The following is a 144,179-nucleotide window of genomic DNA, read 5'->3' as shown; positions in this document are numbered from 1 at the left end:
GATAAATATAAGTACATTCGGAAATGAACTGATTATTCGTTTGATTTTAACAATTTTTGTATTGTGTAAATGTAACTTATTTTTTTGTAATATATGATGCTATCTATATATTGGTGGGGGATGGGAAAAACTGATGAGTAATTAATTAGAAAATTATGTGTATTCAATTATGCTTATAAGTATTTACCAAATATTTTCTTAACTCTTAATATTGTAGTTGTGTTATCTACATGCTTATTTTCATTTTTGACAAGTTTAAAAATGCTGAGTATTAGTTATAAATAAATATACTTTAAAAATTGAAAAATAATTAAATAAAGTATAACCAAACGCGAGAAACTAATGTTAACAAAAGCGCTTATAGTAATAAGGATTAGTCCTAAGATCTGTATCTAAGTGGAAGCCCCTTAGAATTTCTGTTTTCTAGTTACCTATATGTACGATATATATAGAAATATCTATGTGTAAATATGTATGCCTGCCAAAAATTTGTACGTAATTTTAATGTTCTTAACAAATTTTTAACAAAAATACAATTGTAATATTTTAGATGCACTGCATATTAGGTGCCTTCTGTAATCACCTTTTTGGTATTCTATTTTTTTCAATTTATTCTTTTCAAAAATTATATTATTTTGTCCCTTAAAAAGTTTTATTTAAGATCATTTTTACCGTGTGAATATTAAAGTGTGTCCAGTTCGTCTATGATGGTGGAGTAAGGTACACGTTAAAATGTCAAAACTATTTTGCCCGAAGAATATTTAATATTATATTTGTTTAATTTTTAGTCTCTCTAAAAAACTTCTTTTTTTAAAAATTCTTTTAACTGCTTACCTTTTTTTAGCTTAATTCTTTTATCATATGTTCACTTCAGACTATTAAGTTAGTGAACTCTTTTTGAGTACAATAAGTTTTGACAATTAGTTATTCCGAAAGCGTCAACATATAATAAAAGAATGAAGCTAAGAAAGGTAAACAGTACTGAATATAGAAATCATAGTGTTCTTAGCAGAAAATATAATAATAATTATTATTATTTTAATAACAACAATTTTTTTGTTTTAATGCTTTTATTTACGGTCGCATCAACAATTACAGTCATTAGCGACTAAAGTAACAGTATATGATCATAAATAACAAAAGTAAACAACAAATAATAAACAAAGAAACAACAAGCACAAACTAAAATAAATATATAAAACAAAAAAACCATTAAATTATATTCTTCGTTCCACTGTAGGAGAGGAACCGCAACAGACGTTCTATACCTTTTTCCCGGTTTAGTAGAAATTTCATACCTGAACCCAAGACTAAGTTTTGTCGAATGGATCCAAAGATTGGGTAATCAAAGAACAGGTGATGCACGTACCAATAGACCTTGCACGCCTTACAGATCTGTTGAAGAAAGCCAAATAGATGAGCTTGGGTAAACCTGGTGTGTCCAATCCTTAGCCGAGTTAAGATGACTTGGTCTCTTCTGTTGCTCGAGGAAACATGTTTCTTGAGCACATTCTCCCGGATGTTATGTGATGGCGTGGGAGGACTCAGCAGTCAGAACTTATTCCACTGAGCTCGCAATTTTACACGGACAGATCTCATGAAGTCTCTGTCATATGTCAATTGTATTCGGAGGCAATTTATTGGCAACCTCATCAGCCCGTTCGTTCCCGAGGATGCCACAATTGTGGACTCATACTAATACCAAACTCTTACTTATCCTCGAAAGGATATCATGAATAATCTTTCTTTCTTTTTCCTGTTTACCCTCCGGTAATTACCTTTCAGATAATACTTCAGATGTATGAGTGTAAATGAAGTGTAGTCTTGTACCGTCTCAGTTCGACCATTCCTGAGATGTGCGGTTAATTGAAACCCAACCACCAAAGAACACCGGTATCCACGATCTAGTATTCAAATCCGTGTAAAAATAACTGACTTTACTAGGACTCGAACGCTGGAACTTTCGACTTCCAGATCAGCTGATTTGGGAAGACGCGTTCACCACTAGATCAACCGGGCGGGTTATCATGAATAATCTGGACGATGGATTCAGAACGTCTGCAGCTCAAGCCCTCAAGTACACGCCTAGAATCGGTAATTATTAGGAAGCTGTCATCATTACCGGTCTCGATAACTTTCAAGGCGGAGTAGATTGCATAGGTCTCGCAAAAGAACGCAGAGGAACAGGCATTAAGCTTATATAATATCTCGGTGTCAGTGAGTACAATAGAATAGCCACATCCATAGCCGAGACAGAGTCGTCTGTAGAGATTAGAGTGCACCTAGTGAACTCTTAGCCATTTTGTTAAATTGGCCTCTGCTAGAAACAAATTTAACAGTTTAGAGACTGGAAATGTGTGTCCCGTTTACGACTCCCAGATGGTAAGTATACGATCTCTGGAGGTGCGCGTAACTAAGGAATGCAAAAACAATTTTACTTCTGATCTTGCCAATAAATTAAATCCATCATTGCTAATAAATAACATATTATTATTTCCTTCAAGCGCTTCTGACCTCTGTTCATTTTAAAGAAATATTTTCTTCGAAGATATACCATATTTTATTAAAATGCTTCCTTCTATAAAAGGTTTATTTTATAAATTTTTTATTAAAGCTCAAAAAACCATTTTTCCTTCAAGGAAGATGGGATTCCCTCTTTTGATCTTCCAAAATAAGCTTATGGATATATTTGTTTATAAGCTTATGGATGAGCTTGTGGACATCCACAAGCTCATTTCGGAGAATTCCTTACGGCAAATTTTAAATATTCTTTAAAATAATTGGTCTAATAGAACACAATAAAGTTTTCAAATATTAGCGTACCTATATCTCTATATTATATAAAGAACATTTCACGGAGCTATTGTTATTCAACTCTGGTCTGCTGTTTCCTTTAGAGAATTTAATGAAATTTCAGGTTGGATTTGTGTTAAAAAAAAATCAAAAAGCTAATAAAATATTTTTCAGTTTACAGCATTGTTAGCAGTATAAATATTCTAGCGCTTTAGTACCATTATTATGAATTGAATTTTATTTTATATTAAAATAGGAAATATAAGTATTGATTACGTTACACGTAGCTCATGCTTTATAACATTTTTGTAAGTAATCATTCTTCGGCACTCCCAGATTAACATACCAGTCACGTACATAAGTGCTCTTAAAATGCATGAATTAAAAAAAATAATTCTTGAATTTGATAGTAAATTAACTTTCATTACTTGTAGTTCTTTATGTATAATAAACAGTTAACAATTTAGATATTAAAATTTGTATCCGTTAAAAAATGAATTGTTTTTGTTAAAGGTTCTATGACTCAAGCAATAGCTTAGTCATTTCTGAACTGAAGGTTCTGTTTTTGATTCCCGAAAAAGGGAAGAAATTTCACGAGAGATGAATACTCTTGCTCCAGGCTTCGTTATCAACGGAAATAAAAAAAAAAAATGATTTATTCACAACGATAATGAAATTAATAATTTCATAAAAGTAAGAAAATGGTAACTGAAGCTGAGTGGTAGCGTCTTAGCCTTTCAACCGGAAGGTTTCCGGGTTCTGGTCCCGGCTAGGTATGAATTTTTTAAGCTCAAAAAAATTCTCATTTCACAACCGCAAACTTTGAGCTTGTGTAGTAAATTAATTAAGAAAAATTATAAACATATATTCATAAAAATATAAATATTATTATATAGTAGTGGGTGATATTTCAGTGTTCTTCTGAAGCTGTATTTTAAAATAATTTTAATTAAAGTTGAAATAAAATATCTACTCGCTTAAGATTTGAATGAGAACAAATAATGCTAACGTTAGCTAGTATTAGGACCCTGTGCTAGAGGGGCAGACCAACAAAATTACAGTGTCACAAAAAAAAAGTATGTCTGTAAATTTATGTTTCTCGAACTACCTGATGGAAAAGATTGAGTGAGTTTTATGTCTATTCTATTTATTAAAAATACATTTTTGCTTCGTTTCCGTGATTACAACCTTAGAAGAAAACATGTAGGAACTATAGAATGTAAAAATTACCACTTTATTTTGCCTGTTTTCCAAGTAATGCAATTTTCGTTTAATAACTTCATAAAATAAAATTTAATTGTCAACTGATAACAAAAAAAAAAAAAAATGCTGTGGACACCACATAACTTCCTTGTACGTCTATTAAATTACATATACACATTTTTTTTAAATGAAGAGTACATAAAATTTTATCTCATTAATAACTTCTGATATTTTATTTATTGTTATTATTGAATTATTATTTATCTTTAAACTTTTTTATAATCAGAGGTTAATAATTATTAATAATCAATATATTTAAGTTAAAGAAAAACGTTAAAGAAATGAGATGAAGTCGGATTCGAACCGATGTGCCTTCCCCTTGTAAGATCCAAATATTTAATTAATTAAAATTTTATTTGGCTATAACACTGGAACCATTGAAAATAAGTACCACTTATGATGTATCGTTGAAAAGTTCTCAACGAAGGCTTATTACTACAGTTAAGAAAAATTCCAAAATATATACTTTTTTTTGGATTTTGGGCATTTTTGGACACTTTTGGTTCAATTGCAATCAAAAGGGGAGGTGCACAACTAGATGTTACAACAGTCCTAAATCCAAAATTACAACATTCTACGGCTAATCGTTTTTTAGTTATGCGAGACACATACGTACGTACAGACGTCACGCCGAAACTAGTTAAAATGGAATCAGGGATGGTCAAAATGGATACTTCCGTTGAAATCTGAAAACCGAAATTATTCGCGATCACTATATTTCCTTTACTTCGTACAAGGAAGTAAAAAATAGCGGCGTAAAAATAGACTGCTGTATAATAATTATACATTTTCAATTGATAGGAATTCGTGAAATAATTGTTTTTTGAAAAACTATAATTAATACGCAAAACTATAGTGCTGTACTTAAACGCATAATTTGTAATCTAATCTTGATTAGAATAATATAATAATCTAAAGCAACAACAGTTTCTCACAACTACATTTGGTTAAATTATCCAATTTCACAGACTGAAATATCGTTACTGAAACTGATACTCATATATATATATATATATATATATATATACCTACATGATGTTTTTGTTGTCGGTTTAGTATAGTAGATAAGAGGAAACTGCATTCCTGTTACCGTACCAGACGAGTTAGCTCGTGTTGCCTGTAACGGCAAACGGAAGCTACGCCTGCATTTATTAGGGTTGCTAATTACATTATCACTGCATCTTGCAGCAACAGTAGTCAAGTCGAGCCGTGCACCCGCGTCAACTTACACAACCCCCCATAATTCATCCCGTTGAAGTAGCTCAGCCGAAACTGTATCAGCTTCTAATTCTCTTGATACATGTAGACCTCTACACCTCTTAGCTCCCTTCACATATTCTAAACGGTTTCCTCAATTATTTATTTTATTTGTTGATTTAACCACTGTGTGAAATTATTGAAGTTGTGTAATAGCATACTGCTCTTGTGTTCGGTAAGTCACACGGGTCTCAACTAAGAGACTCAACTAATAATTTAATTGTTCTGGATAAGATTTTTGGTTTGTTTTCCTTATAAGGAAACATCTGTATAATTTTGTATCTATATAATGTTTACACGACTGCCCAAAAAAGGAGTGTAATGTATTTAGGGTGTAAGTATGTATGTTTTTTCCATCGTAGCAGAGCTCAACGGCTGAACCGATTTAGTTGTATGACCCCGCGTTGGAATTCTTAAGTTTTGACCTTCCGGTAATGTATATATATTTATATATTTTTTAATAAATTTAATAAACATGAAAAAATTTATCAGATGAAGAGTCGTTTTTTAGTAACTCGCATATCAACGCTTCATTCTTAACGATCGTAAACCTCGAATCTTATACGTATGAAGTTGTTATTTAACTAATGTTTTTACACAGCCACTTGGTTGGTCAAGTGGTGAACTCGTTCTTCGTAAATCAGTTGACGTCGAAGTCGAAAGTTCTAAGTTTCAAATCCTAGTAAAGGCAGTTACTTTTATACGGATTTGAATACTAGGTCATGGTTCCCGGTATTCTTTGGTGATCGGGTTTCAATTAACCACATATTTCAGGAACGGTCGACCTGAGACTGTACAAGACCACACTTCATTTACATTCATACATATTATCTTCACATCCTCATTCATCCTCTGAAGTAATATCTTACGGTGGTTCCGGAGGGTAAACAGTAAAAGAAGAGGAGTGTTTTTATACAACTGGCCAAAACGGGGCGAATGTATCTAGGTAGGGTGTATGTATGTATCTTTGTTTAACCGTAGTAGCTCAACGACTGAACCGATTTAGATGTATGACCCATCGTTGGAATCCTTACGTTACCGGGAGTGTTTTAGGCTAGATATGTTTAAATAGATTTAAAAAGTTTGAAAATAGATATACTATTACAAAATTGACACGTTTTCACTGTTTAATTATCCTTTATTAAAGAGCAATGTTTTTTTTTTGGCAGCCGTGTTTTTTAATTTTTCATATTCATTTCTTGTTTTCTTTTAAATTATCTATATTTCTTGTTTCAATGAAACTAATAATATTATGAGTCACTGAGAAAAGGTTAAATTATAGTCTAGTTAACCGAAACAAGATAATTTTTTTTTCGATTTGTGTTGTAAACACTTCACTAAATTGTTAGCTGTTATTATAATATAATTTTTATTTTTATAAATAATAAATTATTTTATAAGAACTGTAATTATAATACCACAAATTCAAAGGAATTTCAATAAGCAGTTTGTCAAAATTATAAAAAAAAAATATCAGGTTACAAATAAAAATCACTTTTGGCATTCGATAAAATGTTTCATAATTTGATTGTTATTTATTTAATTAATCTTTGCAAATTTTCTACGAATGTAAAGTTTTTTCCAGGAATCAAGTAATATAAAAAAAAACATTTAGATGAACTAAAAACAATTTTTATTTTTTTATTAGGAAAAAAATGACACCTATGGTCTGCCATTTTATGATATTGGCCTACATATCTTGAAACTCAGGTGTTTTGCACGGTCACAGCCACAAGAAAGAGTGAACATTTAGTGTAAACAAACAGATCGATATATTCTTTTCTGTTGTAAAACAGTGCCTTATATATATTGTGAAGAGAAGAAAAATAATCTATATTTAAATTAAGTCAACGCAACTTACCGTAGTTTACTTGCCAACATTTACCCCTTTAATCCCGGTTGTTTTTGACTTCGCTAACAATCTGACTCTGCTTCTCTAAAACAATTAACGTTCTAAAGCAATTAACATTCCTCTTTTTCAGTTTAGCGACAAATCCTCTCACTTGATTGCAGAATCTATTTCTAGGTCATTCCAAATATCTCCTTTCATTAGACCTTCATTTCTAAATTATTAATATTTCTGATTTCTCTGTTTAATAATAAGTGTCTAGTCCACGTGAGACAACCACTTCTAATTAAGTCAGATTTGGTTTTTTATACATATTAGTTCCCAATTTTTCTTTACTGTATGTAAGTCCCCTTTATACAATAATTGAAAAATGTTTCTTAGAATAATGTTTTCATTAGCATATGGATGTTTTTACTGGCTTGGGGGTATATAAAGAAATACTTATCAAATCCAGTTTGACCAATATGATTGGCTATTTGTTTAAGGAATTCAGGAACGAATAATCTGGCTTTATTTAAACATTTATTTACAAAAATAATAACTTGTCTTACGATCACTTTAATTTCTCAAGAAGTAGAGCGCATCTAGGAAAATTTTAATTTAATCAAAAAGTCCATCCTCTTTTAAAAATAGTTGTTTTGATTTTGTAAGTTCAGACTCACGTAAGATTAGTACATTTTAGATGCATGTTTAAATTAATAAGTTTTGCACCAAAAAAAAAAATTAGATTTATTTATACTATTGTATAGGTGTGTTCAAAAAGTAACGAGAATTTTGAAATTTCTTGGGTTTTTTCGTTGTTGTATTAGCAAACATGTCTGAAAAGTATCTGTACATTTTTATCCATATTGTATATTTAGTCTTTTATCAGCTGTCAAAAGGATAACACGTGTTTTGGTACGATCGGCGATCTTTTATTTGTATAAATAATGGATCAGAGAATTTGTATTAAATTTTGTTATAAGAACTGAATAAAGTGTAGCAATGTTTTAAAAATATTAAATATTGCTTTTGGTGAGTCTGCTATGAGTAAAGCAAGGGTTTACGAGTTGTATAAGCGTTTCCAAGAAAGTAGTGAAGACGTTGAGGATGACGAGCGTCCCGGACGCCCCAGCACATCAACAACCGATGAAAACGTGAAATAAATGATTACGAATGATCGCCGAATTACAATCAGAGAAGTCGCTGATGATGTTGGGATATCAATTGGTTCATACCATGAAATTTTTTGGATGTTTTAGGTATGAAACATGTGACAGCAAAATTTCTTCCAAAATTGTTGAATTTTGAACAAAAACAGCGGCGAATGGAAATTGCTCAGGAGTCTCTAAATGAAGTAACAACGATGCAGAATTACTTAAACGTGTCACAACAGGTGACGAAACGTGGGTTTACGGATATGATGTCAAAAATAAGGCTCAGTCGTCCCAGTGGAGTCATTCTGGATCACCAAGACCGAAAAAAGCTCGATAAGTACGGGAGAATGTGAAGATTTTTCTCACCGTGTTCTACGATTTTAACGGCATACTGCATTATGAGTTCTCGCCACAAAGTCAAACGATCAATAAGGAGTATTACCTATAAGTTCAACGCCGTTTGGGTGAAGAAATCTGAAAAAAAAAACGCCCGGGTTTGTGGCAAAACAATTTATGGATTTTGCACAACGATAATGCGCCTGTTCACACTTCATTGCTTGTTCGTCAATTTTTAGCAAAAAACAACACTGTAATGATACCCCAGCCGCCATATTCGTCAGACATGGCCCCGTGTGACTTTTTCTCTTCCCAAAAATAAAAAGAACCTTAAGAGCCGTGATTTTACAAGCATAGATGAGATTAAAAGCAAATAGCTGAAAGAGCTAAAACACTATTCCAAAGATTGAGTTCCAGAAGTTTTCGGGGATTGGAGAAAGCGCTGGAATAAGTGTATAATATCTAATGGGGACTACTTTGAAGCGGATAACATTAATATAGATGAATAAAAAAAATTCTTTCCAAAAAACAAAAATTCTCGTTACTTTTTGAACACACCTCGTATACTAATGCATACTTTTGTATTGCTTGGTCATCTGGGTCCTCAAAATGTTATATTTCTCTATTTTAAATCCATGTAAATGTTAAAATTACATTCTGTAATAATTTAGTCTATATTTTTGTATATTAAGTGTGTTATGATTTGTACTCACTTCTTACTCGTGTCACAAGCATTCTTGAGTATATAAATATATACGAGTATATATACTACTCCTAAAAACCTAGTAATAGCATACCTACTCTTTGTCTAAGAGAACAAAGAACTTTGCAGAGTGGGTCATAATCAGGTCTACATTTTAATTAACAATTAATTATCTTAAAATCGTCTTAAAAAGCGCTAACGTTGCAGAGACAAGTATTACTTTTGTATTCTGTCTAAAAAAATTACAATGAAAATCAAACCATTAAAATATTTTCTTTATACATTTTTTGTTTGGTTTAAACCTTGAATAGTAGTACTAAACTAACCATCGAAAAAAAATCTTATATGTACATCTCTAATATACAAAAAAATATAAATACAGGTTTTTGTAAGCGTGTCTAAAGTAACAGAGGCGTTTCTTTTCCAGTATTTAGATAAGTATTCTAATTAACGAGGTTAATGTTTTGAACAAAGTTCAAAACATCACTTAGTAAGTGATATTTTAAAATTAAATTTTAAATATGGATAAAAATGTTGATTACAATTTTTTTTTTTTCATATTCAAGGTAAATAAATTAAAAACATAATAGTTATTCTCAGGCGCAAGTAGAATTGGTAATCGCATGAATATTATTTTTATTAAAAGACTGTAATTAGTATAGTGCATGCAAATACAGTAAAAGATTTGGACTTCTAGTTAAAATATAGATTTTTGTGAGTTGATCAAATTGATTTCGTTTGCAATGTTAAACCTTCCTATTTTTATTTTGAAGTATTGCGATCAATCTATGTACTCATCATCATTATCAAAATTTATGACATTTACATACATAAACAATTAAAATAAAATTCATATAACGCCCCTTCAGACTACTTCAAAAGGTTTGAAGAAATTTACACGGTACAAAAATGGGCTTTATTTATTATTTTTTTTGAAATGTACATAAAGTTATATAAGGATGTCACGTCGGTCTGCATAAAACCGATAATTAGTGAATAAAATATAAATACATTTGCATTAGTCTATATCTATGTATATCCAAAGGCAGCTATGCTATTTTTCATTAAAAAAAATAACAATATTCTTTTATACCAGACTAGGTAACGGAACTATTTTAGTATTACACAGTACTTCGGCCTCTTTCGTTTTCCTGTTTAGCCTCCGGTAACTACCGTTTAGATAATTCTTCAGAGGATGATATGTATGAGTGTATGAAAATGAAGTGTAGTCTTGTACAATCTTAATTGGACCATTCCTGAGATGTGTGGTTAATTGAAACCCAGCCACCAAAGAACACTGGTATCCACGATCTAGTATTCAAATCCGTGTAAAAATAACTGGCTTTACTAGGACTTGAGCGCTGTAACTCTCGACTTCCAAATCAGCTGATTTGGGAAGACGCGTTAACCACTAGACCAACCCGGTGGGTTAGTACTTCGGCCTCAAGTAAATATTTTATTACGCTGTTGTTTCGATTTTAAAAAAAATTAAGTTACTTTAGGGATTTTATAGATTTTAACAAGTTTAATTAAAATTAAATTGAAAAAATCTTTTAACAATCACAGTATTATTCTATTGATGAGTTTTTAAATAGTATAATTAGATAAAAATGAATCTTCTTTGAATGTATACCTTAATATATTTGTCTCCGTATATGAATGTTTCCGAAATATTTTTCTCTCCCTAATGTGTACGTTGCATTCTGTTCAACTAGTGGACAATAAGTAACGCCCCCCATGGCTCAATGAGATTAGGATTCCATTTTTGAGGTAAATGAGGTGTGGTTTTGTACAGATTCAGGCCGATTATTCCTGAGATATGTGGTTAATTGAATCCCATTTCACCGGTAAAAATTACACCGGTATCCATTGTCAAGTATACAAATCTGTATAAAGGCAACTAGCTTTTACTAGAATTCCTACCTAGTGTATATATATATTTTTGTAAATAGAGTGTGAATGAGAGGTGTAAATATTTGTATGAATGTGAGGTATGCCCGTGACGCGCGTGGTGCTGAAGTTATGGCATCGGCGGCAATTCCACCATCACGTTGCGTGATGGAGTGGTTTTTTAGTGGGTCCCAATGCAGTAGGCGGTGAACTCCACACATCCAGTATCTACGGGCTACTGGACGTTTGGTTGAGGCAAATTTTCCCACTTCCAACGTAAAAAAAAGGATTCGTACCTCAGAACCTTCGACTTCAAAAATTAGCTATTAAAATACTGATTTTCGACTACGAGTTAACCACTAGAGGGCTATATTTATTTCTGAACAAATTTTATTTATATATTATCTTTAAAAAATTGCATACTAACTTCATTTAATTATTATCTTTATGTATTAAAATAATTATTTCTCTTTTTACACGACTGCCCAAAAAGGAGTGTAATGTATTTAGGATGTACTCGTATTTGTATGTTTATTCCACCGTAGCAGCTGAATGGCTGAGCAGATTTAGATTATGACCTCGGATTGGAATCCTTACGTTATCGGGAGTATCATAGACTGTACATACGTATATGTATGTATAAATAAATTTAAAATAAAAGAAAAAATCTATCAGACGAATGAGTCGATTTTGAATAACACGCATCTCAACGCTTCATTCTGAACGATTCGGAAACCTCGTATCTAATATATGTGAAGTTGATGTCTACTAGTGTTTTTACACGAAAGTCCAAAAAGTAGTGTAATATATTTAGGATGTATGTACGGTTTGTTCTATCGTAGCAAGTCAACGGTTGAGTAGATATAGATGTATGATCTTGTGTTGGAATCCTTTCGTTATGGGGAGTGTTATAGGCTGTATATATATATATATAATGTTTAAATAAATTTAAAAAATTATACTATATACAAAATCGTCACCGGCACGCTCTTAAATTTATATTATATTATATTAAAGAGCAATGTTTTGATGGCAATCGTGGATTTTAATTTTTAATATATGTATATATACATATATAAATATATATATCTTGTTTATTCATTAATTTTACTTCATAAATTAAATTTTTTCCTTAATATTCCTTGATCCTTTTAGATAAATGTAGGCAAACAGCTTTATCTTCTTTTCCTTGGGATTGCTTAACTAAAATTCCTAACGTGATCTATGTATGATGTACGATTATGATCTGATAAAAAAATCTGTTTGTTTATTTATATGAGTAGAAATTCGAAATGCTAGAATGTCAAAATTTTCAATAATCGCTAAGTCCATAAAATGATGGAGATTTAGTTGAAGACTATTTAGAACAGTAGAGTGGTTTGGAAGAGCGGCAATGAAATGGAAAATTTTGTTTTGAAATTTTAGAGAAGTCGGTGATAAAATTTAGAATTTTTTTATTACGACTTCGTAACGCTTTTGTAATTTTAAAATAGAGTAATTTTTTTTTGTTAAAATGAAATTGTTGAAATCAGAAGGAATGAGCTGAAAATTTTATTATTTCAGTATTAAAAAAATGTAATTATTATTTACATAAAACATTACTTAAATTAAATATTTATTTTACAGCCAAATAATATTAATTAATATTTTTATTTTTAAGATTAATATTACAACGGCTTTTAGGATAGTTACAATTTTATTTTGTTTTGTTATTCATTTTATATCTTTTCTGTATTATTAAAGTCATTTGTATCATGAATGGGATTGATTGCTTAATCATTTTTAATGCAATCTAGGTAGTTTTAATTTAATACGAAGGGAATAATAAACCATTCATTTTTTTTTCTACGGGTGTGATACTTGATGCGTAAAAATTTAATATACTAGTAGTTGAAGTTGACCGGTTAGAAGTTTAGGGGAGTTTTAGCATTTGTACTCGCAGTAGAACTAGTACAGGTGCCCCTTCGCGTTGTCGGAGGGTGCTCAACTCTGTTGGGAGCCAATTACCAACCTCGATAATGATAGCAAATTATTATCCACAACCACCGCCCTAATCAAACTACCCTATAACCACCGTCATTTTTCCTTCTCTTGTATTACTGTTAGAGGTACGCACATCCAGATATTCAATTAACTATCTTACTTAATAACCCTATTATTATTGTAGTTATTAAAACCAATGCTAAAGGTAACGTTGAAGTTGAGTATTCCGGTGTCAGATACGATGAGAAATCACTTTAATAAAAAGTTTTTCTATTTTTTAATTGAGAAATAATATTCGAATAATATTTTAGTGTTGCTCGAACTGAAATAGTAAATACCGTGTATTAATTAAAAAAATTCTGTAGAGTTTTAATTGTTACGTAACAGAAATGAGAATTTCCCTGCGATTTTAAATATTTAACTAAATTTTAATTTATTGTAAAACTTTTCATCCGATTCCAATTGATAATACTATGTATTTATACCTCGTTAAAATCTGTCACATTTTGATATGCTCATCTTGATTTGAAGATTATAATATCAAAAGATAAGTTTCAATAAATCAATTAATCGATATTAATTTTTACGTTTTTTTTTGTTTTTTTTTATTCGCTCATTTTTTACAGATTATCTTATAGAGCTCGAATCTGACTATCTGCAAATCCATCAATTCCTCATTTAAAAAGACCGCTTGAAGTATGTTACAATGGGATGTTAAAATTATTTTGCAATAAAAAGGTATTGGAAGTACTTGGGTAATGATCAAGAGTTCGTCTACTACAGCTTTTTAAGCTAACGATATACGTATGACTAAGAATTTAAAAAATGTGGCAAAATGTGTTTCATTTTGATATGAAAAAAATTAGTATATTTTACTATATTTATTTTGTTGTATTTTAATTAGCTCTTAACTCATTCTTGTAAAACATTTTATAAAAGAAATTAATATGGAATAATTGATTTATTGAAACTTATCTATTGGTATTATGATCTTCAAACAATACAAATACACATAACAATACAAATAGTCGTTAGTAGAATCCCTTGTTCATTTGTTGTTTATTTTTAATAAACTTCGAAATTTTTAGGTTTCTAGCTATGGAATATATTCATACCATTTTGGCAGTTCATTTTACTTTTTAAAATCCTGTTTTCATCTCTAAACATCAAACACAAAACGGTTGGTTGATCTTTATAATTATGGAAAATTTGTATTTGATGTAAATTTGTATATGATTACAGATTATCTTACAGATCTCGACTCTGACTATCTGCAAATCCATCAAATACTCATTTAAAAAGATCGCTTGACCAAAGTATGTTACAACGGGTTGTTAAAATTATTTTGCAATAAAAAGATATTAGAAGTACTTGGGTAATGATCTAAGAGTTTGTCTACTAGAGTTTTTAGAGCTGACAATATACGTATGACTCGAATTTAAATTCATTGGTGCGTAACTTTTTTAATTTATTAAAATCGTTTAAAAATAATTTAATATGTAAGAATAAATGTAAGGCATTTCGTTTTTATATAATCCTACTTTCGTAAACATAACTATCTTTGGACGTGAAAAATTTAACCTAAAGTTTTTTGCGACAAAAGATTTAAGAGTATATAATTTAGATCGTATAGGAAAACATGTTGTATACATCATCTTACTAGCATTGTCTATGTATTTTAGCCTGACTTTATGCCAGTTATGAGCAAACCTCATAATCACAAGATTAGACATTTTTTTGTCATGTGTATTATTTTAGACAAGTGCATTCTATTAATAATAACCTTCACCTAATAATTATAATTACGCTGGCTAAGAATCTAATGATAAATTCTTATCATAAATCAAATAACGCTTTTCTGGTTGATTTTAATCTTAAAAAAAAAAAATTATATTTGGGTAGAACTGTTAAATAAAAAAATTGAAAGTTTGTTTCATTACTACTAATTTAAAAATATTATTATAATTTAAAAATCAACATAATCATAAATAAGATTAATCATTATTTTTATTATTTCATGATTTGATTATTATTATTATTATCCTCCCTATATAATAAAATTGTCATAACTCGAGACCTAATTGATCTGCTGGGACGGGTATTGGCTTAAACACTCAGGAAAATATTAAAATGTAAAAAAGGATTAGAAGAAATAAAGAAAGGAGAAAAAAGGAAGATAAGTAACAAGTAACAAACCAACGCTGTTGAAAATGTAGTGTGGCCAGCTATTTTTGAGTGATAAACTGTAATAGTATAGTAATAAGCTACCCGTACGTGAAATAAGTATAAGTAGTAATTTTAAATAATACTATTTTCCTTTCAGAAACATTAATTTTATAGTTTTCACTTTTTCCCCGCATTTAGCGGGATTGGACCTCGAAGCAGCTAGAGGGCGCTAGTCATTACTATTAAGAATACCTTTATTTTCGAGAAAAAAATTAGTATATTTTTCTATATTTATTTTGTCTTATTTTAATTAGCTGTTAACTCATTCTTGTAAAGTATTTTATAAAAGAAATTAATATCGATTAATTGATTTATTGAAACATATCTTTTGGTATTATAATCTTCAAACAATACAAATACACATAACAATACAAATAGTCGTTAGTAGAATCCCTTGTTCTCGAACTGATACGGTAATTTAATTTTCAGGAGCTATGTTAAAAAGTCTTTTTGATTCATTTACATTGTATTCAGTTATATACGGTAATCCAATGCTCTCACTTTAAAGAAAAACGTCCCGTTTCTTTGAATCACCGACGAACGCTACCAGCATCAACTAGATTGCGCCGATTAAACACAAGCTACACTATTTCTATCCTACCGAATTACACCAAAACAACCTGTAGCATGCAATAATGTTTTGTGTTGTCCTATGTCATTTTTTCCCATACAAGGTGTTAGAAAATTTGATGTCAATATCAACGATATTGACATCAAATTTTCTATGATTTTCGTTCTCATTAATGAATACTCAGTCAATTTATAAGCGCAGAAGTAAGATCATTTGAAGCCGAATGACTCATTTTGAATTACCCTTATATCATTTCTATCAATTAATATTTACTTATATTTAAGGATATAGTTATTCATTAGATAATAAATAACTAATAGTTGATAACATTAACGTTTTTACATAAAACATAACGTTTGAAATAATTATTACTATATATACGTTTTTGAATACATTCAAAGTACAATAATGTGCACACAAAAACACATACACTACAGAAATTTATGAAAATCACCATGGCAACTAATTTTAGTTCGTTAGTACATTCAATTTTTTTTCATTACAAGGACAGATAAATCAGTTAATAATTTAAAAATTACTTTGGCTTTAATATATAAAGAATAAAAATGACACAAACTTATCACGGGTTGAATGTTTATGAATATAAATGACAAAAAAAATTAACTAGGAGTTATGAATGTTTGCCGATCTTAATTTCATAAACATCTTAATTTCATAAATTAAGTTCTAAGAATTATTCCATAGATACTGGGTTTAACTTAATTGAAATTCAATTTAATTTTTAAATACCAGCCATTTGACGTAAAAAATAAAGTTTTATTCTCTAGAATTAAAATAAAAAAAATACGCAAGCCAAGAAAAGTTCTATACAGAATTAAGGCATTAGTCTGAATAGTTTTTTCTTTACATAAAAATAAATTATAGCCGGTAACAGTTCAAAAAGGTATTAACTACTTTGATTGAACAAAAAACTAGTCATAATCTCCTGCTGTGAAAATTACTTGTTGCATAAATAATTATACAGCTTAATAAATGATCCCCTTTTATATAAAGAAATCCACCCTCTTTTCGTGGCACGTGCCAAAAAATACTAAAACCTATTTAGCGTTTCAGTTTTGATGCCGAGAGCTCAGCAGGAGATCTTAAATAAATAATATTCCTTAATTAATAACAACAGTTATTAACAATAATTATTTTTAGGTGTTTTATTTTTAAAAACGAACTAAACGAATTTCTTTCTTAAAGAAAATTCATTCGTTTATCCAGCTGTTAGTATTTTCTGTTTTACGTACTGAAATAATATTACTATTAATCACTAAATAAATAATAAATTTAGTCACTAAATTTTGTTGTTAGTAACTAAAAAAATTACATAAAGATTATCTTTACGTGAAATTAATTGGTATTTTTTTAATGAACAAAAAATATCTTAAAAGTTGAATTTTTTCAAAATCTATTTATGTATATTCCCACTGGATGAACGAAAGTGAATTTATATGAATATATAGAAAGAAAATAAATAAAGAAATAAAGGTAAAGTCTCTTTTATTGAACGCATATTGATAGGGGATCTGAAATGCAGACAAATGGTATAATTTCCTTGTAGATATACAACTGGTAAGCCGGCTGCAGGCCAAAATTATTATTATAAATTTTAATTAACTGGATAAAAAAATTATTGATTTTATTGCACTTATCAGCTTTTATTATTTTTATTTAATCACATATGCTTAAAATAGGTTTCCTATCATTATTGTTGATATCAATGGATCAATACATAAATATCTTAATGACTCATATACTGAATAGATGCATTTTTAATATAATTCATGATTGATGTCATTTCATTATTAATAAACAATAATGAATGTTTTGCAGTTCTCTTTTAGAAAATGTAACTGATACTGATATATTGCCCAACACACATATAGACGTACCCATTTCGGACGTATTATTAGAATATATTAATTAATTATGGGTAGACTCGTTTAAATAATCCTAAAAAAATACAGAATTTGAAATACTGTCATAATTAATTCCTTAATATATATGGGTAAAACTTAAAAAATCCCTTTCGGCACGCGGAAAGGCGGAAGTAGATTTTACCGGTGCCAAGTACGGGATAAAAAAGATTTCCACCTTAAAGTTAAGAAAAACTTCAAATTTACTCAATACGACAATGGTTGCATGTGGAAAACGTTTCACACGTTTAGCATGCAAGTCCCATCTTACAATTCCAGCAACAGTTTTGGTCATCTCTAGGCGTAAGGGTTGGTCATATCGAAAATTGTTTTAGAAAAAGGTTTTAGGTAATTTTTAGAGGACTAACGACCACCAAACCGATTAGATACTGTACCTATTAAGGGAGGTATGATACTTTTTTGCCTTCTAAACCCTATTTTTTCAACTCTGGGCCAATGGTTGGTGATATCAAAACATTTTACTTAGATAACTTTTAGGTCCTTCAATATTTTACTTAATAAGAAGGTTATAGCGATATTTTGTTTTTTTCGAAAAAGTCCCCCTATTTCCAACCTCATGGTCCGATTTTGGCCGTTAACGAATTCGACAGAGATTTTGGGACGAGTTACTTTTAAGGAACAATTTGAAAGTGATTGGCGCAAAATTACGGCAGTTATCCTATCCACAAGAAAGTGAAATATATATATAAATGTATATATAAACTTTTGAGCGGACAGTGATTATGGGGTCTGGGGGATGTGAAATGCGAAAATTTGTCGAAATTTTCCGGAAGTCAAATCATGGTACCCATTACAATAGGTAGCTTTCTTATGAAATTTACCTAAAACTAAGCGATAGTGTAAAGGTTAGAATTTTTTCAATATTAAAGTTCTAGATTTAATACTTATTGCATTAGTTTTACTCTAGTAAAAGAAATAATAAATAAAATGCATTTTTTCTCATAATAAGTAGTAAGTAAATAAGTATAATATATATAAGTATTTAGTATTTTAAGTAAATAAATTATTTATTTATTTTCCATTTTTTGTCCCAGTTTTTCTAATAATGGTGATCAATGAAAGCAGCTTAGGTCATGTAAAAGGTACCAATCAGAGTTACCTACTCTGAAATAATTTACTTTTTCTCACTAATCATCAATCCTGTGTAGGAGTAGTTTTTCTTTTACAGCCACATTTGCCTTTCCTTTGAGATGACGACGAAGTACCAGTCCCTTTAAATTGTTTTAAAATAGCATTCACTGTTTCTAGTTCAATACCACACAAAGAAGCTATTTTTCGTTGTGTATGCTTAGAAAGAGAAACAATTTTGTGCTTTCTTGGAGTTTTGTCCATTACTATACATTTGAGACACACAGAACAAAAAATACGAAAATACGATTTTGTAATAAAAAATGAAATAAACTTTCACAAAACACTATTTATAATATGAGAATTGCTAAATAACCAAAGAACAATAACCTCACATTACACATACAACTTAAAGAATGGGTGTGGTAAGCAGTGTAGCCACAACATAAAGAATGGGTGTGGTAAGCAGTGTAGCCACAACATAGAAACAAAAAAAAGATTCCCGTGTTCGAATTAATTTGCACGTTAATGTAAACAGAGCAAAGAGGTCATTTTTAAAGCCGAATATCACTTGCGTTTCATTTGGCATATTGACATAGTGAGCATTCGACTCAGCGAACAAAATTTATCAATGCTCAAAACAGAAAATAGTAGCCTTTTTTCGTGGAGACATTTTGTGTTTCAGTTTGAGAATTTTTCAAAATACTTTGAAGTTTTGAAAAAAAACATTTTTTTTTCTGGAAAATTTAAGTGTTAATTTAATCTGTTCCTAAATTATGTTCCCACCTCCGATAGATTTTTATATAAAAAAAATTAAAGGTTAGATTAAAGTTTAAATTAAAGTTCTATTTCTATGAAGATTACCATGGTTAAAAGTAAATGACAGGTCCTTTTTATTAAGGTTACAAGCTTTTCCCGATAAATAATTTAGAAATGGTAGAGTATTTTGTGTAAATGGAAAAAAGGTTGATCTCATAAAAAGTTAGTATGAACTTAAACGAAATGTTAAAATAATGAGTTCATTATTATAAATAAAACACATTAACTTATAAAAAATGAACGTTTTATCTATGATTATCATAAATTTTGGATTTTATTAATCCTTTTAATGCCTTATTTCAAATCCAACCGATAAAATAAACAAATAGTTTAAAAAATTGAAGGCTTTATTTTAATAGAATAAACTTACTAGATATTCATAAAATTTAAGAAACACTTTTTTATCCTTAATAATAATGTTGACAATTGAGGTTTACAATTTCAGTTAGCTTATGTTGTTCTTTTATGTGCCACAAGAGATTTAATTAATTCAGACAAAAGATGATGACACTACCTAAAGGGATGAATAGAGAGGGTCCAGCGCTTAATTCGATTTATTACTGGCATCAACCACCCTCAATAAATAAGGGTCAATCCTTCTTAGCCTTTACACTGTTCTTTACACACCCTCATTTATTAGTTTCTGAAACATATACATTATTTACTCACATCCCCATCCCCAGTCATTCACATGAACACTTACATGATTCGCATACAGGCCAAATATTTTGTTTCTATCCAACATAATTTAGACGACAGATAGTATTTAGATAAATTTATTAGTTATTATTATCTAATTTTATTTATAATACAGACTTTAAAAAAAAGTATTTTTCCGGTAATTTTATTTCCTTTTCTTAGGAGTTATAAGATGACTTAAAAATTTGTTACATTACTTAAAAGTCGGTGAAAATTTAAAAATAAAGACTGAGGACAGTATTATGAAACATGAAAAAGGCTGAGAATAAAGTTGTAATTTTTTTGGCATTGGTTATTTATTCTTATGTAGTGGAAAAATAATTACACTTGAAAAAATACATGGATTTATTTATTTTTTTTGGGTAGGGGTTATTTTATGATGAAGTTTTATTGTAAAATTATCATTATATCAGGTTCTCTAAAACGTATTGAGCCTTTGGAGTCCAAAATTGAGAATTAATTTATTGTTATTGAAAATAACATTAAGGAACTACATATGCATAATTTCTTTCGATGACATTCCTCCATTTTTCCGGCAACACCATAATCCCGTCGCTATAGAACTTCTGTGGTTTCTGATAAAAGAATTGTGACACGTGGTTTTCATAGACTTCTTTTGAAACAAACTTAACACCATTCAGGGAGTTCTACAGAGACCGAAACAAATAATATTCTGACAGTGCTAGGTCTGGGCTATATATTAGATGCATTAAAATCTCCCAGTCAAGTTCTCTCAATCTCTGACGGGTCGTTAAAAATGTATGCGGTCTGGCGTTATCAGCGTGGTATACGACACACTTTCTGTTGACCAGTTCAAGCCGTTTCTTTTGAATTGATAGGTGTAATCGTGCTAATTAATTATAGTACAGGTCTGAGTCTATGTCTGGCGGCAGCAGCTTGTGATGTACGATGTCCTTTCAATCTCACCAAACGCACAGCATGACCTTCCTGGGGGTCAGTAGTCTTTGCCACAGAGTGGTGTGGAGCTTCTCTTTCCTTTGGCCACGATCTAGTTCGCACATTATTGTCTTGGGTTATCCACTTTTCATTACTTGTGACCACCCGCTTCAGAAATGGCTCAATTTCATTATGTTTCTGTTTACTAGATGAAACTCGCTAAGGAAAAAAGGAAAAAGGTTACCTAATTTCAAACGGTTCAAAATATTTTAATTAGATTAAGTTAAGGTTTTCTCCTGTTCAAAAAATGTATTACGAAAATTCCATTATACGTCTGGGTTGATGTGTTTTCACTCTGTATAACTCCAGCTACATGACTATTTCAATACCGAAGCTTGTATTTCTGCAGTTTGTAAACGAATCGCTACATTTGAAAGAAAATCATAGATTGTTTTTGTAATATGTCATTCAAAGCATTTAAAGAGAAATTTGCCAAGAAAAATCTTTTGCAACACGAATTTTCTTTTCATCTCAAATATTAATCTGAATACTGGGAAAGAAACATCTCTTAAGAGAGTTAAGTTAAGGTTAGTTTAGATACACATACAAAAACGAATTTATTAATTCTATTATTGTTTTTTTATTTATATATAAAGAATAAACAAATGGGATTACACTTTTTTGTCTCTGTTTTAATAATGTTCACGGCGATAACTGCAAAAAATGGGATTTTATAACAAAAACTAATTTTTTAGATTCTATAAATTTCCAAAAATACTTTTTAATACTTTGATCTATATTATAATTATGATGGAAAAAGAAGGTGCTCTACTAGTTTTTATGATGTTAGAATGATAATTTAAAAAGTAAGGCATTTAAAATTGTAATATAGGCCTGATTTTACGTCCATTCTTCGCAAAGTTTCTTCTTTTCTTAGACAAAGCGTAGGCTTGCGATTATAATAAGATTTCTTAAGAGTTATGTATTATCTGAAATCACGAATACGATAGCGAGTACAAATCAAGACCTTTGTTAGTTATTTATAATACTTCTGTTATGGTTAATGTAGATAAACTTATTTAAGAGTGGATAATTCGTTTACTTTTTTTTGTTTTTAATGGGTATAACCTGAAGAAATAATATATTTTGACAACTCAAATGACCAATTCATAATAGTAGTGTACATATACATAAGAGTATGTACAAAAAACCGTTTTTTGAATTGTCAAAGGTGAGGTTAAAAAATAGTAATCTTAATATTTCATATTTTACAAAACCGAAACGATGGCTTTTAAGGAGGGTGAATTTTGAGGTCTAAGATGACTTTAGAAAATTAAGTGATTAATCAAGAAAATTCTCTAAAATTTTTAGGTAGTAAAATATCTTATCTGGGAGAAATAGGTACACTTAATAAAATTTAAAGAAATCCGACGGGCGCATCCGCATTGGCTGGGTGGTCTGCCGAGTGATTTGACGTGCCTCAGATGACCTTTGCTTTCGGTGTCGGGATGTGGAGCATAGGGCTAAGTTTTGTCTTGATCAAAGTGGTCATTGTTTTGCTTGCGGTATGGCCGGTCACGTGAGGAGAGAGGGACTGCACACAGGAACCTCGCTGTCTGTCATGTAGATCTCACGGACATGCACCCGGAGGTCGGGATATGAAAGGTGGCCCCCACCTGCGCCAGCACCATGGATATATACACAGCTGCGATGCGGTATCTGCAAGGAACAACCTCATCCGGGAGGGTGGAAGGCTCCCACCCCTCCCGTCACATCTTTGTCACGGGTCATCTTCGATGATCGGGTGGGAACTCTCTTGCAGTGCCGTTGGAGGGAAAGTAAGACTGTAGTCCTGGCGGGGATCCCTTTGGGGTTCCTCGATAGAGGCTAGGTGTTAAGACCAGAGTCCCGGTGAAGGGAACCCTTTGGGATCCCCTCATTTGAGGCATGGCAATCAAGGAAGACCGAGTCCCGGCTACCTGGGCGGGGCCTTGTGCCCTTCCGAGGTAGTTTGAGGCGATGATACCCTTTGGAGCTGAGCTTATGCTTAGTCGCGAATCCGGCTTCAAGGGGCGGCGAAATCGATAGAGGAAAAAAATATTTTAAGAAGAAATATTTGTTTCTTTAAATGTTAAGCAGTGCAAATACAATATCAAAGTAGAAATTTAAAAGAAGCAACAGCTAAATCACAGATAGGAATTTACGTGTAAAAATAATAATTATAAAATATACAGAATCTTACATAATTACTGAATTAACCCGTTATTTATTTACGCTTTAAATTGATTTGTTGATATAAAAGAGAGGATATTTTTATTAATAAATATCACGTTTTGAAAACAATTGAAATATTACGTAAACAATAGCGAAATTAATTTATATATGTGTGTATATACACATATAAATATCAAAAGTTTATTATTAAAAAAAAATCTATTATTCAAAGCGTACACTATTCCTAATTTGGATCTAAACGTTAGTTGGCAATACTATAACCAAACGGTATCAATTTTTCTTACCTTTTTTGTTTAATAGCCTTCTTGTTATAATATAATTGTTTTTATGTATTAATTCTATAAAGAGTAATTATTTAAATGTTATTACTCTGTCATTTTATATTTTTCCTTTTTGTGATGTAAACTTAACAAGAATAACCTATACATTTTTTCAACTTCATTCAAAAAAATATAAATAATTTCTCCCTTAGATTAGCGAAGTAAAAATTATTCCCAGATTTAGTCTACCTTTAGAAGAGAGACTTTCAAGGGCTTCATGATAACTATATTTGCATTAACATACTATAAAAAAAGCTGGTAAAGTATTGGATGATTTTTCCCGACTACGTCGGTCAAGTGATTAACAAAATAAAATTTAAGCATCAAAATTCCCAAATTTTGAATAAAACAATTTTTGATTTTAGGAGCTACTCTTTAAGTAAGGAATAAATAAAAATAATTAATTTAAATTAATTAAATTAAATAAAACTATAATTTAGGAAAAAAGTTATTTATTAAGAAGTGATCCCTAACGGGTAGTTTAAAAGAAAGGTAATTTAAAAGAGAATTGTTTCAAAATATTGAAAAAATAAAGTATTACTTTTATGAAAGTAAAAAAAACCAATTTGTTCCTCATTTTGGGTCTGGAATATAATATAGATGCCAAAGCGAATGTAATTTTAATAGCCTTTTAGCGACTAAGAAAAAGAAAACATTTTTTTTAACAATAAAAATTTGAAGCGAGAGCCAAAAAAAAAACAGAAATTCTTTATTGAGGTTCTTTATAGAGGTGGGGAATAAACTTTAAGAAATATTTCTCTAAAATTATTCATATGTAGAATAAGCTGAACAAATTAGTTAAAGTAAAATTTTCTCCAAATCTAACAGCCCCTTTAATAAACGCTAAAATAAGAAAAAGAGAAATTTCAAAAAATAAGCCGTTTGCATTTTAGATTCGGGATCAATCATTTTAAAAAAATTGTAGACATTTCTTGATAGCTCTATATATGAAGTATAAACTTTAACTTTTCAGTTTTAAGAGGTGAGGGTTAATTTTTTTTGAAAAAAAAATTTTGATTAATAAATCTGCCTTAATAAAGTTTTTTCTAAAAAGCTTCTCAAGAAAATTGAAATTGCTTTTTTTCACGATACCCATCTTAACAAATTTTGAAAAAAAAAATTATGTGATCAATGCCCCAATACAGAAATATTTGAGCTGAATTTGAAGATAATCGGTAGATCAATCCTAAGAACAAGGCCAAAAGCAGTGCTACACACATATGTACGCACAAACATGTTGTTTTGGTCTAGATGAACTAGTTGGATCCAAAAACGTAAAGATTTGCAAAAAAACCCTGCTACGCCATTTTTGACATAATGACCATCTATCGCCTTTAATATAGGTATTTTAGCTATATTGTTGGGAAAGTAAAATCGAATAATATTAAACTTTTTGTTAATTTAATGGTCAAATTACTAATTAATTTTCTAACTTTTATGGCCTGTGAGTTTTGTACTTGAATTATTCACTATGAGATTGTACTATATTTTAGGTTTTTTAATTATTTAAATAAACATTTTTTTTTATTCCTTTAAATTAAAAAAAAACTGATTTAAAAAATAAGTAGGACGATTTAAATGCAACCTAAATTTTTAATTTTCCTTTTGACTTTCTTATATTGTTTGTCATTCTGGTAGTTTCATAGTAAAGTTTTTCCATACAACTTCATTAAAACATTTTTAAACAAAATATTGCTTGGTCTCACATAGACAATTTGAATATATTTTTTATTTGTTTTGTTGTAATTATTGCCGGTAGTTAGTATGGAATTTATTTTTATGAGTTCAAGGAGGCATTCATTGAATAAGTCATACAAATAAAAAACAATATTTAAATTATCAAAATAAAATTAAAAAAAAACAAAAAAAAACCACGTATAGATTACACATGTAATAAACAAATAAAATATTTATACAAAGATACATACTTTTTTTTTTATATAAATAACATAAATTATACAAAATTTACTGTCTTAGAATCCACGTATTACTTTAAATATATATATTTTTTAAAATTAAATACTAGCGTTACGATATTTCTTGCTGGCAGAAGGGAACAGGCGTCCATTGCTGACATATCTAGCGATCACACGATTTTATTTAAAAAGAATTGGGGAAATCGGTTGGGGCTGGGGGATTTTGTCAAGGTTTTTGACCATTATTTTAAATATATAGATAACCGTACAAAAATTCTTTTTAAATTGCAAAAAATTTTCTTAAGAAGGATGCTTTTGACTGTCTTGTCGACTGTTTCTTTTTTAAGTTTTTGGCAATTTATTAACGTTTGTGGACCTAAGAATGATGGACTGGATAGTTGATTTTTAGCATTGAATATCTTGGATTGACTTTATTCTATTACTAATAAATAAGAACTATTAAGATTATCTGAGAAGAACAATAATTATGATTAAACATTAATTTTTTAAGATTTCAATACATATATTGAAATCTTGTGAGCGGAACCATGTCATGGCAGTTTTGTAGTATAATGAAAAATGCCGTACCTGACCGGGATACGAACCCGTCGCACCTGCCGAATGAGTCTGAGATTATTAAATATAAATAAAATGACCTGAAATAAAACTATCACTGTTAAAAACACCGAGTAGCCAAAATTCTGCTCTACAAAAATCCCTTATTGATTGTCTGTATTTGTAACACAAAATCCGATTCAGATTTCCTTATTTAGAAACAGCCCAAAACATATTACTATATTCAATGAGGTAGTGTATTTAGTCTAAGTATGCCTCCTTCAGTTCCCTCTGGTCTATTGAGTTTCCAGTCTAAGAACGAAAATAATTGATTAGGGTCTCTTTGAAAAGTAATCAATATAGTTACCACATTTAATTCTTGACTCGATAATATGGTACTATGAAACCTTTTTACTGTAGAAAAACCAAAAGATTATTCAGAAATTTATAGATTACTTTTTTTGTAAATTTAAAATTACTGTTTTCTGAATTACAATTTTTCAGTAAAATGTTAATTTGGTTTGTTTAAGAGCAATGAAGTAAAAGAGTATTTTTAGCAAATTATTTTCACGCGAAAATAGTTACTCATGCACATTCATAATAGTTAACATCTTTTTCGGCATTCTTTTAACAAAGAGAAGGGTTTTCACAATATATATTTCTTCTGAACAACTATTTTTTACGTACGGATGACGTTTATCGGAAATATATTCATAAACTGAAAGAAAATTAAATTAAAAAATTGTCTTAATTAAATTTAAAATATTTGATGGCGCCAAATTAAGGTCTAGAAAGTTATTAGTAGTTTGTTTTTAATATGGTATCTGCTTTGAAAACCCAACATTTAAAGAATTAAATAATATATTTTAAGTCGGTTTTCTTCTTCTCATTCTTTTAAGAATATTTTATTTTATCCATTGATTTATATATATTTTTATACATTTTTTTTAATTTGCTGCTACCGATGCCTGTTTAATAATCGAAAGAACAATCAACTGCAGGTTCTTAGTATATTTGCTAACGTTCTGAAAAGTGATCTTTATTTCATTTTAATTTATTCATTTTGTTCTTTACGTTCGTCAAATTAACTTAAAATTAAAGTTTAAAAAATTAATATGGTAAAAAAAACCAAAAACTATTTTTAAACGTAAAATATTTCTCAGCTTATTTAATGTTCTTTCCTCGCAGTTAGTATAATTAAATATGATTAATTAAATAATCTCTTTTTTAAATCCTTGAATTAGTTGATAATTTTATTGAGAAATTTTAAATAATATTCAAATAAAACTAGATAAATTACAATTACATTATGATTAATAATTATAGAATTATTGCCATGAATCGAAATCTAGGCTTACTCGAGAGTAAGCCCATTTCAAACATTTTCAATAACTTTGACTTACGGAAAAATATTTAACTGCTAATTTTAGGTCTTCAGGACCTAAATATCATTTATTGTAAATTTTTAAACAAATTTTAATTAATAATAGATCAATATATTTAAACAAAAAAAAATGTTAAAAAAAGAAGGAAATGACATCGAATTCGAATCGATGTGCCTTCTCCTTGTAAGATCCAAATATTTCATTAATTAAAATTTTATTTGGCTTTAACTCGGGAACCAATGAAAATAAGTACCACTTATCGTTGAAAAGCTCTCAATGAGGGCTTACTACTGCAGTTAAGAAAAATTCCAAAATCCAAATTTTTTGGATTTTGGGCTTTTTTGGACAGATTTGGTCCAGTCAATTGCAATCAAAAGGGGGGTGCAGAAGTAAGTTACAACAGTCCTAAATCCAAAATTTCAATATTCTACGGCTAATTTTTTTTGAGTTATGCAAGATACATACATACATACGTACGTACGTACAGACGTCATGCCGAAACTAGTCAAAATGAATTTAGTTGAAATCTGAAAACCAAAATTTTCCGCGATCACAATACTTCCTTTTTTTCGTACAACGAAGTAAAAAAACTATGTAGGTTAGGATCTGTTAGCAGAATTTTTTTTTTATGTTTCTTAAAAATATTTAACGGTGTTAATAAAAAAAGAATCTAAAAAATTGACTTTAACTTTTAACTAATGATCGTATTCTTTCTCTATCTTATTTTGTATCAAGACTCCCAGTCGCAGAGTCCAGTGAATCTTTGCGAAAAACACAAATACAAGAGTGAAAAAAAAACGACAAACGGGATTCAATTATACTAATAGTTAAGCTTCTTATGAAAGGTCGCAATTTTTCGTTCACTAAAAAAACACACAATAATATGATAACAGGTAATACCGCTTTGTTATGCATTTTTCTTTATATAAAGGTTATTTTCACTCTTAAATATTCATTGATTGACACGTTCACATGTTTTTATTATTTTGTCAACACGCAAAATGAAACTGCCATTTTTCCGTCTATATTTCGTTAGATGGCCCAAGCTGTCAGGGTTCAGAAATACTAGCGTATGTATCAAAGGCTTATTATGAAAAAACTGTCTAATAAATAATATAGGATAATTATAAATATACCGTTTTTTAAAAATGGTGAAATCATTTTCGGTAAAATACTAAATTTACTTAATTAAAAATGAAATAAAATTTTTATTACTTTCTTTTTTTCTCCTTTTTACAAAATAACGGTCACAAAATATTTGTCATCTAATTTCATACAGAATATTAAATCTGTTTTCAGTTAAGTAAAACAAAAAAAAAACAGAAAAGCTAACCTTGTTCTTAATAGTACGAGTAGCTTTTGAAGTTCAGATCATTCACCTTATATTAGTCATTTGACAAAAGAGAATTAAAAAAGAAAGCAAATATTTTTAATCTAAAGAAACACTTTTAAAATAGAGTTATAATTTATTTCATCTTGGTACAGAGTTGTAATTAGTTGTCAGAAGTATTGAGTAACAAAAGTAAAACAGAGAAAAAAATTAACTTTTTTATTTTGAACTGTGATGTTTTTAATGCACAAAACATTTTTGGATATAGAAAGACAGTTTTTTTATGTTGAATACGATTTGTTAAAGTCAAAAAGGGACCAGATCAGTCAACAGTAGAGAGACTGTTGGTCTCGGATATCACCGCTGAGAGATACTTGGAACTTTTCCCCGCTTACCGCTCACGGTGTGGTGCAATAATTAGACCAGGCCTTGGTTAATAAGACTCTCCTGATCCGAATACTACAGTTTACAAACATTTTGTATGTCTCTTGTTTAAAAGACTGGAATAACAATGGAAATAAAAGTAATATAAATTATTTTCAAAAAAAAAATAAAAGATAAAATTGTTTAATGTATTAACAAAATCGCTTCTTGAATATCTGATTACTGTGTGTTAGGGTTATCTAAAGAAGTTGGTTCTCAATTTACTTATGCGATATTCTCTTTCGTAAACATTTTCATTCTGCTTCAGTTTTTTTGATCTTCTAATTACTAAACTAATTTTATTACATGTCCCTTAAATTTTAATTTTAAAATTAACACGTACGCTACTTATGTTACATCCGTACGTCACTTTCTATAACGCAGAAAAATATATTAACCGAAGAAGGTTTTTTTTTACTTTCATGTACGAGTGTTTTAGAATTATAAAAGTTTTTAACGAAATAAATTTCATAATTAAATCAACTATTTTTTTTTTAATTTCGTTAGAATGTCTAATCCTTAATCACTTCATCTCATCTTGTTATTTTAAATAAATACATAAGTTTTGAAAATTAAAAGCGGAAATTGGAATTATTGGATTAACATCTTATTCTGTTATTAAGTGTGGACAGAAGTCAAAGAAAAATTAATGCTCTTCGTTCATGAAATAATGTAGAAACTATTTAATATCTTGAATTTTTTTTTACTACATTAAATTTCAGTTTTATTATTAATTTAATTAAATGAAATTATCACTTATATGAAGAAAATTCAAGATATGATGTATATTAAATAGTTTCTACATTATTTCATGAACGAAGAGCATTAATTCTTCATATAAGTGATAATTTCATTTAATTAAATTAATAATAAAACTGAAATTAATGTAGTAAAAAAAAAACGAATTCGTATAATAAAATTAATTTTTAAAAACTGACTTCAAAAAATTCAATTTAGTTCTTTAAATTTCGGCTTGAAATTGAACCAAATTAAAAATAAATAATTACGATCAACTTACCTATTTTTGTTTAATACAAATTTCAAAAAGTAAAAATTCAAAGAAATTAATCGTTTTATTTTTTGTTTTATTAAGTTAAAAGTAAATTTAATATCTTTTTTAAATTTTTTTAGTTTAATATTTGGTACATAAAGTAGCAAAGAAATTTCTATTTAAAGTTTGAGTAGGCTTACAAAAATCTGCCATCCCAAAAATACAAAGATGTACGCAAGAAATGCAAAACTCGAGAAATTTGCGTCCTGTTAAAAACTAGCATAGAAATGTGAAGAACAAACGTTAAGTAATTATTACTGTGCGTAAACTAAGGCTCTCTAAAATGGTTTAATATCAATTTTACTTAGACCTTTCCAAATAATTTTCAACAATTTTTCAAAAAAATGTTGTGAATATCAAAATAATTTCAGGATAAACCAATATTACTATGTTATGACAATGCAATGCTAGGTACTGATATCTATAAACATATTTACTTAAATCCGATGTTTAATTAATTTTTCGTTAAAAGATTGTTCGCTACAATTAACAAGAATGGAAACCTATTATAGAGGCACCAGTTCAACATCGTTCTAGAAAATAAAGTAAGGAAACCCAAAGTCTGTTTGAATAAAATTTGAAAATAAACCAATAAAAATCAATACATATTTAAAACACGTTAAAAGAATAAAATTTATTTAAAAATAAAAACGATGTTTTTGGCTTGAAGACAACGCTTACCAATTCTGACAGGTAAGTGGTTGTTGATATCGGTAGAAAACGTCGGCCATTGCTGGGAGTGTAAGGAAATCTAAGGATAATTTTTTTATATTGTGTTGATTATTTTAAAAACTGATCTAAAAAACATTGTTTTCTATTTATTTTACGTCAATATACACATCAGTTTCCCGTTAAAGCTATCGAATCGTACATTTACGGTCGAACCTGAATACCAACTATTTTTTCAGCGGTTGGATGGCATAGTCATGCCGAAAATGAACGGCACTATGCAAGTTTCCTGTTAAACTATGGAATAGTATATCTACAGCCGAAACTGAATGTCATATACTAGTTTTTTCAACGGAAATAAAAAATCATTACATTATATTTAATATATATATATTAATGTTGCACGTACCTTGTAGTGAATAATTAAAAAATAAATAATCAACATACACTTTAATAAGATATAACAAAAATAACTGATATCATAATCACCAAATAAACAATTTCATTATAAAAGGGTCAGCGCATTTTCTCTTATCAATCAAAAAAAAAAAAACATTTTTAGTTGAATAGCCCACTAAAACATTTTTAGATCAGCCCAAAGAATCGTTCATCCTGAATACCAACAAAAACAGAATGATAAAAAACAAAGATGAGTAATAAAACACTCGCCAAACACTTACAGTGTGAATGTATCCCTCAAAAAAAAAAATTGTTTGCCCCGAATCCGAAAAAAGTGATGTACATTGAAACTGAATACTATTTGCTATTCTCAAACTTCTCTAAAATACAATTTTTTTACTTCAAACGCAGATAAAAAATATTTATTAAATTAAGTTGTGCAAAATCTTGAAAAAGGTTAATGTTGAAAAACATTCACTTGCCATGGAGCTGTTTCTTTCTATTTTCATCAATCGAAGACTGTCTTTTTTTGTTTCTTATACAGTAGCAAACTTCATTGTATTTTTTCTTTGGATGTAAAAACCCAAATACTGGCTACTCTGTTCGTGTGTAATTTTTAGGGCTATAAAATATCATGGCTGCCAGTTCTTCTCTAAACATAACTTCACTGGATTTTTTCTTTTGTTAAAGTAAAAACATTTTTATTGGAATAAATGTTTAATAAAACACAATTGTTAAGAACAACGTCTATTTAGAGTAACATTATTTTGCTATTAATTGTTTTGTAACTGAAATAAAATATAATAAACAACTGGTTTAGAAAAAGCACGAAAAAACGAGCAAGCTTTTCAGTTAAGAGCAACATCTATATTTATTACTTTTATTTTAAGTTTTTCAATAGATTTCATAGAAGTTTTTATTTGTCTGCTTTGAACACCGGAGTGACTTCAGATTATATATATATCGTTAGTATTTAAAGTAATGGTGACGAAGAAATTAAAAATATGAGCTCATGTAATATTTTGTCTGAAAATTTTCCGTTTAAGTTATCTGGAAAAAACTTATAAGTGGATCAGCAAAGGAAATTTCTTAACGAAAAAAATCATAGAATTCGTTGCACTTTATCGAAAGGCCAATTTTATATTAAAAAAAAAAAAAAAAAATTCTGGTTAATGTTGAAGCACTTCTTTTTCTGAGGTTAGTAAAAAATACTTTCGTAATCGATAATAACAGGTAATTTTATAGGTAACTTTTAGTTTAATTTTTAAACCAAACCAATGACTATTATCAACAACGATTATTCATAGGAAATTATTTATTAAATTTAATTTTTGTTAAGAGCTATTTATCCGTCGAGTAATTCATAATTTTATTTTAATTTTGAGTGTATATGTGTCCGCGTGCACGTGTATGATTTACAACGGACATAATACAAAAAACACATCTTATTTTGAACTAATCCAATAAATATTTGTGCAACTTTAGTAATTTAGGTATTACTTTTAATTTTGAAGTTCGACTGCCTCACAACAGTTTATAAGCCCAATTAAATTCAGAAACTTGGTCTTCACTCTCAGACTGAACAGTCCTTCATTTGAACTTTTGGAAATGAAAAATTTCATTGCTGCTAGAATTTTTAGTAAGAACAAAAATTATATATATAATTAAAAAAAAATATGTATATGTCGTAGGCGAATAGAAAAATCAGGCTTATTGCAATGCGCTCGGCTAACTGGAAATCATAAATATAATCTAGTCAAACTAAACCTACGCTCGCTAGTTCGATTAGCGAGCGAAGCGAGCATAGGTGTTTGGTTAGATTATATTTATAAGTATAAGCAATAATTCAAATATATTATGTTTCATTTTCCAATTAGTCTGATTAGCCTGATTTTTCAATTCAATTCGCCTACATATACATTCTTTTTTAATCCTGATCATATATATATATATATATATATATATATATATATATATATATGTATGTATTAATGAATAAAGTATTCCTTTCAAAAAATAAACGAGTTCAAGTGAAGTTTTCTATATCTTTTTATATTTGTATAGTGTATCTAATACATTTTTTTTTTCTAAAAATTCAAATACTTTATTAAAGTAGTTGCTAATTCAGTTTTTCATATAATTATAACTGATGATGCGGGATAACCGTGAAAATACCTCTTGGAATTTTATTAATTATTTCTATAACTGTGTATAGTGAGTTTTTATTACAATATTATTTTAACATATATATATATATATATATATATATCCCGCGGTTTCGCACGCGAACTATAATTGTTGTAGCATTTGTCGAGTTTATAAATAGCTAATATGTGTAAAAATTCGTATGTGTAAAATATTTTTTATTGTGATTTATGAATATCAATGTATGAAGTAATGGATTCATTATTCATGTCCTCGATATGTAAAATCAATATTTGATAATTTTGAGTTATTTATAAACATGGCAGTAACACGCTTCATATAAATAGAGAGATAGATGAAATCTTTATTTCTGTAGTATAATGCAAATAGTATTTTTATACAAAATTTTATACCAACGTCTCGTTATAAACTACATTTTTGTGTTCTTTCGTTATCACAGCAAATAAAGAGCTCCCTGCTCTTGCTTAATCCAGAACATGCCACTTATAATTGCCCATGAGAAAAGTAAGAAGCTCCATCAGTAAATCTCACCACCTGTACGTAAAGTTTGACCTTGTGACATATTGATGGTTATTGCAAAACATATATTAACTGGAAACTGGAGTCTTAAATCGAAACGGAAAGTTATTTAGTATGATTGATTTTCTTTCTTTTCTTTCTTTCTTTTTCTGTTTAGCCTCCGGAATTACTACTTCAGAGGACGAAACGTATGAATGTAAATAAGTGTAGTCTTGTGTAGTCTCAGGTGCTGAGATATGCTGTTAATTGAAACCCAACCACCAAATAACACCGGTATCCACGATCTAGTATTCAAATCCGTATAAAAGTAATTGCCTTTACTAGGGTTTGAACCTTAGAATTCACGACTTTGAAATCAGCTGATTTGCGATGACTAGTTCACCACTATACCAAACCACCGGGTTGGTTTATAAGATTAGAATGCTAGGGATACAGTTTCTCTTTTGCCGCAGCGAAAGCGGCAACTATGAAACTATTTTAACAAAAATAGTTTCTTTGATAATATATATTTTTTATATACTTAACTTTCAATCGACTTTCATTACATAAATGTGATGGCTTCAGATTTATCATGAGTGTAACTGGAACACCTACGTTTAATTCTAATGTGTGAGTTGGTAATCCTGACAATGATAAAGATTCAAAAACTCAGTTGGGTAATGAACTGTACCCTCTTCGCTCCAAACTGTATTAATGCAGTAGCATGTTTTTTCGTCTCCTGAAAATTCTTGCAGTATGCAGCTATTTATGGCATTACTTATTCCTTTCCTGGTGCTTGTATCACCCGTTTACATAACCACTCATCATCGTTCAAATTTATAAACTGAATGAGTCCATAAACCTTTTCCATCAACTCAGCTATTGAAGAAACTGTACGACAGAATGATGTCGACAGAGGGGCAGAGCGAGTAATGTGGCGCATTGTTGGGTTAACCTGCGGGCGTGTCAAGAAGGTAAGTGAATAACATTTGTAATAACTTCGCTTTTTTTTAACATATCAATATCAAAAAAAGTGGAAAACCTTCCGCTCAGCTTGCAAAGTTTCATTAAAATCGGTTCAGTAGATTCTGAGATTAGCGCAGACAAAAAAAAACCCAAGAAATTTATTTATTAGTATAATATAAATATAGATAATAGATATAGGGTGATCTATGGGAGATACAGTTTTGGGACTAGTTTGATTCGATTTTCAGATGAAAAAAAAAAAAAAAAAGAAACCATCAAGTTTACTATCTTATACAACGCCATAAAAATTCCAGTATGACCTCATTTCACAGGGGGAACTGAAATCCGGAGAAATTTTTTGCTATCCGTAACTCGATAACAAAGCGTTTTCAGATATGTGTTTGTTTGAACCTTTTTCCTTATTTCAAGCTCTAGAATCATTCCCAAATTATCTTCCTTTCTTCCTGAGTTACTGTGTATATACTCGAACTTCATTATACGATATTTATATATTACATTTCATATATATGTATATATATAAAAAAAAATTCTATGTACAATGCGTGAAAAAAATCACATGTCTTCGTTCAGTTATCGTTGTCGTGTATAAGAGATAATTATGTACTCTTTAATTATATTGAGTCTATATTTTTAATCGAAAACGATTATTTTGTGAAATTCATGTAAACAGATTTTGTGCATTATTGATGAAAATAAATTATGTAATTGGTATTACTAGAGCGTACATTTGTAGATCGATAGCAGTTGTACAAATTTATGTATATAAAACACATATGTACAAAAAAAAAACAGTCGTCTATAAAAAGAGTAATGTGCTGCTGAGTGGTCGGTCTCACGAAGCGTGCTGTATCACATTTCGCGGTATCATCATTTAATAAACTCCTATATAAATATATATATAATATAATTATATGGATTATTTATATTATTGTTGTTTAAGCGGTGATGACCTTGGACCATAGGTTGCAAATTAAAAAATTTTTAAATTCCAGCAATCGTGAGAACCTGTGTCACTGTCACGATAAACAATGTATTTATCGTAACGGTTTTACCGTTGTTTATTCAGCATTTTTTTATTATTTTATTATACGTTGTCGCCTCAAACTACTTTTTATTCTTTAGATTTGTACGTAATAAATTAAAATAATTTACATCTATTATTAAATAGGCCTACAGATTTTTTCTTATTACACATTCCTCAATCGTTTTTTTCTATTCGCTTGTTAGTTTAGGTTTATATATATATATATATATATATATATATATATATATATATATATAAAGCTGGATAAATAATCATATTGATTTAAGGCCGAAGACTATTCTTAACTTTCTTACGTTTTAGATCAGTTGTGGTTTTTTTTTTCATTTTCCTCTGCAGGAAAATAACTATAAATAAGTAGAAACTCAAAGAATCGAATGATTGTCTCCTGTGTGAAAAAATAGTTTTTAACTTTTATCCTTCAGACAATTTATCCTATAATTAATACGAATAGTTTAATTAAGAAATCACCGGTTTAGTAAATCAAACATCGTATTTGATATATTTTAGTAATGGAACCAGTTGTTATCTCTTAGGGGTTTTAGGTACTTCAGTTAATTCGTATTTTAAAGATAATGTTCTTAACAATTTATGGAATAAGAATCTCATGTAAATTGAAATCTGGCTTTAAGGTAAGCATTTTAAAATGTACAATAAGAATTTTGATTAAATTGAGTTCTTTATTCATCGATGCTTTAATTTGAAAATTAATTTTAATTTTAGCAATGATTCATTTTACTTTCCCGTCTATTTAGAGCTGTAGCTCTAAAAGGGAAAGTAAAGTAACCGCTCTAATCTGAGCATGTACTGTTTTCACCGGATCTTAACGTTTTGAAATCTAAAAACCCCAAAAAACCGAATGGAAATTTTCCGGATATTAATGTTCATATTTACGTGTGTGTGTGTGTGTTCGGTGTTTGCCCCTAAATCACCTTATATCTCAAGAACTACTGGATCAATTTTGATCAAACTTGGTCAGATTATTACTATACATGGGGAATTGATGTGATAAAATTTTCAACTTAAAAGCTGTAAAGCAAGGTCATCCTCAGTATCTCAAGATTTCGCCTAATTAAGGTCATATTTTTCTTAGGTACATTTTTTTAATAATTAAAAAATAACAATATTTGCAAAAAAAATGCTGTTGTAGTCCTCTGCTATGTTGTGACGTCACAGGTGAACGGTAGAATTAAATAAATTAATAACATTTAAAGTGGAAAAAAGTAACTCGGCCTGGCTGGGTGTCGAACGCCATCGCCCGGTTGGCTCGGTACCTGGTGCGTTAAGCCTCGCGGCTACGCCAATCTGCCGACCGTACAAGCGAAATTTGTTCTGCGTAAGTTGTGAAATTACATTAGTTTAGTTACTGTCGACCGTCGTCGCTAGTACCGCCACACCCACGCGAATTAAATACGCTATGCGCGGGCGCTTTAGTTAGAATCACTAAATTAAATAAACGAAAAAAATATTGTATTTTAAATTAAGTTGTGTGTGTAAGCCGTGCATCAGAAACAGCCCACAGTTCAAAGTCCTACAATTGAGTTGTCAACTTTTTTTTTGTCTTTCTATTATCAATTTGGAATTTACAGTTTAATTGGAATTCCAACTTAAGCCGGCCTGATGCAGGAGTCCAACTATACTTATATCAGGAATAAAAATGTTTTTATTAACTATATAAAAAGATAAAACTATTTACTAAGAGAACTTACCTAACGATCCTGGTACTTAACAGTGTAAAACGGAAGTGATTATTTTACACATATTTATGATACTTTTGTGAAATAACATGACATGGACACAAAGAAACGGACATTCCATTAGATAAATGATTATATTGTTCTGTGTGGCATCGATAGTTGATTCTATAATTCCACATTTAAAATTAAATAAGAACTGTAGAGATGCAGTTCCATAAAATCAATCGGAAGACTGGTGTGGACAAATTTAGCAGTCAACTAAACAAAAGGAAAGATTGAGTAAAAGACACCAGAATAAGATTTTTTTATTACAATGAAGACGTTGTCCAACTATTTATTTAATTGGTTGTTGAATTTAAATGTGGTCATATATCCATTCGAGATGAACTCTCGAGATCCTTCAAAATCGCTATTAACGATGAAATCGTAAAAGAAATCCACAATGTCTTATAAATGATTGCCGATTGAAAGTAAATTAGTTTGCTAAAATTGCAAAAATCTCGATAGACCATGTCCGCTACATTTTAGATGATGTTTAGAACACTTCTCAATGGTAATTAGACTACTCTGCTCAGTTTCTCCTACGTTTTATAACTTAGATTAAATATGGATTCACCATTACAGTACAGAAACCAAACAGCAGTCCAAACAGAGGGTGGGCTGCTAAAGGTGAAAGTGAAAAAAAAGTGCGCCAAAGAAAAATAAAACGGTTTCACATCTGGGAAAAGTTAAACTAAGGTTTTTTGAAATTCTTGGGATGCGGTACTCGTAGGCTACCTCGAAAAAGCCAGGATTATCACCGGGGGCAAATTAAAGGTAGCTGTTCAGGCTAAAAGTCCACATCTATCCAAAATGAAAGTGCTCAACTATTATAATGCGCCTGCATACACGTCTTGGGTTATTACTGCAAAAATTCTTGTCCTATACTTCGAATAGTTTTTACATGCTCCGTATTCGCTCATATCCGATTTGGTTCTAAGCGATTACGTTTCTTCAAAATCTGAACAAATGGCTCTCTGAACAAAGATTCACTATAAAGGATGAGGTCAGAGTTCAGACAAATGCTTATTTTGCAGAGTTGGACAATTCCCATTTTACTTAAAGCATTAAAAAGTTGGAAAGTAGTTGGTCTAAATCTATCGAATTGCAATGTAACTGTTTTAACAAAAATCTTTCAAAGATCCTGTTTTTCTTTATCAGGCCGAGAAATTTCCAAACTGATCTCGTACTTCCGCAACAGTCTTTCTATATTCACTTGTTTCTAGATTAAGACTTTATTACATTTCTTAATACTATTAAGAAATCTCATTTAAGCTTCATTCTTCATTCTCCTTTTCTGTTCTGTTCATTCCAAAACTCCTTCCTACAATTCCTGTTGTGAGTCAGCCACGTCAATAATATATAGTGTATAGGCATGAACAAAGATTGGTTTTAGATTATAGTATACAAACAGGATTCTTCTAATTCTCCTTTTACAAATCTTGAGCTTTTCTTCCATAATTATAGCAGCCGGTTGAGGCTGTCATGCTGCTTAATTCCTTTCTTCAAGTCAATAACCTTAGTATTTTTTAAAATCATTTATCCTAATCAATTCATTAGGATTTCTTTCAATACAAATTTTTTAATGCATTTTATTACAATTTAACACATCGTAGTTTTATTGTTTCTCATTCATTTTACTTCATAATAAATTTTATAAACTGTAGAACTCCTAAGACACTAAGTGTCTATTTTTATCTATATTGAAAATAATATGAAAAGAGAGATATATTCATACACAATATTTATTTCTTGATTGATATTGACAAATTTCAAAAATATATTCATGATGTATTATTAAAAATTATGTTTCTTCAAGTTTTATTTAAGTCGTAGTTTACTTACATGATAACAGATTTTTTTTTCAGTTATTTTTATTTCACAGTTGTTTCTTTCTAATAGGTCCTTCTATATAAGACAATCTTGAAACCGATATGGACGTACGGGATTCAGCTCTGGGAGACGACTAGTGACAGTAATATTAAAGTGATCCAAAGCTCACAGAGTAAGATATTGAGGAAAGTGACCCAACCGCTTCGATTCGTCAAGAATTCTGAAACACCTGAATACCTGGGGACCCCGTATGTTTGAAATGAGCTTAATCGTTTCAGTTTAAAAAATATGGTTCGGCTAAATAAAGATATAATTCCCATTCCTTTGAACTTGCTAGACAGCGGTGATTACATTAGACGATTGAAAAGGGTTAAAGCGTTGGATGTTAGTGATTGGCGTTGGTACTCTATTTTCATGTTTTTCGATATTTTTTGTATCTTGTGGATTTACTTGTTTCTGTTACTATTTTTTGTTTCCATTGTTACTACCTATTTACTGTTGTTTTAATGATATTACTGTTTGTTGTATTCTTGATTTGCATTTACCTATTCGCTTATCTTGTTAGCTTTTTACTTATGTCTGTGTTTAATTTTTCTTTTAACTACCTGTGTTTATACGTGCTTGAGGATCTTCTATTTGATAAAAAAACACTGCGTGAGATCTAAATGTGTTGCATACATTTGGTCCGTAGATTGGACAAATTGTAGATCCCAGTGATGATAATGCTTATGACAATGAGTGTATTAAATTTACTGTTATAATAAAAAAAAAAATAATAATAATAATAATAATAATAATAATAATAATAATAATAATAATAATAATAACAATAATAATAATAATTTACTATTTGTTTTCATTAGATGGCCCGTCTCATGTGATATTTTAATATATTTATGATTTAGTTAACAGAAAAAGAGTGTAATTTTTTGTTCTACAGCAAAAAAAAAATTTAATAACTCGAAATACTTCCCAAAGTTAAGTCATTTATTCAAGTTAATACATGTATTTTACATATATTCGTAAGTTACCTTCTAATCGATACTTTACAAGTGTATTAGATTAAGGCCATGAATAAAAATATATATATTATCAGTAATTCTCGACTGCAGTAGGCAGGAATCAAATGAACTCTTTAAGTTAATTTATCTCCCTCTATTAAAGAAAACTATATACAAAACTGTTTAAAGAACATCTACACTTTCTTACAATTTATCAGCTAGGAGAATATTTGAGTAAAATATTTTATGAATTGCCACAGTAAAAAGACTAAGAGACTTGTTACAACCTATTAAACCTAAAATTCGTTCATAATAAAAGTTCTTTAGAAACATAAATAATTTTTTATTATTACTACTTTGGGGAGATATTCTTTCCCTTTATTTTTTTTTTACAACAGGTATTTAATAAAATGAGAAATAGGTACCAGGTAGAAGAGGATTATAATGACATTCATTGGGCGAGTTAGCATTGTTGCAGATATTACAAATTGAAGGACTGTATATACATGCTATGAGGAATGGGGGAGGAGATTGATGTAGAGAAGGGTGAGAACATCCCTCTTTATCGTGTTTGAGGACGAAGGGCAGGTGGAAAAGGTGGGATAAGAGGGTGGTAATCTCTCTCTTTACCCTGTCTCCCTAACACTCGACTCCGGTTTCCACGTTCAATCGTTTATAAAATCCCTTTCGAATGCATTTACTACCTCCCTCTTACCGCTCGTATTCACTCGCTATATCTCTCAACCGAGATTACAACGGGCGCTACACAATCTAATAAACCCGTGCTTGACTCCGCCTTTATTGTCCTTCTCAAGAGGTTCAACACTTTTAATAAAAACAATCTATTATCCGAGTTATTCATCATTATTTTTCTTTGTGTGTGTGTGTGTGTATGTGTGTGTGTGTGTGTGTGCGCGCGCGCGTGTATTTATATATGTTTTAAGTTCTTGAAACTGTATTATTTAATAACCTCTCTTTATTACAATATTTTTGTACGAATAACTATTCGTACAAAAATATTGTAATAAAACTTCAGAAATGAATATTAAATCATTTTTTTTTCACAAATAATTTATCTGATTTTAGTATTTATTACGTATGTATTAAATATAACGTACAAATACATACATGTAATAAATATGCAAACATGTAACATACATTAATGTAATAAATACTACATTCTTTTAATACGTATGTAGTAATTAAAAGTACGATTATAATATTTTTATATACATATATATTTTGGTCCTAACTGATTTAGTCGTTCATAATTGATTTCATGCACTTTTACATTTCTTTCCATGACGGTCTCTTAGTCTCAACATCTTTTTACATCAATTACCTATTTTATACATATGTATATTAAAAATTTAGTGGTGTCTTGAGTCTTTATTCTTTTATACAAAAACTACTCAACCTATTAAGCTGAAATTTTGCAAGTATGTAATTTTTTTATACCTGGAAAGAACATAGGACTTTTACTGTTACCGTTACAAAGATTACCGTTTTAATAGCTAACGGTAATAACCAGATTATGTTCCTTGCCGATGGTCAATTTTACTATGGCAAAATCGTAGATCAAATAGAATTCAGAAACCACTTGAAATAAATTATTAGACTAAATTTCCTACAAGAAAGGTAGGAAATATCTTTTTGATATTTCTTTCGGTTATCGAGAAAAATAGGTTTGAAGGTGCGATGGTGTACCGCGTACATTCCTTTAGACTTGCCTTTCCCTTACAAGCACCTCCAGTTTCCACTAAAGTTGCTCTTTTGATGACAATAAATAAGTCAAAAGGGCAGACGTTTCAAGTGGCTAGTCTCCACTTGGAGAATCAATGCCTCTAGCATGGGCAACTGTATGTGGCTTGCTCCAGAGTCTCCTGTAGGAATAATCTATAAATATATCCCAAAGAGAAAGGCTGTAAATATTGTATACAAGTCAATTCTTTAGATTTTGCGTATTGTTCACAATCTATTTCACAAAAAAACTTGAAAATAAAAAATGAGAAACCAAGTACACGGTCATCTCCTCGTGGTATTTGTCATGGAACCATGCAAAATACTTTTTTACCCGTCCTTCGTACGGGTAAGCAGCTACAACTACTACTTTTATGATGGGGGCGACTATTTTGAAACCTGCATACTTTACAGTTTGGAATCCAGTGCTGACCAAACTGATGTCCTGAAGAAATTACAGTACATCGTTAGGTTATAAAAATTAAACGAACTTTAATTGTTATTTAATAGTATTGCTCTCATATAAGAAAGAAAATAGTGAACATAGTAGAGGTCCTGGCTAGACCGGAAAGGTGAGCGAAGCGAGCCCTGACTGGCTAGTTCTCAATAATTTACTGTATATATTCTAATCGTTCATCTTACTTTTTGGTTTTTATCTTCTATGTTTCCTACTAGAACCAAATTGATTAAACTTGGATGCATAACGAATAGCCAAACAAACTTGCTCTTTATTCAAAAGATTCTGCCACAAGTTTCTGTCTTTTACATTTTCTACTGAAATTTATTCATATCGTACCCTACCAATGTGATTTTTAACACTCTTGTAACCAGATTTAAAAAACTCTGTTCTTATAGTCTTGTGCAGATTAATGTGAATAAGAATAAATTAAAAAAAAAAAAATCAAATTTATTACGTATAAAGAATGTTCATACAGTGTTTATTACAGTATTTTTTTAGTATTTAATATGTCTTCCTCGCTCTTTAATAACTATTTCAATTCTTTTAGGCATTGAATCTATAAGTTTTTTTACATATTTCTTTAATTTCTTGATCGTGAAACCAGACCTTTGTCACAGCACATATCATCTTCTCTTTGATAGCGCAGTCCATTTTTTTGTTTTTTCTTCACAGTTGCCTATACATTTTCAACTGGGTTCAAGTCTGGTGAATTTCCAGGTCAGTCCAAACACTGAATCCCTTTATGAGACATAAAAAGCTTAACTTTCTTTGGTGAGTGGCAGGGGGTCAAATTTTGTTGAAAAAAAAACGTTTTTGACTCCAGGTAAATGTGCAGGTTTTTGAAATTCTGGTAGAGCCCTATTTTGCAATAATGGGATGTACTTTTCACTGCTCATCATTCCAAAGATGAGTACTAAAGTTTTAGGTCCAAAGTAGCTCAAGCATCCTTAAAACATCTTCTTTAAAGGATGCTTTACAACTTGTTTGATGTGTTTTGGCGAAACCCGCTCATAATCGCTTCTTCGCACATGTGACACGCTTACGCTCTGAACTAGAAAATGATTTTTGTCAAAGAAAAGGGCTTTTCTCCAAGTCAACACTATCCAAGATAGTGTTGACCAGCCTTAAGCGTTGAATTATAATTGATCTCCTTTGATTTATGTGAAATTGTTTATTTATTAAAACGTGTGCAACCTATATCAATCTTCTTAAAAAGGACTCCTAATCTTTTTTATTGTTAATTATACTTTCTACAAAAAGAGAGTTTTCAGCTAACACTTGCTGCTAGATCAACAAATATAAATATTGTAGGCAATCTGATATCAGAAGATACTATTTCCGAAAACAATAAATACGTTCTCAAAACAAGTCAAACATATTAACAATAAATATAAATAATAGGGTAACTTCATTCACTTAATTGGTTTTATATATCTCTGACCAATTGTAAAATTAACCTAATTAGTCCCGCTTAGGAAAGGTGGAGTGAAGCGAGTTCCTTCTGTGTATGTCATTGAGTTGAATGTATTTTGCACGTCAGTACAATAAGATCACTGAAATTTAATAAAAAATCAGTTTTACCAGTGATATTACATTTACTTTTACTAAAAATAATAGTAAGATGATTACACCCACAGAAAACAATTCGACTTACTTGTATCTTATATTCAGCTTGTATTCCAAGTGCTTTACAAGCCATAAAATTTGAACAAATGGGTAAATCAAAAAATGTATAAATCCTTCTTTTCGTAATTAACCATTGTATTATATAGACAACATATAATCAGCTGGAAAGTGATTTAATAATTAATATTAGCGTAATGCTTTATAATTACGTTTGTTCTTTTAAATTTTTTGTTCTTTTAAATGAATAGGCTTTAATAGACTCGATAATTATTGAAACCATTAAGTAAAAATCGAAATTATCTACAATATTCAATTGTAGCAAACCAAAGGAAAGAATTGTATTCCTTTATATAGCATTACACTTCGGCCATTGAGAAGGATTTTATTAAACTTCGGTCACTATGTTTAATAAATAAATGAGTGAACGATCTAAAATATTCTCACGCAATAAAAAAAAATTAAACAAAATTTTTTTTTTATTAATAGAAAAAAAACTGGAAGCTATGGAATGTAATAACCATTTAATACATGTGAGTATGTAAATGAGTATTCTAATAATTTTTAACAAATTCTGTAGATTTTATTATTATTATCTTCTGTAGTTCCATGTATTTTTTTATATTTATTTATGCTACATAAATGGAAAGCTTGTACGTGGAAGCAAGGGAATATGGTATGAAATTAGTTTAGTGTACGGAAAATACCAGTCTCGACCGGGATTCAAACCCAGGACTTTTTTTAATGATATGCTAAGTATCAATCCGCAATGGAGTTTGAAAAATTTCATATAATAATGATAATTAATAATAATAACAATAATAATTTATTGTTTTGTTTCATTGATTTTGGGATAATAGTACAGTAGAACAATATACCTCGGTATATTGTTCCAATATATAAAAACAATATCAGTTTTTAACGTATTGTAATAATTATCTGCATAGGTTTATTGATTTATATAAAACAAATAAACAAAATGATATATCACCAAAAAATAAAAAAAATAAAATTTTTCATTTTTTTTAATTTCAATTTTTCAGAAGCTTTTTTTTATCATTTCTCTCATATTATTCATAATAAACTCCAGTACATCAGCTTTCGTTAACATTATACAAGACTCTAATAATCTTTTAAAAGAATTTACGTCAATCTCTGAAAAGTTTATATCATTCCAATACTGTTCTTTGACCTTTTTGCATCTCTCATTGAGTACAACAGTACATCTCTGAATCAATAGCGGAACGAAATTTCTTATAGCTTGTATTGGAAATCGCATTAAAAAATTAAAATGTGGGGTTGTGACCATTATAGCTGCTGTGAAAATAAACTAAATCAAACAATTCTCTCCTAGTTGACAATGGAGGTAACTGTAGAAAAGTACGAATATTCTCAGCGGTAAGATGTTGAAACCAGTAAATTTTAATCGCTATCGTGAGAGAAAATTCCTCTGGACGCTTTCAATATTATTGCTTGTGTACACCGGATTGTTGTTTTATATTACAGCAGCATATTCTAAATGAGAGCCAACTAATGCCTTTTACAATATCAAGCATGATCTTATGTTGTAAAAACGTTTAGCGATCCGTTTTATTAGATCATGAATACCGATGTTCTTTAATGGTTGAATTTCAATTAACCGCACATCTCAGAAATGGTCGACCTGAGACTGCCCAAGACTACAATTCATTTACATTCATACATATCACCCTCATCCATCTTGTGAAGTAATATCTTACGGTAGTTCCGGAGGCTAAACAGCAAAATAAGAAGAAAGTCCATTTGATTAACCCCAAGTTGCGTCTTGCCTTACTTATAAGTTCTATATGATTTTTCATGTACAGCCCGCCATTCGACCAGACGCCAAGATCTTAACACACTTTTCTCTTTTAATCAAAACGTTACCAATTTTAAATGGAAAAACAGAGTTATGGACTTTGCGAGTATAATCAACAGCATGAAGTTTTCACGCTCATAAATTCTAAGTTATTAAATTTTGTATATTTATGCGTACATAGTCTATTTACTCGTACATCTTCCAATTAGAATAGTATTTCAAACGATCAGATCCATCAATTATTATTGCTTTATTTTGTTTAAATCTCTCACGCAGTTAAATTCAGATCATAACTGTAGAGTTTCCTCTGAAATCATCAATCTTCTTTAAGCAAAGCTTAAAGCTTTGCTTTAAGTTCAACGGCATATAGTTTTGCTGAGACCATATTAAAATCTTATCAATATTTTATATGATCAGCAATATATTTTATACGTTCATAAATTTTCAAATCATCTGTAATATATATATTATTATTATTATTATTATTATTTTGCTTTTACGGCCAACATGGGACCACTTAAGTCAATTTTAGTTGGATCTTTTCTGAGAAAAGCGTGTTATTTTACTCTTTCGAGCTGCCCAGTATTTCTTCATCCGTTCAGATCTTGCTTTCTTTTCTTCATCCGTAAACACCCTCTTCGTTGTATTTTGTCGTTTGTCTGTCTTTTGTTTAAATCAATGCTTTTATCTTTTAGCTTTTTAATTTTTCCAGTTTTATTCTGTAGGTCAGTCAGGGAAATTCCCAATTCTTTCATATCTTCTCTAATTTCTTTGATCCATCCTACTTCTAGCTTTTGGAACCAGAGCTTTTCAATGATATTTCTTGACAGTCTTGTTTCCGGTGTCCTTATGAGATGACCGAAGAAAGAGATTCTTTTTTTCCGCATAGTATCAGTAACAGGCTCTATTTCTCGATACACCCCCTCATTTGGCGCAATCCACCATTGGCCTTCTTTTTGGTGTTTTTTATTGATACACGTTCTGACAATTCTCCTCTCTATTTTCAGAATTTTTTCAATTCGGTTTTTCTGAGTGATTTTGAAAAGGGTCTCGCTTCCGTAGGTGACTTCTGGCTGTACTACAGTTTTATAATGTTTAAGTTTTGTTTTAGCAGAAAGGCATTTTTTGTTATATGTTGACCAAGTTAATTTTTGGGATTTAATCATTTTATTTGTCCTGTTTTGCCATGTCACTTTTTCATTTAAATTATAAGTTATTATTTCCCCTAGATATTTAAATTGTTTTACTATTTTAATTTTCTGATTGTTTACCGTAATGTGCTCTATTACCAGAGGATCCATGGCCATTAGTTCAGTTTTTTCGAAAGAGATATGAAGCCCTATCTTTTGTGCTAGGTTTTGAAGGCTCATGATTTGTGTTTTGGGTTCTTGAATATTATTTGTTAAAAGGGCGAGGTCATCTGCAAATCCTAGGCAATTTAGTGTGATGGAGTTTTTCTTAGTACCCATTTTTATATTTTTGGGATTTATTTCATACCATTTTCTCATGACAAATTCGAGGGCGCAGTTAAAAAGGAGTGGTGAGAGGCCGTCTCCTTGCCTCAATCCAGTTTTTATGTAGAAGGGTTGAGAGAGTTCACCTCTGAATTTCACTCTGGACTGGGTATTGGTTAAAGTTAATTTTATCATGTTTACGAGTTTAGGGTGAAGGCCCAGGTTTCTCAGAATATTCAGCATGGATGGTCGGTGTATACAATCATAGGCCCTTTTAAAGTCGACGAAGGTGATTATTAGTTGTTTTTTCCGTCTTTTGTATAAGTCCATCATAAGTTTTAGGGATATTATTTGCTCCGGGCAACCTCTCCATGGCCTAAATCCCCCTTGGTATTCCCCAAGTTCCAGTTCAAGTTGGTCTTTGCATCGGTTGTATATGATTCTCGACAGGATTTTGTATGTGCAATCCAGGAGAGATATGCCTCTGTAGTTTTCCGGATTAGTTTTATCCCCTTTCTTATGTAATGGATGGATGAGGGCTGTGGTCCAGTGTTCTGGAAGTTTTTCTTCGTTCCATATTTTCACGAGGCATAGATGTAGGGAAGTTTTGACTGAATAAACTGATGAGTGTTTCCAGAGTTCTGCGAAAAGCTGGTCTTCTCCGCTTGCTTTGTAGTTTTTTATTTCATTTAAGGCTGCGAGAACTTCTTGAATTGTTGGCGGGTTGATATTTACTGGTGAAGTTTTAACTGGAGTTTCAGTGTCAATCTCAAAAAGCTTTGAGGGGTCGTCACAGTTGAGGAGTCTATTGAAGGTTTCTGCAAAAATTTCAGCATTTTCTTTATTGGTGTGGGCCATATTTCCTTTTTTTCCTCTCAGCATAAGGGTGGGTGGTTCATATCTTTGAAGAGCCTGACCAAAAATTTTATAATAGTCTCGGAAATTAGTTTTCTTGGAACTTTCTTCTATTTGCTGAATCAAGTTTTTTTGGGCTTGTCGTTTGGTTCCTCTTATAATTTTCTGAGTTATTTTCCTTTGTTTGGTGAATTCATGGTTAGATTCTTCAGTTTTCTGGGTTTGGTGGTTGATCCAAGCCCGGTGTCGGTCTTTGACTGCTTTGTCACATTCTTCATTCCACCATTGGTGTTTTTTTCTTGGGTTTATAGGGGCTAGTTCTTCAGCTATTTCTTTCAGTTGGGATGTCAGTTCTTTTAAATTATTAGTTAATTTGATTTTTTTTGTTGTTTCTTCAAAGATGGCATTGTTTATTAATTTATGTGGATCATAAGCTCTTTTGTTTTTAGGTTGGGATTTTTTCTTTTTATGCGGGGTGAATTTTATTTTAACTTTAATTAAGTAATGGTCCGATCCAGTATCTGTTCCTCTCAAGACTTTTACATTATAAATCTCCTTGTGATAATTCCGGTCCATGCAAACATGATCCAGTTGCCATTCTCCTTTTTTCCAATCTGGGTGTTTCCAAGTCTTCAATTTGTTTGGTTTTCTCATAAAATAGGTGGATTTTTAGATCATATTATGGTTTCTGCAAAATTCGACAAGTCTTTGGCCGTTCTTGTTAGTTTTCTTTTGGGCAGGCCATTTTCCGATAATATCACGATATCTTCGTTCTTTACCAAGTTGGGCATTAAAGTCCCCTATTAAAATCTTCGTGTGGGTCTTATTTATGTTGTTTGCAGTTTGGTCAAGAAGTTCCCAGAATTTGTCCATCTCTTCTCTATCTTTTTTAAGATTGTTTTTGTCATTGGTGGGAGCATGGACATTTATTATGGTGTAGAATTAATTGGCTGATTTTAGGGTTAAGGTTGAAATCCTGGGGGAGTAAGACTTAAATTCTACGACTGAGTCAATTATTTTAAGATTGATTGCAAATCCTGTTCCAAACTGTGGGCAATTCTTCATCACACGTTTCCCGGGGATTCCTTTGTAAATTCTGTAACCCTGAGATTCAAACGGCTCTCGATCGGTGTTTCTCATTTCTTGAAGTCCTGCGATTAGGATATTTTGTTTGTCCATTATGTCTGTTAGAGTTTTTAGTTTGCCGGGTTGAGTTAGAGAATTAATGTTGTGAGTGGCAATGTAGTTTATTTGCTTGTGTCTTATCCTCAATTTTGAAGTTGTGTTGTTTTTGGGTGTTTCCAAACGCTCCGATTCATTGTTATCTTTTAAGCAGCTGCCCACCGGATCCGAGTGCAGCCTTCTCTGGTATTTACCAGACGGTGGATTTTTTCTTAAAAGACCTTCCATATTTGACTTTCAAAGGCAAGTCAGCCTTGGATGGGAATAAATTCCCGAGTTACAACTCTGGATGTGATCCAGAGAGGTGATTCCGATTTAGTTCACCAGTAGAAATCTCCACGTTTCTAACTGGTTATCCAGACGAACCAACGTGGAGGCGCAAACCGATTTTTTTAATTGAGATTTTAAGTATGGAGAAAGTTTAAATCGGTTCCGGAATCATTTCGTCCGTAATATATATCCATTATAGATCATTAATAAACAGAAAAAAAATATGATGTTTTTTTATTCGAGTATTACAATGGATTAAACCATTCCTCTTTTTCATTCGTATTTTTTTTTTTTTTTTTTTTTTTTAGTGCTGTCTTAATTAAGGTTTTACATGGTTTTTCTTATCTTTTCAGTCAAAGACTAGAGCAGTTCTTTATTTTTGTTCGTCACGTAGCACAACTAATATTTTTTATCTAATCTATATACGGCAACATTTAAAAATGTTTTGAACTAAGTAATATATTTCTTAAATACATTTTTCTTTATTTAAATATAAAAAATTATATTATGATAATTATATTTCTGTTAACGGAACTGACATCGAAATGCGCTAAAAAGTAAAAAATAATTTTGTCTAAATACTTAATTCCTTAGATACTTTTTTAAATTGACGCCTGCTTCTACAAAATTAATTTCTAGATATAATATAAATTTGCTTTATAATACTATACACGTATAATTTATAAAAACCAGTATCGATATTACATCAGTGGAATTCATACTTATGTGCTTTGATTGCTTTTCCGTTTGCGATTATTACGTCATTTTATATACGCCCATCTATAAGGTTCATTCAAATACATATGATCATGCATTTTGGCGCCGATTCAAAAAAAGTGTTTAAGGAATTAATTAAGTATTTGTAGGAAATTATTGCTTACTTTTTGTGCATTTTGATGTCGGTTTGATTTTTAAAATAAAATAATTATTTTATAATTTTCTGTGCCCTAATAACGATATGCTATTAGGCGGATTTAATGTGCTTTTTGGTGATATAATGCAGCTGCCTTCAGTCAAAGGCCATTGGTGTTTTGTTCAACCTACTTGGTATTATTTGTAGCGTTAGTTTTTATTGCGTAAGCTAACAATAAACATGAAACGAAAAAATGATATGGAGTTCATTGATTTTTTTTTAAGTAACTTGAGTTTTGACGAAGTTACAACTGGCCAATTGGAAATACTTTGCGAAAGAAGGACCTTTAACAGATGAGTTTTCTGATGGAAATGTTGGAAGAATATTCCCAAATATTAAATTAGTTGATGAATATAATCTTAGTATGATTGATAGGATAGCAAAAACAAATAGAATTTATATTATTCTTAACTCTGTTGATGAATCACGAAAAGCTGGGGAAACTTCCCCGGGAATGTTATTCTGGTAGACGTCAATAAGTGTGGTGGCCGTTTGCATAATGTACAATTGGCAGACGTTCAAGAGTTATGTTGAGGCGTAACATATCGACTTCTGATGGTAGTTAATGGCGCTATGGGAATTGCAAAGAAATTCAAATGGTCCGCCCTACGAAGGGACCAACTGGATACAGGTAAATTACTAAAAGCTGTGTTAATAAAACTCGATGACGAAACAATAGGTACAAAAATGGTCCTTATTATTAATAATTATTATGGACCTTAATAATAATGGACCGTAATAATTATAATTATGGACCTTATTGTTATTTTTTTATATTATTTGTTAAAATTATGTTATTTGATGAGGGTGATTATGTATCTATTACACCAATAAGTACAACATTTCAAGCTATAAAGGATATGAAGATATAGAAAGACGTATGCTACATTTAATTTTAAGTTGGGCTGTAACAGTGCACAAACTGCAAGGTACAACATTATATAGAACTGTAGTAGATTTGGGGAAAAAGGTATTTGGCAAAAGGACAACTTTATATTGCTCTATTTCAAGTTAGACGCTTAGATGATTTGGCTTAGTTGTTCGACCTTGCGAAAGACTGCTATTGCATATAATGTGAAGCACGTATATATAATTAAAAGATTCCCACAGTCCCTGCCGAAGCTGTATATTATATGTAATATATACTGGGTCTGAAAGATTTAAGTCGAGATATTTTTATTTTTTATTAATAACGGTGCTATATATTTTGTGCAGAAACCCACATTACCTGCCCTACATATAACATCATCTAATGTGAGGTATACTTAGAGGATCCCTACCTACCCGACGAACGATGAAAAAATTATTTTTGTCAATTTTCAGACCGATATTTTGCGTCTAAAAATTCGTTTAACATCATAGTACCACCGCTTAAAGCAGCTGCATCGATTGCAACAAAATTAATTTTAATCGGATTAGTAGGAAAGTTTTTATGCGCGAACAAACATAAAAAAAAAATATACGGGTCGAATACATAACCCCCTTTTTTGAAATCGGTTAAAAATGAAGATGTGTAAGAAAATAAAAGTTTTTCACTGTTATAATAGTAATATAATTTTAAAAAGACATCTATTCTAAAGTTTAAAACCAATAAAAAATTTATATATATCAAAATTTAATCCTAAGGTTTTTGTGATTTGCAAAAGTTAGCTTTTTTTCTAATATTAATGTGTTTCTGTTAATGATTATTGATTAAAGTTTTAGTTTTTATCTATACTATAATCATTTAAGTTAATTTTTCTCATTAAAATTAAACATATTTTTTTTTTTTTAATTTTATTTTAATTTAATTTTTTTCTACTTTAATAAACTTTACATGAAAGAGAGAAAACATTAATTTAGTTTTTATATTAAATTAATGTTTAACTTCTTTTACTTTAAAAAATTAAATAAATAAAAACCTGATTTAATTTTAAAATGTTACGAATCACAGAATTTGTATTTAAAATTTTGTTTTTTGCTATTATTATTATTATTATTAAAGATTGAGTTTTTTAGAGCTGATAATTAAATTTTAACTAATTTTTATTATTTAAATTATACTTATTTTCTGATTACTTAAAGGTCAACTTATATATATATTTAGTTTAAGTTATTACTATTATTTTTATTTTATTTATTTATTTTTTTAAGTTAATTCTTTCCGTTTGCAATCTTTAAACAATGCTACTCTGTATTGAACTTTTTTATTATGAAAACATTAAATAAATAAAGTAAAACAAAAAGAAATAATAAAATTTTAAAATGCGTTAACAAATACTTTTAATAGTTAGTGCCTAATTTTACCATTAAGTTATCATTTAAATATGTGAAAAAAATATATAAATGATTAAAATTATTTCATTGTAAAAAAAAGAAATATCTTGTTATTTATATATCGCTTAATGAAACAGATCATCAAATTAAAGTAGAATATGTACTACAAGAGGATGAAGATAACTATCGGGGTTAGTGGAAAAAAGGTTGATTATATTCATTATATTTGAGACGGATGAAAATTTTTATGTTTGTATTTTAAAAGGATCTTCCTTTCCGATAGAAAAGTTTACAGATAAATTTTAGGTCAACAACAATAGTAATGGTAGCGTAAGAGGGTGGAATGATTCGGACTTGCGTGAAACTACAAGAACCCTTGTTTATCAGTTGTTTTTGAAATCTATTGACGATGACTGAAGATGGGCAAAATGATGTGAAAAATTGTGTAATGAAGGTAGCGATAGAATCAACGCCTGTTTCAGTCTGTAACCTTCCCAGTTGCCACCGCCCTACCTGTGTAAGCGGCTTAACACACAATGGAAATTGGAGACGAGCCGCGACACTGTCAACTCAGACAATACGTTCCCTCCTCCTTTGCCACCAGGGACGTACGGGATGGCAGGGGTGACATGAAAAATGGAATATATATATATATATAATGTTTTGCGTCAATGCTATTCAATGAAATGTATTCATTCTATATCAAAGCATTCATTCTACGAATAAGCGGAGGATACAGATGTAGTACATACTTGTCCTATTCTAGTAACGTTATAAAAATCTAATTTTAGGTCAGACCTAAAATGATTAACATCATTTTATAGTTTTATAATTTAGATTTTACTGGGTTATATTATCATTAAGTTATTAAAAATATGATAAATCTATACGTATAAAACCGGGTTATATTAATAAACTTGGGTAAAACCCAGGTATGGATCCGGATGTGGAACCATATCTCGGATGTGTAACCGAGGGTAATGTTTGATATGTATATTTGAATTTTAATTTCATGTTACTATTACCAGCTAGAAGTTTATAAGGAGCTCTTCTTCCTTTAATAGCTAGAATAGCTGTATCAAACGGTAAAGTATGGTGATCATATGAAAAATGGATTTACAGGTTTTTTACAAATTTTTGCGATTTAGGGTACAACTAGTTCATCTAGACAAAAAAAAAAAAAACATATGTATGTATGTATGTATATACCTACGAACGTATACGTATGCATGTGTATATTTTACATTGAGTTTGGCTTTATATCTCATTGATCGAACCGATTTTCTTCAAATTTGACTCAAATTTTTATATATAGGGTATTGATAATATTAATTTTTTTTAATTCTTTCAAGGGGTGGGAGATATCATGAAAAAAACAATTCCGATTTTTTCAGAGCATTTTAAAGAAAGATTTATAAAAAAAATTTGTTATCTTCAATTCATACATAAATAATACTAAAAATCAACCCCCTCTCTCTTAAAATTTAAATATATGTTTTTTGTTGTTTTGCTCTATCTCCGTTCGGTTTAAATATTTTTCAAAAGGTTTTTGAAAAATTATACTTCATATATAAAGCTATCAAGAAATGTCTACATTTTTTTTAAATTATAGAACCCGGACCTAAAATGCAGAACAGTTTTTGAAAATTTTATTTTTCTTATTTTAGCCTTTATTGAAACGAAGAAGGTGTTAGATTTAGAGAAAGCGTTAGTTAAGCAATTTTTTTACGCTCAACCTATATATGAATATATTTTAAAAAATTTTCTTAAAATTTATTCCCGCTTCTAAAAAATAATATATTCTGTGTTTTTTATTGGCTCTTGACTCTTTTAATTTGTATTATTAATTATTTTTTGTATTTTTATCATCACTTAAAGGGCTATTGAAATAAAGTAGCTTTGGCACCCAAAATGAGAAGCAATTTTTTTCGTTTCTTTCATAAAAATCATACTTTATTTTTTCAATATTTTTAAACAATTCTCTTTTAAATTAGTCTAACGGTTAAACTCGTCATTGCAAAATCAGCTGATTTTCGAAGTCGAAAGTTTTAAGGTTGAGTCCTTGTAAAGGCAGTTGATTTTATATGGATTTGAATACTAGACTTTCGATACCGGTGTTATTTGGTGGTTAGGTTTAATTAAATTAACCACTCATCTTAGGAGTGGTCGACCTGAATCTGTTCAGGTACATTTACACATACGTTTGCAGCTACAGGCCTGGCAAGCCGGTACCAGTAATTGCATTTGCCTACACACACAAACACACACACGTAGATCTGGAAGCAGCTGGAAAACTGGTTGAAATATAAATAAAATTCAAACTCATATCTTTGAATTATGTGCAAATGTAAGTATTCTGGGAGCAGGTAAAGTTCATGTATTTATGTGATAGTAAACAATTTAATGTATGTACATAGCCTAATTAATTAGTACAAATTATTCTTTTTATAAAAAATAAAAATTAATAGTCACTAAATTCTGTAACCTCTGCGTAATTACGATAGACTTTTTGAACTATCTATAACTGTGATTTACAGAAGAAGCTTTAGTAGTGCTTACTGATTTTCAAATAATTAAACGATTTAAGATATAATACTTTATTTGTACTATAAAGCTAGAAACCTCCTCACTTTTTTCCTCATTCCTCCTCATTCCTCACTTTCTTCAGCAGTCCTGTCATGAGAATGTTATTCTTGAAAATATCCTTGCCATTTTTTGAGTAATTTGTGGTTTATATAAGATTGCCTATTGTCATTACGATTACGGTACCTAAGAAAAAATCTGATATGGACACCACATTACTTCCCTGTACGCCTATTAAATTAAATATACACATTTTTTTAAAATGAAAAGTACATAAGATTATATTTCATCAATAACTTCTGATATTTCCTTTTTTTGTTATTATTGAATTATTATTTACTGGAAAATTGTTTTACAATTCAGAGGTTAATAATTAAAAAGTTAAAAAAAGGAGATGAAGTCGGATTTGTACTGATGTGCCTTCCTCTTGTAAAACCAAATATTTCAGTCATTAAAATTTTATTTGGCTATAACTCTGGAATCAATGAAAATAAGTACCACGTATGATATTGTTGAAAAGCTCTCAATTAGGGCTTATTAATGCAGTTACACACTTTTGGTTTAGTCGATGGCAATCAAAATGGGAGGTGCACAACTAGATGTTACAACAATCCTAAATCAAAAATTTCAACATCCTTCGGCTAATCGTTTTTCAGTTATGCGAGATACGTACGTACGTACGTATAAACATCAAGCCGAAACTAGTCAAAATGGATTCAGGGACGGTCAAAATTGATATTTCCGTTGAAATCTGGAAACCAAAATTTTTTTCAATCATAATACTTCCTGTACTTCATACAAGGAAGTAAAAATTGGAATAAAACAATCAAAGTTAACTATGACTCGCGTGTTTCAGATGAATCGTTTAATACATTTTCATCAAAAATCGGCTCAGCCGCTCTGGAGTTACAAAGATACAGGTACAGAAAAAAACACCTAGATCTTCTATTGCCTAATCGAGTAAAATTATATAAAATATAATTTTTGTTTTTTTATGTCATAAATAGAAATTTATATTTTTTTATACACATATACAGAGCTGCTAATGGATTCGTTGTTAATATATTTGACACTGATAGATACAATTCTGCTATTACATCCCGATTTCTGCTGACAATAAAATTCAACTGGTGTGACCATCAAAAGGTACTCAACCGTAAAGATGTTTGTTGAGAGGTTACCAATATATTAAAACCGATGGAATGTGTTGTGACATTAGGTTTTTCGGTTTCATAAAGGGTTGCTTGGACTAAATCTGTATAATAATAAACATACGAAAGGTGTGGATTGGGAATGTCAGATTCACCGACCTAACAATACAGTCAAAGAAATAGTCATTGTATTTCTTAAAACTATTTACATTCCATTTTTCTTTAACCATTTTTAAATATATTTCCTAATATACGGTAAATCGTGATAACTTTTTCTAATGCATAAATGTAAAGCAGACATCATTTATCAATAATCTAAATTTGAATAAAATGTTATAAAAAATCTGATGTCGACACCACGTGACTTCCTTGTACGCCTATTAAATTACATAAACACATTTTTAAAAGTATATAAAATTTTATTTCATTAATAACTTCTGATTTTTTTCATATATATATATTTTTTTATTGTTATTATTGAGTATTACTTATTGTAAAACTTTTTTTAAAATCACAAAATAATTATTAATAAATCAATATATTTAAAATAAAACAAAAAGAATTTTAAAAAGGAAAGGAAATGAAGTAAGATCCTCTTGTAAGATAAAAATATTAATATTATAAACCGATTAGCCGTAGGATTTTGAAATTTTGAATTTAGGACTGTTGTAACATCTAGTTGTGCACCTCCCCTTTTGATTGTAATCGACTTGACCAAAAATGTCCAAAAAATCCAAATTTGTTGGATTTTGGACTTTTTCTTCTGCAGTAATAAGCCCTCATTGAGAGCTTTTCAACAATATATCACAAGTGGTACTTATTTTCATTGGTTCCAGAGTTATAGCCAAATAACATTTTAATTAATGAAATATTTGGTTTTACAAGGGGAAGGCATATCAATACAAATCCGACTTCATCTCCTTTTCTTTTTTTTAAATTTAAATATATTGATTTATTAATAATTATTAAACTCTGATTGTTGTAAAATTTTTACAATAAATAATAATTCAATGATAATAAAAAAAGTATGAAAAAATACCAAAAGGTATTAATGAAATAGAATTTTATGTACTTTTCATTTAAAAAAAATTGTGATGTGTAATTTAATAGGCGTACAAGGAAGTCATTTGGTGTCCAAATCATATTTTTTTTATGTTGTACAGGATAAGGACCTTCCTCCCAACGTAGGAGGCAATTGCTTTCTGGTGAGATCTATTCAGCCCTGCTATATGGTTGCTATCTGGGCGGGCGTTGTTAGATTTGCCAAGTATAGGGAAAAATTGGAATCCATCCATAGGAGGTGTTGCATCAGAGTAGCGGCCGCCTATAGGACGGTGTCCAGGGAGGCGGTTGTGGTGATTGCTGGATTCCCGCCTGTAAACTTGATGATAATGCGGCGTAGCAGAACTAGGGAACTGAGAACACTCCCATTAGAGGAAAGGAAGCGTTCTGCTGAAGAACTAGAAGAAGAGATCGGACAAACATGGCAGGAGCGGTGGAATCGAGCCACGAAGGGTAGATGGATCCACCGCTTTATTGGGGACATCAGGGCGTGGTGCCGGAAGACCCATGGCATGCTCAGTTTTGAGGTAACGCAATTCCTGGCGGGTCATGGGGGATTCAGGTCTTATTTGTATAGATTCGGACTCGATCAATCTGAAAATTGTCCGGAGTGCGAGGTGGACGAGACCCCCAACATGTTTTCTTTTTGTGTCCGCGATTCGCCATAGATCGTAGATAGATGCACGGCAACCTGAGACATGAGCACATGTTTCGTCTTAAAGGTACCCTGCGAAGACTGTGGGAAGATTCGTGAGAACGGTCATGAGGAAGCTCCAATTATATGAGGAGTCCGCAGAGGAGAAAGGCGCCGGAGGGCGCGGGGGCGAATAGGTCCTTAGCTGAATGCCTAGGAGGCCCCCCGTACGTGTGGGGGGTTGCCTGGGTGCGATGAGGCCGGAGACACTCTGCTCGTGCGTCTGATGGTGGCGACTGGTAAGTGCTGTGACTATTTAAGATTTCTGTCTTGACGGCTGTGTGGGTGTGTAACGCGTGGGTGTTGTGGATGTTAGTAGCGTGTCCTGTTTTCTGCAGGTTCTTGTGTGTTGTTGTCGGTGTATGTATTTGATATGCTGTATGTGTTGCTTTCAGTGGTGTTGTTTGTGTGGTGTGTGACATTATTGGATTGTTATGACTGTGTGTGGGCGGTTCCTTCTTCTTCTGATGAAATGTTTTTATAAGCAGTCCCAGGAATGGGATAGCCAGGGGTGAAGGTTTAGTCGGAAGTGCGCAGGAATACATACGTACTCAATATCATCTTGCGGAACCTGTTAGCGAGTCCGACACTGCTTCGGCGTCCGTAAAAGGAGTTGTTCCTCCACCTCTTTAAAGAAAAAAAAAGAAGAAAGATAAGCACTTTAAAACGGGTAGTCGAAGAAAATCGTTTTCATATAACTCAACATAACACTTCGATTTAAAGAAAGGATCTTATATTGCCGTAGCAATTAATTATAAATTACAGAACCATTTAAAAAATTCTGCCGATAGTTTATTTAAAATAAAATTAGATTTCCTCTTCCTGTATCAATATTATCCAGTCAATGAATTTTTAAATAGCAATTAAACAAAGGATAAACCTGAATTTTGTACATCCTACTTAATGTGTACATAAAAACGTGTTCAAATTTCAATAACGTCTTCTAAATTGTAAATTATTTTGTAGATATTTTTTATATAATGAGTCTATCACGAAGCTGTCTCGTGACTTTCATAACCTATTCTACTTGGGAAAATAATGGATAAAGTTGAGGTAAATATATGTCCTAAAACATTTCGTTTGCGATTTAAATGTTAAATTTGTAAAATTCAAATATTTATGAAAAATTAGATCGGTTTTCATAGTCTTTCCAATGTAATTCACTAGAATTTTGCGTGGCTGGAAGTCCAAATCTTTACGTAAAATCGGACCAACGCTGGTTTCACAACAAATGACGTAGAGCGGCGTGGTCTCTCTTAATGCCTCAACTGTCTTCGTTGTTGCATTCTCGAGGGTAAGTACTTTGTTAAATTGAGATTTTTTTTTAATGTCTAGCTAGTATCTTCACAATTTTGAACTTAAGTCTTGGTAGCACTTTCTGACAAAACAAGATATTTGCGTTGATATAAATAATCTTGACTTCAAAATTCAATTTTCAGATTCAAGATCTGGAGGATTCAGTCTTCAATCTACTCTTCAAGCTGACCGGTGTCGTAAAACTGTTACTAGTTAGTTATAACTGCATCATGAACACACAAACGGAACGGTAAAAGGTTGTTTAAAACAGAACCTCGCTTGGCTCTGTCTAAAGGTAAATTTAGGAGTTACATACGAATGAAATTTAAATCGAGATATCTAGCCTCCTTTTGGACTCTTGGTAGATTTAATAGCGTAAACGTATTTTATGTTCAAATTATATACTAGAAACTGTTATTATTTTGAATATACTCTCTAGAAAGCATTTTTCTTTGGTAAATGGATGAAATAACGTTCTACCGCAGGTGACTACATTTAAGTTGACATGTCATAAATTTTTATGCACGAACGATTTTTTTTTACTAAAAAAATATTCGAAATGGATAATAGTTATATTAATATCACTTTCTGAACCAAAGTTTTTTTTTTACAAGCAAATTAAATTTGGAATAAAAAATTAAGAAAAATCTCAATTGAGATAATCTCCTGATTCCGATTGGTTGGTTAGCGTTATTTCATATTATACCAAAACTAAATTTTATTAGACGGCTGAATTTTATCATAATCTGTCTTTTGAGTAAATTTTTTGGAATATCTATTTCGTTTCTACAATTCAAAAACTTTTGTAGTTATTTCATACCGTTAGAGGCTATTCTGTATCTCTACTAATGAGAAAGTAATTTTTATGAAAATATTGATATCGACAAATTTTCATTTTCATCTAAATTATTGAAATATGCTTAACTTTTTCTAATTTGTTTCACTTATAGAAAGATATAAAGTGACATCACTTTCTATACTATATTTTTAACAGATTAAGTAATGGAATTCAAAGAGTTTAGTGAACAATAGATCCAGTTCATTTTGTACTTAATTCAACATTTGAATTCTATTCTAAATTTAACGAAAACTTTTACCTGGATTTCAGTTCCCACGGTGAATTGAGGTCATACAGACATTTTTAAGTCATTATTTAAAAGGTAAACTTAATTTTCATATGTTTTTTGACCTGAAAAATGGAATAAAACAGATTCTAGAACTGTACGAGGTGTGTGAGGAAAGTAATGAGATTGGTAACGCTGCGAGCGATCTAGCAACGCTGTGTCTACCGGTCTGTGCTTGACCAGTTTGTTCATTCCTTTCATATGTTTAGAACGAGTTTCAACTCCGTTCAGCCAACACATTATTTTTGACAGCGCCATCAGTGAAGTTGTGTGTTACGAAAGTGGAGCATTGGAATTTAGAGCAACGTTGTGCAATCAAGTTTTGTGTTAAACTTGGGAATCCGCGAGTGTGACCTTTGAAAAGTTAAAACAGACCTATGGGGGACATTGCTTATCAAGAGCACAAGTTTTCCGCTGGCACAAATCATTTTTAGAAGACCGAGAACACGTTGAAGATCAACCTCGCTCAGGGAGACCTTCAACTTCAAAATCTGACGAAAATGTTGAGCGAGTGAGGGTTCTTGTGAGATCAGACCGTCGTTTAACGATAAGGATGATGAGTGAAAAGTTAAATTTAAATACTTTCACCGTACATCAAATTTTGACAGACGATTTGGACATGCGAAAGGTTTGTGCGAAATTGGTGCCGAAAAACCTCACAGCAGAACAAAAGGACGATCGAAGAAACGTGTCGTTGATCTTCTTGAGAGGATTGACAATGACCAAGAATTCTTCAATCGTGTGATCACAGGTGATGAATCCTAGATATTTGAGTACGATCCTGAAACAAAGCGGCAGAGCGAAGAGTGGCACACTCCGTCATGTCCTCGACCGAAAAAATGTCGAATGAGCAAATCAACGATCAAAAACATACTGATTTGCTTTTTTGACAGTAGGGGTATCGTGCATAAAGAATTTGTTCCTCCAGGACAAACTATCAACCAAGTATTTTACTAAGGTGTCCTTGAAAGGATCAGGAAAAGAGTGATTTGCGTGAGACCAGACATTCTAGACAAGTGGATGCTTCATCATGACAATGTCCCGTGTCACACGGCCATTTCCATCAGGAAATTTTTGACCTCAAAACGCATTCCTACGGTTCCTCAACCTCCATATTCACCAGATTTGAGTCCTTGTGACTTTTTCCTTTTCCCGAAATTGAAACATGTCTTAAAAGGACGTCATTCTGAAACTCTGAAGAACATTCAAAAGACTGTGACCGACCAGTTAAAAGCCCTACCAGTTGAAGCCTTCTAGTGCTGCTACCAGGAGTGGGAACAACGACTCCGCCGGTGTATAGCTGCCCAAGGGAACTACTTGAAGGGGATGATAATATTGTTGTTTGAAAAAATAAAAACTTTGGTAGGCAAAAAGTCAGTCTCATTACTTTTTTCACATACCTCGTATATCCCATATTTTTCATGATATCCAATGCAACACAGAAAAATTCGGTAACGAAAAAACGTTTTTTAGGTTTTAAGTACAATAACTTTGTTACATGACTAATGAATTTGTAAATTTTTATCAAAATTTATAGAGAATTTAATTCAGAGTAAATTTATGTAATAAAGACTATGAAAAACAAAACTTAACGGAAAAATGTTATGAATTTGTAAAAATAAAAACAGCTTTTTAGTTCAATAAATTTAGACCTTGGAAAATTAGGTTGGCAACATTAACTTTACTCTTCGAAATTAATTTAAATACTAATATTCATAGTTGTCATAAAATTGTGGTTGCGTGTTAATAATAAACGTTAGGCGGTTTAGTTGTTTTTGACATTATTTTGATTGTGTTTTATTATCTTTCAAGTTATGTATTTTTTTTTTTTTTTACCAAATGACGGCCTCCGGGATCACCGTTAGGTATTGCTTTATAGGATTAGCGAAAATTCCATGCCTGATCGGGATTCTAACCCGGGTGAAAAGCCGAGATTTTTTAAAAAAGTGAGATTCCGTTTTAAATTTTTTATTTTGAAAAAATGTCGCATTCTTTATTCAAACAGAATATGCTAGCTATCGAAACCGATGAATCTCTATTTGCAAAACGCAAGTATAATGTCGGCCGGGTTCTCAAACAGCAATAGGTTTTTGAAGGCTTTTGCCGCAAAATGGATGAGTGTTTTTTGTTTGTGGTAGAAAATAAAGTAGCAGATTGTTTGCTGCCATTATTGTTGAACACACTGCTTCCGGAACTAATATAATTTCAGACTGGTAAACAATCATCATACATTGTTATAAGGAACATGAATAAACTTTGAACGTATATATTGACAGTACCACATGAATAGGTTTTTCGGCATAATAACAATATAAAGTGTTAAATTTCGTTATAACTTATTATAATAAAGTGAAATAACTTGAATTTAGCAGTTTTTATTCTACCCTAAATATAAATATTATATTTTCGATATAAGTATGTAGAAAAATGTTAGAAATTTGTGCGCATACGTACATAACGGCGTTTAATCAAACCGTCTTCGATCTATTATAGTTGCAATGATTTTTAGTTCAAATAATAGCGCAACCTATGGTGAAAAACTTCGGTTAGTTGAGGATGAGACCTGTATAATACAAAAGGGTTTTAAGAAGCAAAAGAAGAAAATTAGTAAAAAAAATAATTCGCCCCTATACCAAACAATATCGTTGTGGCTGTGACAATGTTCGAACCTCTTTTCTTGATAGTTTAATTTATTCTGCTAATACATATTTCTGTAATTTCATAAAAATAAAATAGGAAGAATGCTTATAAAATTAGTAAATATTAGGTTATAAACGCATTACTTGGGTTCTAAGTCTGCCCTGTGTAAAAAACGGATGACTGTTAACTAAAAGGTTGTTGGTATTTTGCAAAAAATCTAAATTTTTTCCCGTATTTCTAAATTACAGTGAAATACATTGAATTACTTATAATACAAAAGTCTGCAGCCAAAAAACAAATTTTTTAATTTGTCTGTTCTCTTACATATATTTTTTATAACTGTACCGTTTTCAAAAATGTTTTCATTGATTTTTTAATAAAATTCTATCACTATTGTAATAATTTTCCGTTTCTGAAAACGTAACTGCTTTAAGGAACGTGTAAAAATCATAAACTTATAAGACAAGAAATTTTATTACAATCAGATGTTCCAGCTGGAAAATATCTGTCAATTAAAAACAATAAGTAAAATAGGTAATGTAGAGGGTCACAAGATGTATAACACAGCAAAAAACATGTTTATTAACTTATGTATAAATATTAAAATTTTACATATTAGATTCAAAAAGCAACTAAGTATTTCACAAAAGAATGTTGGGTAAGATTTTTAATGGTATCTAAAAAAGAATATGGATATAATATATATGTATATAGCAGAGAAATAACAGCCCTCTTCTTATTGGAGCACAAAACTACAAATTTGGTTATATTTTTTTATCCCACTTTCTTCTCTTCTCATTCTCTTAATTTTTTCTATTTTGTTATTATAACCCTTTCCAATTATCTTTCTCTCAATTATTTCTAATCAGTCCTCCCTTTGTTGCCTCCCTCTTCATCTTTTTATCTTCCCTTTCCCTTTCTTTCATTCCTCTTTCTCCTTACTTCCTTTTTTAAACACTCCAGCCTTCAATTTTTTAAATTCTATATTTTCTATTTTATAAAAAAAAAATAATTTAAATCATAAACAAGAATAAAAAAAAAATCACTTAAATTGAGCGGGCATACACACACACACACACACCATCAAGTTGTTATGTTTAAAAAATAGAGGTCTATCCCCTTCTGCTTTTCACCAGTAGGTTAAATACCTACTGGCCTTTTCTGCATTGTAATGTAGAACCAGTTTCTGAAAAAGTGATTCATATCATGAATCATAGATCAGAAAGAAGGAATAAGCAAGATTAACAATCATAGAGACTTAAGCAAACAACAATAAAATTAATAATTGCAAAGAAAGATATATTTAGATATTAGTGAAGACTGAAGATGTAACCTTTCCTCTTTAAATAACAATCAGTTATTTCTAAAAAAGTATTAATTTGGAATGTTTAATAAAATCCAAATTATTGTTATCCTTTCTTTGAACTATTTGAAAAAGTAGTGATTTAGTTTTATTGTAATTTAAATTAAATCCATGAAAACTAAAATATATTTAGTTGTAATGGAATTCTTGGCATCAATTTTCAGTTCTTTCTTGTTTTGACTTATAATAACAACAGCATCACAAAGCAAAACGATTAATTTAAATGGAATTTATTTAAATCATTGGTCTATATCAAGAAAAAATATAGTTGAGCAAAATAGCATAATATTAAAGGATGGAAATAATGCTAACAAAAAATATTGTACTATTACCTCTGTCTTGATGTTATTGTAGAATTTAAATTGTAGCTGTGCAACTGACATCTACCTCAACCATAATTATTCTTTACAACCACCAGGTGGAAGTTAAGTCTTCAAACAACTCCATAAAATTAGCGTCAGTATCTTTGAGCATGCAACTGCATCATTAGCTGTAATAAGAAGGTACCACAAATGGAGTCATTGAAGTAGCTGATAAATTCCATCAGGAATTATCCAGAAAAAAGGATGGACTAGGAAATAAAGTAAGGATGGTGAAAAGGGATGAACAACACATAGAGATGTTCTCTTAGAACTATGGCTTCGTTTACCATCTTGCCCAGTGCTCTTGATGACGTCATATCCTTTTAAAGGTAACAAAAAACCATACATTAAATACAGATGAACAAACTACACTTGTGTACTCAATTCATTGTAGATTGAGAACTTAACAAATTTTTCAAATTTCTTGATGTCACCATATCCAAATCAGACTATAAAAACACTTTTATAATATGTAGAAAACCTACCACGATTGAAATTTGCATTTCATCTACAACACATATATTCATTTTGTACAGTAGATTCATGCAGCTTTTTCAAATTCTTTAACATGTAAGATTCACTGATATATATATATATATATATATATACACACACACACACACACACACACCTATGTCAGCTGGTGACAAAAATGAGGAACTCAACACAATTAATATCAAGTACATGTTAATGATTCACACCCACACTAATAGACAACTACAGCAGCCAGGAAATTAAATTGCAGTGACTGCAACAAATAATACAATGAGACCAAATGTACATTCAGACATGACAAAAAGAACACAATCGAGTATAACTTACAAAAACAGAATCAGCATTTGCAAATCACATTACAGAAACAAATATCACACATACGCTATACACAGTAGAAGATACAAACTTCTATTTAGTATTCAAAATTACTAAATGTAATAACTGTAACATATCCAAACAATATAACATTTAAAAATTTGAAAAAAGAGCATATTAAATGAGTAATTATCATTGCAGTTCAAGTGTAGCCTTTTACTTCATTTCAAAGGATTTTTCTAAACTTTTAAAAACAAATCTATCATTAATATTATCAGTGATACGACTCACTAGAGCTGAATAAAAGCATCAAAACGATGAAATAGAAGCACATTTACACTTATTTAAAAATTCAGTGTTATATGACTCCCAAAAATAATTGTTTCAGTCACTCTTTATTTAAATTAAGTTAAAATTGATTTTCATTTGGATTTTAAAATCAATTTTAAAACCTTCACCATAAAATGAATTAACACTGTTTTTTGTTTTTTGTTGCTGGTAATTTTGTTGTCTAATTAATACCCTTCTTGGTTTTATGAAAATTTCATTACAGGTAATAATTTACTATAGGTTATTTTTAGTTTGGTAATATGATTATAATTACAGTTTTCAGTAAAAGGTGATTTGTCAACTTCATATAAAAATACTGTGCTTGAGACCTTGAAATGAAGCTCTCATTTATTAATTATGAAAAATAATAAAATATTCATGAACTGATTGACCTAAGGAGAAGCAATTAAAATATGAAGTTTGCATAGGATGAAAAAATTATTAATGTTTAGTGGATTCGATAAAATGATGGCTATTTCTCTATCCATCGAAGTTAAAAATATTAATTACAAAAATTTACTTTCTATTACTGAAATTTAGTCAAACAACTCCACATTTAATGTGGATGGATGTATTGAGGTAAAATTAAATCTTAGGAGTGATTAATATGTTATCAGTGGTTCTAATTATTGCCTAAATGTAACTAAGCATAGAAACTGCTGGTGTAGTATTATCTCAAATATAAAATAAGAATTAAAAAATAAAACTATGTAAAAAGTTAATAATAATAACAACAAAAACGGATCTATTAAGAGATTACAAAATTTTTTACCGATCTTGAAATTTTGACTTTCCAAAATTGGTGTAGAATAAAATAGAATCTAATACCTAAATCTAAAATAAAATAAAATGAGCAACAGCTTAATTTGATTATTTTTTCTTTTAAATTAAAAATGATCAAAAAGGGACCAGATATATCAGAAGTTAAAATAAAAATTTAACTGCAATACATAAAAAAGGAGATGGGCAAATGAACAAAATGTCAGGAATTTTAGTGAATTTTTTTAACGCTTAATTTGGCTTCTACTTCAAAAGCCTAATTTAAGAAAAATAGTTGAAAACACAGTTGTAGGACTTTCCTGTCGAACAGTTTTTTTCTGGTGCAAGGCTTAACACTACACACACAATTTAATTAAAAATATTTATCATTTTATTTAAATATAATATTTTTTGTTTATATAATTCAATGATTCTAACTAAAGCGCGCGCGCATGCCGTATTTCATTCGCGGGGCTGTGGTGATACGGCCAATTTAAATACTTTTTACACTTTAAATATTATTAATTTATTCAATTCTACCGCTTACCCTTGACGTCACAACATAGCAGGTGACGACAAAAGGTGTACGTCAGTGCTACACTAGTGCTCTTTGTGGTGAGAAGGGGTACTATTAAGGCAGTATACTCATTTATGGTGAGAGGGGATACTATTAAGACAGTATATTCATTTAGTCGCTAGTTTATTTAGATTATTTTTGGGATGGGGGTGCGATTTTGAAAATGTTATTATTTTTTTTAATTGTTAACAAAGTGCCTAAGAAAAATAAGACCTTAATTAGGCGAAATCTCGAGATACTGAGGGGGTGACCTTGCTGTACAGCCTCACCCCCTTGACTTTTTAAATTGAAAATTTAATGGCATCAATGACCCATACATAGAAGTAATCTGACTAAGTTTGGTCAAAATCGATCCAGTAATTCTGGCGATATAAGAAGTGCAAGACCGAACACACACACGTACATACGAACATTCGGAAACTTTCCACCCTGTTTTTTTTTTTTGGTTCCTTAGGCATTAAAACGTCAATATCCGGTGAAAACCGCATATGCCCAAATTGTACCGATTACAATACTCTCCCTTCTAAAGCTATAGCTCTGCTGTAGTGCTAGACGGGAAAGTAAAAATTGAAAATAATTATTAATTTTTAGTGGTGTTGTTTTGCAAAATACGCAAATGTTGAGGAAACTCAGCCTCATTAAAAAAAAGGAGCAACATAGATACAATAATGGCCTGTAGACAAGGCGTACTAAAATGTGGGCTATACCGAGTGATTTACGAAGAATGTAACAAACTTTCGAGACATGTTCTACGGTGAAATAAACAAGAAATTTCATATAAACATAGGTTCCGAAACGCGTCGTTAGCGAGTGTCGGTTCTCGAAAGATTTCAATCGATTTCTGCGCCTTCGGTAAAATTAAGCCAGACTGTAATTCTTGGGACCCAAATTAAGGGGTAGATTTAGTGGTTTTACATAAGATAAATAGAAAAGTTGAATCCGAACTATACTGTAGAAAAGTAGAATCTGAAAAGTAGAAAAAAATCCCAGAACTGTATTTTTAATAATTTCGAGAAATGTGGAGAAAAAGACAAAAGATTGAGGTCGAAAACACACTATTTTATGTTTGGTGCAAAGTAACATTTTAAATGAATAATACATGAACGTTAAAAAAAAAAACTTGTAGAGAATTTGATTCTGAGTAAACCGGTATGACAAAGTTTGCAGAAACTAAACACAAACGAGAGAATTTCGAAGTTTTTTTTAAAAACGATCCGTATAAAAATGTGGCAAATTTTAACTAAGTATTTAACAAAATGAATTTTTAATATTACAAAACAAAAGAATTAAATATTAAAAAAAAACAATCCAAATTAAAAAAAATAAATAAATATAATAAAACATCAATAAAACAGCTTATTAGTCAACTTTAAAGCTAATTCAGAATTAATTTTATCTAATTTTTAAAAAATAATTTATTTCAGAAGTGGACAATACTAACAGCTGATCTCTAAAATTAATTTTTTTGTTTTGAATTTTTTTGCTAATATGTACATTTAAATCTGTTCAAGTAGTGAACAATAAGCAACCCTCTCAAAGCTCAATGAGATGAGGTTGATATGAATGACCTAAATAAGGTGTAGTCTTGTACAGATTAAGGACGTCCATTCCTAGGACTAGTGGTTGATTGACCCCAACCATATTGGTGATTGGACCCCAACCACCAGTATCCACTGTCTGGTATCGCATTTGAACAACAATACACATTTTAAAAAAGTGAATAGAATAGGGCGTGTTTTCATTATTTAACAATGCCTTATAAATTTTTCAATGAAGAATACGCAAATATTTTTGTTTATGGATTCTCCAATGGAAACGCACGAGCTGCACAGAGAGCATATCATCAAAGAATTCCGAAAAGAAGGATTCCAGGTCACAGAACCAGTGCTTCGGTTGGCCCATTTTGGTGCTTACGTACCACTGGATTGTTGCCGTCTTCTTCATACACTGCTGAACGCAAAGACTAAAAACGTGTTTGGAAGAAGAAAACGTAATCCAGCACATTCAACGTAGTAGTCCGGGAATCAATACCAGAAGAATTTGTTACCCCACTGGTTTAACACAAAGTAAGATATGACGAATACTTTGAAAAGATAAACTGCTTACTTTTAATTTACAAAAGGTATAAAATTTGCTTCCCAGAAATCTTTCTGTACGTTAAAATTTTTGACATTGGATGCTGGACAGTATTAATATCGTAGATTCTATTTTGTTTACTGATGAAGTGCGATTTTTAATTTAAAAAACAGACGCATATGGAGTCCCAAAAATCCATACCGTCGAAGTTGAATACCAACACATATTTCACGTAAATGTTTGATCTAGTAATATAGTCGACAAAATGTCGGGACCATTTATTTTCAATGAGAATGTTTCGGTGCTTTATAGTTAAACTTACTACAGAATAAATTTCCTGATCTATTGGAAGATGTTCCCTGATAACAAGAAGGCACATGATTTTCCAGCTCGATGGGAAAATTCCACACTTTTCTCTAGCAAATAGACTTCACTTAAATAGGACTTTTTTTAAACAATCGGACTGGACCTGGCGGATCTTCAACTCGGCTTCAAGGTCTCCTGACTGTACTACAAACGGGGCCACTTGAAATCATTAGTATATGAAGAAAAAATGTAATACAAGAGTACAAGAGAAGAGTTAGTTATTAGAATTCTCAGTGAGAAACAACTAAAACAAAACAACTCGGTTAAAAACGGAAAGCCACCAAAAAGATTACTCATGTGGCAGAATATTGTATCTTCTGTGGCGGAGGACATTTTCAGCAGTTTATTTAATTGTTTGTAAGTTGGTTTTATTGATTGCGGTTGTAATCGTTATTTTTCTAGAATATTTAATCCATTTATTCTGTAATATTGACGATTTTGTTTCGTTTATACCTAATTAAAATCTACCACCCATTTTTTTAATCAACTTGGAAATTCTCTCGTTTGTGTTTAGTTTCTGCGAACTTTTTCATACCAGTTTACTCAGAATCAAATACTTTACAGGTTTAGTTTACAATTTTTATACGTTTATTACCCATTTAACAAAGTTATTTTACGTCAAACATAAAATAATGCGTTTTTCGATCGCAATCTGTTTTATTTTACCCCAGATTTAAAACTCGACTCTCAACAAGATTTTAAACTCGGAAACTACAAAAAAATTTAGTTCTGGTATCTATTTTTACATTTTTCAGGCCAGATTTCCGATAGAAACACTAAATTTACTTCTTAATTTGGGTCCAAAGAATCATAGGTTTGCTTAATTTTACTGAAGGCGCAGAAATCGGGCGGAATCTTTCGCCAGCCGACACTTGCTAATTAAGCGTTTCCGAACCTACGTTTATGTGAATTTTCTTCTTTACTTTTACGAATGGAACATGTCCTGAAAATTTGTTACTTTTTTCGTGTATCATTCTGTATATTATTTCTTCCAGTTTATATATAGCTACGTTCATATGGAATTTAAAAAAAATTCTAGTACCTTTAATTTATTTTATTAATCTTAAAAATGTGATTTAAAAGTTATTTGTAGATTGAAATTCAATTACTTTGAAATTGAATTATGTAGTTCGTCATGATGTTGTAACAATTCCACATCTGTTAAGAAATGATACGGAATTCGAATAAAAAAACTTTATTCAAGTAAACCACGTGGATCACGATTTTTCGTTTCACGAAAAATCATTTCAAACTTCCGTCTGTTTTCAAAATCGGTTGAAAAGAAAGCAATCAGATTGTTCGTATTCATAAAATTTATAATTTTATTTACTTAGAAGCTAAATTTGCTAAACTTTTATTTCTTATTTTCTTCTAAAATACATGACTCAAAATCCCGATATTTGTAATTTGGGATCACGTGAGATGTCGAAATAAGAATAAATAAACCGAATTTCATTTGCAAAAGAACAGTAATGGATTTTTGTATTTTTCTTCTCTCTGCGAGATTAAACTACAAGTTTCTGCAATTTTTGCCATCTATTAGATAAAAATTGTACTAACTTAAGATTTGAATGCTCGAGAGCGCGTTTTGCGTTAATCAAAGGTATTACTGATCAGATGTCTTACTAACTCGGTAGTAGCGCTAGTTGCTAAACCTATACTTTCATAACGAAAAAATATTTGTTCGCACTACATTATGTGTTTTGTATTATATTTTGGAAAAATTGATGATTTATCACAAATTTTTATTTTCCTTAAATAGTTAAAAGAAATATTCTATTTAATCTTTGGACAATTACGGTGATTTTATTTTTAGTCGGATCTACTACAATAAATGTAAAAAGCAAATCTTATTGGTTGGTACGAGTGACGTGTAGACATGTGTTTAGGTCGTTGTCATTTAAAAAAATTAAACGCAATTCTTAAGTAAAATAAAAAACTTGTTTATCGCTCATGTTTACTACCGGTTATTATGAAGTACCTACATGTATGAAGGATGTCGTCTCTAGATATGGTAACAGCTTAGTGAAACTGATTGATTTATCTAGAGAAACATAACGAGTTTGGCATGTTTACATAGTGTCCTTGAAAATAATTAACAGCTGTGTTTCTGTGAAGCTAATCATATGATAAACGAAATTGTTGAAGGTGCTAGGTTATATTGACTTGTGATATGTGAGGCGGAGAATAAATGATTGAAATGCTACGCTATTCTTCAATAGAGATAGGTGAAATGTTAAATGGTAAGTGTAAAACATTTATCCACCGTGTAGATATAATTTTCATTGTTAATGATTGGTTGTTTTGGGGTTCGGTGAAAATTATAACTTGGGTCATCAATTTTTATGTAGATAATGAACTTTAATGTTGATGTGTTATTTCTTGTTTCTGTTGTAACCGTCGTTACTTAATGCAAATACTTTGTCGAATTGTTGTTACATTGTGTTCCTAGGGTAGTTGGTTAATCATCAAAACTCTGTTTATTTAGTATTTTGGATTCATAACTTTGAATTTAATTTTTAACTTTGTTGTAAGGTTTACTCTGAAGAATTGCAATAAATTCATTAGTTTACAAATAGCTTTTAACATTTTTTTATGACTTCCAAATTACCTGAAATTACCTGAATTTTTTGTCTGTTCTAATTATATGTCACCTTCATCAGTAGAGAAAGACAGTTACACTGTTATAATTTGTACCAATTTAAAATGGTTATAAATTCTGTAGTGTATGGGGTATTATGTTTGGCCTATATTAATTTTGTCAAATCTAGAATTTTTGTATTTCTGTAGTTTATGAAGGTGACAACTCAGTGTAAAATTTGCATGTTGTGATTACATCTTTATTTGTGACCTGTTTCCTCATTTACAATTTAATAACTGTTTTGTTTGAAGTGATTCTTTTTGAAACTGTGACAAGATTGTCCTAAACACAAAAATAGTTTGTTTTGAAAATATTGCAATTTTAAAACTTATGTAGGGAAAATAAAAATGGTTTATTAATGCTATTACACTGTATTGATAGACAAAAGTTGTATTAATTACAGAAATAAATTCCATTTACTAAATTGCTTAAACTTTTAAATATTTTACTTTACCAATTTAATTATATGCATCCAGTTTTACAGTCCATGTCATATGTATTGATCTTTAATTTTAAAATTATTAATTTGTCAGTTGTATTTCCAAGCAAGTCATCCTAAATCAAATAAGACTTCTAAAATGTTTTATGTGTTATTTATGATTTTTCTAGTCAAATATTACTTGTTCAGAATGAAAACTAAAGATTTAGTGTGAATATTTCATACTCAGACTAATGTTTTATTTTATTACATGCACATACAACTTCTAATGGTTTAAGGTCACATTTAAGGAGGGTGCTAGTAATGTGAGGTTTTGCATTGTGAATACTTCAAAATAATTATACTAAAGAAAATAAACAAAACCTTTTTTACTTTTTGGTGTGACCCTTTTTTAGTGACCAATTCATCTTTGTCTTTTCTGTTGATTAGTTTTTTATAGGTGTGTCATTCTGATCACTGTTAACAGGAACCTCTGTGTTACAACAGTTTCTCATAGAAGAGTTATCTTAAGTTTTTAAAGTCTTTTGAAACTCATTTGAAGAGATGTAAAAAATTAATCTGCCCATCGTAATTTGTGATGGATGTTTACTTCATTTCGTTTAGTAATTGGCTTACATTTTTTGATGTCGTACAATAAACTGGATGGTTAACCAGTTTTGTTGAACAACCAGTCCAGTAATAACCTATATCAAGCAGAAATGTCCAAATCCTCCAAATGGCTACAGAATTGAATATATCAATATAATTAATACCTGGTTATTAAGTGAAGCATCTAGCCTTCTAACCTTGCCTTTTATACAGGTGTATCACAAAGTTCTCTTTGGCTCTTTCATAACCTATTCTACTCATAAAAATGTTGAAAAAACTCATATAAACTTATGGCCTAAAGTGCTTTGTTTGTGAGTTCACGGCTATTGAAAGATTTCACTTGGAATTCAGCTACCCTGGTGAAATGAGGTTGTACTGAAACTTTTAAGATGTTACAATTTTATTTAAAGTTTTATATGTTTATTACCCATTTAACAAAGTTATTTATTATATGTCAAACATAAAAATCAGGGTTTTTACCTCAATTTATTGGTTTTCACCCCAGATTCCTCAAAAACTACTGCAGATACAATTCTGGGACCTATTTTTCAGGTCAAAAACCTTAACAAGTCACTAAGTTTGCTCTTTAATTAACATCCTAAAAGTTTCAGTAGACCTCATTTCACCAGAGTAACTGAAATTTGAACGAAATCTTTCACTAGCTGTAACTCGCAAACAAAGCATTTTAGGATATATGTTAATATGAATTTTTTCCATTATTTTTATGAGTAGAATAGGTTATGAAAGTCCCTGAAGTACCTCGTGATATACTCTGTAGACTACTTCGTTTTTTTTTTCTGTTTAGTCTCTGGAACCATCGTAAGATTTTACTACAGAGAATGATATGTATGAATGTGAATGAATTGTTGTCTTGTACAGTCTCAGGTTGACTACTCCTGATAAGTGTGGTTAATTGAAACCCAACCACCAAAGAACTCCGGTATCCATGATTTAGTATTCAAATCCATATAAAAGTAACTACTTTTACTAAGATTTGAACCTTAGAACTCTAGACTTGGAAATCAGCTGATTTACAAGGACAAGTTAACCACTAGATCAGCCTGGTGGGCTAGACTGCTTCTCTGTTTTAAGTGATTTTTACTTAACAATTATATTTATCGTCTGCAGATTTAGAATATACAGATAATTGTTTTAATTATACAAATTTTTTTTTTGTTTTAGTTATGATTACATCATCATTTGCGCCATTACAGTTTTAAGCATTTCCAAACTTTTTAGTATATTCAAAATTTTTTTGTAGTATTTCTTGCTTCTTGAAGTAATACACCCAAGAGTGCTGGTTTTGAACTGACTTTTCATAACATCTTAGTATTTTAAATCGCTTGCTAATTTAAAAAAAAAAATATGGTTTTTCTTTTTCGTGTCTTAGAAAACGCCCATCATTGGTGTATATGTTACTTAGAATATTCACATTAACTTTTTCAACATTAGCTAAATGAATAAATGTGCTGCATCATTTACAATTTAAAATTCAATATTTGCAAATTTTACATCAGTTTTTTATAAGTTGTAGATATTTATTTAAAATTTAGTGTCACAGATATGCAGACTTTGTTTCAGAAAAATATTCATAAATTTAATGCAACATATCCAACCGTTTACTCTTGAAGATTTTACATTAAACTTTCTCGATTTCTGTATAGGACTAAGTATAATTTTTAGCTTATCACAGCTTACCACAGGTTTTTTTTTTCTAATGAAAGAGGAATTAACAGCTATGGTCATTAGCTTGGTGGAAATTGGTAGTCTATGAAAATATATCATGCCTGACTAGGATTCAAAATGTAATACTGCGACATTACCTACTCAGCCATGGAGTTTGGCCACAGGTTTTTAATCTCAAAAAAATAATTTCTTAGGAGTTTTATTTTATTTTGATAGCTGTAATTTGATTCTATGTGTGATTCTGCAAGTATTGCTTTATCCCATAATTACTGGGGTATGTATAAATAAGATCAAGTCATCTTACAGATAATTTTTTTCTAAAATTCAGTATTTCTGCGGAAGTAAGGAGTAAATGATATTCTGAGACCATTTTATTGTGAATATTTGCAAATGGTTTCATTCCATCAAATTTCTTGCCCTCATCATTGTTTATTTCCTTGACTATCAGCTGAGATTTAGTCATTGCTTCTTTGTGGATGATAAAGTAGATCTTGATAACAAAAGTTTTCCTTAACTACAAGATAATAATGAGATCCAATTAATTTACTTCCATTGGAGCTAATGTGTTCGGAATTTATATTCTCCAAGTTTGTGGAATTTTCATTCCTCTCTTTGAAGATCATCTGATGATGATTTGATGCAATTTTCATAAAATTTGTTGTCAAGTAATATTAATGACATGCATCTGTAAAAGTATCCGAGTATGTTGCATATTTTGATGTGTTGCTATGTTTAGATAGAATCCTAATCAGAAACAACATATGATTTTCTCTGGCCACTTTCATTGCCACTATTCAATGTGGCTATAGTAAATGGGGTTACATTCCAGGAGAAAACACTGCTGCCATTTTAAATTTAGTCAATTTTGTTTCTTTCTGTTAAGCTTTCTAAGAGAAAATAAATTGCACATTCCATCACGACAGTACCATACATCAAGGTATTTATTGGTTTAGCTTTGGCCACCGAATATTTTAACATTGATTGAATCCATTTGTTTGTATAACTTGACAAACACTACATTTGCTTTGATATTTCAAAATGGTTAAAAGAATCATACCTTCCATATCAGTTCATGATGGGTTTTACTACCGTCCATCAACCATTCATCAAAAGATGATGTCAGTTAATATTAATATTTGTCAGCAACTCAGTTTAAAAGACAATATGGCACAGTTTTTATTTTTTAGTATTTTTTCTTCTACAACTCTTTGTTCCCGCAGTTGAATAACACTAATCTAATCAAAATTGTGGTCTTTTCAAAATTTCACTGAATAAATTTTCTATGGGAGATTTTGTTTTCTATGGAAAAGAGTTCTATCTTTCTGCAGAGAAAAGAACAATTTTTCTTGATTGGTTTTTCTAATGATTTAGACATGCAATTTTGTCAATTTTAATTGGATTCAATGTCAGTTTGGACATGTAGTCATTTCATTAATTACATCCACCCATCCTTTTGTTAGAAAAGTAATTGGAGTTTTGTAAGTGTGGTGCTATTGTTGCAATTCTATATCATATTTTTTAAAGTTAATTTTTTTTCATGTACGCATTAAAAGCAGCAACATGCAAATAAGTTGCTTTTAGATTGTTTATTACAATTATTTCTCTAAATAGGTTATTGGTCTTTGCACAAGTGTTTAATATTTCTTTCGTTTAAGTGAACGGTATTATTGTGTATATTTTTCACCTTATAGAGGTTCTGTCTCACTTGTAAGATCACTGATAAAAACCCTCATCACTACCAAATTTGAAAATTGTTTGAATATAGCATAATATGTCAACACAGTTATAAGCACTGCACAGAGGTTAAATACATTGGACATCAAAGATTCCACAGAATGGATTGGCATTCTACTTCTTACTGGTTTACCTGTCATGTACAGGCTTTATAATAATGGCTCTAGAAAATTCAGGAGTAGTTTTAAAAGCTAAGAACATCAAAACCCATATATTGGAAGATGTCAAGCATATCTCTGATGAAAGAGCTGCAGATTTAGTTTTCTTTTCTAAGAATAGTAAACAATCCAGTACACAATAGTAAAATAAAAGTATGACCAGATGTTACAATTACAATAGTTATGGATACATTGCCAAATTTTGTTGTTTACTCAAGAAACAAAGTGTTCAAACCTGTATACTGGAAATACAGTCAATGATGACAGTGATGATGTAGCTGCTTGGGTGGTATGCCAACAGGATGCTCTGAATGATGGAAATTGGTGTTTAGAGTCAGACTAGACAAAAAACATGATCGAATAAAAATTGGTTTATGAAATTTACTCAATTCCAAGTGTCAGTAACTCTTGCAAACAAAGATATTGGTACAGCATATGGAAAGGTGAGATAAATTTCATAGTATTATTGTGTAACAAAATAAAAAGATAACAAAACTCCACACTATATGTTCCTATTTGGGACAAAATCTATTTACTATTGGAAAATTGACAGGATTAGGTTTCAAACTAGTCAGTGAAGACAACCATTTCCGTACTATAGCTAAGAAGAATATTTTAGTGGCCATCGATATGAAAGTGAATAATCTGTGTAGGATCTGCTCTTTAGGACAAGCTTGTGTTGCAAAGTCATCTGAGAAAGTATATAAAGTATTAAATTACATTTTACACAGACATCTAGCTCACTTGAACAGGAAGGATATGCTCAAACTGAATGATCTAGCCTCTGGATATTCAGTCTTCTCATGCAATAAGGAACCTTGCGAAGTTTGTTTAAGAGAAAAGCAGACCAGATTGCCGTTTTTACCCTTCAATTATTGTTCATTAAATTTCTACACTTGATTCACATGTTTTTATGTGGACTGATAGTGAACTCCCCAAGTAGGAAGGTAAATACATTTTCATTCTTTAACAGATGATTATAGCAGTACACAATAATATATTTTCTAGAAGAATATCTGAGGCCAGATTCTTAATCCAAAATACAAAAGATTGGCTGAAAATCAAAAGTATAAAAAAATAAAGTTTATTAGGTCAGAAAATGGTGGTGAATTCATTAATTGCTTTCTTCAAAGTTTATATGACAAAGATGGTAAAATCCTCTTTTACACCGCAAAAAATTGAGTAGCAGAATGCAAAAATAGAAAATTCCAAATGTATGCTGTTTGATGCCAACCTTCCAAAGAATTTTTTTGGCAGAAGCTGTTTAATAGCAGTCTACCTGATGAAAAATAGCACTGTATGAACTTTAAAATGGTGTCAAACCTAGTCACAGATATTTGAGAAGTGTGTGTGGCTTTCATTCCAAAAGATCAGAGAAGAAAATTGGATGAAATTCTAAGTGATTATGTTCATTAGATATGAAGCAAACAAAAAGATTTACGAATTAATAGATCCAACTAAGTGCCCAGCACAGCGGGATGTTGTGTTTATTGAATCTGAAATGCTCTTCAGCAGAAAAGTGATTCAAGATAAACCAAGGATCTTGGAAAACATCATTAGTCAAATTTGATTTTTCCAATTGTAGATGAAGAAAATCTGTAAGACAATGAAACTTTGGATCGAAGCATGTCATCTGACATCTAAATAATTGAACCCACAAGTGAGATGAGTATAGAAGAAAGTTTCAACAATATTCATCTATCAAGCAATCAAAATATTTCATAAGAGTTCTTTGATTCTACCTCCTCATCTGAACTGTTTGAATCTGCTATGAGGGAAGAGGCTATAAAATCAAAGTACACATAGTAATGAATAAATGCCATGAAAGAAGAGATTGTATCACTAAATACGATCGTAGCATGGCCTCTAGTTGAAGCTTCGGTGACAAAGATCCATTCAAACTTAAATGGATATTCAAGAACAAAAGAATACCAGATAGCTTAATTGATAGCTTTAAAGTCAGATTAGTGACAAAGGGCTTCATGCAGCAACTTGAAGTAACCTGGTCTTTAATGAAACTTATGCTCCAGTTGTAAGACAAACAGCAATAACATGTTTGTTAAATATAACCTTCTAATATTTCACATTGAGATTAAGATAGCATTTTTAAATGGAGATCTAGAAGAGGACATCTGCTGCAACCAACCAGCTCCTTATGTAGACAAGGATAATCCAACTAAAATAAGCTAGACAAAGTCCTATACAGATTGAAAAAAGATATTGTAAATGGTATATAAAACTTAAACAAATTCTACTCAGTATCAACTTCATCCAGTGTGTATTGAAATATTGCAAAGGAGATTTCATGCTCACTGCAATATATGTGGACAACTAAATCATAATTACTAGTTCAATAGAATTTGGTCAACTGCCTGCTTATCTTCATATACACCTAAAGGCCAGAAATCAGAATAGGATTTAGAAGAGTTAATTTCTTTTTGAATGTAAAAAGTAACTATTCCAGAGAAAATGGAAAGTTGTACATGAATCAAGAAAATTATGTCAGCAAAATGCTAAGAAAATTCAAGATGCATGAATGCAACTCAGTAAATACGCCACTGGAAGCAGGTCTAAAACTGACTTCTTCAGAAAAAACAGAAATCACCCAGTAAAGAAGATTCTCTTCTATGAAGCTGTTATAGAATCCATATTATATCTCATCCAAGTAAACAGGCTTGACGTTTGTTATTCAGCCTGCTCACTAAGTATGTTGAATCAAAATCACACCAAGAAGCACATGAGTGCTGACAAATGAGTGTTCCACATTATTTACATGGATCTAAGACTACACAACTGGAATTTCATCGAAATCAGAATCTCAACTGATTGGTTTCTGCAACACAAACTGGGGAAATGACAAAACAAACAGAAGTTCCATTTCTGGTATTCAGGATCAACCATACCTTGGAAACTGAAACTCTTGCAGTATCTTCATGTAAAGCCAAAGCCGAATATGTGATAACATATTTCTAACAAAGGCTTGCAAAGAAGCCAACTGGCTATACGTGGTCTCATTATAGTGGATCCATCACTTGTATATACACTAATTCTCATTTATATAGATAATTAAATGTAGTGAAGACTAATGCATGTAAATCCAACACCAAGCACACTGACAGAAACTACCATTTCATAGGAGAGTATATCAAAACCAAGGAGATCCAGTTGTGGCATATCAGTTGGATAAAATGCCTGCTGACTTCTTAATGACAGCTCTAGCAAACAAAGTTTCGATCATATTTCAGTGGTACCGGACTAAAAGTACAATGAATTGAAATAAGAAAAAAAATTCATATTTATTGTATATATTGATGTGAATTATAAGTGAGTGGTAGAAATATAATTGCAAATTTGTGTGTGTCGCCATTGTTAGTAACAATTATATATTACATGTTTTCTAGTATTTTTTTGTGTACACATTAAAAGCAGCAACACACAAATAAGTAGCTTCAAGTTTATTTATTGTGCTTATCCCTTTCATAACCTTTGATTCTCTATTTGTATAATTCAAGTAAATAGAATACAGTTCTATTTTCTAGTTGTAAATTATACCACATCATATGATTTAATTCATATTATTTTGGTAAGTCTGTAAAGTCTAGCACATGTCACCATATAAAATGGGTTGTTAAATAACATCATTAGTTGGAATATAATCATTTTCATCCAAACAGCCTTACACGATTAATCCATTCTCAGTCAATATTATGAATATATATTATGGTTATTTTTATAAATCAGTATTTTTTTCAGGATTGGCTGTCTTAAATCTGGGTACACTCTACTTTAAACATCATTTACAATACAATAGTCATAAACTCCTACAAGTTAGTGTTACTTATTCTTGTTGTGGCTTTCATGTCAGTTGATAGAATAATTACTTAAGTTCAGTTAATCTTGGTCTTAAAAAGCCGTAACTATGAAAACTTTTCAAATATACCCAAAAGCTTTTATATGTGTGTCTAGAATGTTTTCTTAATGTAATTTTTAAAACTGTTTGCTAGAAGTTGCTTAAAATGCTTTAAGCATAAGGTGAACTGTACAAGAATTGAATTTTCATGCATTGACATCTGTTTTCTACTAAACAACAAGATGATTGTTTTATTGGGATTAATGTTCAATGTAACCTTCAGCACTACTTCCAGGTTGCATTAGGTCTCTTCAAACTTGTTCTTCTACATTTCACCCCATAATTGGAAGTAACCTGCGTTTCACAACTTCAAATTTTTTTTTGGTCTTTCCATCTTCTGCTAATGTTATGTTATTGTAAAACTTGAAAGTAATTACTGCTTAACTGATATGGATGTATTGTTATTATTATTACAGTTTAGTTGTTTCATCATCATATACGACATAATAAGTAAAACTATTTATTTCTTATTAATACATGTTGAGAAAAACATGTTTACTAATATATGCACGCATGCACAGAGAGAGAGAAAGAGTGAGGGAGGTGGGGGAGTAATAGTGAATGTGAGAAGCTCTCGCTCTAAAATTATTGTTTATAATAATATAATAAACCTTTCTTCCAAGGGAAAACAAAAGGTGAGAAAATTTTTAACATTAAAAATATTTTTTTAGTTTTTAAGTAGTCTTTGTGTGATTTATATATGGACAAAATCTGATAGGGGTTACTTCTTCTAAAGAATCAATTACGTTAATGTAAACAAGTACATTTGGTAGTTTTATCAAAACTTTTTCATGTAGGTATGGATTGATCAACAGTTCATTATCTTCAGAAATAAAAAAGAAACTGAGGAGAAATGTGTGTTCAAATTCATTATTTTCATAAAAAAAAGCTCAGTTATGCTTTTATTATTGTAATAAATCTACATTTTATATATTTAATTTTAATTTATAATTTTTTTAAATGAAGTTTGGAAAAGTAGAAAGTAGTTTTTAAATAAATGCCAAGGTAATGCTGCTGATAATATTGAAATGAAGTTATAAATTAATACCTGTAATGAATTTCTATAGCAATTATTCTGGTAGTTATATAGTATAATTCACTAAGCTGAAGTTGTAATTAGCATTCACAGTTAAATTGAACTTAGTCAAAAATGTATTGTAAAAATTGAAAAGTAATTAGTATTTAACTGATATGGATGTATTATCACTATTATTACAGTTTAGTTGTTTCATCATCTTATATGATATAAGTAAAATTATTTTTTTTTTTTTTTTTTTTTTTTTAGTTTTGCTAACTTATAGAAAAATATATATCATTTTTTTTTTTTTTCTTATTCGGATATGACAAACAAATTAACAAATAAAATATTATCATTTAACATGACCTGTTATATGTTGGAAATTTTAATTGGCTAGTATTTTTATGTTTATGCAGTTGATATTTTTGAATAATTGTGTTATCATTTGCTGTAAGTAAACTATAATTATTTCATATAACATGCTTAACAAAACTTTAACTTGTGTTAGTTAATTTGGATTTTTCAAATCTTATGTTTCACTTGTACATGTTTTTTGCTGGTTATCATTTTAATGGTGGTATCATCGCTATTCATTAATTAATTGTAAGGTAATATGTTTGTAGTTGCTGTTAATATTTTATTAATTAAATAGATTCTATTTTTGAAGATCACAATTTAAATAAATAGGTGTTAATTTCCTTAAGCCCCCTGTTCATGAAAGTATGGTCTTGATGGACAAGCAAAATAGATTTGTCAAATTATGGGGAGTTACACTTATGGAAATTAGAAAACTAATCTTTCAAACAAACTGGTGGTATTGATTGTACTGATGAAATAATGTTCACTACATCAGCTTCCTTTATACTCTGCGTAATACTGCATATTTTGTTTTTCCAAACTGTATAACATTCACATCAGTACTTCTTGCTGTTGGCATATGACATTCTGAAAAGTTTGCAGACATTAATATGTTACTGGAGAATTTTCCGTATGGATTCTAGAAAAAGTATTTTTTAGAGCTTTTTAAATATCCCATAATGTTTATAAAATATTGTATAATACTATACCAATTAATTTCTTAATAACCTTTGAATAACTGTATTTATTTCCCTATTACAGTAAAACTTACTTAACTATAGAAGAAAGTTATGTCCAATTTTAATTAATACATACATTTTTGTATTTTCAAATAATGTTTAAATTTTTAACATGTAAGTATAGTTTTAATAATAACAACAAGAATAACCTTTATTTGTCTGAAACAAATGCACCAAGTACTACATCTTTTCTCTATATAAAATTTATAAAAACTAGTACTTGTGATACTGTTATAGCTGTATTTTAAATTATACATTACAGTTTATAAATTATGTAGGTTTTTTACTATTCATCAAGATTTTTTAGGTAAGGGGGAACCCATCCATTACACCATTTCCTACACATAACAGTTACCATCTTCTTCCATACCTTTCTCTCTATCCAACCCTTGGCCAAGTCTTTCTCTTTCCATTAGGATGCCATTCAATGATAAACTTTCAGTAGACGATTCAGAAAAATAAATTTACACTTATATTGGTTTACTGTCCCAACAGTGAAACAAACTTTTAGTAAATCTTAAGCCGTTTCTTTCAATTCTTCCAGAGTCTTACAAATCTACACATCATCAGCAAAATCCAGATGATTAAGCCATACTCCATCCATTCTAATACCTTTCTCCTTCAATTTAATTTGTTGAATATCACATACAGAACCAATGTAAAAGTCTTGGGCGAGCTAATGTCCCTTTTTGCTAGACACCTTTCCCATTTTTATTTCTTTAAAGCTCATTCTAACTAGAATAGTCTTTGCTTTTTCCGAGATACCTTGTTTGATCTTTACAATTTATTTATCAATATCTTTCCTTGAGATTGTCTGGGTGATCACCTTTCTTAATACAGTATCAAAAGCTATTTTTTGAAGTTGAACTGAAAGTACAAAGGAAATTTATGTTCTTTATATCTCCTTATCATATCTCCATATCATAAAGATATGGTAGGCAGTGGAGAAGGGTGATCTGAAGCCTGCTTGCGCCATTGAAAGGAGTGGCTTTAATTTATTATATAGTCTGTGAAATAATGTTTTCATAAATGATTTACAGCTGACTAAGCACCCATAAACAGTAGACTAAGCATCCTATAAATAAATAAATCTTTCCTATTACCTTTCCTAGATAATATAATCAGCTTTGCTACTACCCAACCATCAGCTTTTACTGCCTTCTTCAGACACTGATTAAGTAGCCTTGTTAGCAAAGGACTCTTCAGCAGAGGTATGTCTTCTGAGTCTGCTCCTTCCTACATTCTCATTTTATTGATCAAGTAAAACACCTTTTACTGTAATATCTCCGCTTCCATTTCATTTTCATCCATTAATTTCTATGTAGGTTCTAATTTCCATCCTCTTAATATAGCTCAGTAAAGTACTCTTTGACTCTCCGATATTGCATTCTTATCTCTGATCTCTGCACTATTCTCAACCAGTACTGACACAAGGTGATTCCTATTAACATCTTTATCCTGAACTTTCCTGAACCTTCGAGATTTGTATTGTTAAGACCGTCTATTTGTCTACTAAGCTCTGTAAATTCTGAAGCATTTATTTTAGATCTCTTCAATCTTCTTCACTATAATAGCATTATTTAAATCTTTTTTGGTGCCAAATAAAGTAATAAAGGTATTAGTATGGGAACATTTAATAATAAAGTTTATTTGACATTTTTCAGTAGAATTATTAGCTGTTGTTCTGTACATGTAAAAGTGGTTTTTGTAACTTATATGTTTACTGGTTGTCCTATGAGGGCTTCATCTGATTTGTTGCTGTAGTAAAGATTTTAAAACGCCTATTAGATTGGTGGACATACTGTTAGAGTTGTTACAAAGTACCTCTGATTTTGAAGTTTTAAGTATGAGGTGTGATCAAAAAATACGATGAATAATTTTTTATTAAAAAAAGTAATAAGGTTACATAGAATTCGATTTAATCTCCTTCAAAGTACTGTCCTTGGCTAGCAATGCACTTATCCCGACGTTGACTCCATGACTGGAGGCATTTCTGGAAGGCATCTTTCGGAAGGGCTTTCAGCTGCTCGGTCGTGGCCCTCTCAATGTCAGCAATGGTATCAAAACGTTTTCCTTTAAGCACAGTTTTAATTTTTGGGAAGAGCCAAAAGTCGCATGGTGCTAAATCCGGTGAGTATGGCGGATGTGGACAGACAGGAACACTTTTTTCGGCGTTAGGTGTCTGAAGTGGGTGACCAAACAAGCCCTAGTATCTTGTCTAATTATAGAAGTGAATTGTGTTCTACGAGGTCAGGTGTTAACGATTCAAGGATTCGTGGGCAATTGAACAACCACTTTCGTAGTTGAAACCCAGGAGAGATGAGTATTGATATTAAGTCAGCTTGGATTTTTAATACTTTGTCAACATCACTTGCTCTTGACACTAAGTCATCGATATAAAAATCACGATTTAGAACTTCCGCTGCTAAAGGATATTTCAAACGTTCATCATCAGCTAATTTCTTCAAAATTAATAACACAGACGACATATTATTGAACTTTAAATTACAGAAAATTGAACTGATCTAATTCGCTGGTAGTAACAGAGACCGTAGAAAGGCGTGTTGTCTCTCTTTAACTCATAGTGGACTGTGTCAGTCGGCTGGAGACTAGTCTTCACACATCAATCATTTCCCCCACTACCTAACTAATTGGGAAAACCCTCAACAACCAATTTGAAAGTGATTAAAAAATTATGGCAGTTATCATGTCCACAAGAAAGTGAAATATATAAAAACTTTTGAACTGGTGGTTTGTGGGGTCTGGGGGATGTGAAACGCTAAGATATGTAGAAATTTTCCCAAGTTGAATTTTTTTCCCAAGGAAGTCGAATCATGGCACCCATTACAATAGGTAGCTTTCTTATGAAATTACCTAAAACATGAATACAATTAAAATTTTTAATTTTATTTATATTTTATATTTATATATTTATATTTATATTTTATTTATATTATTTTTAATTATCAGCTTTGCATTTGAAACAACCATGTTTTTTCAATACTTTGACATTACTGTTTTTAGCCATTTGATTTAAGAATTTGTACAAACCAAAATATCAGAAAGTATAATTTTATAGATAAATAGCAATAACATTTATGGTACATTGAAGTGATTTTTTAGTATCTTGAATACTGTGTAATGTTTTAGTAGAATATCACTTTGGTTTATCACTAATAATTTTGATTAACAAATTAAAAGATAACTTTTTTTAAATATGTAATGAGAGATTCAAAAAGCATTAGCTCACAGAATCAGTAGTATGGCAATAATGCAAACACAATCTGAAACATATTCCAGAATTACACAACTTTTTAAGCATGGATTAACATAATTACAATGAAGACTGATTCATTACCTTTTTTCAGTCTCATAATTAGAGTTGTTAAAATACATTATCTTCTTTTTTACATTAAGTACCACAAAATTACAGTCTAAGTCAGTTTGTAACTATTGTAAATATATAATTTGCCTGTTTTATTTTGTTTTTATTTTATTATGTATGCTGATGACATCATTTCTATTCTTAGAGAGTCCATCTTAAAAGCAACAGTTTAATATTACATTTTTCCAATGTTAACTTTATACATTTCAAATTATAAATTTATTAGTTTTTAAATGTGATTCTTACTGAGCTTGTATTAATAACAAATTAAACAGTCTGTGCTGTAATATCTGTGTATGAAAAATGTGATTAACTTCAACTAGAAATTAATGACCAGCTATAATTTTTTAATTCTATAGTGAAATTATGGAATTATTGTTAGAGAAATAACTCCAGCTGCTGAAAATAATTTCAGATGCAAACATACATTAATACAATAATAGTAATTAGTCAGTAATGTTAAATGATGGTGCTGTTCTATTTTGGTTTAATATACTAAGTATATGTCATTTTGTATTTTGGCCATATTATTTGTAATTCTATATGAAATTGGTGACAGTAAAATTGTCAGTAATTAATTAAAATTTTGTTATTGTCAAAGCAGTGTGCAATAATATAACAGCTTTGTTTATTTTAATTATTTTCTTGTTTTATTTAATTAGTTATAGGTAGCAATGGAGGAGTCACATCAGCATCTGTTACAACAGTTAAAAATGACTGTAGAAGGTTTACTTATTACGCAACCAACAAATGTCTGGCATGTGTATGGCGGCCTTAACAGACTGTATTCGGTGCTGGAAAGAATTTTCAAACATGGATGTCGTGTTTATAATCAGGATGTGAGAATTTATTATAAATAATTTAATATATTATTAGTGTTTTAGAATTTATGATGTTTATTTTATTTGTCAGATAATAATCACAAACATTAAATGCAATTTTATGCAGAATGAAATGATTAAACAAATTAAAATTGTAAAGAAAATCCCTGAAAAACCTGCTTAAGGGACAAAACAGAAGTGATAAAAAAATTGAAAACTGAAGTTTGTTTGTTAAGCTGGATAAACAAGTACCTCTTCTTTTATGTAGCTTAAGTTTTTGGATAAATGGTTTTCTAATTATTATCTGGTATTTTTAAGTAGCAGCTATTTCAGCTATGAATGGCTGTGTTTGAAAATTATAAAATCATGAAATTTTTCTTTTAACAAACGTATGATATTTAGTATTGTGCCTCCAAGCAAGTCAGATGTGATGAAGAAAATGAGGGCTTACACATGAATTGTTTAAGGAGATTGTGGGAATAACTATATAACTTAGTTGATTGAGCAAAGCTAGACCCTCTTTCAGTCAATCTTTTGATTTTCATCTATTTGTAATGAAATTAAAATCAAATAATTTCTTTGAAAATTTTCTATTTCAAAATGAGGGCTGCTACCTTTACTAGACTGGGTGAAGGAGAAGTACTGTGAAGGAAGGACTTTCCATTACTAAGTTTGAAGTAGTTTACCAGTACAGTTTGAAGAGTTTCCATTACTAAGTCATTTCTGTATAACTGAATATTTGGTCTCCTCTTCTCTCTTTATATCACATACCATTCCCAGATTCCCAGTCTGCTTCTCAGCAGCTGTGCTATATATATATATATATATATTTTTTTTTTTACTTGTTTATTAACTTATCTTACACATGATTTTGTGAAAAACAACATCTCTTAAGACCATTCTCCTACAAATGTGTAGTGTTATGCATTATGCAATCTCCCTAGAAAGATTTTTGAGAAATAGATTGTTTGTCATTTTCTCATCAGACACCTTATTTAATTAATCCCAATTAAAAATTCTATTTTGTACTTTATTTTAGTTTAATTATTAAATTTCATTGTAGAGTTCAATTAGTTTAATTTAGAACAAAATGAGTCAGTACTACTCATGTAAACCATTAAGTGAAGTGATTGAATCTTATCATGTGCGTTTACAAATGCCTTGAAAAAGGTACTGTTAAACTAGATGCTATTCACTTTTTAATGAGTGCTGAATTGTTTCATTGGAAGGAAACTTGTGCTATAGTGGTATAGGAACAGCTGAACATGTGGCATTGTCCTGACTAAGCACACCTTTAGCTCAGAAAACAAAGTACTGCTCTCTTTATGTCAGAACCACTATAAGTAGTATTTCCTGAAATTTATAAAAATGTACAAAATATTATTTTGGTAGGCAAAACCTTCTCTTATGGCCCTTTTACTGAAATAGGTTTTTATTTTTTTGATTGTTTTCTTTATTTTTAGTGATACCTCGTACATACATGCTAATAAAAAAAAGTAATCAATCATTCAGTAAAAAAATTTGGGCCCAATTCTCCTTGATTAAAATGATGTTTTTTATATTAGAAATTAAGCAATACTAAAAGCTTAATCTAATCATATATATATTTTTTATCTTGTAACTAATTGTGCATTCTGTGATGCTGCTCTGATCAAGGTTTTATCAAGGTTTCTCATGATCTCTCCAGATAAATGTAGGAATAATAATAATAATTATTAATTGATAATTGTTTAGTGTTATAATTGAAATTTATCACAAAAAAATGTTTAATAATTATAAAATTCAGAAAGGGACTGTAAATTAAACTGAACTTTAATTGAACTGACTGAAATTTAAAAAGGGACTGTAAGCTCTATGTTTTGTAATTTTAAAAAGATTATATTAACATAAATTTGGTTCAGTTTTTAAAGAAAAAACCGGCAAATGGTTATATAATAACTGTGGGTTTTGCCTAAGGCAGATTTGTATTACAAGTATGCCATAGAGTTTTTATATATTATTTTATTATGCAATATATTAAGTACAGTTATGAAAAAGGTTAAAATGTTCAGTAAAAATGTGGGTTTGTTTTGACTCTCTTTGTCAAATGATATTTTTCTTTAAAAATTATGCAGTATTAAAAGTATAATTAAGAAAAAACAAATTCAAAATTTGTTGTAAAAATTTTAGGTTCCATTTGATTCTGTTGCCCAACATCAACTTGATATAACAACTTTAAAAACATTAAAGTTTCAGAAATTATTAAAATTATTAAGTCAGATCCCATTGGACTTTTTATTTTTTAAAAAGTCAGTGTTATTTTTAAAAAGTATTTTAAGTTCAGGTACCATTCAGCCTTGGTGTTTGGGAGTTAAAGGTTATTTTTTGGAGTAATTATTTATTTTAATAAGTTGGCTTAATTTAGTGTAATGTTATTCAGCAAGGCAAAAAAATAGTTATTGTTTACTACATTAAAGAGAATATGGTGATTGTGATGCCCCTTGTCCAATGGGATCAAAAGTCGCCAAAGCTGGGGTATATACCAATATGTACCCAAATATTTCTACCAAATTTCAACTGAAGCAAAAACTGTTTAGGAATAATTTCGAATATCCCTCATCCCTAAATCTGATTGACTTTTAAATAATAAGTGCTTTCATTACACTAAAGCTTAATTTTACACAATCACTGTACAAAAAGTCAAAAATAAAAAACAAATTGCAGAAACTAACCATTCTCCTTTTTTTAATTTTGTCCCAATTTTTATACCACCAATGCCTGTAACTTTTGTGTAACATTAATGTCTAGTTTATGTAACTTTTTTTTATATTTTTGGTGTAAGGGGTCTTGAAACATTGACATTTGCAAAAATGTCATTGATGATAGTAAAAGTTACTGAATGCATTTCATACAGAAAAAATGATAGATTCATAATTGCTTCCAGGATGAAACAGTAAATTATATTTCTTTCTCCCTAATGGTTATGCCTGTAATTGAATATCTTTGGAAGTAGCATCTTTGAATTGAAGGGTGTTCATAAGTTAAAATTCCTGAGTGAAAGCTATGTTTAGTATTGATTTTGTAGATCTTAAAAAATAATTGAGAATTATTGAATGAATGCATTACATTTTATGCTGTTGGAATTTTTCATGATTAAAATCTTAGCAGTTGGCACCACTACAAAAAATATATTCTAATGATTTTTATTTTTATAATAAAATCCTTTTTTTCTGAGAAAATGCGATAGTTAAAATTTTTTAGGCTAATTAATCTTTAGCAATGTACATTATTATAAAATTATTGATATATATCTTACTACTACCTGTTATTGATGCCTTATTACTTGTTTAATGTTAAATTCAAGAGTAAGATTCACATTTGTAATACCTATTAAATTAATTTTGTTCCTTCCAACTGTTTGAGTTTTAACATTTGTTAAAGTTTGGTTTGATATCAACATCTTATTATTTTTTTTATTAAATAAAAATTGGTTTAGCAAAATTTTGTGACAGAAACTGGATTTTTAATAACTCAGACTGGTTTAAAAATATTAGATTTGTAATGCCTTTTTTGAGAAAAATCATTCACAGAAAGCCTCATTTAATTAAATCAGTTAAGTGATTTTGAGTTAGTTTCTGAAGAAGTAACACTTCAGTGAAGAAGTAAAGAACCAAACTTTTTCTCTATTAAAACGCTCAATACTGTCTTTCCATATATCAGACCACAGTAAGTTACGATGGCAAATTTTGAAATTGCTCTTTATCCATTTTTGTAATTACATTAACAGAGGTGTTATAAACTTATTTAAAGAAATTTAATTTTTAAAACTTCTTTTTTAGATAATTAGCAAATTGTTTGTATCTCAGATTCAGTAATTATCTTAAAATTTCTAATTGTTTCTGTAAGTTTTTCCAATTTTTAGGAGAATATTAATTTTTATGGTAGAGTTTCAAATTTTTAAATTTTTATTCTTTCTTATAGAACCTGGTACCTTTTTCAGGGAGAACCAGACTGTTGGGTTTTTATACAAGGGTTGAGTTGGTTGCAGCCATCATTAGCCGCTTCTCCAACTTTTATTGGCGATTCAAACACTACACCTCATTCTCCCAACCGTCCTAAAGATAAAGCTAAAGCATGGCTATATAAAAGGTAATTTTTATTTTTTAGTTATTAAAAAATGTCTTATATTAATATTTTATTTTACAGTTCTAACTATAGATCTTAACTTAGTCTCATACCATATTCCTTACCTTAATTTATGAAAAATGTAGTATAGGTTTAAAAATTGATAATTTTGGGAAAATCTAAAAATGCATAATTGCAGGGAAAAAAATTGAGTAATTGGGAAAAATATTTTGATTTGAAAAATAAATCTATAAAAATGTAATAAATAAAATAATGTATTTTGTTAGACTCTACAGAGTGAGTCAAAAATATGAAAACCCCTCAACAACTTTAAAACTGTTCCTGATGAATACTTTAACTTTCAGGATAAGGTATTGGTCAACTAGTCTATCTTTTGAGAAGAAATAGAATTTCAACCCCTTCTTGGGGGATGGCCCAGGGGTTTTAACTCAAATATTTTAAATGGTAACACCCTTTGTGTGATAAATTATTTTAAAGGTGTCTTTAAGACAAGAAAAATGGTATAAATAAAATGTTGTGTGTACCCAAAATGGCAGTGGGATAAAACTTGGATTTTTTTTTTGGACCACATCATTTCAAACATTCAGAACATTAATGGCCCAAACTTCCAAAACATTTGGTTTCAACAAAATGATGCCCTGCCCTATTTCGGTCTTCAGGTACATGAAATTTTTAATTTATTTTTTCGTGGAAGCCATTGGTTGGATTAAATAGACTGGCCAGTAAGATCACCCGACTTGTCACCATTAGATTATTTATATGGGGCCACTTAAAATGTTTTGTTTAATGTAATAAGCTCAAAGATTTCAATGATTTACAAAAAGAATTTGAGAATCAGCATAAAATATCACTAGTGAATCAGTGAATAATTGATTTAAAACCGACTGGGATATTGTAAAAAAGAGAAGGACGACATTTTGAAGATTTATTAACATTAAATATAATAAGCAAACGGTTTGTTTAAATAAATAATCTCTTTTTAAAAAATTTATTCGATAATTTTCATTTAATAAAATTTTTATAAATTTATTTGTGATAACAGTTATCAATTTAATTTTTTTTTCAAAATCCAAATTTTATCCTGCCGCCATTTGGTTACAGACATTTTTACCAACTTTTTAATTATATCATCTTTCTTGTTTTATAGAGACCTTTAAAATTATGTATCACACAAAGAGTGTTACCATTTATTTCTCATCAAAAGGTGAAGTAGTTGACCAATACCTATTCCTAAAAGTTATATAATTCTACCTGGAATGATTTTAAACTTGTTGAGGGGTTTCCATACTTTTGACTCACTTTGTATATTTAAATAACATTAAAGATTGAAAAAATATGAGGTTTGATAAAAAAATAGACAGAATTTTAGTTTTCATAAAAAAAAAATCCATATTTATTCATCAATATTGATTTTATCAAAAAAGAACTTTCCTTCAAACAAAATACATTTTTTGCCAGAACTTTTTCCAATCTTTGAAGTACTTCTGGAATGCAGTTTTTAATAGTATGTTGTTTAGCTCTTTCGGCGACTGTCTTTATCTCTTCAATGTTGACAAAACATTGTTCTTTCATGTCCTCTTCAGCTTGGGGAATAGGAAGAAGTTATGAGGGCCATGTCTGGTGAATATGGAGGGGAGGCATCACAACGATGATGTTTTTGGCCAAAAATTCATGAACAAACAGTGAAGTGTGAGCAGGTGAATCCATAAATTGTTTTGCTACAAATTTGGACCTTTTCTTCAGATTGCTTCAATCCAGCAGTGTGGAACTTCCAGGTAGTACTCCTTTTTGATCGTATGACCTGGTACAAAACTCATGGTACACTAAGGTTTTGAAATCAAAGATCACAGTGATAAGAACCTTCACACTTGATTGAACTTGATGAGCGTTTTTGGTTTTGACTCTTCAGAAACCTTCCATTGGGACGATCGGGCCTTAGCCTTTTGACATCATACCCATATCCCATGTTTCATCACCAGTTATGACCATTTGAGCAGTTCTGGACCGTCATTCACTTCATTCAGCAATTCCTGAGCATTATTTGTTTGACACTGCTTTTGGTTGAAGTTCAACAATTTTGGAACAAATTTTGCTGCCACACATTTCATGCCCAAAACATCCAAAAAAATTTTATGAGCCAAATGATGTGCCAACATCATTCGCAACTTCTACGATAGTGATTCAGCGATTGTCCATAATTATTTTCTTAACTTTTTTGAAGTTGTCATCCGTTGTTGATGTGCTGGGACATCCAGGGTGCTCATTATCTTCAACATCTTCATGGCTCTCTTGGAAATGTTTACAACATTTGTTCACTTGTTTTACTCATAGAAGAATCATCAAAAGCTGCAGTCAACATTTCCAATTTGGTGTTGAACTTTTTTCCACTCTTAAAGAAAAATTTAATGCAAATACTTTGTTCCATTTTTTCCACAACTTAAAAATCACCGACCATATCAAAACATTTGTAACCTTTACGACAGCCAACAATAAACTAAGTATCCAATATGGTTACCTATGTAAATATACATTAGAGACAAGTGTACCAACACAACTAAAAAGTTGTGACAATTAAGAGTTATACAGCCAGGAAATTAAAAAATTCACATATTTTTTGATCAAACCTCATATCTTAAATACAATCTTATAAACATAATCAGAATATCCTGATTTTACTTGTTAAACTTATTGTTCAAATAAATTTGAATTGTTTTCTTTGCAGTGTTGCGACAAACATGTTACACATGTATGCACATCAGTTTCTTTTTATGTTTTAAATGCATTTTTAAAAAGATTTTCTAAATTTAAAATTCTGCTCTACTATATCTCAGAAAATGTATGTTTTTTAATTTTAATGAATTACGTCTAATTTCTTGAAAAACTAAAATAAGTAGTTCTTTAAGGGGTTACTTTTAGGAAACTACTATTTTAGAGGGTTTAATTTTCATTGCAAGAAAAAATATTTGTTGCAAAATATTTAGTGGAAATTTTTCAGACAAGATTTTGGTTAGAGCCGCTGTTGATGGCTTATCTCCACATGGTGTCCTTGCAAAACTGGTTTTCAAAAGGAAAATGATGAAATGAATTTTGAAAATTATGCAATTTACAATTCTAGTCTAGAATCCTACAGAAAATTATTAACAATTTTCTTAGCATGATTGTCAAATTATTTGAAAATAAAAGTATTTCAGGTGGTAATCCTTTGGGAAAATCCACCGATGTTAAAGTGGTTCAAGAGGGCATGGATTCTGAAGAGTCTAACCAACATGCTATTGTCAAGAGTTCAGAATCTCTTTGAAAACCCTAAAAGTAGAATTTAAAGTAAACAAAATTATTTTTTGTTGGAGTGAATAATGTAAATTCTATTTTAAAAATGATAAACTGAAAGAAATCTTAAAAGCTTTATATGTATGTAAAATCTCCATTTTAACAATCCAGGAAATGATATAGTTAGATTGTAAGCTATTTCAAATCTGAAGAATATAGAATTCAGAAGGAAAACCAAACAAAATATGTATATGTCAATTCCACTACTTGGAACTCCATTTATTATAAACAAAAATGTCTAAATTCTGTAATAAATTTTGAATCTCCTTCTAACAGAGTCTTCTTGTTAATAATAAAGTTTGGAAACAAAATATTTACTTTATCAATATCCTCATGCTCCAATTTTCAGAGTAACATAAAAAGTTTGGTTGGAGATTTCAATGTTAAAGTAGATAAAGAGAAAAAATTTCTAAAATTGCCAGAAAATATTCAGCCCACAAAAGATCCAACGAAAATGATGACAAATGTATTGATAGTAAACTCAGAAAATGTTATTACTTAAAATTAATGTCCATACATTGTATGAGATTTCCTAAAAACTTTAAAAAATGTGGAACTTTCCAAATGTAAATTTGATTTGCTCTACCTTTTGTAAAAACTTCAAAGAAATAATAAATGTTAAATTCAAAATGGAGTGAAAATAGATATGGGCCATTACTTAATGAGAATAAAAGAAAGTTTATTTTAAATAGAAAATGAGCAACTCCCAAAAGAATATATAACTATAAATATAAGAATTGAAACTAAAGAAAAAAAATTTAAATAATTCCCCTATTTGTGCAGAATATCTTAAAGAATCAAAGATGTAGCAGTAAAACAATCTTTCTAGTCACTAAGTAGAAACATACGAGGTGTGGCTATTAAATAACGAGTCTAATGCTGTAAAATATTTTATTTTAAATTTGTACATTTAGTTATTGTTCCCTTCAATATACACACCTCCTCTATCCCTACAATGCTCTAGGTGAATTTTTCATTGTTCAAAACACTGCTGGAAGTCTTCTTCGGTGAGCTCTTTCATGATGCGTGCCACTTTTTCTTTCACAGCTTCAATGGTCTGGAATGTTGTTCCTTTTAATGCAGATTTGACCTTGGGAACAGATAAAAGTCACATGGTGCTAGATCAAGCGAATAAGGTGGATGGTCTAACACTGGGATGTTATACTTGGTTAGAAATGTCTTGACAGACAATGCAGTGTGAGCCGGTGTCTTGTCCTGATGAAGAACCCATGACTTGCTCTTCCACAATTGGGTCGTATTTTTCTTATTTTTTCATGGAGTTGAGCAAGGACCTTGAATAAAGACAAGAATAGTTAACTGATAGTCAGATTGGATCAGATTACCAGTTTTTTCAATATTTTTATTTGTTTTTGACGTGGAAGGGCGACCCAGGCGAACATCATCTTTAGAGTTTTCTCGACCATCTTGGAAATGCTTAAACCTCTCAAAAACCCTGTTCATATGCTAAACATTCATCGTCATACACTTTTTTTTTTTTTAATAAAAAATAAGTTTCAGTAGTGGTTTTTACCAAGTTTCATATGAAATTTTACAATCTTTTGTTCTAATTTTTATTAGAGCAAACACTTATCATTTTTTCAGCAAAACAAAATAATAGATGTTATCCAAATGAAGGCCACGGCCAGGCTAATGTGTCTACAGAAACTGGTGTGGCAATAATTGAAATAGAAGGCTTCATGCTACACAGCTGTTGGTCATACGAATTTGGCAGATGTACAGGTTTTCTGTAGTAGCATTAGTCTTGTTATTTAATAAGAGAGCACACACCTTTGAAAAGGTGTGTGCTCTTACCAAAAATCTGGACGACTTTGTGAACTTAAAAAAAAAAATAGCAAAATTTTAAGAAACAAAAATCAAACGCTTAAAAAACAAACAAGACTTTTACCACACATTTAAATATTAATTAGCACTACCAAGCTCTTATGTTTTAAAAATTAAAGCGGGATATTAATGCATTACAAGAAAGAGAATTCTAAACCTTTGGCAAAATATTTTGTAAAATTATTAAATTTCAACCCTTCCAAAAGAAAGGATAAAAACAAATGATCTGAAAGAAATTTTACCAGATTCTCTACCTCTCAAAGGATGAAAATAAAGAAATAGAAAACCTTAAGAATAAGGCATCTGGCGAGCATACCATACCAGTGAAACTTATAAAAATATATCCCAGAAGAAATACTCCAAAATTTCAAAAAATTATTTCCAAATTTATGGGAAACATAAAAAATTCAAGTTGAATGGAAATCAGCTTTCCATTCAATCACCTGTTTGAAATAAGTTTAGTATTCTCCATGGATGTTAACCAGAAGTATAATCAATAGTGATGAAACTACTCAAAAACAACAGAGTGCCTGGGATTGATGGAGTAGCAGCTAAAGCGTGTAAAGCAGCTGGTGATATCCTTGTCAATCGCATACAGTCACTACTACAGCTAGTATGGCGAACGGAGAAAATTCCTACAGCATGGAAACAAGTGATTGTTATACTGATACTAAAGAAGGGTGACAATTGCGAATGCAAAAGCTACCGTGGCATAAGCCTCTTATCGATAACTGGGAAAGTTTTTATTAGAATTATTCAAAGTCAACTACAGAAACATTTGGAGCAACATCTAGAGAAGCGTCTTGAGAGGCTGGTTTTTGCCCAATTAGAAGCTGCTGTGATCATATTTTCAGTCTCAGAGAAATTTTGAAAAGCAAATTTGCTGCGGGAAGCAGTCATTGTATTCATAGATTTCAAGGTGGCATTTGATAGCATCATTGGCCAGTATTATGGGCTGCACTCAAGTCTGAACTTGTGCCTGCTAACTTGTGAGTACCTTCAGACTACTCACAGAAATGTACAGTGTGTCTAGCAGCTGCATATGCATCCATAATGATTTGATGGATGGTTCTGCAGGTCTGATGGATTTCCAATACAAACTGGTGTAAGGCAAGGCTGTGTCATCTTGCCCTTACTATTCAATACTGTTATTAATGCAATTATGCGGAAAGCCTTCAATGGCCAATGTGGTATCCAATACGGCAAAAATGGCTATGTGACGGATCTAATGTTTGCCGATGATAGCACTATATTTTCAGATGATGAGCCCAAGACGACAAGGCATCCTGTATGACATTGCGAGTGCAGCACAGCACAGCCATACAGTCTCAAAATTAATGCTGAAAAAACCAAGGTTCTAATGACTGATGGCTCACCATCTGCTGTTTACCTGGCTGGAATACAGATTAAGCAGGTTGACAATTTCAAATACCAGGATAATTAATCCAAGAAAATAAAATTTCGTTATCTGCAGAAATCTGCAGCAGGATTGGCCAGGCAACTGCTGCCTTCCAACCAATGGACTGCTGCCTATGGAGGAAAAATTGTAACCTTGAAGACTAAGATCCAATTGTTCTGTGCACTCATATTACCAGTCTTGCTGATGGATCAGAAACATGGATACTACTGAAAGATGACCTAAACAAATTTCAAGTGTTCCAAACGCGATGCGTGTGGGAAATACTGGGTGTATCACTGTGTGATCATCTGTGAAATCATTCAATCAGGCTGAAATGTAATGAACAATTTACAATTGAACTCGAAATACAAAAGTGTGGGCTGCAGTGGTTTGGGGCTGTATGCCAAATGCATGAATACTGACTTCCATACCATCTCCTATAGAGACAATGACCTGCACAGTGGAAGATCTAATGAACCGCGTTAAAGATGTTATTTAAACATGGGTTAAAAAAATTGAGGATGATCTAATACTCCAGAGACTAAATCTCTGACGCAAGTAAGTAGCTGACGCAAAACTCGCAGCTACTATCTGGAAACATTGGAAAAATATTGTACACAATACTCATTTTCCAGCGACACCCACACAGTTTACTTTACACACTTTACCCATTCTCGCCCATATGTTTATTAAGGGATTAAAAAAGAAGAAGAAGAATCAGAGAAGTACTAATAAACACAACTTTTGAAGTTACATTTTTAAGCAAAATTTCTTATACTTTTTCCATAAAAAAATGGAGTAAGACAGTATGATGAACTTTTACAATGGTTTTCAATCTTCTTAGAAATATTTATCCATGAGTGGTGAAACAAATAATGTAAAGAACAAAACAGTACCCTCCTAAAGATTGGCATAGGAAAATGATGTATTCCTGTACAAAGAAGAACATTACACCTTTGCAGATGATTTGGTTATTTTGTTGGATGTTCCCGCAGTAGCAGTAGAACAGCTGAAAGAAACAGCGGAAAGAATAGCCCTAAAAACATCTTTGGAAAAAACATAATATATGACAAATATCAAGATTGCTTCAACCTTTTTAAAAATGAGGTTTAGAAAAATTAGAAAAAAAACATTTAAATACCTTGGAGAAACTATTGAATAGAAAGCAAGCTAAAAATAACCTTAAAAATCAGACAAACAAGGTGGAATTGTCTATTGTCTTTCCAAAAACATATTCAGCACAAAATCTTTCGTTACAAATACAAAATTAAGGCGTTTGAATACATTGATTTGCCCAGAAGCCTTGTATGTTGCAGAATGTAAGAAAATATGTTTTATATAACACATATTTATTTGATCTACAAGGATTTTTTAAAAGAAATCAAAAAGAAAGAAAAGAAATTAAGGAAAATATTTGGTTTTATAAAAGATGACAATATATATATAAACTCCGTCCACCACAAAGTGCTATACCAGAGATTTAAAGGAATAACAGAAATAATGCAGAAGGGAGATTGGGTTTCATAGGCCGCATTTTAAGGATGAGTTTTACAGAATTGCCAAGAAAACTATCCTCGTTTTATCTAGAAAGAAAAAATGAAAGCACATATTCTGATAAAGTTAAGAAAGATTTAATTAAACAGGGCAGGAATAGAAAATTTTATCTTATAAAATCAGAAATTAATAAAGAACAGATAAAAAGACATTTCAGGATAAAGAGTTTTCTGTAAGAAGAAATTCGAAAACAAAAAAGAGTGATAAAAGAATCATAAAAAGGTAAACTTGAAAAATACTTAATGGGAAAGGAAGTGGAAGGACAGTAAGAAAAGTGTTAAATTTTAACCTAGTTAGTCTAAAAAGAACTATTTTTAATAGTTCAGAATTAAGAAACATGTGTACATTATGTGTATCAAAACAAAAAAATTGATTACTTTTTATAAATCTAATTTACTCTATTGATAATACTGTTATATTTGTTTCATTTTTCAGTCTGGAATCTCATAGTTTGTCTCAGAAGTTAGCATGGTTATTAACAGATAGAGAACATCTCTCATCATGTTTTAAATCAAATGCATTCCTTTGCCAGGAAAAATATAGTGAAGCTACATTAATTTGCTTACAGGCTGTTGAGCAAAACCAGTTGTCATTATTAACAGACATAGATCCCAGTTTAGTAAGTAATCTTCATATAAAAATAAGAATGTTTTCAAGTTTGTATAAGTATAAGTATGTATGTATTTTTATATGATTGTATTGATGTGCAAGTGTAAAACTCAATACTACTGCCAAAGTGATTATTGAACTTGAGGATAGTTGTAGGCTTATATTTATTCAGACAACACCTTCATTAGGTGAGCAGTAAAGGTTATACATTGAATGAAGCTTACACCATTATTTTTCATATGTTAATATTGTAATTTGCTGGCTAATCATGTTATGAAACAAACAGATATTAAGATTTCTGTGAGTAAAATTAAAAAAAAAACAGAAATGTTGTTTTGATGTTTCATTTATTAAAACCATGTAAATTATTAAAATATCAGTTGTGTAAGAACATTTTATTCTACCATAATTTTCATCGGCAAGTTAGCAGTGTAATTTTACATACTGTGCACTTTGTGTTCTGTAAAAGTAATTAAAGTTGTCAAGGCGTTAAAAGTTAACTATGGAAAAATTTCCATTTAAAATATATCTCCTAAAGGAGATTCCCCATCTCCTAAAAGGCAATTAATGCCCTTTATTTTTAATACTGTAAACATATATGCTTCAAGGATGATAATTAATTCTGTTAGATTGTAATTTTAAAAATCTGCTAGGATAAATTTTTTTTAATTATTTAATTTAATTAAAATTTTTTTTTTGTTATAAGAATTTATGGGAAATGCTGTATCTATATTTATAATTTTTCTGAATTATGATCTTAAATTTAAGTCATTTCCAGCTCAGGGTGATGAGACAGTGCCATTAATTTAATGGAGATGAAAATTGTAAAGAAAGTACAGGGTGGATTTGACATTTTTAACATAGAATTTGGCAACTTGAAATTGAAGGAAAAAATTATCAACAAATATCCCAGTGGCAAATAAATTTATTCAACAATTTCATGATTTTTAGAAAGATTATGACGAACACTTTGTAATACTTTTGTAATAGTATAATACTTATAATGTTGACAAAAAGAGCCTTGAATGGAATGCTCTTTCTTAGAAAACTAGTTTCCTGCAAAGAAGAATCAGCTCCAGGCTACAAAATATCTAAAGAAGATTGACGTCAGTTAGTGGTTTTGAAAGTGGAGATTACCGATAAAACTTTTTGTTCTGACTGGCAAATCAGAAAGACCACATGCTTTTAAAGGTGTGTGAATTGTTCCAATTACCTAAAAGCCAGAAGGAAATATGAATGACTTGTAAATTTTTTCAGATTGGTATAATAGTTACTTAATATAAGAAGTTAAAAAATACCAACAGATTATGGATAAAAATGGAAACGTTCTTTTGATGTTAGATGATGTACCTATTTAGCATTATCCTTTAGCAGCATGCTTCTTAGAAAGAGAGGATGGAAAACTCAAAGTTCTGTTTCTACCTTCAAACGTTAGATACATTTTACAACTAATGGATCAAGAGGTTATCGTTTCTCTGAAATACCGTTACTGCAAACAGTTAATGAAAACATTCTTTTAGCTGATGGTGTAAGCAGCACGATTAAGATGATCAGAGATATTAATTTAAAAGACTGCTGTTATACATGGTAGCTGATGCATGGCATTTTGTTAAAAGCAATAACATTGGCAACAGTGTGGAATAAAATAATGCCTAGAGAGACTGATGAAATTGCATCATGAAGGTGTTGAAAATATAGCAAAATTTACTGAAGAGATAACAGGCTGTATAGACTACAAATTTGGCAATGTTGATGGATCATCAGTGTGGTAACGATCAAGGGTAAAAAATGTTGAACAATGATACATCATAGAGGGAGGCCGTATGAAAAGATGGATCAGCTAGCAGCTGAAGAAGAAGGTGACAACTTGCACCCAGGGTCATCACATGAGAAAGTTCATAAATATTTGTCTATTGCTATGGACTCGTTGGAGCAACAAAAAGAATGTGATAGTACACAGATTCTTTGTACAAACCAATTATGTGATTTTGCAGCTCATAAACGAAAATCATCATTGAAGCAAATACAGATTCCAGATTTTTTTATAGTGTTTTTAAAGGTACATTTTGATTAACAACTGCCACTAAGTTTTATTTCATTAGATTTATCATACTGTAGTTTTTTTTGATATTTTATAATTTTTAAGAAATTGTATTTTTATTACCCACAGTAACTTAACTCAAATTCTCTTCAATATGTTTTTTGTATGTTTTTTAAGAAGTTTTCTAAATTACATTTTTTATAAAATTTTAAGGTAGTAAATTTTAACTTCTTTCAGATAATTTTTGTAAATTCTGATTCTTTTATTAGCAAATTGCTACTAATTTGATTTTCTAATGCGTTACTGTATCTGCTTTTTATTACTTTGTATGCATCTATGTTCTGAGTATCATTTTTATTTTACTGAAATTATTTTTATATATTTTTGTATTTTTATTCAGTTTGATAATCATTAAACATTAGAATGATATGTCTAGTTCGTATAATAAACCTTTCTTCAATTTTCCAATTATCTGGAATTTTTGATTTCCTGATTTGGTTTTACAAATGTCAATCCAGGTAATCAATGTTCCACTGCAATGGACAATGTAAAATAGATTACATAACTCTAAACAGTTTACAAAACTCAAAGTGTATACATAACTCTCTTCTAGATAAATCTCAAGTTTTATTAAATTATTTTAGCGTTAAATATTCCACTTTATTTATTATGCCTTTATAAATGTTTACACATTTTAATTTTTGTTGAAAAACTTGTTACTGAAAATTAATTGTATTTTAAGGAGGGAGCTATGAATTTGTTGAAAAGGTTCGTACAGCTAAAATTAAATGAAAATAGACATGAAATAAATTGATGGTAAAAAAGTTCATATTTTAACAATTAACTATTTTAGTCAGTCAAGTCAGTGCAGTCAGTGGCTTGGCTAGTGTGTGACTGGTTTAAACCCTTGTGGGATAGAGAACATTACATACATACTATTCATTACATTCACTATTTTTGTTTTTGTATCTCCTCACCAGCAATAATTTCTTTTTCCAGGCAGTGTTAGTACATTTCCTCTTGCTTTACTATTTTTGTAATTAAAATTATACTTTTCACACAGGTTTTTGTAGCACTTACTTATTTTAATGCATAGTAATTGTAATGATTATTTTTTTGAGAAGTCTTGATTTTTTTTAACTAATTTGCTTTTGTAAGTTCTAACAGATCTTTCTTAATTTGTTATGAAATATTGACTTTTTGTTGTATTATTATTTTAAATTGTTTGTTAGAATAATTATTATAATCTAATACTAAATAATTTTTATGATTATAAATTTAGATCTGCATTTAGGAGACTACATTTTATTTATTTATTTTTGAAGTTACATGCATCAGCTACTATGGTCATTTAGCCCAAAGACCGTTTTTTGGGCTTAATATTGAAGTAACTATATTTTTTAAATACACCATTATTAGACCTTTAGAATGCTACCATAATTTGAGGAATTTTAATTTAAGAAATTTTCACCTATCTTACACTTTTGTTAGTTGGTGCTTTAAAATCATAAATTTATTTAGGTTAAGTTTAATGAAAAATTTTTCTGTCAAAAGTAAATTCTTTTACAAAAAAACATGTTTGTTTAGTATTTACATTTTCTTGTTAAAAAATTGGTTTCACAAGTTGCTTATTATGTTTTTTAACAGCCTTGATTATAAATTTTGATTTGTTTTATATATCATATACCGATCTCTGATTTGCTATGACTATGGTTTTTTTTTTTAATTTTTGAGTAAAAGGTGGCAGAAAGAGCAAATGTAGACAAATCCTTGCCAATTTTATTTTAAATATGATTAAGTATGAAATATAATTTGTTATGAAATATTGACTTTTTGTTGTATGATTATTTTAATATGTTTGTTAGAATAATTATTATAATCTAATACTAACTGTATTAACTGTTATTATAACTGTTAATACCATTTCAATTTTGCTCCGAGTTAGGGGTGATTGTTACTATGAATTGTTTGATTTTCTTAGTTATGATAGTGCAAAGTTTTAAATAGAATTTTGATGTTTGTTGACAGTATTTACTGAAGTGGAATGTTGGGAAATCACATCGAAGGTGTGCATCATTTCCTGATGGAATAAGGATGATTAGAGAAGCAGATAAAAGTAATACAGAAACTAAAAAAGAATCTAATCGTCAGATAGATGTCAATCCAGCATATGTATCTTCTTCTTTATCTTCGTGCAAGTCATGTGTCACCAATTCAAATAAAACAGATCAGATGAGTAGTGTTAAAAAAAATATTTTTTTTATTCATAAGCCATGGCAGAGTTTACCTTGTTTATCAGACATTAGTCGAACATGTAATGATGAGAAACCTGCTGTTTCACTAAAAAATAAATGTAGAACTCAACCTTCATCACCTGCTATTACACCCTTAACTAGAGTAGTTAGAATAAATAGTGAACGTTTATCAAATAGTGGTCAAAGTAAAGAAGAAAAGATATCTCCAAGTGTCCTTAAAATTGATTACAAAGAATTGCAGAAGAATGATTTTCCTAGTAAAATTAGCTCAAAATGTAAATTAAAAAGTAGTAAAAATAATGATATTATATTTATGAAAGATGTTCCGAAGAGTGATCCAGTGCCTATAGAAATTGCTTGTTCAAGACTTTCTTCAGTGGTTTCTCCTAGATGTAGTGGTTCCAGTGGGGGGTGTGATTCTTTTGTGCCTAAACAAGTAGAACGTAAATTAACAAAGAAAAAAAAGAAAGAGTGCCAGAAGTTGTTTAATGTTCCCCACAGTATATGGGAAGAATCAGATGATCATTCGCATTCAGTTGATATTAAACATTCAACTGTTAAAGCTAATATCAGATCTAACTCTAAGACAGCAGTGATAAGATCAGCACCAGAACAACGCTGGAAAGTTACTAGAAAGAAAAGCTTTATTGAAGATGGAGGTAATAGTGTACAGCCTATGTCAACAAGGTATTTTCCTAGGCCGACTCAAGGTCAAAGTTTGGCTAGCTTCCTTTCATCATCTCAGTTCACCAGAGCAAATGCAGAGCTTGATAGAGAAAATGCCCATTTTAGTATATCTGAGGCCATCATTGCTGCTATTGAACAAGTAAGTTTATTTCAATTGTTTTTATTAAAATCATTTGGTTAAAAGTTTCATCTTTTCAGTTATTAAGTATTATTATACATTTTATCAGAAATTTTTTTAGATTATGTTTTAGAAATATGTTTTGTATAAATCTGTTTAATTAATTTGATCTTTTTGTGCAGTCTGGATTTGGTTTTGCAGGTGTAGGCAACTCACTATGCAAATTAGGAATAATATTTAGTTTTAGAATTGTAGGCATTATAATGGATTAAAAAAATCCTTTTTCTGGTTAGTTTGTTACTGCTTTTATTGTGTTTTTCTTTTAAAATGTTTGTTCAGGTTTTAAGAAGTCATGGATCATTGTTGATGCAAACATAATCTGAAAATATGTCTCAGGATCTTTAGATTATAGTGTAACTAGTAGTCTGACCGGTTCAGGAGCCTGGGGAGCCAATGTACCAAAAAGGCTTGGCTACAGGATTTTATATCGTTTTTAAAAATATATATTAGAAGGTCTGTACTTAATATTTAAATTTATAACATCAAAATTCTTCAAAATGTATTTCATATCAACCCATTTAATGTAGGTTGAACTTTATCCCAGTTAACAGTTGGTTTTTTTAATTGCTGGTGCAATAACGTCTTCTACACATTTGAGAACATCATATTAGTCTCATTCTTGGTATAAGATGTCTATTATCATATTTTGCTAAGGCTTTTATTTCTTCGACTGTCAACTCTGATATAACAGTTTTGTTGGTCCATTGATAGCCTGCGATGGTTGTGTTTTTTAATTTTTGATAATTGATTGTTATGTATTTTTTAGCACTGATTTTGAAAATAACCTTCATTTTTCTATGATAGGATTTTTTGCAAATCGCAAATTTCAAAATTTGTAAAAATTTGAAAAATTTAAAAATGTGATACATAAAATAGATATATAATGTTTATTTTTTTTATAATAAAGTAATATAATATATTCACATTTTTGGCTTATACTATGCATTCTTGTAGTTAAACATTGAGTGGTCTAAAGAGGAGTACGGGGGAGGTCATTAACCCCTTAATTTCTAATGAAAATTGCCATAAAATAACCCTAATTTCTATTATTGTGCATTTTTAAATTAATTTATTTTTATTTATTTAATTAATTTTTATGAGGTACATCATGCCTTTGGAAAAACTTCCCCTGTTCACCAACCCTTAATGACGAAGAATGTAAAATACTTATAATTTTATTCCATGTGTAGAAGTTTCTTTGGACAGCTTATACTTCGTGGTTTTCCTTTTATGTTCTCTACAAGTTTGATCTTAGTATAATATCCAGTAATAGTCTGCCATTATCGTAGTTGTCCATTTACCTTGATAATACCTTCTTTCCATTTCTTTCATGTCCTGATGAAATTTCTCACCCATCACTTTGCTAATAGCACTCAGATTTTCAGGGAAATAGTACACATGTGAATTTAGGAAGTGAATTTTTTCAAGCTCATGGAACAGCTTAAATTTTTGTACTTCTGCAGCATGTTCTCAACGATTGATTTGAAGTTTGGATCCTTCTTATTGTCCAGAAACTTGGTTACTACATCTTTAAAGGCTCCCCAGGCTTCTTTTTCTGCAACTTCCATTTGTTTCTCAAAATTACCATCTTTGAAAAGTTTTCTAACGTCAGGACCAGTGAAGACACCCTCTTTTAGTTTGGTGGTTATAAGATTGGAAATTTGTCACAGATGTCTTTACCTTCTTTTGGTAAGGCTTTGACAGATTGCTTCATCAAGCCTAACTTGATGTGCAGAGGTGGAAGGAGAACTTATTCAGATCTATGAGAGCTTCTCGGAACACATTTTTGGTTCCAGGTTCTAATGAAGCTCTTTTTGGCCAATCTTTCCTTATCCAGTGATTTTCTCTGTCTCTGCTGTCCTACATACAAAAAACAAGGAAACTTTATGTATCCTTCTTGCTGTCCCTAGGAGCATCGATATTATTTTGAGATCACTGCATTATCCACTGATGATTGTCATATTTAATTTTATTGAGAACGGATTCAAAATTATCGTAACCCTTTTTTAAAAAGCTCTTTTATAAATAACCTCAATGTCTAACAGTAATCGGCTTGCATGTTAGTCTTCCATTTCCCTTGGTGATGGAAAGCAGTGGCTTTCTATCACCAAAATGTCTTGGAAACGTTCACAGTGTTCCTCACTTACATCTCTAAGGTTGCCTGAGAAAAATCCAGATGTGAGTGGAGGAAATGTATTCTCAAAGACATATTACATCCCAGAGCTCTGTATGAAGTAAGAAGTTGTTGATTAACTATAGCATGGTAATTGTCAGATTTTTGTTTGTCGAGAAAGTTTTTGCAAAACGTCTTTAAATGAAGCTCAAGTTGCATTTTCTTCATTATTTAACATTGAGTTAAATACATCATCTTTAACCAACTCTCTTATTTGAGGACCAACAAATATTCCTTCTTTAATTTTTCCTTCACTTAATTCACAAATTTCTGCTTGATGTACAAAAATCTGGGACTATCTTTCTTCATTGCTTTTAAAAAATTTTTCATCAGTGCTAGCTTGATATGGTGAGGGGGTAAAAATATTTTTTTGGGTTCAAATAAGGGCTCATGAATAATATTTTTCCCATTTGGAGTTAAGTTCTCTTGTTTCTTCTACTATTTGGTATCATTATGTTTATTCCTAGCTCAGCTGTCCCATTCACAAAGAAAAAACATGTACTTAATAAAGCCTAACTGCAGGCCTAACAAAATAGCTATAACTTTCAAATCACCACATTTGTTCCAGTAATGTTTTTTATAATTTTTTTTTTTCAAGAAAGTCTTTCATCACATCATATGTCTCTTTCAAATTAATACCATAAGCTATTGGTATCAAAGTATATTTGTTACCGTTGTGTAATAGAACCACTTTTAAACTATACTTGGACGAATCTATAAAAAGGCACCAGTCCTCAGGTTTATGAACTTGTCCTAAGTGCAACATAAGCTCATCTATATTTGTGTAATAACCAAATTATTTTCATCAATAAAGTACTGAGAAAGTTCTTTTTGTCAGTTCAAAAGCCCAAAATTTTTGTATTTTTTTGAAGTAAATTCCAATCACAATCAATAAAGCTCAAGGTCAATCTTTAGAATTGTGTAGTTTAGATTTAGATGCGGATTGCTTCTCACATGAACAACTGTATGTTGCGTGGTCCCGAGTCGGCAAACCAGATAGCCTTTATATCTATGTAGATAGTGGAAAAACAAAAAAATATTGTATATCCACAAGAATTGCAAAAATTAAACTTCTATGAAACGTATGCTTTGTATTGTTTCTCATTTCTCATCCATGCAACCACAATGTGTTACAGCGAAGCATGGCAGGGTACAGCTAGTAGTGTATAAAATACTGTAATGTATAAAATACTGTAATGTATAATACAGTAAAGTATTGTAATTGATGCTTAACAAGGATAAACAGGAATGACTTTGACAGCACCGTGCATTGATCATTATGTGGGTGATGTCAAAAGTAGTATGATGGTGATGCCTACTTTTATACTAGTAAATAGTAGGATTACTGAACGTTGCAGTATGTTGTATAGCCAGATTAAAAAGATTGCTGCATACTATCTTTCTATTATTAGTTTGTTATTCATATTTTTCTTTTATTACTGATAAAACTGCTGCTATTATAGATGAAATGTAATCGTTGGATGGGTTTGGTAGAGGAAAATGTTGAAGAAAGTGATGAGGAAATAAACAATTTAAAGCAACGTATACGGTTGCGTCGAAGGCAAAAGCAAGAAGAAAAACACCACACACTAGCATTACTAAGCGATGGAAAGACTGATAGTAAGTTTTTGTATTTCTATAGTATTTATTTAAATACATACCTAGTTTAAGCTATAGTAAATTTAATTAGTAGTTTAAGTTTATCTTGTATTTGTTTTAGTTGTAATATGTTATTAATGTAGGTTATACTTATCTCTGTGGCATGCAGAAATTCAATTAATGGAAAGTTCTTATGTGAGCTTTCAGAACAAGGAATAGTTATACTTTTTATCTGTTTATATACATAATAATGTTTTAGATATGAATGATTTATAAATCAGATAAATAACTAAAAAATTATTGGGTTACTAGCTTTCCCTTTGAATTTAGGATTTGTATACTCATACTTCTTCTTTAATTTAAATAATCATGTATGACTACAAACTTCATTAATATTTACTAATATACAACACTTTGCTTTAAGTTATTGGTGCTTTTAAAGGTGTTAGAAGTACCCTATAAAAATTAATAAAGATGAGGATTTGTATAATGTACATCCCATGTAGATTAAAGAAAATCTTTTAGACTTATTTCATTTAAGTCCACTAAGATGTAAACATATTGTCACTAGGTATGTCAAAATGGTATGAAATCGTATTGGTTTTGTTTTCTTCTGGTCCTTAACTGTTTTGCCGACTACAAAAACCATTTTAGATGACTCGTTTTTTTTTTTTTTAGTATAAAAATGAATCTGTTTTTTTCATCATGTTTTGTTTAAAATGAAAAAAAATTAACCTTACAACTTTTGTAACAAAAACAGTATATTTTATAGTTTGTTATTGGAAAAACATTTCATATTTTGGTTAATATTACAGCAGTATAATGCACTGAGTAATGTCAGAGTAATATTATCAATGATAAATAAAAAAATTATTATAACTTGCATTATAAGTTGTATGATTCATATCTAGCTATCAAGTTGGTTTTAAATTCTTTCTATTGTAGCATTAATTCAGCTACAGTTTCTGCGTTGTTTTTTTAAGCATTAATTAAGTTAATATAAAGTACTTTTTTTCGGAGATGGTCTGATATTTATAAATTATTCCAAGAAAACCATTCCTATGAGTTGTGGCAAAATATTAATTAAATGAATTTATTTCACATTAAACAGTTTACAAATACAATTGATATAATTTTTTATATATAATTTTATATCAGAGTTATGAAAAATATTGAATCCTTTTTTTAAAATATAAAGTATGGACTTTAGTCTTTCTCTTCCAAAATAAATTCTGTTATGCTTTTCTACTTCAAAGACCCCACACTGTCATTGCTTCAAGAGGAAATATTATGAGGCATGTTTGAAAAGTAAATATCTTTTAAAAAATAATGATTAAACAAGTTTATTATTACAAGAAAGTTATTTTTCAACATAATTTTCATCAACATTAAGAAATTTGTTATAATGTGGAACCAATTTGTTCATAAAATGATGCTACCTATGAAGGCAGTCAATGTTTTACAACTCTTTTGATATTCTCATTGTAGTTATAATGCCAGCTAACAAGGAACTACTTTAAATGCCATCAAGTCAGTGTCACTTAGTATTAAGTCTATTTAGGGGATGATCTGTTTACTTTCAGCCAAATGATGTGTTGAGCTTTAGAGTTGTAGCCACGGCATATGATGAAGCACAGTCATGAAGACATTTTGACCTTTCCAGACGAAAGGCCGAGATGCTACCACTCACACCACGGATGTTGGTGCGAGTGTATATTAAATACTTATAAATAATAATGCATGTGAACTGTTAATTCTTCATTTAGAATGAGTTTTTTATATATTTGAGGATTAAATCATTTTTTTAATGAAAATTAATGCGTAAAGCATTTTTGTAATTGTGTTTGCTAATAAATCTGCAGTTAAAGCATGTTAGAAACTGATAGGTATAAATTCTGGTTGTGTTAAGAGCTTTGAAGGTTTTTGTAAATGTAAAGAATATACATCAATAAAACATCTCCTGTATAATTATACATCTGTATTTACATCTGATGTATAATTATACATCTGTAAAACATCGCTATAATTATAAATTTATGGCAGGTAATATCTAGGCATTGTGTGCTTGTAATTGTCGTGTATTACTGTTTTCAGTAATTAGTAGTTTAAAAATTTTGTACATGTACCATTTTCTTTTTTTTTTACTTGGCAATAAAGTATATTTTTTATATTATCCTCCTGCTGTTGAAGAGCAGTACTTCTCCAATAGCAGTTTTTGCAAAACTAAGAAAGAAATAAATAAATATCTGTTAACTCAAGTTGGTCACATCCTTGTTAGTTCAGTTAACTATAATCAAAATAATGAAAAGGTATTTATTATTTTCTTCAAGAAGAAATGGTGATATGGAACTGTCATGTGTGAATTCCTGACTTTCATTAGTTGGTGGATCATAATGCAGCATGTGAAATTATTCAGCAACCTTGTAAGTTTAATCGGTGGTTTTTCTGAATTTTTGTTGTTTATAGTATGGTTCCAATTTATGCGTTATTTATTTGAATCAATTACCTTCACTTTTATATGTTTTTACATGGCACTTTGTTCACTATTTTTTTTCTTGATGATTTCATCACATAAGCTTGAAGCATGTGTACGTGGGATATGAAAATGGAATTTTATAGCATGAAAAAATGCCATGCCTGACTGGGATTCGAACCTGGGACCTCCAGATGAAAGGCTGGGACGCTACCACTCTGCTGTGGACATCGGCAAATTACTTTGCTTTTAAATAGTAAAATTAATTATATTAGTATGCTTTTTAATATTTTTGTCATTAGTATTTTTTGATCTCTCTATTTTCTGGAAAAAAATTAAATCAAACTATTTATAATAGATCTATTTTTTATGTTTGCAGCAACTACAACTGATCAGAGTGCTAGTCCATTTTCATCATCTCCAGAAGCTAGTTCAGATTGTTTATCAACTGATGATGTAGATGATTTAGAACTCGATCAAGTAACATCTAGTAATCTTGAACACTTTTCTAAATCTGGTAAACTATGATTTATGGTCAGGATATTCATTGTATATTAAATAATTGTTAGATTTAAAACAAAACATTTCATTATAATAATATGGTAAACAATAACTTTTCATGGCTTGCTTATTTAGTTAAAAGCGCTTGTGTTACGTTATACAGTAATCAAAGTTTGGTTCTGGTTTGTGTGATTAAAGAGCATTATAGGTATAAATTATTTTGTATGTAGGTATCATTTCTTGAAGTACCCTAATGCAATATAGTGAATTATGCCTAATCCCATCTCTAAATTCAGCTTTTCCACTTGCATCATTGTTGATTTTTACATGTTATGTGACATAATTTTATAAAATCTATTAATGAAATAAAATCTATTATTAAATCTATTCTATTTATAAAATTTATTAATGTACTTTGTACATCGAAGTAGACCCTCTTCTGGTGTAACACACTTATTCCAGCAATGTTTCAATTGTTGGAAGGATTTTTAAAAGTGATTTTTAGTGAGCACCATAAGTTTTCTTGTTGTCTTTCTTTTGATTTCTTCTCTGTCTTCAAATCTCTTTCTTTTAAGCAGAACCTTAAGCTTAGGAAAGACCTAAAAATTTCAGTGCATACCTGGTGAATAAGGAGCCTCCTGAAGCTCTTCAATCCATTGTTCTCTGGAATAAATTGAATCTCTGGACAAGTTGTAATGCATGCACTAAGGTGTAGTTATGATGAATTTTCCAATCGCCATTTTTCCAAAACTATGGTTTCTTACTTGATGAGCATCTTTTAGCCGATGAAGAGCAGTTATGTAGTACTCTTTATTGACAGGTTGTTCTTGAGGAGCATGAACTACATCTTGATGAACTAAGCCTTGATACTCAAAAAAAGACTGTCAACATGACCTTTACCTTCATGATTGGCTGGCTTTCTTTTGCGACGGAGAACATGGAGTTTTCCAGCGGCATGATGGTGCCTTTGCCTCAGGATGATAGCTGTAGAAATATATTTCATCTGTTTTATTTTTTCATAAAATCAGTGTTACTATTAACATATTCTAGCATGTCTTGCACAACTTGAGTTGATTTTAATGTTAAATATTCATGAGTGAGAAGTTTTGAATCAAATTTTGCTGCTATGCTCTGCATCCCCAGGTCTTCTGTTAAAATTGATTTCACTGAGCCTGATGAAACTCTACTTCATCTTCAAGCTCTCTAATTGTTATTCGGTGATTATTCGAACTTGCTCAATTTTTTAGGGATTTTTTCTGGTGGAACATCTTTCAGAACATTTGTCACTTTTGACAGATGTTCAACCATCTTGGAATCTTTTTAATTTATGTAACACTCATAATTTGATCAGCAAAAGCTTTTGATCTTCCTTATTGTTTCTACTTGCATGTCATCAAACTTCTGATAAAATATAATGCAAATTCTCTCTCTGCTCATGCAGTTCAGTCATTTTGAAAATTGTTACGAAAACACAAGTGCTACTCACACATTTTATTTTCATGACTGCTAAGGAGTTGACTGGCTGCAATGGCAGCAAAACAGTAAATCATATGCAACCAATATGAGTCAAGGTCCCAAAATGAGTCATGGTCCCATAAGTGTTCATCCATAATTGAGAATGGATTTAAATTAAATTAAAAAAAAAAAAAAACAAAAGTTACAACTTAAATAATTTGAAAGAAAAAGCGAGTACTTTTTTAAGAGAAGATCATCAACCTTACTGGTTGATGATCACAACCAAAAAGGTATAGAACAAGTTAGGTAAAGAAACTCTAATACTCATGTTTGTAAAAATATCCGCAATATTTGCTTTTTGAAATAGTTGTCTCATCATTGCACAAGCGTTAAAATCTCACAGTAGTAAGCACTGTTTATTATTGAGCCCCTCTTTGGATAATGCAGTGGTTTAATATTAGGCTTTTTGCGTACCAGAAAAACTATAAGGACCAATTTTCCTGCTGGGTTATTAACTCTTACTTTATGAATGTTTCCATTCTGCATTCTTCTGTCTATTCTCTGCCTAATATTGAATATAGCAAGTCTGATTCTATTAGATGACATCACCTTTATTACCATAGCCTTCTAAATGCTTCTTCTTTTCAGTAGTCCAAGTATATTTTTTTATGCAATGTGAGTTTTATTCGGGGCCCATCTTGCACAAACTTTATTAAAGCCACTTTATTAGTCATTTTTAATAGGCAGAACTATGAATAATTTTCAGACAATCAGTATCAAAGTTATTTGTCAAAACCATGTCGTGCTCAATGTTATTGTCAAATGTGACTGGTTCCTTCTTGTTAACACTAGTATTGGGACGATTTATAATTTTTCAGTCCTCTTTTTCAGACGTTCTCTTGCAGCAAACACTGCTCCTGTATTATGCTGAAATTCCTTGATCAGTTTTGATACCTGATTGATCTTCTGACCAGAAAAAAATAAATTTCTGAATTTTTATTTTTTGATACAGATAAAAAGTGGAGTAGCAATGTTTAATGTTACTCCAGCCATAACTCAACTGATCTAATAATGTCTTAACTGTTCAATTATGTCTTTAACATTGTGCGAGTACATAACACTGTGCCAACATATTCTAAATGTATTGCAATATGTTAAATTTAATAAATTCATTCAGTTTAATAAATCCATTGCAGTCTTTTTTTATTTATCTTTATGTGTATAATATATATTGAGGTAATATTAATTTATATTTTATAAACTCATTGGCATGTATGAGGGTAAATCAAATATAAACGGGATTTCATTTTTTTTTTAAAATGATTTATTGAAAAATAAAAGGCAAATATAATTTATTTTTCTACATAGTTTCTTGCTTTAGAAATACATTTTTCCTAGCGAGAAGGATTTTTTTTTTATCGCAGCATTGTAGAATTAAGCTTCTAATATTGAATTTTGAATAATTTTTTAATATTTGATATTTGAATAATTTTCTAATATTGAATATTGGCATCTGGAGCCAATTGCGCACAAATGTCTCCATGCCTTTCATCTTAAAGTCGTTGCCTTCCTAGAGCTTATTTAAACAGCCCAAACAAATGAAAATTGCAGGGTGATAGGTCTAGGCTGTAGGGAGGATGATCAAGTTGAGTCCAGTGCATTACTTCTAGTTTTAAGACTGTTAGAACTGCAGTGTAGGGCCTGGCATTATTGTGGAGAAGGATGGTCTCTTGAATCGGTTGGTCTTGTTTTTTGCAGTGATATGCAGTTCTCACCTCGTTCAACAGCTCGCAGTAGTAAGTAACATTGATTGTGCATTGCTCATGCAAAAACTCAATGAGCAAAATGCCTTACTGGTAAAAAAAAAAAAACTGTTAAAATAACCATGCCAGTTGAGGCTTAGCTTTCACTGGGCCTGCCTCCTCTTTCCTTTTTCATACTGGCTTGTTTCGACTGGGGTGTGTGGTGGTAGACCCATGTTTTGTCGTAGGTGACGACAAAACAAAAATGCATCACCTTTCGCAAACCTTGCTGTAAATCTGACAGACCTCCAAATGTCTCAGCTTCTGATCTGTGGTCAAAAGGCGAGGGACTCACACACTTTATGGAACTGTAGGTAATTTGTGATGATTGCTTAAAGCTCCCATAACTTATTTAAACTTATTCTACAATTTCGGATACACTCGCCCGTCGATCGTCTTCAAGAATGTCTCGAACTGTGCGAATGTTTTCGTCTGTAATGCTGGTCCAAGGATGGCGATAGTGTTCCTGATTTTCTACTCATTCTCATCCTTCCTTGAACCCTTTATGTCAGGAAAACACACGAGATCTTGACAATGTTTGGTCCCCGAACTGTGCAGTCAATCTCTGGAAAATTTCCGGCGCTTGCACTCCTTCATGAGCAAGACATTTTATAATTATGCGTTGTGCAGTGGAGGGGTGCATCTGTTGCTTCAATATAGTGAGCGTTACTGATGAATTGGTTGGGAGTGTGAAATGGTCAGCTCTCCTCACTCCTAATGACCATACCCAAGCATACTGGAAGCGTGGGCCCAGTCCTACCAACTGTAGACGCTCAGGAACAAAAATCCCGTTTATATTTGATTTACCCTCATAAGTAGTAGAATGTTTTTACCCTTATACTTGTTGATTATTGCTGTGAAGGTAAATTAAAAATAATTGAATTTGAACTTAAATCTTTTTTTTCTCATTTTATTCTTGTTTCTGTATCAATCTTGAAATAGTATGTTTAAAAAAAATAGTAGTAATGTTAATAACGTTTCTTACTGTTTGAATAGAACTCAAAATTTAATCTCCTCTTAATCAGTAAAGTTGAAAATTACTTTTACTTTTAACATTTTTATTATTTTATCATTTATCTAAAATTGGTTTCTTATCTAGATAAAAAAAGATGAATTTTTTAAATCAGTAAAATATTTAAAAATTGTACTGTTACAACCCTGGATTAGGTTCTCCATCCTAATTAATCATAAAATGTATTTAAAAACACAAAAAAAAATATTTTTACTTGTTTAAATTAAAATGATTTTAAGGAGATTTTTTACTTACCCTTACTTTGTGATAAAAAATTAAAAACAAGTCCTATCTTGAAGTCTGTTTATAAAAAAAATGCTTCACATCAATAACAGTAAAAAGAAATAAAATTGATAGAATTTGCACTTTTAGGAATGGAGATGTTTCGATCAAGGGGGTTAAGTCTTATTACCCCCATTCCTGAGATAAGAGTTGAAAAACATTCTTAATTTAGAGGTAAATTATAAAAACTTAGGATGAAATGGTAAAAATTTAAAGAATTTTATAAAACATTTTCAGTTAGTGAGGTAATATTTTCCTGTACATAATGTCTAATTTAGAGGTGGATATTAGGAATGTCTTATTTTAGAAAAAAATATTTTTAAAATTTTCAAGTGAATTGGCATGACATTATATTTTAAACATTTATATAACAGTAATTTTTAAATGAAAAATACTTTACAAAAGATTGAAAAAACATTGTCAGTATTTCAGTAATCATATTTCTGATGATAATTTTTGACAAGTTAAAAAACATACATGAATAAAATTTTCATAAAGACTGTGCCCTCTTTAAGAAACAGCATTTTCTCAATATCATGCCACTTCTGTATTCACTGTTTAATTTTTAAAAAGATTTAATTTAAACCTCTACTGTATGAAGCCCCCAAAAGATACAAAAATCGAGAAAAAGTGGAGTTTTTTTTGACTAATTGGTAATATGCTTGTTCTTTCTTATATTACAGTAGTTAGGAAAGTAAAAGATGATGTAAAACCCTGATTATTAATTAAATAAAAGTTATAGTTATATTATTTCGAATTGTATTGCATCAAGCTTCCACATTACTACTCTATGATTGTGGATAAATGTAAATAATTGTCAGCCTGTTGTAATAATTATCTGAGAAAAAATAAAAGAACAAAAAAGATAAAAGTTTAAATAAATAGTCTTTATAATATTTGTCTAATATTAAACATGAAAATAGAATTATTATAAATTTCCTCTAAAAAACATTTTGAATGAATTTGTGTGTGTAGTTTTAGAGTGCTTTTGGAGATCTGGAGTGCTTTTGGAGATATGTGTGTTGGTGAGATGATAAACTGTGTTAGATAATTTTTGTCTTTTCAAAATGACATTAACAGCATTAGAAAAACTTATAAACACTTCAAGCAATAAAACTATTGTCTGACATACAAAATGTTATCACCCTAAAAGTAATTGAGATGCACTTATCACTTTTATAAACAGAAAAAAGAAAAAAAAAACTTTGTCATTGTTGGCACAGAAGAACTATAGTACACAAACCTATGAAATATAGACAAAATCACACAAACTTTGTAAACAAATAAAGTATTTGCATCAGTTACAATGTCATACTCATCTCTTTATACGTAATAAGCATTTTCATTTAAAAAAAACAGAATTAAGTGAAGAATTAAGCAATAGAATAACAAGTACTATCAGTATAACCACGAAACAAAAATTACATAAGTTTCTACCATGAATTTTGCGTGCAAGATAATGTGAACTACTTATGATTTCATGCACTTCAGGAATATTATCTGAAACAATTTTACAAGATATTGAAGAAATAAGAATCCTGACTAATAATAGACATTTATACAAAATAATCTGTTGTCATAGGTATATAGATGACATAACCCTGTTATAAAAATCGAATACCAGACTATATAAATAACTCTTCACATACTCTTAACAAAAACTGCAGAAATATAACCTTCACAAACAATTATGAAAAAGAAAAGCATTAATTTCTTAGATTAAGAATTACAAAACATGAACAAGAAACACATTCCAAAGCTATAAAAATTCACTACACATTGACATCTTATAAAAACTGTAATATGTAGAACCATACTACAAAAGGTATATCATTTTTTTCTTTTTAAAAACCATTAGTGTGAAGTACATAAAATAAAATATTTAGCTGAATTTACTAAATGCAACAGAGCATTAACAGACCAACTTCTGTACAAATTTCATAACAAAAGGATGAAAATATAATAATAAAAAATTCTTAATGTTTAAATTAACACTACACGGAAAAAATTGTCTACAAATTTAAAAAGTCAGGTTACAGTACAAAATAAAACAAAATATGCATTGCCAAATAATTTAAATAACCAAACATAAATCTTTATATAAACCCCAAAGGAACAAAACAAATCATACGTAAACAACTCAATATACAAAACAACATTCTCAGTGAACAAGCACAATTTAAATTAAACATGCTCTTTGAACAATAAAGACGTTCATAATTCAATCTACTACTATTACATCCAATGGCAGTGCAGTATTCAGTGCTCCAGAACCTGCGTAAAGAAACTTGATTTATAGAGAAAGTATGTTCAGACTTTGTGTACAACTTTTACTTGAAAATAGGGTTTACTGTAGTCAACTTAAAGACTGTTATAGATTTGTTGGTATTTATTACATAGTAAATGGTGGTGTGAGTTCACAATTTTGTAATTCATTTTACTGAAATATGAATTTGTGTGATTTCCAGGTCTATCCGTTTCAATGGCATCACTGTATTCAGAGGCTGAAATTTCTCGCCCTTCAACTGCTGCACCTACAACTGAGGCAGCAGTTTCAGCTGAAGGTGTAGCTCTGTCACTTCTTCGTCAGTTTAGTGATAAACATCTTCCTCGTGCTTCTGATCTACAGTGGCTTGTCTCTGAACAAGATGCACCTCAACAGGTATCATTTTAATTCAATCAAAGCAAATTTATATAATTTGATATGAATGGAACCGTATGAACAATAAATTAACAAAATAAAAAAATAAAAAATCTTGATCTAGGAATCGATGAATCAATATAAAATTATTTTTCTATGTAAAATGGTTATTTTTTTCTCTAATTAGTTTAAAAAACTAATTGATAATAAAAATTGTTTTAATATTACCCCCCTGAATGTAGATAGTGAACTGCATTTTGGTTTGTAAAAGAAAATATTTTTTTCCTTTTTATTTTTTTGAGAAATTACAAATTTAGTTAAATTTCTAACGAATGTGAAATATAACAAAAATTTCCAGAGATAATTGCTATTTAGCGACACAAACGAAAATTTGACAGTAAATATTTTGTGTAGGTTTTTCTAGTATATTTCCCAACTTTAACCTTATATTGAATACAGCACTTATTTTTATTATTACTTCTTGTGGGTGTGCTAATAAAAAATTCAGGAATTTGTCAAACAAACCTTGAATTGGTCAACATAAATTCCAGAGGCACAGCTAGAGGATGTATATTAAAAAATATTATCCTTGCAGTTTATGGTTTTGGCTTACTTTTTCTACATATGTGGATTTTAATCCTCCCTCCCAAAAAATTTTATTTTATACACAATGAATTGATCCCCAAACTCTTTACTTTATTAATGACCTACCCTCTTATTAGGTAGAATTACTTGTAAGACATAATTTGTTGGTGATCTTTCATCTTGGTTACTGGAAGCAGTTATTTTATGTTAAAAACAATTTTATTTTTTTTAATTTGTACTAACTGTTTGTTTATTGCTCAGTATATTTAAAAATTACAAAAAAAAAAAAAACTAAGTTATAAGTGGTTAGTAAATTAAGTAATTGATATAAAGTAATATTTCTGATGCATTGTAGTTATTGCCTCTACCAAAAAGTTGGCCTGTTAGTCCAGATGAGGCAGAAGATCAAGATATGAGGCAGGCAACATCTCTTCGTGGTACTACTGATTGGGCACCTCCTAGACCACAAATTATTTTTACTGCTCATCCTACTCCAGTGTGAGTATATACCTGTTAAAAATAATTCTGCAGCTTTTTTATTTTATTGAAGACCTATGTGTTTTAAACACACCTGTGCATATGTTTTCACACAGCATATGACCACACACAGTGATTATCATTGTCAAATAATTTCTGTCAGAATGGTTACAAAATATATCACTTACAGTGAGCTTACTTACCTGGATTAACTTGGTAAAAATAGATGAAATTATACAGGACCAGTTGTCAGTTTGTATGAGTGTACATCTGTTTTGAGCAAATAATCAAATAGAAGTATTAAAAGAACTAACTTTTGATGTGTATGACTAGTTAGGTATATTTGCTCTTGATAAGAAACTGATGTTTCACTACATTTTTACATTGTGACAATAATAATCTTTTCATTAGGTATTTTGTGTCGCATTAAATATTTCTTTTAGAAGTTTTCAGCTCAGTAGTGAATAAATTAATTTGATCTGTTGAAATATTTTATGGAAGTGTTACATTCTGCAGTTTAGATTTTTAACATGTTAAAATTAAAAAAAAATATTATTTTTTTTATTTTTATCTTTTTTCTAAAATAAAGGTTGTGTTTATCATTCAGGAGTGGCATTTATTTAACATGTAAAGTTGATATGGAAACTATATTTTTTTATTTTAATCATAATAATGTATTTCAAGATCAGATTTATTATAATCTGGATTATTTTTTATAAACATTACGGCTTGTTTTGTCCACAGTGAGTGGGTTATTAAAAATTTTATTCATAAAACAAAAACCTATCCTTATTTAAAAATTACTCTCAAATCTTTTTTTTCAAAACAAATAACTCAATCAAGTTTTATTTAAATATGATTGTTCAGATTACGCTAATTAATTTGTTTGTTGACATGACAAATTACCTAACGAATGTATTCTTGTATGCATAGAGTTTACTACATAAGTGATGAATATGTTCATCAAATTTCAAGTTTTACAAAAAAAAAATATTCCCAACAGCTTAACATAATCTTTAGATTTTACTGAAAACCTTAGATGAAAATTTAACAGTAATATTTTCTCACAGTTAATACTTAAAATGATTAGTGGCTAAATGAAGGAGAGCCATATTTTCCAGGTGTTCAAGTTATTCCCAGGTTTTCCTATATAAAATTAAGGAAATATCCATTTTAAGATACAGATTAAACTGCTCTCGGAATTTCTAAAAATTAAGATAATGTTTTATCTGTTTTACCTATCTGCCATGAAGTTTTTATATACTTATGCACATTATGTATATCATGGTAGTATAATTCAGAGAATAAAAATTCCCTTCTGTTTCTTTGTTTGTAACATCATTATACTTAAATTACTCTATGATGAAAGTGTTTTTAAAATTAGATTTTAAACTGTGATATTAATAATTAGAATATTTTCAAAAAATAATTTGATAAAGTAATAAACACACACACACACACACACACACACACACACACACACACACACACACACACACACACACACACACACACACACACACACACACACACACACACACACACACACACACACACACACATACACATACACACACATATATACACATACACATACATACACAGACATATATACACACATATACACATACATATACACATACATACACACATATATATACTGTATATTATAATTTTGATAATGCACTGTTAAATATATGGATTATGGATTTTTGATTTGATGCTTAAAGTAGTATTTTCCTCCTGCTATAAAAAATGGAACTGATAAAATATATATATTTATTTTTCAGAAACTTCTCTCACTGGTCTTAAAATTAAGATTTGTTGTCTTCATCTGGTTTAGTCTTCTGAAAAAGTTGTGTTTTAGTGAAATAATGTATGCTAATTTATCTTCATTGTTTTATTTTCACAGGCGAAGAGTTTTGATGACTAAACAGAACTACAGATGTGCAGGGTGTGGAATGAAAGTACAGTTAGATTATGCACACAAATATAGATACTGTGAATATCTTGGCAGATTCTTTTGTACGGGCTGCCATACTAATCAGTTTTCTATAATTCCTGGTCGTGTACTCACCAAATGGGATTTTAACCAGTAATATAAGTTTTCTTTATCAAATTATTTACTTAAGTCTTTTTTTAAAGCAGAATGATGTATCACTTTTTGAGTATATTATGATATTTATTTGTATAATTTCACTTGATATTATAGAATCAAGATTATAATCAGATTATTTTATAGGTTATCATCAGTAAGTATGTTAATATTATAATGTCAGTAGAATTAAGTACAACAAAGTTGATATTAGTGAAAAATCCATGGGGCCAAACATATATTTTGAATATCTGCATATCTAGATTCTGTTCTGTTTAATGAAGGGCTAAATTTTAGTCATGCATTGCCATCTCCTGATTACAATATTGAGGCTCCATTGTTTCATCCTAGAAAACTTCTCATTCTTCATATTTTTAGCTCATCTTATTTTTTGGATTTACCTTAAAAATTTTCTGCCTATGATTCGTTTTCTAAATCTTACGTACATGCTTTTCATTCATTATAAATATTTAATTAGATTTCTTAGTTAATTCTTAGGTCATTAAAATTCTAATTTCCGGACTGAAAGTAATCTTCAAAGTAGATTTTCTGTAAATAAACAGCATGAAATAGTCAGCAGAAAATTTATTGGAATAAAGCATTTTGAAAATAGGATAATCACTTAAGGTTGTCAACAATTCGTGAAGGTAAAACTACCTGTTCTTATTAAATGTTCCATTAGATACCAAATTAAGGTCATACCTGGATGTCATATATAACTGCCTTAATTATTTATTTATTTCAAGGTCATTACATTGAAAGAGGAGGTGCTGTAAACTGGCCTGTCATATTGCCATATCTTACATTGCTAGACTTTCTTTTATAGAATATTTAAAGGATTGGACATAATGAATGAAAATAATGGATATAACTTAACGAAAAGATAATGAATTACCATTTTTAATTGGAAACGTTGGGAAAGAATAAGCTACATTCTTGTGAGAATAAGATCATTTGATGGAGTTCCATTTCAAAATCATCTTTGCTATTATGTTTAATTGTTCTGAATTTTGCATCCACATCAAAAGCATCTGTGGCATATATCCATGCATGCAAATTGGACCTATTTTAATGAATATAGGTCCAATTTGAATTGATGAAAAATCCTAACTATATTCAGTAAATTGTTATTATTTGTTTAAATGTAGTTAATGTGATTTCTATTATATTTGTGACATTATGTTGAAGTTTTAATTTTTTCCCATCTTCCTATGAATTAGTTAACTATTATTCAATTTTATGGTTTCCTCTGAAATTTGTTTTTTTAAATTCTATTTCAATAGATAAGATGTCGTTTTGTGAGGTATAAATTGTCTTAACAGTAAACTTGGTTATTAAATTTTATTTGAAAATTTATAATCATAATCTCAAAGTCCATAATACCCATTTTATATATATATATATATATATATATACTGTGAAAATAATACTATATTGTACATATAGGTATAGTATGGGGTCATCAAAAAAGATTGCAGCAATAAAAAAAAATCATATTTCCCTGTGTAATTGAGATAAGTATTAATTGAACTGCAAAGTAATCTGGATATCATTAAGTTTTTTAGACATGACTGGCTGTGATCTTGAGCCAATGTGCACAACGTGCAAGCCTCTGCACCACTGTCAGTCAGTGCAATGGTGACAGTTCTGCAGAAAGCACAGTGCGTTTTGTGGTTAATAGAGTATAAATCAGTTATAACTTCATCAGACTTTCCAGTGTGTTTATGGTAATGATCGCCCTCATGCAAACAGCATTAGATGGTGATATGTGTAGTTTAAGGAATCTGGCAATGTGAAAGTGAAAACGTCTCCCAAAACAAGTGACAAAACAGTTGAGTGTATATTTAAAACTTGTTTAAGAAGCCCTAAAAAAAATCAATTTCTTGGCTAAATTTACGGTTAGGAATTTCAAAGACAACTATTTAAAATGTGTTACTCAAGAATTTATGCCTTCACGCCTATAAAATTCATATTAAACTTCAAATGAAACCTAAAAATCGTCGTAACATGTTGGATTCGCAAGTAAAATGCTTAATAACATTGACGATGGCAAAACATTTTTAAAATGTGTTATGTTATAGATGAAGTGATTTTTGTATGTCAGTGGTTGTGGTAACCACTGCATAATTGTAGGATATTGGGATCTCTGCAACATAATGAAATTGTTGAGGATGTCAGAGATTCCCCAAAAATAAACATGTTGTGCGATTTGATGTCCGATTGTGTGATTGGCCCATTCTTTTTTCATGAGCGTACTATCATAGGGAATGTTTATTTAGACATGCTACAACTTACAGCTTGGTTTTCGCACAAGTTGACCGAATTGAACAAGAATGCAAGGTTGATATAACATTTCAACAAGATGGTATATCCCCATACTTTAGCCTAGGTATTCAACATGCTCTCAGTGAAAGATTCCCTAATCTTTGGATTTGTATGGTTAGTCCTGTGCTCTGGGCTCTGGGCTCTGGGCTCTGAGAAGCCCAGATTTGACACTCGTAGACTCTTTTCTATGGAATACGTTAAAAACATTGTCCACAGTAAAAAAAACAGGAATGTACAACATTTAAGACAACAGATCACTGCTGCTATTACATTTAAGACAACAGATCGTTGCAGGCACAGTTGTGCCTGCAATGATCAAGCAGACCTGGACAGAAGTCGATTATTATTGGCTGGGTGTTTGCAGAGCACCAATGAGCTCATATTGAAACATTCTAAGGTATGTAAGAAAACGTTTTGAGTTGATGAATTTTTAAAAACAATACTTGTTTGATTTTATCTATAATAGTTTCTGAGATAGAATTTTTTTAATTTCTGCAACTTTTTCAATGATCCTGTATATTGTACATAGTATGGTAGATTGTACATACAGATAATGATGCAAATTTGGACATTTATTTATATTAATATTTTTATTTATTTTCAATTATATTTTGTCCTGAATCAGTTCCTGAAGTTTGTGCTATAAATAATCTTATGCCTCGTTTAAAAATACAAAATTTAACACAAATTAACTTTTACATGTTGACTACAGCAGTGAATTTTATTCTTTTAATCATTGTTACAGGACTAATAAATTTTTAATGTACGGTAATATTATTTTTTACTAATAATATTTAATTTTTATTTTTATGTTTTATTGTTATGGAACTAATGATATTGGAAGAGTGTATTTTCCTGTATTATGCAAATGCCATCTGTTGGCAAATATTAAAACTTTTTGAATTTTTACTTTTAGTATTAAATGTGATAAATTAAATGATTTTGTCACATTTCTTCTGTAATATTATCCACATACGCATATGCAAGCCATATGTGTGGTGGATATGTAGATCAAAAGAACATAAATTTTTGTTAGTTGACGCTAGAGTCCTCCAGTGCACTGAGATTGAGAAATGTTTCAGAATGTTGTTTCAGTTTGGTTAAATATGTACCAAGTTTTTAAGACATTAAAATATTTTTCAAATACGGAAATTTGTTATATGTAAGTATACATATATGTATATGTTACGGTAAAATTGGTAAAACCAGGCATTATATATGATGTCCAAGCAATGAGAAAAATGCTTAGCAATCTGGGCTGTATGGTTACTGAATGAAAATTAATAATCCCTTAGCTTGAGCAATTTGCATAAGGCTCAATGATGCTCGGGCAATGTGATTAATTAGTGTAAACTATTAATCGCTTTACCTGAGTAATGTAATTATACTTAGCACTTATATGTACAATAATCAGGGCTGTTATTTTTTTTCATATATATGTATATATATATCCTTATTTTTATTTAAAATCTTTCTTTAATCTTATGTATTTTTATTTAATAGTACAATTATAATGTTAAAGTTGATATTATTATTAATCATCATATCATTTCAATTTTGAAAATGACAATTTATCAAGTATTCAGAGCTGCTGTTTATTATGCTAATCTTAATTGTAAACTTTGTCTTTTTGAAAATCAGCAGAAGGAAATTACTGATGTAGCATGCCTAGAAAAGCTTTAGAAAATCAATCATAAGCACAGAAATGAACTCCAGATGCCAAGTGGATCTCAATGACATGCAATTTAATTTTGATGGCGAATACAGACATATGTATATATATTTGTGTATCAAGATATCTCACAAAATTTCTGCTACTTCGTACTATTAAAAATAAATTAGCATTAGAAGTTACATCGAATCTTATGTCAATATTTGGAGTGCCAGAAATTCTCCTAAGCAACAATAGATGTAAGTTCAACAACAACTTTGTTAAAGAGTCTTAAGTACTTTGTAGCCAGAGATGAATATTGTTCCCGGAAAGCTGAGGCACTCCCAAAGCCAAGCTTCAGTAGAAAGGGGCAATTAAGTCATTGAAAATATATCCGTATTGCTTGACAACAATTGGAACAAAACTAAGTGGACACAAGGCTTAGGTCTTGTACAATTAAAAAAACTGAGTTTTTCGTAGTTGAATAAAATATCACTCCTCAAACCTATATTTCGATTAAGATAAAATTCATCATGATAAATGCATATATTCCAGTAACTTTTGAATGCAAAGTTTTCATTTGCTAATGTAGGTGACTTGTCAGTAACACATACATGAAAAAATCCTCAAAAAGAGACCAGAGTTGTGATGAGACAACTCAAGGTTCATTCACCATGACAATGCGCCCGCACACTCAGCTTTGTCAATTCATCAGTTTTGTGCCAAAAATCAGATGACTGTCTTCCATCAGCCTCCCTACTGGACCTGACGCCTTGCGATTTTTTCGTATTTCCAAAATAAAATGAACGATGAAAGTTTTGAGACTATTGATGACATTAAAGCAAATTCATCATGGACCTTAAAGGCCATTTCAAATGAAACTATCCAGGACTGCTTCATGAAGTAGAAACACTGTTGGGAAAAGTGTTTGAATAAGGGAGGGGAGTACTTTGAAGGGGACAAGGGCCAATAATCTGTAAAATTAATAAGATTAAAAAAAATAAAGTTCGGTTATTTTCTGAACAGACCTTGTGTAGTAAACAGTTGAGTTTAAAAGTGTATCACAGAACAGAAATGAATGCAGATTGACCTAAAACACATCAGCTGGTACATGAAAAAGAAAAATTTCATATTGAGATAACTAGTTTCTTGATTTCTAATCCCTGTTGCCTGGTTAACTTCATCTCATGATAAGTCTATATTTTAAAGATTAATTATATAACAACTATTTACTTGCTCTTGTAGATTCTGTGTATCTCTCATGGTTGTTAAATATATCTAGATTCATTATTTGAACATCATATATACTGAAAATTGAGAAAAATAGTATGAAAAATATTATAAGAAATATTTAATATTAACACAAAATATAATACATGCCTCACAGCAGGTTGGATTGTGACAAGCAGAGCCAACTTACAGGACTGAAGGATCCAAAATTACAGATTTATCCATGAACGAACTTGTAATGTTTGAGCTATAGATAACCCAGGAAAGTATACTGTATTTTATGAGAAGATTTCACTTCTGTATGAGAATATGATCATCATATTATAAAAATTTTACTAAATTTTATATGTTTGTAAAGCTTAATGAAAATGTTAAAAATAGCTTACAAAGCTATCATGTTTTAGTAATCCAGAAGACTGATGAAGTCCATTCATGTCTTATATTCTGAAAGAGCTGTCTTTAGAGTAGGTCAAGCTCAAACTTATTGTTTGATTACTGTACTGGTGGTGATCATGTTATGTATTAAAATATTAAAAAAAAACAAAAAAAAACATAATTTTGTGGTATAATAGTTTTGAATATTAATTTTTTGTGGTTGCAGATATCCAGTCTCGAATTTCTCATTCAGATTGTTGGATCAAATGTTCAGTGATCCTCTTTTTAATGTAAATGATCTCAATCCTCGCTTGTACAGAAGAGCACATTGCCTAGAGAAAATACGTTTCTTACGTCTTCAACTTTTCTACTTAAAGGATTTTCTGCTCACTTGTAGATTTGCTGAAGAGTCAGTTTAATTTTTTAATTTTATTTTTCTTTAGCTTTATTATTTTGGGTTAATGTAAGTTTAGAATACTTGTTTATAAATTATAAATAAGTAATAGGTTACACCTGGTTTTATCTAGAGTACCAAAAATGGATGAGTTTTTCATTATAAATTAAATTCTGATGAAATTAAAGTGAATTTTAAATAAAGACTAGCATAAATACTTCACATACATGGTAAAACATTTGTGGAATATTCACATATTTTATTGGGAGAAGGTATTATTGAAAATACCATAGCTGTCCCATTGGGATAGTTTACAACTTAGCAGTTAAGTGTTTTAACAATAAACTGTCTTCATTGAATTAGTGGTTGTTTTTTTATTATGATTTTTATAGTCAGATTTTTATAATCAGATTATCAAAACAAGAGCAGTAATTTTTTATTTATTTTTGAATATAAAAATTATTCCTGACTGAAATTGCTATTATCTGAAAAATGGTAATAACCAGGAAATTTTGGTTCAAAAATATTTTATTTTGCACTTATGACAAAATGATTAGCTATTAAGCAGTTAGTAGGACATACGTTTACAAATTTTTTTTGTGCTTTTCACATGTGTAAAAAAATCAGGTAGATTAAAAAGTAGTCAAAGAGAGTTCTTTTCTGGTAGTTTATCTTAAGTTTTTAAATATTAATCTTGGCAAAGAAGTAAAGTATGCTTGGTTAACTGAAAAAAAATTGAGAATAAAGTAGGATTACCCATGATTTTCAGATACTAGGAAGCAAAGTTATTAAGCTTAAAATCATTTGTTAAAATTATAATGTAGGTTATTAAATTCTGTTTCTTAAATGCTTTTGTATTAAATTGGTTTAGTTTATTCCAAGTGAATTAATGCAAAAATGATTTTTCATCAAGATTGGATGAGCCAGTTGTAAATATTTTTGGTTAAGTATTGAAGGGATTTAGAAACAGGCAGTGAAACAAATATTTTACTGAGCCCCATTTGAATCTATTTCAGGCAATTACTATAATTAATTGTTGTTATTAAATAAATATATTTTAATTACCGTATTTTTATTTGAGTATCCCCTACACTTTTTTTTCTTGGAATTGGAGAGAAAAAATAAGGGTGCGGGGCTTACTTGAAACATAGCCTTTAGCCAGGATAATTTATGTAAAGTAAACATTTTCTTAGAAGTACCTAAATTCAATCACATAAATATAGTTACATTAGGCTTTCATTTATCAATACCGGATGCCGCTTATTCAGAATACATCCTTAATTATTAACATGCTGTTCATATTATCGATAGGAATGAAGTTACGGTATTTCTATAAAACTGATTCATTCTGTATAGGCTGCATCCAGTTCTAATGACACTACAGTTACAGTATCAGTTACCCATCGTTGTCTTGTCTATTCGCCATAGTCATTGTACTGTTTGTATATGTGGATGATTATGTGCATTTTATCTGTTCCGTTTTATCTTGTAAAGTTTAATACGATGATTTATTTTAAATACGGCATTAAAATGAGTACAAAAGGACAGCGTCTACAATCTTTTACAGTAAATGAAAAACTGCGCGTTATAGAAGAGGCTGAAAAAATTGGAAATCGGGCGGCAGGAAGAAAATTTGCCGTAGATGAAAGCTGCATTTGAGAGTGGCATAAGAAGAAACAACTTCTGGTGAAAGGCACTGGTAATAAAAGGGCTTTTTGTGGCTTAAAACCAAAATACACAGACGTAGAAAAAAAATTGTATGACTTAGTTATGGAAAAAAGGAAATGCGGTTATGCTGTCACGACAGAAATGTGTCAATCATATGCTCATGAAATCGCTAAATCATTGAATAAGGTTGATTTTAAAGCAAGCCGTGGATGGATAACACGATTTTTTGCATGAAATGATTTGTCAATAAGACGAAAGACGACAATTTCTCAACGACTTCTAGACGCTTATGAACAAGAAATATTACATTTTCACAAATATATAGTAAATCTTAGAAAAGATAAAGGCTATTTGCCTTCTCAAATAGGAAACGCTGATAAAACCCCTGAATATTTTGAAATGCCATTTGACAAAAAAACAAAAAAGATGAAAAAACTGTTACAATTTTCACTGGTGGTAATGAAAAACAAAGATGTAGTGTTATGTTTTGCATTACATCTGATGGATCAAAATTACCTCCGTACATTGCTTTTAAAAGAAAAACTCTTCCTACCGTATAGGTAAATGGAGTTATTATCAGAGCACAGGAATCAGGTTGGATGGACGAAACCTTAATTTTAGATTGGATCAGGTGTTTATGGCAAAAGCGATCTCGAGATTTACTTAATAAAAAAATACCGGTATGCTAGTAATGGATAGTTATCGGGGGCATATGACTGATAAAGTGAAAGACATTTTAAAAAGGGGTATGACAGATCAAGTAATAATTCCAGGCGGATTGACATCTCTATTGCAACCACTAGATGTCTGCATTAATAAACCGTTCAAATCTACATTAAAACAACTGTATAGTAAATGGATGGCTGATGAAAATTTCTTTCTCACGCTTACAGGAAGAATCAAACGCCCAGATTTTAACCAGATTTGTGTTTGGATAAAAGATGCTTGGGAAGATATTTCCATGGAATTAGTAAGGAAAAGTTTAAAAAAATGCAGAATATCTAATGAACTTGATGGTAGTGAAGACAATCACCTTTGGCAGAGTGACATGGAGACTACTGGTAACTCTTCTACAGACATTGACAGTGACAGTGATTAATTAAAAATAAAATCACATAATGTATTGAAATATTACTTTCTTTTCGTTTTACTGGCCTACTGATTCTGAACTAAACCAATAATTACAGTAATTAATTGTTAATGTAATATTAATATTGTAATTTAAATGAACGAATTAAATGCTTTACTTTCTGAATATTTTCGTATTTACATATTTTTTTATAATATCTGTTGCACTTTAAAATACTGGCATATACTCAATTATTTTTTTTAGATTTTTGGTCTGGAAAATCGAGCTGCAGGGCAGGGGGTACTCGAATAAATACGGTAACACATTATCACATTATCATTGACACATTATCACATTATCATTGACACATTATCTTATTCATTGATTTTTAACTTTTTACATGAATTTATAATTAACAATTTTTTTAATAGCCTGCATAAGTAACTTTGCTCCTGTAAATAAAAAAAATCAATTACTTATTTCAGTATTAAATATGATGATTAATCTCAAATAGTCATACATACAATTAGTGCCAGATATTCAGCCAATAGGTACTTTTCTCTGTTTTGACTGAATTGTCAGGGGAAAAAACAATCAATGTGAGCTTACAGTTTTACTGTAAACTGTATAGGTATTTAATTTTCATCAAGTAATATTTTTGACCAAGAAAAACAATTGATAAAATGTTATAAGGCCATTTATTAGACCTAAGTTTCAAAAATATTTTCAGATTATAGTTTGGAATTTATTATTTTAACTACAGCATTTTTGTTAGAATATAAAATTTATGAATAAATTGCAAAATTACCTAATATATGAATTAAGACGAAATAAGAGTGCTAAGAATGAGAACGTTTTTTCCTTCTGAAGTTGGTATATAAATTATGTTATAAGTTTGGCCCTGCTGTTTTTTTTGAAAAGGGACAGTTTCTCTCAAAACAATTTTTAGGCAAATTTAATGAAAATGATGTCTTAAGTTTGGTTTATTAAATGCTTTGATCCTTTCCAACAGTAAAGGTGTAATTTAAATCGGACAATCGATTAAGTAATAAGGTAACAAGCAGATGAAAATTGTTAAAATAGTCTCTATTTGACAAGATTATAAAAGAATTACATCGCTCAAAAATGTCAATCTCCAGACTGATACTTTAGTTTTGTTGATTTAGATTACCTAATTGAGAATTTTATCATAGATTTATTTTCATACAATAAGTTAATTAGTTGTTTATTGACATGGCTACAAAATTTTGAAATTAATTTTTAGTTTTTCATTTATAAAATGTACATAAGAAAAGGTATTTTTACTTCGGAAAAATTCAGTTTTCAGATTTTTATTTGTAGGTTATGCTTGTTTTTTTGCAATTATCATTGACTGTTAATGGTCATTAGTCACTACAAAATACCAACATCATGCAGTGAACTGTATCCACCATCCTTAACCTCATTATGTTTATGAACTGATTTATTGAATATGGCTTTGGCTGTTGACATTTTAACTTATTTCATACCTTTCAATTTTTAGGATGCTACTCCTTGAATTGTTCCAGGTATTGCAGAACCATCTGGTTGTGGAATGAAGTTGATTGTCTTACCCAGGACCTGAGGGGTCTTTGCCAATGTGTAAAAATTGAATTTGAAAAGATTGGTCTGGATGTCGTTTTTGTTAGTGGTTTTAAATATTTTAGGAACCTAATTGTAACAGGTCAATTTTATTAAAATTTTTTATGCAGAAACAAAAGTATAGTTCCTTTACAGAATTTATCTCACTTTATGATCCTAAGCTCAACATTTTGAATCTTGGCAAAGTGTAGATATTTCTGAAAGATTTGAAAAATGCTTCACCAGGTTTTTAATTTACACCCTAATTATACATTTTAGCCAAAAAGGAATCATTATGTAACTTTTGAAATAATTTATTGTACTGCAGTAGAACATTTTATTTACATTTTAATACCTAAAAAATCTATTGATTTCTTATGGATTTTTTTCTTAGTTTTCATCTTTCAATTACACAACAATCGTCAATAATGCTGGTACTAAATGTTGATTTTGTTCCCTGAATGGTTAAATCATTGTCTAATTTGTTAATTAGGTTATGATTCTTTAGCCACTGATTTTCTTTTTGTACTGAAGCTAAATTGTTATTTGAAACTGTAATTGCAGTATGTAAGTTATTTATTTTATTTTATAATGAATTGAGTTAATACAATGTTTCATATCATAATTTTTTTACTTTGTATAAACTGCATTCCTTTGCTGAAGTAAGTTAATCAAACTGTCGTGCTTGTTAAACCATCTTGGTGTCCTCCATATTGAAATGCATGTTTAAAATGTCTTAAATAAATAATAGTTTTAAAATATTATTTATGTTTTGTAGGTTACGAGAAGTAATTCAAAATGAATCTCCTTATGTATTTATGGAACCAGATGTGTATTCGCTTCAAGATTTTTTAAGTGCAAAAAGTGGAGAATTGGGCACAAGACTGAAAGATATTATAAATTCTGCCACTGCTCATATAAAAAACTGTCAGGTACAAATAAACAATTATTAATCGTCTAGTATTGTTTTATTTTTAATGAAATAGAATTATATGAGAGTTGTTGCAAAAAAATACACAGCTTACCAGAATTCAAAGAAAATTTATTTGTTCACCAAATCAAAGTTTATAGCTCTTCAATATAATCCCTCCCATATTTAATGCACCTTAGCCAATGGCCTTGCAGCTTTTGGGGATTCCTGTCAGAAGATGATCGTTATTGAGATATCAAATTTCTCGGGTCACAGCAGCTGGTAACTTTTTCAAATTGCTAAAACAAATTCCTTGGAGTGGTACTTTCAGCTGTGGAAAGAGTTCAAAGCCTGGTGAACTCAAATCAGGGTTGTATGGTGGTGGATGGCAAAGCGTTTCCTAAGCATAATTGATGAAAATATCAATGGTAGAACTCACAATACATAGATGAACATTATCATGTAAAATTTACTCACCACTTATGATTTTTTTTTAGACAGTTTTTAACTTTCAGTCATAGTAACTAACTTTCAGTTACTATAGTAAGTAGCAGTCACACTAACACCATTTATCACTTTGTCCTTAGCAATAACACCCACTTTATTTGTAACAGAAAATAATCATTTACTTAATTTTTTGACTGGATGCTGTAATATTGCTCTGGTCTCAGTGAGTGCTGATACTTTCAAAAACTGCTTTGTGACTTCAAGTTCAAATCATTTGTTCATGTTTAATCAATAGCAATTATTCGATTCACGAACTGCTTGCCTTCCTTTCATAAAGTGATGCAGTTTTGAGACGCATTACTTTTTGTGCTGCTCATTCAGTTGTTGTGGTACACATCATATTTTACCATTTTTTTTTTTTTTGCAAATGTATGTTACTGGAAAATGTAGTTTGCTATAGTTTTGGTATTCTGATTTGATTTTAGTTTTTTTTCACTGTCTTGTCATGCATTTAAATAAATAATAAAAAGTAAATAAATAAATAAAAACTTTTACTTTAGTTGTTATGTCTTTGTAGATCACTGTGGTAGCAGTAGCAATGCTTCTTTGTCTATAGCATCTGCTTTACTTCTTCTGCCCTTCCTAAACTTTTTATTCTAATGCTGAATGGTGTTGTGATCTACAGTATCATCACTATAAGTTCCTGTAATAATTGATAAATTATTGGCATATTACCTCTTAAAATTTCAAATTTTGTAAGTGATCCAACTTCATCTCTGCCTCACCTTTGGACTCTAAGACATTGCTACATACTTAATAAATCCTGAACAACTTATATGTGTGTATCTACTTCCTGTCACTTCAGGCTATACACTCCCAGTTGTTCCATGTCTTCACTTTTGTGCACATTCACATAATACATTACTTTTAGGACAACCCTTGAAGAAATAATACACCGTTAATTATCCCCTGGAATAGTAATTGTGTACAAGTCTCATATAAATTGTATAATCCCATGTTTTCTTAAGTGTAGTTCAGTCAGTGATAAAAGATCATGACATACTGCTGCTTCTGCTAGATAGAACAAACTCTTATGCTGTCTTGATTGTACTGTCTAAATCACCAGATTGTTGTACAATGGTGTGAGAATAGCATTATTATTACTGTTGTAACAATTAACAGTATTATATGTTTCTATGTAAATCCAATATATCCCTTTTTCTACCTCCCATCTCCTAACTTCTTTTCATAATGAACATAGGTTGTTCATCTCTTTGACAACCTATGCTGACCATATCTTGACCTATATCTTTCCTTCATGTTGTTTGATTATATTTCAGTCTGTTTTTAAAATTTCACTAATGAATATTCACGTCCTTTAAAATTTTTGTACAATCTATCTTTATATCCTTCTTTTTTATATTATTACTCTTCTATGAAGAAGTTTGCTTGTAATTGTAAAATAAAAAAGCTTGAGCTTTTTGTAGTTTATACTGTTTAAAATAATTGTTTTACTTTTTGTTTATATTTATTAATTTACTGTTCAAAAATAGCAGCCTCCTCCCATAGATTTGATTTGGGGATTTTTATTTACAAAATATTTTACCCACAAAGATGCCATCTGATATTATAAATGAACAGAGATAAGGAAAAATGTTTAAAAAAAGTGTAGTTTTCAATTATTTAAGACAGCTTTCTGAAATTATTGATGTTCAGACTGTATCAATGATCTAGTTGGTCCCTTCATCAACTTTTATTTTAAGGCACATTATCACTTACTACCCCTATTAGTAATCATTTCCTAGTTTGGATTGCCATCTGAATGATACTCCTCTAATACAGCTATTTGCTTCGCAAAAGCATGTAGATTTCTCATGGTTCTTAAAGAGAGGAGAATTTATGATGCTTAAATTATAATTAATTAGCACTTTGATAAAATCGCTCAATAACAATGATAATTAAAAACGATATGTATTGACTTTTTTAAATATAATGTATGTGTAATGCTTGTATTTTCTCAAGATTATTTACTTTCCTTTGAGAGCTAAAATTTTTTTATAAGTTTAATTGTTGAAATCATTTATATGATTTAAATAAAAAGATTGTTCGGTTAAATATAATTCATTTTAATTTATTGAAAATTATATGAATTATTCTGTTTTTTAGCTCTGTCAAGTTCGAGGATTTGTCTGTGAGGTTTGCAGATCACAGGAAGTTATTTATCCATGGGAACTAGACAGAGTGGTTCGCTGTGCAAGTTGTGGTGCTTGTTTTCATAATATATGTTATTCTCCTAAATTAGCATGTCCAAGATGTATTAGAATTTCTAAACGTCGTATCAGTGAAGTATCTGTCGAGTAAAATATTTATATGAAATGAGCATCTTGAAATGAGTATTCAAAGCTAAGTATTGATTTGTTTTTTAATTGTGTGATATATTCATAACCGTCCATGTTTCTGAAATATTGATCTGAATCTGAAATTCAGAGTTTTAGAAATTTTTATCATTTATTGTATTAGAGAAGAATCTCTTAATAATTAGTAATGAATGCATGTACATTGTGGCTGATAAATAGGTAGTATGAAATCTGATTTTGATAATTCTCATTTATTTTATTTAGATAATATAATTTATGTTATATTAAGTTTATTTAACATTCCCCCTTCCTGAGAAGCTGTATTGAACCATATAGATTTATTATTTTTTATGATTTTCCGAATGTATTTCTTTCTTAAAGCTGAAATGGTTTATATTAAGCTTCTTGTTATTTTAAAAGTATTTGTGTGGTTAAAGTGTTCTGTAGTTTTTGAAAAATTGCTTAGAATTTACAGCAACTTACAGTTCAGTAGTTCTGATCTGACAGAATTGAAGTTATATGTTGGATGTACATGTACCCGTGTCAGTGGTATACATTCTTTCATGTTAGCATAAGTTATTGTAATTTACAATAATCGGTCTAGTTTAACGGGAAGAATAAACTAAATTTGAGATAAAATTAGGTTATATTATAGTTTATTGATTAATGTATTTATTTACTGTAATATATTGTATGTATGTATGTATTTATTAACTATAAAGTAGTAAAGGTCTGTTTCCATAATATTAATTCACTAGAAACTTTTAATCTAGATGTATGGGACTAGACCTATTTCATGTAATTTTTTTTTGGATAACTGGAAAATTTGGTACGTGCCACAATGGCCCAATAGGCAGAGCTGTATTGACTGTGGTGGTAGTTTTCAGCACCTATTTTTTGAAGAGAAAAAAGACAAGTGATGTTTAGAGATAAATGTGGAAATATATTTTTAAAATCCGTTTATAGATGTATACATATAAGTGATATTGTGTTATAAATGCTTTAGAAAGTTTTATTTTTTAATCAGCTGCAATAATTCTAGTCTCATCTTTAAAATCAATTTTTTTCAATCCAAGAAAAGTAGCTTTCAGTCCTTTCTGCATATTGCTAACAACCTTCTTCATTTTAGTTGATATTTAAAAATGTTTCATAAGGTAGAAATAATTAGCAAAATTAAAAATAACAGAAATATAAGCTGTACAGCACACATTGTACAAACAAGACACTAGCTGACTAACAGACCTGTGATTATTCATTGTATAGTCATTGTGTTAGTTGGCTCACAAAAAAGTTATAGTTTACTTCAAAACAAAATATGCCTTTAACATTTTTTTGTGGTTATGATGAATTAAAGTAATATTTTGTGGTACAATAATATGCTAAATAGTTTCATCCTACTGCATCACATTGTTTTTTAATATATAAAAATCATTACTGTTAAACTGAATTTTTGGATGAGTTTTTAGTAAAGTGGTAAATAGAATTGTGATTTGCTTTTATAGCCTAAAAAATTTGAATAATTTTATTACCCTGTTGCATTTATTAGCTAACATTTATAGCAGAATTATTGTTGTATATTTGTGTAGTTCTTTTATTTTATCTTACTATCAGAGAGTTTTGAATGATGTTAGTCCTGATTTGACTTTATACCCACTATCCATATGTACTACTGAAAAATTGTTTACACCAAACATTTTTCCTTAATTTATTTATGTGTGTACTATATTTATACTTCTTCATGTCAGAAGATAGTAATGTTACACCTTTTGGTAGTAATATTTGATATACTAAACTAGGCTTTATAAGTATGTTTTTATAAATTTTCAGAAGTGTTCATTTTGTTAGGCAAGATTATCAAATTTTATGACAAACCAAATCGTTACTTTAAAATTTTGACTTCATGCAACAGCCTTCACAGTATGTTATTTTATCTTTAAAAAAAGAATTGACAATTTAAAATTGACAGACTGTGCTTTAGTTATTAATCAATAATAGATGTCAAACCATGCTTCTAGTAGAGCTGGATTTACATGTTTTGTGCCCATGGTTCCAGGCAAAATTGTCGCCCCTACAGCCCCCCTCCCATCTACCCTATCCATCCTCCTCCTGGATCCAATTTTTAACCAACACTATTCCAACTAAATTACCTTCATAAATCATATAAATTTGTAATCATTTTCTTTCAAAATTTTAAAACACCATAGACAAGTTATACACTGATACATCCTACTGCATACTTGTACTTACTGTTTTAACTATTTATACTTTATTACTGAAATTACCAAGGTGAAAATCAACCTTTTGAAAACATGGTGTAAAAGGTGTTAACAGATTAATTTATATTATACTTAAAAATTGTTAAGTATAATATAGAGGTTACATTGCCTATAAAAAGCTAACTTACGTATGTGAAATTTCTAAAACAAGTGAAACTGTAGTATATCAAAACTGCTTATGTCTTATTTTGATATGAACGAAATCATTAATCATGAAAATCAAGTTTCATAGTCAAGTCTTTTTCAATTGTTAAAACAGCTAGATGAACCATTCTTCTGAGAAAGAGTAGATCTCAAATAATCTTTGATTCTTGATAATGTGGAAAATAATCTTTCAGCTGCTCAGTTTGCAGCTGGTGGTACATAAATGCACTTTAAGGCAAATACGTATAATTCCTAAAAACCTTTTTGATGTTAGACAGACATCTGTTAAGTTGTGTAGTGACATTTCTCCAACATTGGCACTGTCTAATTTGTCTTTAGTTAAAATCCTTTTAAACGAAGACACTCAGTAACAAATGAAGATTATTTAACATCAGTTGCATAAATTTTCTGCAAAGAAGACACTGCTGTGGTGATTTCCTTGGTATTCAAGCTGCATAAATTTGTTAAGATGGAGAACCAACTGAGAAACTCAATATAGACAGTGATTCTTTTGTTCAAGTCTGAAAGAAGTTTTTTGAAAATCATGGTCTGTGTCATTTTCCTCCTCCTCTCCTAGTTCAGATTCATCAAAGAACTTATTCCTTTTTCTTGATTTTTTAGGCCTATCTTTTACATATTCACCATCGAATTCAGTTTCAAGAACACTTTAGTTGTTTTCTACCAGTCATCGTATAGAATTTAAATAGACCTTACAGTTCATCCACAAATTCAATCAGAGATTTGTACAGCATCACAACTGTATCTACATTCATATAGTGTGATTCTATCTTTTCACTAACAGTGTTAAATTTATTGAAAATGTCACCCTATAAGGCTGTCATAAATGAAGTTTCAGTTTAAACAAGTTTTCCTGAAAGCACTTGGCTTTGTTTTTTCATTTTCATCTTGACTGTTAGTCATACATTTGAGAGCCTTTGTAATTGCCTTTTGCCTTAAAATCGCTATTGAGACTTTTGCATGCCGCTTCCTTGGCCGACCATCTTGTTATGCTCAGTGATTTTATGGAGAGGTTCTTATCACCAGGCTTGAAAAATGATTCTAGCACATTCCGTTAGTTGAATAATATGCTGCCTTGGTTCAATACCTAGGTTTAATTATTCTAAATATTTATTATTCGCTGGTACAATCAAATAAATGAAAGTCTTTAATTCATTTATAATATAAATTATTTTTATTATACTTTGAACTTGTAATTCATATATATATCATTATTGTATCAACTAATTATACATTCATAACAAATACAAGTTGAGTTGTTGGAGGATGGAACGAGACTGATTAAAAATAGGGCATTAGACCAATTCAATTAATAAGAGCAACAAAAAAAGTGAACATTTTTATTTAAAAATCCTGTTTTAATATAAAATTTAAAGTTTTCTCTTTTTAATAAAAAAGGAGCAAATGATACTGAGTCATAACACAATTGATGGGTCAATGAAGAAAAAATTGTAGAGGCCTTGTAACAAAACAAAGAATGATCTAGAAAAATTACAGCATTCTGCGACACTAGATCCCACCAAATTAAGGGCAGGGTGCAGCAAATAAATATCAATGGAGTTGCTTCTTTTAGCAAATCCATTTTAATCCATAGTAGACCCCCAGACATACTTGAAGTTTTATTGAATGATTGAATATGGTAATTCTGAATGTATAAGCCATGTGGCTTAAGAAATTCAAAAATTAAATCAACAATTTCTTTCCTTGTATGGCCTTGGTTTTTAAAAAATGTGTAACACATTCTTCAGGATATCCATTATAAATTATCTCAATCAACTCATCACAGATTGTAGATGAAAGGTAAGATGATTTACCTTGAGTAGGGTTTCCATGCTTTTCAATGTAATTTTTAAAAAAGGGTCAGACTCTATGATTAGTTCTTGGCACATTCTGTAGTTTCCATTATTAGTGAAACCAACTTCATCTTCTCTAAAGGCAAGGCTACGTGGTGCTAGCTTCTTTATCATGGCAATCACTTTTTGTAGCACAGCCCTCCAGTATTTTACTTCTTCAGTTCGAGCTTGTAACTGGTTATCAGTTTCCCTTTTCAGCAGCTCCATTTATAGGTTAATACACTTTCGAGATGGGCATGTGAGTTATCAAGTTTTTAAAACTGCCGGTAACCATGTTTCAATCACTAAATACACTTTTACTAAATTGACTTGAAATTATTTAGACCAAACAGTTTATAGAGGCCACAAACCAAAGACCCCTGGCTGGGGGAATAAACTAGATAATCCCTATTCACTAGATCTCCATTAGCAAGTTTTCTGTCAAACAACGCTTTGTTCAAGAATCTGTTATTATCAGGGTATACTCTTTTGGATTGTTCAAAGTCACCATCTTTAGTCTGATTAAAACCATTTGTAACAAAGTAGTCTCTCGTAGTGTCTTCAATTCTCCACAATTTTGAGTCATTACTTAGCTTCAAGTTACTGGTAATACTAGTACAGGGTGAGCAACATAAAACCGAACCCATAACGTAACTGCTACAGAATCAGTAGGTTATGTTGGAATTAAATTTTATAAATGATATGGATGAATTAAATAAGAAAAACATAAAATGTAATTTAAATGTTGCATTTATTTACCTTATTGTAACAAAAGATGTTCAAAAGGACCACCCTGGGCATCGATGCATTTTTGTGCTCTACTGATGATATTGAGTTGTCTTGATGCAAAACGTTGTCAATTGTGTTGATTTCTCATTGAATGTTCACATTCAGTTTATCAATATTGCGGGGAGAGGGGGTTATATGTATAAACACTCTTCTGTAAGTAACCCCCCAGGAAAAAATCATGTAGACAACTCTGGAGAATGTTCTCTGCTAACAGTTTGTCTGTCTTCTTCAGTTGTAACACGGTATAGTTTCAATTATAATTCAGGAAGAATTTTATGATGATGTGTATTTAATACCAGATTGTTGGGATAACTTGCATAGTGACTTTTTTGGTTTGGCAGTAATACTCCTTTCATTATTGACAATGGCTTGTGGAGTCCCAATGGAAGGTTGCCTATTTCATTTTGAATTTGAAACTGAACCTGTTGTACGCCATTTTTAACTAAATCATGTATGCTACTCTTCACTGGGGTACAGGCATTAGGAAATTTTCTACAACATACAATCCAGATTGAATATAGGCCACAACTGTGGCTATCCTTCCCTGGATTGAATAAGACATTTTACACAAACACAACTGCACTCATAATACTGCACTGCAACAAAACATATACTGCACTGACACGTAACCACCTGACAAATGGCAGCAACAATTAGTAGTAACATATACATTCACTGGTTGCGGGAGAGTCTTTCATAAATAGTGTTGGGTAGCAGTTTCATTATGTTTTGGGTTGTATGTTGCTCTCACCCTGCTGTAGGGGTATCAGGTTTATGAAAAGATGTCTTCATTTTCTTCAGCATCGGTTGCAGCTTCATTTGGACCTTCGCCTGGCTTGGTTGACAATGATACGAGATTAGGTTGATCATTAAATCAGTCCTTTTGTTTGGCAGTGTGCATAACAGGATCAAAAAAAGTCAATTTTGACTCCATATGTTTCTTTATCGACCCTTGAACTTTGTAAAGATGTTGAATCAGATTGGGAAGTACTAGGATTAATTTTAAAAAAATTATCACATTTTACAGTTTTGCTTGTTATTTCATTCTCTTTAATTTTCCTCTTGCTCATTACTTTTTGGTATTTTGCATTACTAAGCTTTTTGTGTCCATCCATTTTTTTTGGTTAAAATAACGTAACCAAATTTAACTTTATACTGAAAGAATACTAAATAAAGTGAGCAGTTAAAATAAATGCACTAGAATATACTAGGATTATGATTTCTGAAATGTAACTGAAGCAAGTTACATTTAAAGATATTGTAAACGTTTTCACAACAAATCTTTTACTGAAACAGCAGAATAGTAGGAAAACTGTAATGGGACAGCAGTGACAAAGACACCAGATTGTTAGCTTTAACAGACAACAGACTTGAGTGCTCACAACATCTGGCTATAAACATTCTGGTTGAGACACTCAGCTTGTTGAATGTAAGGGCTGAGGCTTGTTGGCTCTTGCAGGTGCAAGCCCACATGCATGCAAGACAGCATAATCCTCAGTGGACGGCACCACACTGCCCACATAGTACATTGCCTGCTGCCACTCTCTCCAACAGATGTATATATAGCAAATTATACACTTACTGACTTCAAATGCTTGCTGGCAGAAGACAGTGTTATGCTACAACTGACCCGTCATAATTATTGTGCTTTATACTACTTAAAAAGGATATGTTTTCCATATTTTATTTTGTCATTAGCAAATATGTGTAAAATTTATTTTTGAAAAAAGATTCACATTTTTAC

General features: G+C 30.2%; 1 protein-coding gene across 2 annotated transcripts; it reads left to right on the top strand.

Moving 5' to 3' along the window:
- The first annotated feature begins 72,641 nt into the window (after window positions 1-72,641).
- On the top strand, window positions 72,642-138,841 carry Rubicon (run domain Beclin-1-interacting and cysteine-rich domain-containing protein rubicon). Of its 2 annotated transcripts, XM_075358593.1 has the most exons (14): window positions 72,642-73,005; window positions 82,335-82,553; window positions 88,081-88,257; window positions 92,219-92,367; window positions 100,922-101,105; window positions 105,165-106,217; window positions 109,893-110,049; window positions 112,881-113,018; window positions 120,022-120,215; window positions 121,135-121,277; window positions 123,169-123,351; window positions 129,159-129,341; window positions 134,441-134,594; window positions 137,186-138,841. In XM_075358593.1, the coding sequence occupies exons 3-14, from the start codon at window positions 88,093-88,095 to the stop codon at window positions 137,378-137,380; spliced, it is 2,898 nt and encodes a 965-aa protein (XP_075214708.1). In that variant the 5' UTR covers window positions 72,642-73,005; window positions 82,335-82,553; window positions 88,081-88,092; the 3' UTR covers window positions 137,381-138,841. The 2 variants fall into 2 exon arrangements, with proteins under 2 accessions (XP_075214708.1, XP_075214710.1); XM_075358595.1 differs by lacking the exon at window positions 82,335-82,553.
- Window positions 138,842-144,179: the final 5,338 nt, after the last annotated feature.

Source organism: Lycorma delicatula, chromosome 2, assembly GCF_047948215.1.
Source record: "Lycorma delicatula isolate Av1 chromosome 2, ASM4794821v1, whole genome shotgun sequence".
Lineage (NCBI taxonomy): Eukaryota > Metazoa > Arthropoda > Insecta > Hemiptera > Fulgoridae > Lycorma > Lycorma delicatula.
Note: the sequence above shows the minus strand (reverse complement) of the source record. Positions and strands in the feature narration are given on the sequence as shown.

What these genes read in the sequence shown, in the direction of transcription:
- Rubicon (XM_075358595.1), top strand. Translation starts at nt 88,093, where the DNA reads ATGGAGGAGTCACATCAGCATCTGTTACAACAGTTAAAAATGACTGTA. An exon ending in TCATTGCTGCTATTGAACAA is followed by an intron (nt 106,218 to 109,892) that starts GTAAGTTTATTT and finishes CTGCTATTATAG; the next exon opens with ATGAAATGTAATCGTTGGAT. An exon ending in ACTGCTCATCCTACTCCAGT is followed by an intron (nt 121,278 to 123,168) that starts GTGAGTATATAC and finishes TTATTTTCACAG; the next exon opens with GCGAAGAGTTTTGATGACTA.